Consider the following 119,588-nt stretch of genomic DNA (forward strand, 5'->3'; position numbering starts at 1 on the left):
AAATATTTCATCCCTTGGTTCCTTTTTCATTGCTTTAAAGAACTAAGGCGATATAGTCAGTCTCTTAGGAAACTTCTCATTAGATGGATTACTGATGATGGACTACTACCTTGACATAAGAGTAGGAGTTTAATGGATAGATAAGCAAGGAAAAGACAGGTAAACCAATAATATTATCTGCAAGGGTACAGAGGCAAAACAGTGCACAACATGTTTGGGAAAATGCAGTGTGGCTGACAGTGTGGGTAGGGGTGAGACTGGCAAGGGAAGAAAAGCAGATCAGAAAGACAACGTAGGACCAATTGTGAACCATAATAACCATAATTGTGAACCATTTAGGGAGTATTATGTGGCAGGTACTGTACTGATGCTTTGCAAACATTTCTTTGAATCTTTCCAAAAAAAATTTATAAGGTTCACTGTATTATAATCAATTTTTTATAATTTTTTAACATTTATTTATTTTTTATTTTTTTTAATATATGAAATTTATTGTCAAATTCCATACAACACCCAGTGCTCATCCCAAAATATGCCCTCTTCAATGCCCATTACCTACCCTCCCACCCCCCATCAACCCTCAGTTTGTTCTCAGTTGTTTTTTTTTTCAATATATGAAGTTTATTGTCAAATTGGTTTCCATACAACAGCCAGTGCTCATCCCAAAAGGTGCCCTCCTCAATACCCATCACCCACCCTCCCCTCCCTCCCACCCCCCATCAACCCTCAGTTTGTTCTCAGTTTTTAACAGTCTTTTATGCTTTGGCTCTCTCCCACTCTAACCTCTTTTTTTTTTTTTCCTTCCCCTCCCCCATGGGTTTCTGTTAAGTTTCTCAGGATCCACATAAGAGTGAAACCATATGGTATCTGTCTTTCTCTGTATGGCTTATTTCACTTAGCATCACACTCTCCAGTTCCATCCACGTTGCTACAAAAGGCCATATTTCATTCTTTCTCATTGCCACGTAGTATTCCATTGTGCATATAAACCACAATTTCTTTATCCATTCATCAGTTGATGGACATTTGGGCTCTTTCCATAATTTGGCTATTGTTGAGAGTGCTGCTATAAACATTGGGGTACAAGTGCCCCTATGCATCAGTACTCCTGTATCCCTTGGATAAATTCCTAGCAGTGCTATTGCTGGGTCATAGGGTAGGTCTATTTTTAATTTTCTGAGGAACCTCCACACTGCTTTCCAGAGCGGCTGCACCAATTTGCATTCCCACCAACAGTGCAAGAGGGTTCCCGTTTCTCCACATCCTCTCCAGCATCTATAGTCTCCTGATTTGTTCATTTTGGCCACTCTGACTGGCGTGAGGTGATATCTGAGTGTGGTTTTGATTTGTATTTCCCTGATGAGGAGCGACGTTGAACATCTTTTCATGTGCCTGTTGGCCATCCGGATGTCTTCTTTAGAGAAGTGTCTATTCATGTTTTCTGCCCATTTCTTCACTGGGTTATTTGTTTTTCGGGTGTGGAGTTTGGTGAGCTCTTTATAGATTTTGGATACTAGCCCTTTGTCCGATATGTCATTTACAAATATCTTTTCCCATTCCGTTGGTTGCCTTTTAGTTTTGTTGGTTGTTTCCTTTGCTGTGCAGAAGCTTTTTATCTTCATAAGGTCCCAGTAATTCATTTTTGCTTTTAATTCCCTTGCCTTTGGGGATGTGTCAAGTTAGAGATTGCTGTGGCTGAGGTCAGAGAGGTCTTTTCCTGCTTTCTCCTCTAAGGTTTTGATGGTTTCCTGTCTCACATTCAGGTCCTTTATCCATTTTGAGTTTATTTTTGTGAATGGTGTGAGAAAGTGGTCTAGTTTCAACCTTCTGCATGTTGCTGTCCAGTTCTGCCAGCACCATTTATTAAAGAGACTGTCTTTTTTCCATTGGATGTTCTTTCCTGCTTTGTCAAAGATTAGTTGGCCATACGTTTGTGGGTCTAGTTCTGGGGTTTCTATTCTATTCCATTGGTCTATGTGTCTGTTTTTGTGCCAATACCATGCTGTCTTGATGATGACAGCTTTGTAGTAGAGGCTAAAGTCTGGGATTGTGATGCCTCCTGCTTTGGTCTTCTTCTTCAAAATTACTTTGGCTATTTGGGGCCTTTTGTGGTTCCATATGAATTTTAGGATTGCTTGTTCTAGTTTCGAGAAGAATGCTGGTGCAATTTTGATTGGGATTGCATTGAATGTGTAGATAGCTTTGGGTAGTATTGACATTTTGACAATATTCTTCCAATCCATGAGCAGGGAATGTCTTTCCATTTCTTTATATCTTCTTCAATTACCTTCATAAGCTTTCTGTAGTTTTTAGCATACAGATCTTTTACATCTTTGGTTAGATTTATTCCTAGGTATTTTATGCTTCTTGGTGCAGTTGTGAATGGGATCAGTTTCTTTATTTGTCTTTCTGTTGCTTCATTGTTTGTATATAAGAATGAAACTGATTTCTGTACATTGATTTTGTATCCTGCAACTTTGCTGAATTCATGTATCAGTTCTAGCAGACTTTTGGTGGAGTCTGTCGGATTTTCCATGTATAATATCATGTCATCTGCAAAAAGCAAAAGCTTGACTTCATCTTTGCCAATTTTGATGCCTTTGATTTCCTTTTGTTGTCTGATTGCTGATGCTAGCACTTCCAACACTATGTTAAACAACAGCGGTGAGAGTGGGCATCCCTGTCGTGTTCCTGATCTCAGGAAAAAAGCTCTCAGTTTTTCCCCATTGAGGGTGATGTTAGCTGTGGGCTTTTCATAAATGGCTTTTATGATCTTTAAGTATGTTCCTTCTATCCCGACTTTCTCAAGGGTTTTTATTAAGAAAGGGTGCTGGATTTTGTCAAAGGCCTTTTCTGCATCGATTGACAGGATCATATGGTTCTTCTCTTTTTTTTGTTAATGTGATGTATCACATTGATTGATTTGCAAATGTTGAACCAGCCCTGCATCCCAGGAATGAATCCCACTTGATCATGGTGAATAATTCTTTTTATATGCTGTTGAATTCGATTTGCTAGTATCTTATTGAGAATTTTTACATCCATATTCATCAGGGATATTGGCCTGTAGTTCTCTTTTTTTACTGGGTCTCTGTCTGATTTAGGAATCAAAGTAATACTGGCTTCATAGAATGAGTCTGGAAGTTTTCCTTCCCTTTCTATTTCTTGGAATAGCTTGAGAAGGATAGGTATTATCTCTGCTTTAAACGTCTGGTAGAACTCCCCTGGGAAGCCATCTGGTCCTGGACTCTTATTTGTTGGGAGATTTTTGATAACCAATTCAATTTCTTCGCTGGTTATGGGTCTTTTCAAGCTTTCTCTTTCCTCCTGATTGAGTTTTGGAAGAGTGTGGGTGTTTAGGAATTTGTCCCTTTCTTCCAGGTTGTCCAATTTGTTGGCATATAATTTTTCATAGTATTCCCTGATAATTGTTTGTATCTCTGAGGGATTGGTTGTAGTAATTCCATTTTCATTCATGATTTTACCTATTTGGGTCATCTCCCTTTTCTTTTTGAGAAGCCTGGCTAGAGGTTTGTCAATTTTGTTTATTTTTTCAAAAAACCAACTCTTGGTTTCGTTGATCTGCTCTACAGTTTTTTTAGATTCTATATTATTTCTGCTCTGATCTTTATTATTTCTCTTCTTCTGCTGGGTTTAGGCTGCCTTTGCTGTTCTGCTTCTATTTCCTTTAGGTGTGCTGTTAGATTTTGTATTTGGGATTTTTCTTGTTTCTTGAGATAGGCCTGGATTGCAAGGTATTTTCCTCTCAGGACTGCCTTCACTGCGTCCCAAAGCGTTTGGATTGTTGTATTTTCATTTTTGTTTGTTTCCACGTATTTTTTAATTTCTTCTCTAATTGCCTGGTTGACCCACTCATTCGTTAGTAGGGTGTTCTTTAACCTCCATGCTTTTGGAGGTTTTCCAGACTTTTTCCTGTGGTTGATTTCAAGCTTCATAGCATTGTGGTCTGAAAGTATGCATGGTATAATTTCAATTCTTGTAAACTTATGAAGGGCTGTTTTGTGACCCAGTATATGATCTATCTTGGAGAATATTCCGTGTGCACTCGAGAAGAAAGTATATTCTGTTGCTTTGGGATGCAGAGTTCTAAATATATCTGTCAAGTCCATCTGATCCAATGTATCATTCAGGGCCCTTGTTTCTTTATTGACCGTGTGTCTAGATGATCTATCCATTTCTGTAAGTGGGGTGTTAAAGTCCCCTGCAATTACCACATTCTTATCAATAAGGTTGCTTATGTTTATGAGTAATTGTTTTATATATTTGGGGGCTCCGGTATTCGGCGCATAGACATTTATAATTGTTGGCTCTTCCTGATGGATAGACCCTGTAATTATTATATAATGCCCTTCTTCATCTCTTGTTACAGCCTTTAATTTAAAGTCTAGTTTGTCTGATAGAAGTTTGGCTACTCCAGCTTTCTTTTGACTTCCAGTAGCATGATAAATAGTTCTCCATCCCCTCACTCTCAATCTAAAGGTGTCCTCAGATCTAAAATGAGTCTCTTGTAGACAGCAAATAGATGGGTCTTGTTTTTTTATTCATTCTGATACCCTATGTCTTTTGGTTGGCGCATTTAGTCCATTTACATTCAGTGTTATTATAGAAAGATACGGGTTTAGAGTCATTGTGATGTCTGTATGTTTTATGCTTGTAGTGATGTCTCTGGTACTTTGTCTCACAGGATCCCCCTTAGGATCTCTTGTAGGGCTGGTTTAGTGGTGACAAATTCCTTCAGTTTTTGTTTGTTTGGGAAGACCTTTATCTCTCCTTCTATTCTAAATGACAGACTTGCTGGATAAAGGATTCTCGGCTGCATATTTTTTTCTGTTTAGCACACTGAAGATATCGTGCCAATCCTTTCTGGCCTGCCAAGTTTCAAAAGAGAGATCAGTCACGAGTCTTATAGGTCTCCCTTTATATGTGAGGGCACGTTTATCCCTTGCTGCTTTCAGAATTTTCTCTTTATCCTTGTATTTTGCCAGTTTCACTATGATATGTCGTGCAGAAGATCGATTCAAGTTACGTCTGAAGGGAGTTCTCTGTGCCTCTTGGATTTCAATGCTTTTTGCCTTCCCCAGTTCAGGGAAGTTCTCAGCTATAATTTCTTCAAGTACCCCTTCAGCACCTTTCCCTCTCTCTTCCTCCTCTGGGATACCAATTATGCGTATGTTATTTCTTTTTAGCGTATCACTTAGTTCTCTAATTTTCCCCTCATACTCCTGGATTTTTTTATCTCTTTCTCTCAGCTTCCTCTTTTTCCGTAACTTTATCTTCTAGTTCACCTATTCTCTCCTCTGCCTCTTCAATCCGAGCTGTCGTCGTTTCCATTTTGTTTTGCATTTCGTTTAAAGCGCTTTTCAGCTCCTCGTGACTGTTCCTTAGTCCCTTGATCTCTGTAGCAAGAGATTCTCTGCTGTCCTCTATACTGTTTTCAAGCCCAGTGATTAATTTTATGACTATTATTCTAAATTCACTTTCTGTTATATTATTTAAATCCTTTTTGATCAGTTCATTAGCTGTTGTTATTTCCTGGAGATTCTTCTGAGGGGAATTCTTCTGTTTGGTCATTTTGGATAGTCCCTGGAGTGGTGAGGACCTGCAGTGCACTTCCCCTGTGCTGTGGTGTATAACTGGAGTTGGTGGGCGGGGCCACAGTCCGACCTGATGTCTGCCCCCAGCCCACCGCTGGGGCCACAGTCAGACTGGTGTGTGCCTTCTCTTCCCCTCTCCTAGGGGCGGGATTCACTGTGGGGTGGCGTGGCCTGTCTGGGCTACTTGCACACTGCCAGGCTTGTGGTGCTGGGGATCTGGCGTATTAGCTGGGGTGGGTAGGCAATGTGCACAGGGGCAGGAGGGGCAGGCTTAGCTCGCTTCTCCTTAGGTGATCCACTTCAGGAGGGGCCCTGTGGCAGCGGGAGGGAGTCAGATCCGCTGCCGGAGGTTTGGCTCCGCAGAAGCACAGAGTTGGGTGTTTGCGCAGAGGAGCGAGCAAGTTCCCTGGCAGGAACCGGTTCCCTTTGGGATTTTGGCTGGGGGATGGGCGGGGGAGATGGCGCTGGAGAGCGCCTTTGTTCCCCACCAAACTGAGCTCTGTCGTCCGGGGGCTCAGCAGGTCTCCCTCCCTTTGTCCTCCAGCCTTCCCGCTTTCTGAGCAGAGCTGTTAACTTATGACCTCCCAGACGCTAAGTCGCGCTTGCTGTCGGAACACAGTCTGTCCGGCCCCTCCGCTTTTGCCAGCCAGACTCGGGGGCTCTGCTTGGCCGGCGAGCTGCACCTCCGCCCCGGCTCCCTCCCGCCAGTCCGTGGAGCGCGCACCGCCTCGCCGCCCTTCCTACCCTCTTCCGTGGGCCTCTCGTCTGCGCTTGGCTCTGGAGACTCCATTCTGCTAATCCTCTGGCGGTTTTCTGGGTTATTTAGGCAGGTGTAGGTGGAATCTAAGTGATCAGCAGGATGCGCAGTGAGCCCAGCGTCCTCCTACGCCGCCATCTTCCCTCTCCTCCTGATACCCTATGTCTTTTGGTTGGCGCATTTAGTCCATTTACATTCAGTGTTATTATAGAAAGATACAGGTTTAGAGTTATTGTAATGTCTGTAGGTTTCATGCTTGTAGCGATGTCTCTGGTACTTTGTCTTACAGGATCCCCCTTAGGATCTCTTGTAGGGCTGGTTTAGTGGTGATGAATTCCTTCTGTTTTTGTTTGTTTGGGAAGACCTTTATCTCTCCTTCTATTCTAAATGACAGATTTGCTGGATAGAGGATTCTCGGCTGCATATTTTTTCTGTTCATCACATTGAAGATCTCCTGCCATTCCTTTCTTGCCTGCCAAGTTTCAGTAGAGAGATCCGTCACTAGTCTTATCAGTCTCCCTTTATATGTTAGAGCATGTTTATCCCTAGCTGTTTTCAGAATTTTCTCTTTATCCTTGTATTTTGCCAGTTTCACTATGATATGTCGTGCAGAAGATTGATTCAAGTTACGTCTGAAGGGACTTCTCTGTGCCTCTTGGATGTCAATGCCTTTTTCCTTCCTCAGATCAGGGAAGTTCTCAGCTATTATTTCTTCAAGTACACCTTCAGCACCTTTCCCTCTCTCTTCCTCCTCTGGAATACCAATTATGTGTAGATTATTTCTCTTTAGTGCATCGCTTAGTTCTCTAATTTCTCCCCTCATACTCCTGGATTTTTTTAATCTTTTTCTCAGCTGCTTCTTTTTCCATAATTTTATCTTCTAGTTCACCTGTTCTCTCCTCTGCCTCTTCAATCCGTGCTGTGGTCGTCTCCATTTTATTTTGCAGCTCATTAATAGCATTTTTTAGCTCCTCCTGGCTGCTCCTTAGTCCCTTGATCTCTGTAGCAATAGATTCTCTGCTGTCCTTTATACTGTTTTCAAGCCCAGCGATTAATTTTATGACTATTATTCTAAATTCACTTTGTTATTTTGTTTAAATCGTTTTTGATCAGTTCGTTAGCTGTCGTTATTTCCTGGAGGTTCTTTTGAGGGTAATTCTTCCGTTTCGTCATTTTGGATAGTCCCTAGAGTGGTGCGGGACTGCGGGGCACTTCCCCTGTGCTGTCTTGAATAACTTGCGTTGATGGGCAGGGCCTCAGTCAGACCTGATGTCTGCCCCCAGCCCACCGCTGGGGCCACAGTCAGACTGGTGTGTGCCTTCTCTTCCCCTCTCCTAGGGGCGGGATTCACTGTGGGCTGGCATGGCCCATCTGGGCTACCTGCACACTGCCAGGCTGTGGTGCCGGGGATCTGGCGTATTAGCTGGGGTGGATCGGCAAGGTGCACAGGTGCGGGAGGGGTAGGCTCAGCTCGCTTCTCCTTAGGTGATCCACTTCAGGAGGGGCCCTGCTGCACCGGGAGGGAGTCAGACCTGCCCCCCCGCCGGAGGGATGGATCCACAGAAGCACAGTGTTGGGTGTTTGTGCGGTGCAAGCAAGTTCCCTGACGGGAACTGGTTCCCTTTGGGATTTTGGCTGGGGGATGGGCGAGGGAGATGGCGCTGGCGAGCACCTTTGTTCCCTGCCAAGCTGTGCTCTGTTGTCCGGGGCTTAACAACTTTCCCTCCCATTGTCCTGCAGCCCTCCCGTTCTCCGAGCAGATCTGTTAACTTATAACCTTCCAGATGTTAAGTCCCGCTTGCTGTCAGAACACACTCCATCCGGCCCCTCCATTTTTGCAAGCCAGACGCGGGGGCTCGGCTTTGCCAGCGGGCTGCCCCTCCGCCCTGGTTCCCTCCCACCAGTCTGTGTAGTGCACACCACCTTTCCGTCCTTCCTACCCTCTTCCGTGGACCTCTCGTCTATGCTTGGCTCCAGAGAATACATTCTTCTAGTCTTCTGGGGATTTTCTGGGTTATTTAGGCAGGTGTGGGTGGAATCTAAGTGATCCGCAGGACACGGTGAGCCCAGCATCCTCCTATGCCACCATCTTCCCAGAAGCCTTCCTCTAATTTTTTTTTAAAGTATGACAGCTTGCCTTCAACTTAAGTAACCCAGGGAATTGATCTTCCACATGTACCCAAACTTTATTCTGTGAAGCTAGTGTTTGTCACCACAGCACCCCTCCCCTCTTTCTTTTGGTAAAAGTCTCCATCTGCCTGTCTATAGAAGTAGGCACAAATCACAGTAACTCCTCTCCATCAATGTTTTCTATACTGGAGCCAGAGAGGAAACTTCCTGCCTCTATGAGAGATATGAGCCAGGAGCTGCCACGACCCCACTATTGGGGAGAAATGCTGACATACAAGGCAGGGTTGGGCTGTGTTGAACAACAGTCCTGGCAGGGTATCTGTCTCCTCCACCCTTGTTTATCCCTTAAGTGGGTTGTTCTTTTTGAACCTTCTTTTTGTCCCTTTTTGTATCTTAGTGGCTAAGAGTTAATTTTGGAGACACTTGGGTCAAAAGCTGATGCTGCCACTTAATAGTTACAGACCTTGAGCAAGCCACTTAAACTAGTTAGGTCCCAATGATAACGTAGGGATGTGGGGAGGATGAAATGGGATTATGAACATAAAGCATTTAGCACACACAATGTGTTTACAAAGATGTAGCTGTCATTAGGGCAAGTGGAAGAAGGAGCAACTAAGACTGACAAGAAGCTCCTTCACCTCTCCTTACTGAGACTTTGTACTCCATGAAGTTGGGATTTACTTGAAAATATATCAACAAAGAAAAACAAAGAATAGCTCAAAAAAATTGGCAAAATCTTGGTAACTGTTGAACAGATGGAAGTCCTATGCTAGACTCTACTTTTAAATTTTTTATAATCTTTTTTGAAAAAAGGTCCATTGAGATGGTCATGCAGTTGTCAGTCCTGATGTAAACTGTACTGATTTTCTTTTTTTGTTTTCGGTTCTTTTTTTACTTATTTTTTTAAATTTATTTTTTTTAACTTACATCCAAGTTAGCATATAGTGCAACAATGATTTCAGGTGTAGTTTCCTCAATGCCCCTTACCCATTTAGATGAGCCCCCCTCCCGCAACCCACAAGTAACCCGCTGTTTGTTCTCCATATTTAAGAGTCTCTTCAGTTTTGTGCCCCTCCCTGTTCTTATATGATTTTTGCTTCCCTTCCCTTATGTTCATCTGTTTTTTTATCTTAAAGTCCTCATATGAGTGAAGTTACATATTTGTCTTTCTCTAATTTCGCTTGGCATAATACCTTCTAGTTCCATCCATGTAGCTGCAAATGGCAAGATTTTGTTCTTTTTGATTTCGAGTAATTCTCCACTGTATGTATGTATGTGTGTGTGTGTGTGTGTGTGTATATATATATATACCACATCTTTTTTATCCATTCATCCATCGATGGACATTTGGGCTCTTTCCATACTTTGGCTATTGTTGATAGTGCTGCTATAAACATTGGGGTGCATGTGCTCCTTTGAAACAGCATACCTGTGTCTCTTGGATAATATACCTAGTAGTGCAATTGCTGGGTTGTAGGGTAGTTCTATTTTGACTATTTTGAGGAACTTCCATACTGTTTTCCGGACTGGCTGCACCAGTTTGCGTTCCCAAAACCTGTGCCGATTTTCAAATGTTGGGTCAACCTTGAATTCCCTGAGTGGACTCAGTTTGATCAATAAAAAGAGTTGTTCCCCTTTGAAGGATAACTGAATCTGGCTTAGTTTTCATATGGGATTTTTTTTTTTACATTAATTTATTCTTGAGAGACATAGCACAAGTGGGGGAGGGGCAGAGAAAGGAGACACAGAATCTGAAGCAGGGTTCAGGTTCTGAGCTGTCAGCACACAGCCCGACGTGGGGCTTGAACTCACAAACTGCAAGATCATGACCTGAGCGGAAGTCAGATGCTTAACCCACTAAGCCACCCAGGCACCCCTCATATGGGATTCTTATGAGATAAGATGGTGTGTGGTTTTCCTCTCTTATGGTAACTGAGCCAGGCTTTGTGTTCACCTCAACGGATGAGGTTAGATGGTGTTTCCTTTGTTTTCTACCATCTAGATTTTTGTGGGATCAATGCTGTTTCTTCCTTAAATATCTTGGCCTGAGTTATGATTATACTTCCCTTTTAAATCCTTGAGCTGTTACTCATCATACTTTGTATGCTTTTTGGTATATGTAGATATAATTTTAAAAATTAACACTTTCGGGGGCACTTGGGTGGCTCCGTGTGTTAAGCATCCGACTCTTGATTTTACCTCAGGTCATGATTTTGAGCCCCACATCAGGCTCCATCAGGGGCTGCTGGGCATGGAGTCTGCTTAAAATTCTCTCCCTCTCCTTTTCCCCCTCTCTTGCTTGTGCACTCTTGCTCTCTCAAAAAATAAAATAGTTTCAGAGAAACAGGGTAGGCAAAAAAATTAATTTTTTTTTTTAATGAGAATATGTATAACTTTCTTAGCTAAGGGCAATGTAATCATTTCATCCCAATGAAATGGGATGAAAAACCTCACCCCTGGTCTAGATAGCAGTCCTTTACACACACACGTTCACCCTGCCATCATCACCACTGACATTACCAGGCAGGAGTCATTTCCCAGGCACTGTACTGGGTATACTACATCTGCCATTTATTTTAATCATCACCATAAGTCTCTGAGGTAAACACCAGGTACTGCCTCCCACATTTTAGGAGAAAGCTGAATTGTAGCAAACAATGTCCATCAAATCCCAGAAGTCTGACTACATATACTTCTGACTGTGAGATCTTAGACAAATCACATAATCTTCCTAACTCTGGTGTCCTTGATGATAAAATGCAACGGGTAGTCCAGGGAGTCATTTTGAAAATTTTTCCTATCAAGGCTGAGAGTTTGGAGGCATCAGCTTGGGGTCAAGCAGGATGAGGAGCTTTCCTTCTATATTACACACTAGTCTTCGGTAGGATTTCATTTGAATTAATGGTTCTGGGGCTTTAAAATTTTTGAAACTCATCAGCTTCTGAGGTTCTTCCACTCTGATAATTCTACAGAACCATTTAGATGAATGGTTCTATGAATATTCTAGGATTCTGTTTTCTATCACATTATCTGTTATGTTCTTAATTAGATACGGACTGTTCATTTAACTACAGAATCTCCAGTACACCCATTCATTTCTCTACAATTTTTCTATAATAAATTCATGCTTAGAATACCCAGATACATCCTAAATTTTTACTGTATAATAAATCCCATTTAGAACTTATTTTCCCCCCTATAAAAGGACATTCTCCAGTATGTTATAGTACTACCTTCCTACACTACTTTCCATTTATTATCAGTAGTGTTCAGTAGACACTGATACACTGTACAAGCACTCAAGTGATTATGGACTCTGGATAACAATAAACTCATTCCTCAAAGATTTAAAAATCAAAGCATCAGACAAAATGTAAGTTTTTATGAGATTTCACATTTTGAAATACATAACTCTTGTAGCACAAACACTGTATTTACAAGTTTTTTTTACAAAATATGTGTGCCATTTTGAAAGAATACTGTTGAGATCATGATCTAAAATACCTGTTAGAGTTCAAAAAGGACTTACGGAATCTGGTCTCCAGAAATCCACCATATAATGATATAAATAAAATAGAGCTGAACATCAGGGCTTACTCATACATAAAAATACTAGTTCTCTATCCCAGTGGTCAGCAAACAATGGCCTGTGGGCCAAATTCAGCTGGTGGCCTGTTTTTGTACAGCTGCAAGCTAAACACGGTTTTGACATTTTTAAAGGTTAAAAAAAAAAAACACCTAAACAATAAAGAAGAATATGCAACAGAGATACATATGGCCTGCAGATATTTACTATGTGGCTTGTTACAGAAAGTTTGCTGACCCCTGCATTATATGAAACCAGCTGAAAGAGATAGCTACTAGAACTATACTGAGTATTAAAAAAGACACCACTGTAATGTGCCAGTACCATCAGCATTACTCATTTCTAAAATGAGGCACTTCTGTTTGAATATGTACATTTCCAAAACATAATTACATCTGAAAGGTAGCTCTGCTACTTAACCCCTGCCCTTTGTAATTAGGCCTCCACATGAAATCACATTCTTAGGGGCTGAAGTAAACAAGCACAAAGTACTTCAGATGTCAGTCATTGATCTCCTCAGTAGTTGACCACTTACAGTCTTAAATGTTAATAAAATCCATAATTTAGGTATTGCCAGTAGGAGGTGGTATTGTTGCATTATTTAAATAACATTTATAAAAATGTGTTTAGATATCCCAATTCATTATTTTCGGAAGCAAGGGTAACTAGTTAACTTAGTAGCTACTTATTTTAAAAATAGGAAATGGGAAAAACAAAAAAATCCAAAAATGTAAAACCACAGCAAAAGGCTTTGGAATGCAAAGACTGGGTTCTCTTAGCAATGGCTCCCAAGCTAGCCAAGGCTTCTCATGTGAAAGTTAATTGGCAATGGTTGCTATGGGAACTTAGCAGCTGTCTCTTGTCAGTGAGCCTTTTCAGTAAAAGAATGATGGGTCCAGGAGCAAATGCTTTAAAGTAAAACCAGTCCAGAGCTGCTCAACACACAAGTTTTCCATGTCTTGGTTACACAATTACTGGTCAGTAGGCTATATTCACACCACAAAACAAGTATTGTACTGGATGCTTTTCCTTCTTCAGGCCAAGCTGGCTGATGTCACAAAGACATCTCTGTGATGCCGAGTTTTAAAATGCTCAGTGAATGCTGAGGTAGATGATTTTCAAATGAAGATCTTTTATACCCTGATTCGATCGAGACTAGCTTCTTTCTGTATCCTCCTTCTCGGAAATACCTTCCGCTTTAGTGCAATTAACTAGATAATAAAGACAGAAAATAAATTTTCTCCATGTCGACACACGTTAAATTCTAATAGTCATATGACCTTAATCATTTCCAGTCTTCTACATAAAAAAAAAAAAAAAGCAAACAAGTCTCCATCATTCCTCCCCAAAATAAAACCAACTACTACTTTTGTTATAGAGTCAATATGCCTAGATATGTGCCCACAAAATACTTAAACCCACAAGGATTAAAATTATTTTGGCCCAGCTCCACTATTTAAAAGACCTATAACCACAAATTTTTACATAGTGATTACCAAGCACATTTATTTTCAAGATACCTGTTTGTCAAGTCTTTCTAGAAACCTGTGTAGCTTATTAAAACACTGCCTCTTGATCTGAAAATGACTAAATATGTCAATTTTTTTTTAAAACCGTGTATTAAAATCCTATCACTTTCCCCTTAAACATAGCAATATCATTTGAAAATATAGGTAATACCTAATTTATGAAATGGGTTTTAACACAAAACGCTACTTTGTAAATTATTGGCTTAGAACTTGGATAAATACTTATAGAAACCATTTATCCGGGGTGCCTGGGTGGCTCAGTTGGTTGAGTTTGAAATGGGTTTTAACACAAAACGCTACTTTGTAAATTATTGGCTTAGAACTTGGATAAATACTTATAGAAACCATTTATCCGGGGTGCCTGGGTGGCTCAGTTGGTTGAGCGACCAACTTCGGCTCAGGTCATGATCTCAGGTTTGTGAGTTCGAGCCCCGCGTCGGGCTCTGTGCTGACAGCTCAGAGCCTAGAGCCTGCTTCGGATTCTGTGTCTCCCTCGCTCTCTGCCCCTCCCCCACTCATGCTCTGTCTCAGAAATAAACATTTAAAAAAATTTAAAAAAAAATTTATCCATGATACATCTGAAAAAACCTGACCCCCATCATAACAAAGTGTCAGTGAGAAAAACAAATGGGTTCTTTATGGTTTCAATTTGGGATCATACTGTCTACCCCTCCATCTCAAGGTAGAAGCAGGGCTTTGCCCAAGCACAGGCCACCACGGTTTGAGTGATGAGCTGGGACTGTGGGGCAGAGGAAGCAGCAGCACTGGCTGGTTTGTTGGGGAGCGTGGTAGAGGTTAAGGAATTTGCTTCAAGTAGGTAAAGAGCAAGGAGACAAGACAGGATTTATTCTTCCCTTTTCTCCCTCTTCTTCTCTAGTTCCCTGTTCTCTGCTGGTATAAATGACACAGATGAAAGACTGGCCCTCTTGCTCCTTCCCACTGCCATGAGCTGTTCCTTTGAGCCGAGATGCCTCTCCTTCCCCATCACAGGCCAGCACACAGCTGACTCCTACGTTCCTCATTGGACCTCTGTTCTAAAGCAGGAACAATTTTTTTTGAAGATTTTTTTCTAAGATTTTTACCCGCCAGGAATAATGGCAACAAATATCAAGAACAAGATTTACTGGGATGCAGGTGAAGATTAAATAGCAATCCTGTTCAACTGCCCAATCTCCATTTCATTTCCTTCCATTTGGAGCAGAAGGCCCATGCACTGCTTATTCTAAGGTTCTCAATACTTCAGCCTCTTCCTCCTTCTCAGTTTATGTAAACTCAGTGCAAGTTTCCCATAAGTGACAGCTAGAAAATCTCCACTCAACAGTCACCTCAAATGAAGGCTGAGGTGAGGTTTGCATGCCCCAGTAAGTCAGGTCAGCCCATACACTGTTCCCTTTCTTCTTCAGCCCTTTCTGTTTAGAGCATTGCATGCCTACACCAAATAAGGATTCTTTGATCCCTTTCTTTTTACCTCACAAACCTCCCTTATACTCCTAAAGGAGTTGTGTGCATGCCTGCATGGAGAGAACTCCTAGCAATTCAAAGGAAATGTAATTGAGAGAAACACAAGCACAATGGGCACTGTCCACAGAACACTGGGAGACCTGAAGATAAGACACTGTGGTGGTCACCTTTTAGAAAGGTTATAAGAAAAAAAATTGGAAGCCCATACAAAATCAGTATCAGATGAGGATTCTAGGTGGTTTTTTGGTTAGAAATACTTAGAGATTTTTTGTTTTAGCTTGATGTCTACAAGTTAATCTACTGAGTTCCAGGTAAAAAAGAATACTCATAGTGTATCCAGAAGGTAAATGAATAAAAAGCTATTATGTTTGTTGCCTGAATATTTTGAAATATGTTTGACATATCGACACCTGAGTTATATGCCAAAAGAAATTAAAATTTTCTTGTTGTGAATTAATGTCACTTACTAAAAGAATCAAATATTCACATATTAAAAAACAGTTTGATCCCCACATAAAATATGTAACACTTACCTGTTCGGCAAAAAATGAGAATACAGTAAACATAATCAATGTTGCTAGTACACAATGAGTCCAAAACTTCAATTTGTCTCGATATGCTCTCCTATTCAGAGAGAAAAAACAAATATGTTTGTCTTACAGTCTTTGGTTTCTGTGCATAGTTTCACTGTATTAGTTATATGCTAGTTTACCAAAAAGTCTTGAAACACAAAATCACTGGAGGCAATTTGAAAATGTTAATACAATGTACATTTCCAACACGAGTTCAGATTTTTCATTATGTCATGGTAAACATTATATCTTAATTGTAAAAGTTATCCAGGCAGAAAAGAGGACTTCAAAAGAAAATTACTTCTAGCATTTAGAATTTAAACAAAAGCACACTTTCATTTACTTTTATTTATTCATTCATATCCATTTCTTCATCGTCACTCAGTCAATACTTCCTGTGGATACAGACGGATGAACAAGACGAAGTCCATGCTCTAAAGTGTTTACCGACCTGGGGAGTCACTGACCTGCAGATGAACAGCCATCACACAAGATGGACCCAAAAATGTATTATCAAAAGCAAAGTCTTGGGGAAAACAGCATAATGAAGAAAGCACCTCAGGGATGGTGACATTTCATTCAAGCCTTGAAGCAGAGAGGGAAAGCATTTAGCTGAGTAAGGCTGTGAGCATCAGCAGAGTCAGATTAGCAAGCTGAGTCCTGCAGAATGAAGGAAGTCAGGCCTAGGGGGCATCAGGGAGAGAGCTAAGCCACGGCAAGGCAGGTGGGCATAAACTGCAGGTGTTCTGGAAAACCATGCAATGGGGTTTGGACATAATATCTAGTGGGAAAGCATATGAAATGGCAGGTGTGTGTCTGTGTGAGAGAGACAATCAGGGTGAAAAAGGTGGCCATCTGAAGGATGCATGTCAGGTGACCAGAGGTAACCAGCCAAGCAGTCACATTAGTCTGGGTATGAAAACCTAGTGAAGGGCAGTGAGAATGAAAGAAGCAACAGAAGAGACAATCTGAGAGTAGAAGCAACTGGACTTGGAAATAGGATATTGGGGATAGAGGCAGTAAAGCACAGTTTCCTCATCTGTAATTTGGAAATAATTTATTATGAAGATTAAACATATGCTTTTAACATAGGCTTGTAAGATATATTAATGACTACCAAATTTAGGCCTCTGCACTGAGTTCAGAACCTCATTTACAGTTTGGCAGTGGATGTCTCTACTTCAAGTCCCGTATTGATAATGGTACGTCTGTTTTTCCTCCTGTATTTCCTATGTCTCTTAATAGGATCACAACCAATGCAGTCAGTTAATGTCTACAGTGTCATTCAGAATCAATATGTAATTTAAAGAGCCAAGAAACCACAGACTGTAACACAACTAAAGAATTGTCCCAGCAACCAGAGAACCTTAAAAGAGGTTTCCTCAGTCACTCACATCCACCAAGCACCTACCATGTGCTAGAGAGGCACTGTGGACTCAAAAAGAGTAAGACACCATCTCTGCTCCTGAAGTGGGCTCACAGTTTACCAGGAGAGACAAGTGCACCCTATAGACTGCTGTACAGTGCAGAAAGTGCTGTACCCAAGGAACAAGAAGAAAGCCTATCAGGAAACCAGAGAAAGGTAATAGGGGACACAGGAGCACGATGTCATGAAAGGAAAGAGAAAAAGTAAAGTTTCTAGAAGGTAGGGTGGTGTTGGAGCTCAGCAGTGAGAGATGATCCAGAAGTGGAGCAGGATGAGGAAAATGAAGCCCCCAGATCAGGGAACTGAAAAAAGGTCCTACACCTGATTTATCTCATTTGTATAGCACAGAAATCAAAGTCCTCTCAAACTACTCTTAAGCCCACTCTTTTCTCACTCAATTAGGCCCTTGAAGATAAATTAAGTCACAAACTGGATTTGGGGAAACCATCCAGAAATCTCTTTCCTTTGAGCTAAAGGAAAATAAAATGAGGAGAAACCATTCCTAGAAGACAAGACCCACAATTTAGTAATAACTTCTCATTTCAAAAATAAAAACATATAAATATTAGCAATCAACATGCTGTCTCACTTTCCCAACTCCAAGACACCAAAGTATTCTAGTTGCCAATATTGCTAATTTTCTCTCTACAATCTGTCCCAATTCTGTCTACTGCTTTCTCCTTATTTCCTGAACTGTGTGTCCTTGCTTCACACCTTGACTGACTGTTTCATAACTACTAAAATGCTTAGTACTTGTATCCCTGCCTCCAGTTTCTAGACAATACTGCCTCACTCCAAACAACTTCCTCACCAGTCCAACCCCATACTATTAGTTATCTTTCCAAATCATGAAGTCTGATCACTGCAAACATCTAAAAAAATTTCTCTGGGGAGCCCCATTCTCTACAGAAAAAAAGCCTAATTCAGATACAGCCCTTCACAATCTCTCCCTTCTCTCCAAAGCACTCTATTTTACACCTCTGTGCCTTGCACATGCCATTTCTTCTACCAGGAACATGCTTTCCTACCTGGAAATGTCCTTTTCGTAATTCAAAACCAGGTCCAAATGTCACCTTCCCCTAACAGAATTAGCTACTCCCTCATCCAAACTCCAGTAGCACTGAACCATGCCACAGCACTTGGTATCACAACTGTTTGCCTGCAACCTGTCTCCCTGAAGGGACTGTGAATGCCTCATAGCCTGGCACCATACTCCTTTCGTCTATGTATTCCTAGCCCTGCATGGGGTAAATAGTAGTAAAATAAGACATGAAGGAAACATTTATAAAATAGCTTTGGATTACAGTGGAACTGGAGGGTTGGAAATCAGACTGGATTTACCACTTCTCAGCTACTTCACCTTGAGCAAATCACTCAGCTTCTGTTACTATGTTCTCCTCCCATACAGCAGGTACTCAAGAAATAGGGTAGCTATTCTTATGGTAGAGAATGAGGCTCAGCAGATGTGCTTGGCCAGTAAGCTCAATAAAAACTTTTAAGTGTATTTTTACAAAGTAATTATAGATCAAATAATACATTAAAGAAATTTCATCTCTCTAAAACACACACACACACACACACCATATGTGAACATGAGACCTTACCATTCCTGCAGCTCATGCATGTGGAGGAAACGGTTTCGATACTCCCTTGGCAGCTCAAACTGGGATGGTATGGGGAACATGGACTCATAGAAGTCCCTGAGAACAGCTTTCACTGTCTGGGCATCTTTATGATTGTGGTCAATGTTGTCATTCAGGCAAACAAACTTCCTAGAGATAATAGAGATCTGGGGTAAGAATGATCTTGACATAATAAAACAAGAAATGTAGATTCCAAATATATTTTAAATGAACTCATGTTCCAAGCTGTTGCATGTACTGATATGATTCTCTGGGAGCGTAATATCCTATAAAATTTTCTTTGGATATTCCTCACTTATAAAACAAAGAAGAGCTAGGGAAGATAATCTTAAAAGTGCCTTCTAGCTGTTGGGAGTAAATTAATTTAATGATTTCTGTTTAGCATGTCCCCAGTTAAGTGTTTAATAAATGTAGTTTACTGACTAGAGCATTTTGTTGGCAGCCAGGGAAAAAACTGTTAAGCACCTGAAAGCAAGTTCTCTAAACTGCCACAGTTATACTACTAAGAACAGTGACATAGATATGGTACCTTATAGCTATAGATTCTGTGAGTTTGATGACTTCTTAATATATCTCCAAACAACCAATAAGATACTACTGTTCTAGCAAAAAGCACATGACAGATGCTTCCCTACTTGTTTCAAGTTCCCTTCAAGGCAAAGTCACCCACTGAAACAATAGTCAGGGATAACGCCAGTTTTGAAGTACTTGTGCATTTTAAAATAAAAAAAAGAAGTAACAACAAAAATACCCCCACCAAATTTTAATAAAGCTCTCAGATTCAACTACCAATTTATAGGAAAAACAGAAACCTAGGAACATGTTAAAGAACTGAGACAGACACACACACACACACACACACACACACACACACACACACACAGAACTGAGACACAATCAGAGAAATACAAAGTAAGGAAAAATACAGAATATATAACTGGATTTCTTCGTATACACACAAAAAATTATATGGCTAAGAGAGGTTGAAGGAAAACCTGTAGATTTAAATGCAGTGAATTTACTTGATACCACTTCAAATCAATAAACTTAAAAAACATAAATGCTTAGAAAAGACAACTGGAGAAATGTGTGCACTGACTAGTTTATCATATTAAGGAGTAAATAATGATATTCTGGTTATTTTTAAAGAGTTGTTATAATTTGGAGAAATATATATATATAAATCTGGAGATAAAATGATACAGTGTCTGAGATTTACATAAAAACAATCAGGAAGTGGTAGTAAAGGAATGATGCGTTTAGATGAAAGAAGAACAACCATAAATCACTTCTTATTGAAGATGAGTGATGGGTGAAAGTTCATTATCCTATCTACTCTCTAAACTTGAGGACTGCTTTAAACTAAAGGAGTACTAAAAAGGCAGGTTAACAAAATAATAATGCATGAGCCTTGATTTAATTATATCCTGCATTTAAAAAAAAATAGCTATAAAGGGCATTTGGAGGCAACTAGGGAAATTTGAATATAGATGATTAGGTGGTATTAGTCACTGTTAAGGTTCTCAGATACATGTTAATGGTCTTTGGTATAAAGGAGAATGGTTTGAGGGTTCCTGGTGGCTCAATCGGTTAAGTGTCTGACTCTTGTTTTCAACTCAGGTCATGATTTCAGTTTGTGAGTTTGAGCCCTGCGTCAAGCTCTGCTCTAACAGTGTGGAGCCTGCTTGGGATTGTCTCTCCCACCCCTCTTTGTCCCTACCCCATTCACGCACATGCTCTTTCTCAAAAATGTTTAAAAAATAAAAATAAAGGAGAATGGTTTGGCTTTAGAATATATGTACTAGAATAATGAGAAGTAAAGTATATGGATGTCTGAAACTAATTTTCAGATGGTTAAAAAACCATCCAGTAACAAAAACAAAACCTGTGTGTGTCTGTGTATGTGTAGATAAAAAGAGATCAAGCAAATATGACAGAATGCTGACAATTTTAAAATCTGGGTTAAGTATTTATGAGACTTGTACTATTTTTTTTTCAATTTTTCTGTATCTTCAAAATTTTTCAGAAAGTTGGGAAAAATGAAAGAAGAAGGCATGTGCATGAGACAAAGGGTGGGGGTGGATACAAGTAGCTAAAGCAGACCCTGCTGGGTGCCCAGCAAACACCACCCCCTTTCTTCCAAAGAGAATTTGCATTTTGTTCAGTATTTCTCTCCCCATGAGCTGATTCAAAGGGAGGCAAGCCCACTTCACCCCCGAGGCAGCTCCTGACTCTACACGAATCCCTCCTCTTCACAGTGACTGGAGTAAAAGTGGAGGGACAGCACAAAAGGGGCAGTCCCTTTCTGCCTCAGAGCATGGCTCCATCTGCAGGGCCATCTAGAATTACTGTGGCTGCCCTATCTCCCGCCTGAAGATGAAGCCAACACAAGCAGGAGGGCAGCAGAGATGAGGAGGCTGGAAGAAAAAGCCTGGATTCAGCCTAGCCCAGACTCCTTGTTAATGGTGCAAATGTGTCCTTAAACTTTCAGTCAGAATACTGGTTTTCCATTCCTAACTTAAAAATGAGCACACACAGGGGCACCTGGGTGGCTCAGTCGGATGGGCAACGGACTCCAGCTCAGGTCATGATCTCATGGTCTGTGGGTTCGAGCCCCACATTGGGCTCTGTGTGGACAGCTCAGAACCTAGAGCCTGCTGCAGAGTCTGTGTCTCCTTCTCTCTCTTCTCCTCCCCCCTTGTGTTCTATCAAATATAAATAAACATTAAAAGAAAAATAAATGAGCACCCATAAAAGTAAAACAAAGCAAATCAAGAGTTAAAAATGGTAAGACTGTTCAAGGTCACAGGAGGTATCTGGGCAGGGGAGACACTAAGCCTGGACTGCCATGTGTCTTTCTAGTTAAAATCCTGTCTCTTTAAGTACCATGTAGGTCTATGAACTGCTCATCCAAAAACTTTCAAACTGGCACAAAGACATAAAAGTATAAGGTACAACTGAAAACTACAAATTCTCACATGGTATTGCTATAGATAACTAAATGACTGAGAGAGCACACCAACAAATGGGAGAAGCAAAAAGCAAGTATTGAAATTGGTTTTTAAAGTTATTTTTAAAACTTAGGGCAGGGCATTCCAGTCAGAGGGAACAGCAAATACAGAGAGCTGCAAGCCGGGTGATTATTATGATGGCTTACTGTTTGCTTGGCTTCTGGGAAATACTTGTTATTCTGTAGGAAGTATTGTACCAAATTACTGAATATACTAAATAAGCATTAAAGGTGTTTCCATTTTTCTTAAAATTCCCATTTCTGCCCCCACCCACAACCAGGAATGAGATTTTCAGAAAAAAATACCATGGCTTTAAAATGTCTAGAAATTTTATATCTTCTGATCATTTATAAATAAAATCATCATATAAGGAAACTAAAGACTTACAAAAGCATTTTAAAAGACTCAGGTGAGAAATACTCAATTATCCTGGAAAAAAAGACCTTTTTTTCCTGATGAAATTTTTCCTGATGAAATGCTTCCCACTAAAGTTCAAAACACAAAAATGCAGGTTTTAACCAATTTTTGTCAAACTATCTTAGGCAAATGTTAGGGTTCCCAGGCTGGAAATTTTCAAGGCTAATATAAACCTGAACATTTATTCATCCCCAAGGAATGACTGAAGTTTACTGGATTCATTTTCACATTTATAAGAACATTTCTTTTTCCTCAGAAGCTAATCTGAACTTTGAATTAAAAAGTCTAACTGCCAAAACAACTTTTCTGGAAGCACCTTTTTAGAAAGGCTACAAGAGTCCCAGCTGTCTGGCCTCACTCCCCACAATGGGGCCCACGGCTTGCCCTCACTGAATAGCTTATGTCACCAAACTCTTAGCAGTCCATGCTAGTCCCTGTGCCTGGGGGAACCCTATCTCAACTCGCAACTGCTTTCTGTAGCTCAAACTCTACTTCACCATTAGACCTTTCCATCTACTCCAAACAAAACAAGCCACTTCCTTCTCTTGTTTGTTTGCATAATTAAAGGTAATTGTTTAAAGTTACGGGAATTCTCTATTTTCTGTTCAACTCTGCTATGAACTTAAAAAAGTACTCAAAAAAGTTTATGGGTTAAAAAAAAAAAAAAGTACCTGGGGTTTTTCCTTATATCATCCAACTGGCCAACCACATGAGAAACATTGGTACGAATCATTTTAAAAGCAATTTCTTCTTCTCCCATGATTTCAAACCTAATTATCAAAACATTTAAAGAGTTTAAATATTTATATGGGAATAAATACAACATCCTGAGAATGACTTAACCTTTTGGTATTACTAAAGAAAACAATTTCACATAAATTTTAAAAGGCTTAAGAGATAAACTATTGTAAAATTATGAAAATACCAGACTCCTACAATTATTCTTAAACAGAGAAAATGTACGTACTACTTACCTATATTTGTTTTTGTCCTTATATGCTTTGTGGATTTTATCAGTTACTGGTTTACAGTTGGTTACTAGACTCTTAGTGACTGGTGGCTATGAGAAAATACAGACATTGCATCAGGCCAAGACCAGGGTGAGGCAAGTGAAGCACTAACCTCAGTGTAAAATTTAAGGGGGAGGAGGGAACCAAAGGCTCAGTAATAAAGACAAATATTTTAATCCAATATTTGAAAAATATCTAATTGGCATGCTATAGCCTGCAGGCTAACAGCCTATTTTTATAAATTTTTTTTAATCACACATTACTATATACTATCTGTTAAAATAGTCTCATAAGTTATTGTTACAATTTTTTTTTCAGAAAGAAAAATTTTTAACAAACTGTTATGAACTGGTCTACATGATACTCATAAGCTAACCTGTCATTCTTAAAGTCTAATTAGGAAATAACCTACATGTAATCAGTTACTTACAGTAATGAAGCCAACATCTTGCTAAGAGTTCACTTGAGTAATGTTAACTTATATTGCCAGTATAACTGGTACTCATGCTCCAAGCAGTTTATTTGCATAAGCCTCAAGACTAACTTATAATCGTTAGCAGACTTTACTTAATTCTTAACATACAAAGGATATTTATTTGTTGATTCTAAATCTCATGCCAGAAAGCTGGCAAATACTGAAATGCTTTGCTAATTAATAAAGGAAAATATGCATTTCAAAAGGGAACTAAAATCTCTCAATAATCTTTAATTGTGCCTGTAACAACACAAGAATAACTGCTTTCTATCTGTAAATCATATTCCTGAGAAACGTGCAAATTCTGTGTAAGTGCAGGGGTTTGGTAACTGTAAAGTCTTACTAAGAACCCAAAGTTTATAAGCTTTAGAAAGAAAACTAGAGGAGGAAAGACAGACAGTGAAGGACAGATACAGAAGTACAGGTGGGGGGAAGTCCTGAATGAGTGTGAACACAGGATGTGCCACCAGCAAAACTCTCTCAAGTATTTTCACTGGCTATCTCCTGCTATACTTAGTGAACAGATGTCTGGTTACAGAATATTAGCAACCAATCTCAACGTTCGTTTATCATCCACTAGGCAGGAGAAAAGCAAGATATAAACGATTCTGGATTATCTGGACTACTGTTTTCTACCAAAGATAAATACAGAGCCTGCTTCTACTGTTTAAAGTATATTCTCTGTTTTACATAAAGGAACTCATGCCACTTACCAGATTGGGATCATAGTAGGCTTCCTGAGTTGGTGGAATACTGCTTAGCTGAGTGATATTAGCAGGAAGCATTTTTGAGCAATTTATTAACATGTGTTCCAGACCTGTTAAATCCTAACAAAGCAAAATAAAAGGATAAACCTATGTATAATACAAGTAATAACTATGATTTAAAAATAAAAATTATGTAAATGTCTCCAAAACTTCTTTAAATGCTATCTTCTGGGCACCTGGGTGGCTCAGTTGGTTAAGTGGCTGACTTCGGCTCAAGTCATGCGCAGTTCATGGGCTCTGGGCTGATAGCTTGGAGCCTGGAACCTGCTTTGGATTCTGTGTCTCCCTCTCTCTCTGTGTCCCTCCCCCGTTCACGCCTGCCTCCCTCCCTCCCTCCCTCTCTCTCCCTCTCTCTCTCTCTCTCTCTCAAAAATAAACTTAAAAAAAATTTTTTTAATTTAACTGCTATCTTCAAAGAGAGTCTGACTAGATGATTCTTGAAATAAAAACACCCTAGAAAAAACAGAATGAGATAATACAAACACAAATATTTCATCTTCATCTAGAAGTAATACGTCTTGGACTGTGAGGCTCTATTTTACACAGGATGGTCAGTGGAGTGCCCAGATGGGATGTCCTATGATTAGATTCATTTTGGCACTCTCCATTAGCGACTCTCTCACTCCTGGGACTAGAGGATGCCGTGACACTGGGGATTGTGCAACAACCTAGGCCTGGCTGAGACATAACTCCAGTTGGCCATACCCGAAACTCCTGAATGAACTTGTCACAACAATCTTATATGCAGGGACAGTCTGGCTCTTCTCCAGATAATACAATAGCAATGCATAAAGCCAGAAACGTAATCTCATAAAATATGAACCTCAAATTTGGTTTAATTCTGGCACCAAAAATGGACTAGTTGTGAACAGCTTCATTACATAATTAAGAGAATTACTTTTACCTGCATTGTACTGAAATATGTAAGAGAAAAGGGGAAAGTTTAGGGAAAAAAATACAACACCTGTAAACTTAAAGGCAGGTCATGAATTCTGGTAGCCAGTGTTCGGATTTCTCTGTCAGATAATACACCAGATTGGTCTGTATCAACTTCATCAAAAACTTGAGATATATTCAGTGGCTGAACTGCACTCATGAGATAATAAAAATACGAAAAGGCAAACTGCATATCCTCAGAATGGCGCACTTTGTGAAATGACGTCTTGTCAAATTCCTCAGGAAACCTGCCCAAACATAACATATATAGTGAGCTCTGGGCATTTAAAAAATATATATAGACATTCATCTACATTAAAATATATTCTAACATTTGTGGAGTTAGAATCTTTTTCTTTCCTGCTTATTTAGGTAAACCTTCAACACATCAGTCATCAAGTATTAGAGCCATACATGTAGCACAGCGAAGTGTCATTTTAAGCAGACTTAAAGCAGCTCTGAGCATGTGCAAGCAGCTCAAACAATCAATACTTACATATCCTGAAGTTCTTGCATAACGATTCGGTCAATCATGTGAGGCATGTGAGCAGGGACTTTCCGAGATGTGAATCCAAACTTGCTGTTAAGAATTTTATTTACATATCGGAGGGAATCTGCAAATGTATCTTTTAGTTGCCTCCCAGTGTGTCTGCTATCAGTGTAGTATGCTAACTGTGTCTTCAATGACTCTTCTTCCTGAAAAGAGAATTCCATGTAACACAGCGCTGTGTTTAGTGCACAAGTGTATACTCTGTTAACAGATAAAGGTACTATGTTATATAACTAGCCACTAACAATGGCAAATGAAATGAGCACTAACAGGTCACTTTAAGGATCCTAAGTGCAGAACTAAACTAGATTTCAGTGAAAGTAACACCACTATTGGCTTGTGAACAACTGTTGTATGATACAGTTCTATAGGGTATTCTTCAAGGATAAGCAGGAAATTTTATAGCCAATTCAATGCAATATTTAGAAAATGTATTTAAAAACAAATTTGATAGCACTTTGTTTAAAAAAAAAAAAGATTATTTATTTATTTTGGGAGAGAAAGAGAGCACGAGCAGGGGAGGGGAAGACAGAGAGGGAGAGAGAGAGAAAAAATCCCAAGCAGGCTCCACACTGTCAGCATGGAGCCCAATGTGGGGCACAAATTCACAAACTATGAGATCATGACCTAAGCTGAAGTCAAGAGCTGGATGCTGCTTAACCAACTGAGCCACCCAGGTGCCCCTGATAACTCGATCAATATCAAGTTATTTCTACTGATGACACCAAAGCAGTCAGCACTTGAGTTCTGAACACAAGGACTAAAAAACTGTTTTGCCATCTTAATAGTGTTAATATTATAAATCATAAAGAGCCCTGTCAAAACCAGTAAGAGGCAGAACTAAGTGAATGGGTAAAGAATACTTGCAAAATATATGAACACACTTTATGAAGATGAAATATTTTTGCTTCTCAAACTGGTAAAACAAAACAAAACACCATAGACTGACATTAACTGCTGTTTGGCTAGCCTGTGGAGAAACAAGCACTCTTGTACTATACACTGTGGAAGTGTGAAGCGGTACAGGGTTTCAGAAGGACACAGTCAAATTTAACTGTAACATAGCAATTCTACCCACAGAAGTAAAAACTTCCTCCAGAGTAAGATATGTGTACAAGAGTATTTATTGCAACCCTATTTGTTAATTGCAAAACAAACACAGCTATTAAAAAACAATGACATTGGCATGGGTTTGCTCACCACTAAATCAACAGGCCATGGCAGAGAGATATAAATAGTGTCATTTCACCATTGCAAAACAGGTATTATATAGTTTGTATGTTTGCATATCTATATAAAAATACCAGAAAAGTATCCACGAAACTTTTCATAGTGATTATTTCAAGTAGGGAGATTAAGGAAGGAAAGATGCAGATCTTTCCCTTTTTCATTGTGTATTTTTTGGATTGCTTGCAATTTTTACCACTAGCCTGCAACACTTTTGTAACTTAAAATAAAGGGGTTGCCTGGTGGCTCAGTCAGTTAAGCATCCGATTTGGTTTCGGCTCAGGTCATGATCTCACGGTTCATGTTTTCAAGCCCCCACATTGGGCTCTGTGCTGATGGTGTGGAGCCTGCTTGGGATTCTCTCTCTCCCGCTCTCTGCACCTCCTCCACTTGCTCACTCTCTCAAAATAAATAAACATTTAGAACATAAAATAAAGAAAGGGGCTTGGAAAAGTGAGGAAATCGTCATAAGCAAGAACTCCGCAGTCCCTCACTCAACAATTAGTAAATGACTACTGTGTCAGGAACAAATACTTTCCAAAGACAATGAGATTAATAAGTTCCCTTCTTCATCCTCTTTTTCTCCCAGCTGGACATCTACTCATGACTGTGCTCTGCTCACGATCCAGCTTAGACCACAGTGTTTTTCTTGGTCAACTCCTACACACCTTTAAAAGGTCAGCTTATGGGGCACTGCCTCACGATGCCTTCCCCAATACTCTCAGTGGAGTTAAGGAATTTTTCCCTTTGGACTCCTTGCCCCTACCTCAAGAGACCCCTATCACTTTGCTATAATTATTTACACACAAATCTGTCCTCCCAGCTTGCCCCCTGAGACTCCATGAGCTGTGTTCTAATAGTCTTGCATTCCCCAGCAGTGACCACAGTGCCAGCACTTGGCAGATGTACAAATGACACCATGACACCGCGGAGGCCGTGGTACAGGAGGGTGAGCACTCAAACTTCGAGGCTAGGCTCACACTGGAAGCTAATGAATATATCTGCACCTTGGGGTATTTTCCATCAGTAAAATTGGAGAAATATTAGGTCTGACCCACACAACATACACAAAAGCATTTTTTGAAATCACAACCTGCCAAGTGAAGGTAAGGTGCCATCCCTGTTCCACTACTTACTCGGGGCCTGCCCCTGGCTAACTTCCCAACTCATTCACTCTAAGGCTGTTTCACTCTAAACTGTAGCATGGGGATCCTGACAGTGGATAACCTTATAAGGTATTTTTATGTTAAGGGTATTGGGACAATTATATTAAACCACGTAAAAGAAAAAAAAACATTTAGTCCAATGGTTGGCACAGGAAGTCCTAAATAAATGGCACCTATTATAGTTATTACTCACAAGGTTATTTATTTCTTCCTGAGCATGGGACGCAATTAGGCTGGATGTAACTTACATCAAGAAGATCTTGGAAATATTTTTTTTTCTCCCATGGCAAAAAGCCCAGGTAACTGTCTGCGTGATGCTGCAGTTTTCTGCCAGGTAATACTTCATTAACATCGATATAATTGTTCACATTTTCCTCCATTCTGTGTTTCTCTTGTTCTTTCCCTGTGATTTTTTCTTTTGCCATCTGGTCTTGCAGTGGAACAATTCGAGATGAGAGTTTTTCTTTTGACACACTTTCGCCTCTTACTTCTTGGATCAGAATTTCAGATCTAAATTTGCCTTCCATTTCTAAGTCTGGGGGTGGATTCTGACTCTGGTAGTGGCCATTCACTTTTATTGTTGCTGCTGGAAAAGTTGACTTCTGTAATCTTTCAAATGTTCCCAAGCTATATGGCAAGATGCTTTTGTGAACCTGTTTTTCCAGCGGGGCCTCTACACTGTCATTTCTTTCATCTGTTATTATAGCTTGATTTCTTTTTATTTTAGCATCTGGTAGGTTCTTCAGAAATGATCTCAGCAAAGCTGACTTGGACAGGTTGTACCCTTTCACAGTGATGTCTCCACGTTCTAGTTGCAAATCCAAGTTACTGAGACTCAACTGGGCCTCTTTCGGAAGGAGTGAAATATTCACTTGGGGAATTTTCATCTCCACTTGGAATCTTCCTGTTGTGTTGCCATCATGTCTCTTGAACTTTGGAAAGCGTTTCTCTTCAGGAATATCTTCAAACAGGATTTCTGCCTCTGGTAGAAGTGTCGTGGGGCTGACCAAATTTTGGTAAGATTTCTGGGTTGTAGAATTCACTTTGGGTTCCTCTCTCGTGTCAACCTCTACTATTATCTGAATTTTGAACTCTTCATCATTTGTATTTTGAAACGTGAGATTAAAATGTATTGTGGTTGCATTCATTCCACTGTGCATTATGAGGTGGATGGTTTTCCACTTATTGGCAATGGAAGCATGTCGAATTATTGGGTTGTCGCTATAGGCACCTTCAATTCCTCTTTTGGCTATTTCTGCAAAGCTGAAATAAGGCAGGCATTCACCTTTTGGAATAACATAGTGAGTCTGGTTTGGGAGAAGTGTTACTTTATACAATTCATGAAAATTATCTAGAGGAAAAAACACAAACATGACTTTAAAAAATGAGGCATTTTCCCCTCCTTTTCCTTTAATTCTGAAGGTTTGAGTTTTCACTTTCTAAGAATGACTTTAAATTGACTTCAAAATAGTCAAACATTCTAACACAAGAGCTGCTGTTATAGGGCTTATTTTACTATCTGAAGCAATCACTATTATCAACATGAAATGCAGGGTCTAACTTACTATAGAGATATGGCAGATTTCAGTGATGAACTTTCAGCTTTGTGTCCATTTGAAAAAGTATGACATTCTGCCCAAACGACCACCACTGATAAGCTATCAGCAAGATCCAGGGGCACGTGGGTGGCTCAGCTGGTTGAGCATCCAACTCTTGATTTCAGCTCAGGTCATGATCCAAGGGTTGTGGGACCGAGCCCCACATCAGGCTCTGTGCTGATGGTGGAGCCTACTTGAGATTCTTTCTCTTTCTCTCTCTCTCTCTCTCTCTCTCTCTCTCTCTCTCTCTCTCTCACTGCCTCTCTACCCTGCTTGTTCTCTCCCTCTATCTCTCTCTCACTCTGTCTCAAAATAAACACTAAAAGAAAAAAGATCCAATATTCATTATATTGGATTTAGTACATTATAAGGTCTCTTTTTATTATTTCTAAATTAAACCTTTACTATATATTTTCAACAAAGGTATATCTGCTTAGTACAAAATCAGCCAGACTGGTGCAATAGCAGGAAAAGCAGCAGCTCCAGTATCTACTATTTTTTAAAGATCTCTTACTTTTCACTTACTGCTAGTTTGAATGCAAGGATGGGTGAAGAATACATAGAGAGTAATTATTTTAAATAACAACAAACTCCCCTCTACTCATCAAGGATTTTGATCCCCTTATTCTAAATATGTTTTTACGGCAATAAATATACCTTGCCCACAGTCGCCAGCATCAAACCCACAGGACAAGACATTGCAAGCCTGGTCACAGAACTTATCAGCAAGCCAGGAATTAGCACATCCTTGATTACAGTAAGAAACACTGTTTAGACCTCCGCCAAACTGCCAGGGCTGTCCAATTCCAATACTCCCAGTACCCCCGCCTCCTGCGACGTAGCGACTCCCGCCACTGTTACCTGTAGAGGAAGGAAGAGAACAGGATCCTGCTGTGCTTATCATCTTGAACAAAGGGCAGTTTCTCTTTCTCAATAGTGCTATTGAGATTAATGCCTACATTTCAGTCAGAAAAGGTTCACCCAGATTTCATGTACCTTAAGAAGAAAACAAACTAAAAAGGGGACATCACTTGCCAGAGGATTAGGCATGGGATGACCAGGCCTTGGCACTCACTAGCTGTGCAGCCCTGAAGTACAAACTTGCTCCAAGGGGCGTGTGGGGGGGCGTGTGGAGGTTGTGTGGAGGAGCAGGGAAACAGGAAGAGGTTATTGAAGACTGATTGTCAGAACTGCCAAAACATGTCCAAATATGGGTGCCAATATCACTACCAAATGTTAAAGTTCTATTAGGGGCTGAGTTCTCTGGACTGCACAGATCCACCGGGTATGTCTGCATTCTCTTATTGCAGCTGCTTATATTTTTCAGTGCATCGGATAGATCTGACCAGACTACAACTTAAAGCTTTGCTTTTTCTAATACTCAACACGTTTCCAAATCTGTTTCCGCATGTGGAATATGGGGATGATACCTGTGCACATATTCTCTCTTCCTTAGGTGACTAAAAAATTCAAGTGAATAATGGAGAATGCTTTATAAACTGAAAGGCAATCAACAAATGTAAAAACACGTTATTATCAACAAGTGTAAACATAACCATGTAAGGGGGATGCTGAAGAGAGAAGATCTTTATTTCTCTTTAGTTACTCACTAATAGCAAGCTGCTGCTGAAAGCCACCAGCTGTGAGCTCCTACAAGACCCAGTCAGAATGATTCTTGCTCTGAGTTTACATAATTAAGGCTATTCCTGACTCTCGTATTTTAAATAATAAAAGGCATTTTCAAGTGCAGGGCCAGCATGGAAATATGCCCTCAACAATGGCGAATATGAAAAAACTGATCTACATGGGGACAGTAGCCCTACTATCTCCAGAATCTATGGATTACTGATTGTTTTCATACAAGCAGAATGTTTAAGTCACTGTACATATTCAATAATGACAAAGAATGAAAAACCGTTCAGGGGTGCCTGGGTGGCTCAGTTGGTTAAGTATCTGACTTCGGCTCAGGTCACGATCTCGCAGTTTGTGGGTTCAAGCCCTGAGTCGGGCTCGCTGCTGTCAGCATGGAGCCCGCTTTGGATGCTCTATCCCCTCTCTCTCTGCCCACCCCAACTCTCACTTGCTCAATCTCTCTCTCAAAAATAAACGTTAAAAAAAAAAGAAGAATGAAAAAAGTCCATAAACATGAACAAATTACATGTGAACACACCCTTACCGGAGCAGTCACCACCATCCCAATCACAGGCTGAATTATTACAAGCCTTGTCACAATAGCCATCTTTGATCCAGGAACCTGGGCAGCCCTCAGCACAGTTTGGCACAGGCCATGTCAAATAAACCTAGGACAAAGCCAGAAAGAAAATGGTTTCTGACACTTTCCAATCTCAAAGTAGGATTCCTTTTTAAAAACAGAAGAAGAAAAGGAAAAAAAAGAAAAGAAATTGAGTGAGCCTCTAGAAAAGGTTACAATTTTCCCTGGGCTGTCTGCATCCATGTGGCATATATTGCATTAAGTCTGCAGGTACCTGCAACAGTTTGCAAAGTCCTCCTGCTCTGTTGATGATTCTTACTAAGTACATTTACTCTTTTCCATTACTCAAGGAAAGCAGACAAGGACTCAATTCATGGGTTAGTTTTTCACATGGTCTTACAATGTATTTTGAAATAAAATAGCAACATGTCAGGCTTGAATGTGAATAAAAAACGTGCCAAAGCAGGTGGAAAGTATATCATACAAGTCACTGCTTTTCTGTTAACAACTGTCATTAACTCCCAAATGTGTTTATGTATAATCTTGTCCCAAGGCTGAGAAAAGCAGCAGATGAACTCTCAATATCCTTACGTCTGTGCATAAGGTCCTGTGATACATTATCAGCACAGTGTTCTGAGTTGTGAACTCACCTGCTTTCAAAATGAGTGACAAGGTACAAGGTTGCTTTTTTTTTTTTTTTTTAATGTTTATTTATTATTGAGAGACAGAGAGACAGACCATGAGCATGGGAGGGGCAAAGACAGAAGACAACACAGAATCCGAAGCAGGCTCCAGGCCCTGAGCTGTCAGCATAGAGCCTGACACGGGGCTCGAACTCACAAACTGTGAGATCATGACCTGGGCTGAAGTCAGACACTTAACTGGCTGAGCCACCTAGGCGCCCTTATTATTTTATTTTATTTTTTTATTTTTTTTCAATGTTTATTTTTGGGAGATAAAGACAGAGCATGAGCAGGGGAGGGGCAGAGAGAGAGGAAGACACAGAATCAGAAGCAAGCTCCAGGCTCTAAGCCGTCAGCACAGAGCCCCACACGGGGCTCGAACTCATGAGTGGTGAGATCATGACCTGAGCTGAAATCAGACACTTAACCGACTGAGCCACTCAGGCGCCCCACAAGGTTACTTTTTAAATTAAATTAATTTTTTAAAAAATGCGCTCCATGCCTCTGCGTGCTCCATCTACTTGGAGTGTCTTTCTTCATCTAGTTAACTCCTATTTGTTCTCAAAGTTCACTTCAATTCAGATGGGAATTAGTCTCTGGTCCGGATTTCAGCCTCCTGAACTCCCACTCTTCGCACCAGGGCATACCTGCCGGCACGGAAATCGCCGTTCAAGGCCCCGATTCTGTACGTCTCCACTGCCGAGCCGCAGCTCAGCGTGGCAGCCCCACAAACACAGAGGAGGCAAGTGAACAGGGGAGGAGAGGATGAGCACTCTGGGGCAGCATAAACAGCAACAGGAAAGTAGCTCTGTGCAGTTAGCACTTCCACCTGCAGGGTTCTGGCACTTAAAAGCTTATGACTAAGTCTCCAACTCATCACTGATTCCCTCCAACAGCGCCACAGGGGTACTTCTAGCTTCCGCACTTTGCAGACAGGAAACCCACATCTAGTCACTGGCCCAGGACGGTCCTCAACCGTTGCTCCAGGCTCTGTGCTCAAAGCCACTTCCCCATCATGCCTCTCAAAGCCAGAGTGAGACCACTGCCTTAAATGAAATTTTATCCACGGCTGTAAGCAGAAAAGTGAGCTCACTTTTATCCTGGCCATTTTGCTGATGTTCTAACCACGATTTCATATTTCATAGTGACTTTACTTTTTTCTGCTGTTATTGTAATAGAATAATTTAGAACGAGGGTTCTAGGTGTCTGACAGGGCAGAAAAGTAAAAAACTACTAGGGAACAGTTTTTGTACTCCCAAATTATTAACTCTCCTGAGCTTAGCACTCAAAACTGAATACAGTAGTACGCATACTCGATGTCCTGACCTACTGTTTATAACTTCTAAGTGACTTCTAAGCTAGGCATCCCTTCCTCTTAGGCACTCACCTTCTGACCTTTGGAGTGACTATAAAAATCATCTGGCCACACATCCTTCCCAAACATGACATCGTCGTTCAGATAAATAAACTTCTGGGACAGCCCTTCGATGCGATGAATGTGGCTTTCAATAGCAGGTGAACTAAAGGTAGGCAAGTGGCTCAAATTTCGAAAAACATCCTTTTAAGCAAATGACAACATAAAAAGGCAAGAGAAAAAGAGGGCGGATAAGAATCGTTTTGTTTTGGTTTTGGTTATGGGAGGAAGGAAGGGAGATGAGAAGAAAAATGAAGGGGATGCAGGTGGGGAGGGGGAGGGTACGGGGAATGAAATGAGGGATAGGTAAAGGTGCAGTGAGCAACAGAAAAACCACAGCCTTGTGATACATGGAAAGTCATGGACCTGGTGTGTGACTATTGTCACTCGAGGATTATCAAGGTTCAGCCAAGAGGGAATCTGCCCATTGGTGACAATGAAAATATTCCGAACCCACGGAGCATGCCTCTCAATGGATCGCAGGGAGTATCTCAGCTCTTCATTATCTTCAAAACGGCTGGCAGAAACATCTTCATCCTGCTTAGACTGAGAAAACCATTTCACACGTGAAGATGTAAAATACCACTTAAGTCATACCTTCTCCTCCTGGCTATCCCTCTGCCCAATCTGCTCTCAGGCTCTGGCAGACTTTTAAAGACCAAGCCCTACATTTGAACATTACAAAAAAATGCGAAACACTTGGCATATTTAAAACAACAACACAAGGGTGCCTGGGTGGCTCATTTGGTTGAGCATCAAACTCTTAATTTCAGCTCAGGTCATGGGACCAAGCCACACATCAAGCTCCGCCAGGAGTGTGGAACCTGCTTGGGATTCTCTCTCTCTCCGCCCCTCCCCACCTCTAAATAAATAAATAAATACATACATACGTACCCAACTTTTTTTTGTACTTTTTAATTTTTTTTAAGTTTGTTTATTCTAAGAGAGCTAGCAAGCGTGTGCATGAGTGGGGGCACAGAAAGAGAGAATCCCAATCTCACAAACCCATGAGCTCATGATCTGAGCTGAAATCAAGAGTTGGACACTTAACCAACTGAGCTACCCAGTTGCCCCCTTTTGCACTTTCTAAAGAGAGAAGTTTCTCGGATCTGATTCTAGGTCACTTCGGTTAATGTTAACCAATGGCAGTGATTGGAAAATTAGAAAAGTTCCAATCAACTCCTCTCTCTGGAAATCCTCTTCCTTCTAATATAATGACTTACAAATCTTTAACAATCTAAACCCTTGATCCAGGTTCATGCCTTACCTGGCTGATGGCACTCAGGTCCCACAATAAATAGGCAGGACTTATAGTCAGTTCTTTTCCCTCAATGGTCATGTTCTTCTTGGTCTGCTTATTCAGTTCTTGGAAGTCTTTGGGGTTATTCAGTTTCAGAAGTGCTACACTGGCCTCTGAATACAATTGCAACTGTAAAATAACAGAAGGGTTACCCAGAGAAAAACTCAACCTCAAAGAAGAGACACGTTTGATCCCAGTTTGATCTTTAATGTTTAAATATATACATAGTGTATGATGCATACTTAAACATATTGTATATATATTTAAAGATTAAATGTATCTCTTTATATAGATTATGAACTAGTAAGGCTATTATCACCAAAAGAAGACCTGAAGAGGCCAGACACACTTCCCAAGTGAACGGAAGAGACCAGGCATGTAAAGCAGAGCGAGTGGTGAAGTTGTGGGAAATGGGACATTTCAGGGCCATCCACAAGCTGCAGCCACTGCTCAACATTGACAAATGCGGCCAGATCCTGAGACACCAGGATCCCCGAGTGTTGTAAGAAATCTCCCCATTTTTCAATGCTGACTCGAATGTTTTTGATGGTCATGCTCTCAAACAAAACACAACTGGTCACCAATTGTGACCTTTGTTCTAGAATGTTACCAATCTGCTTCTACTGGGAGAAACCTGCAAAGTAACTGCCCAGACTGGCAGAGAGCACGCCTGTTAGCAGGGTCTCCAATCGGCTTCTGTGCCCCACATTTAAGAGGAGTACCTTTGACAGGACTGACTGTAGGACTTCCATACGAAAAGCGCTTTTGGGGGCAAAGCTTTCAAAGAAATCATGTCTAAGGGAACATCACAAACATCAACATGTTTCACAAACAGGCTTTCCCACCACTACCAGAGTCCACACCACCCTTGAGCTGTTTCATGTTCTAACTCTGTAGCATTCAATTTCCTATGAAAAGAGGCTTTCAGACCTTAAAGGGTACGGAGGATTGGAAACTACTAATCTTGGAAAGCAAAACCTTCTGCCCAACTGACTCTTCTAACAGGGCCAGTTCCTTAATTTATGACATCCTTTCTTACTTTATAAAACAGAGCAAACATAAATCATTATGGGCTCATTTTGAACTCTTGTATATGCCACATGACTGTATTTACCTCATCTTTCAATGTTTCATCAGCTTATTTATGCCAAAAACTAGAAGTTAAAGTTAGAATTTCATTTATATTTTTCCCCTTAACACAAATTGTGTGTGGGTGTATGGGCATGTCCATGCACAAGTGGATACTGTCTTCTGACAGATTACCTTCTTCCACGCTAATGGCACCTGGCATATACTAAGCACTCACCGAAGGTCAGCTCCCACTGCTGTCATATCCTACCTTGCTATGTGGTGGGACAGGTAGGAGGCAGGGCAGATATTCTTCTATCCGGACATCTACTGAGTCTCACTGCCCACCCCAGCCTCCCCTGCTTCACCCCTCCCTCCCTCACTGCCTCCCACAGCACCTCTGAGGGCTCCCTGGAATATAAAATCACCAAATGTTTATAAATGTAGTGTTTTAACATTGGGTAAATATCCTTATCTTAATCTCTTTATCCGAAATGACTGTAGTCTGAGAAACCATTCTGAAATTTCATAGACATTTTCCTAATTAGAAAGATGAAAGGTAAAGAGCTTCAGGAACTATTTACATGTTGAAACAAGCTTTTCTGCTGCCATCAAGTTGTGAGTGGTGAAAAAGTTGGGGAGGAAGTATCCTCTGATAGCCACTAGGTGGCACCCTAATCCTGGACACTTAATTACTTCTGCAGGGAGACAGGAGGTGGTAAGGAAAAGTGGGTGTAGTAAGTGCCCAAGGCTGGAGTTCCTAGTTTGGGCAACTATGGGCAACTGCCTCCATATATAGCTTCTTATGTGAAATTATCATTTCATCTAAGTTCTTTAAATTATAAGTTTCTCAAAGAGAGAACAACTTCTACACCCACCCACCGCAGACCCACAACAGACATTTCTTTTAACCTGATGGAGAAATAAAGGTTTGTTATTTTTAAGCCAGAGATTTCAGGATGTTTGTTTACTATAGCATTATCTAGGATAATGGATCGATATACCTATACATGGTGGCATAAGGTTAGGGGAAAAACATGCCAACTAATATAAATGAAAAATAAACTCATTCCAGTAATTAGACAACTCAAGAATTTTCTAAAACTAAAATCAGTTCCAGAGTTGTTTGTTTAATCTACTGAAGTGCCTACTTTAGGAATAAAACAGGCCAAAGGGTACTATCCTTTAAAAGAGCAGGTGCATAAGGTAATTTCAGGGAAGTCACTAAAATGAGCATCAATGCAGTATTACAATAATTTACTGTTACCTTGAATGTGCCTTGAATAGAGGTTTGAGGGAACAGAGTCCAAGTAGGACAATATGGTGTTCTCACCCCCACCCGCACTGTCCTTGCTGTCGGAACAAACACCCTGGTCAGCCTTCAAGGATCTGTACAGGCTCTTAGTCTTTGAAAACTTCTCTCATGTCTCTAATCCACATAGACCTTTCCTGACTCTAAATGCCAACCCGAAGCCTCTGCTACTCTGCTCGATACCTAATATCACACTGTCTTGTCTTGCTGCTTGAATACTTCACATGCACACATACTGTCTCCAAAACATGACTCTAAGTAGCTTGAAGATAAGTCCATGTTCTCTACTTCTTTTGCACACTCACTCAGCAACCAGTAGCACTGAAGCATAAACCAAATGGTAGAATGTACTTGAGAGCTCTGGGAAGATTCTTCCACATGCTCTAACATATGTTAAAGAAGTGAACGAAAAATCAAAAAACAAGTGAAAACTCCACTATGAGTAAAAATGACTGAAAATACAGAATGATTTAGAGTGAGCTAAAAATAAAGACCAAAGGATAATCTCCTTTCCCAAAAGGTGAATTCTGTGTCCATCATGTACAAAAATTCTACAGATAAAGGGTTATTAATGACATCAAACTAGAAAGCTTTTAATAGAAAAGACTTATTTGTAAAACTATAGGCCACATAAGAGTTTCAATGAATTCAAATCTATTGTTCTGCAACTGCAACTACACTCAACCCTACTTTCCCTCCTCGGGAGTGAGGAGATTCTGGGTTTGCTCTAAACAGAACGATAAATGCAAAGTTGTACGTATATGACTATGGTACCAAAACCCAAAGTGACTTCTTAGAATAATCACACTGCTCAAACATTTCCCTTTATATTCCAGGCCATGGTACACGGCAGGTATGTTCTCAGTCACAGCATTTCTTCTTGCTCATGCCTTCCACAAGCATTTCTGGAGTGGCCCCCTAGGTGCCAGGCCCTGTGGTAATCATGAGGGGTACACAAGTGAACAGGCAGTGCCTGTCCTGGGCACTCGTGCCCAGGCAGGGTCTAAAGGACATAACCGAGCCCTGGGTGCTCGGAGGCCACAGGCCTACCTCAAGTCCTCCTGGAGGACCCTGGGAGGGCAAAACGGTCCAGCTCGTTCAGGTCCTGAAGTCCAGTGTCTAACAGCCCTTTTCTCCCACATGCCACAAAGCACCTCTAACATAACACGCCCTAAGCTAAGCTCTGGATTTCCTTTCCAAAAAACTTGCTTCTCCCATGGAGGCTCCAAATGTGGTTAAAGCCATCACTTCCATCTTCACTAGTAACATCCACTTCCCCTTTCATTTTTCCTTCCCTCTCACCAATGGCTAATAAGTCACTAGGTCATGCTGAGGACTTCTTGCAGATGTTTTTGGAACCATTCTCATCACTGGCACCATTGCCAAGGCACTTGCTGAACCTGAACATCTTGCCGGGCTATAGCCACAGTGGCTGAACTGGTTTTTTGCACAGCCTCATCTTGCTTAATCTCTGCCTACCATACCTTCACCTATTACATTCCTTAGAAACAGATTAAGTGCTCCTGGTTGCCCCCTGTCTCCAGGATAAAGTTCAGGCACCTTAACAGGAGATCTTTCTCAATCTGGCCTCAATCTCTTTTCCCCTTTCTCAGCACCAGCAAAATCCCTGCCTGGTTTCTAGCCTCCAGGAACCAGCTGCCTTGGTTTTCAGGAAACCATTGACTTATAGGCCTCCAGTCCTTTGCTCAAGCTGTTCCCTACTGTTGGAATGGTCTTTCCCCCTCCCTTCTCTGCCAGGAGAACGGCTGCTGTGTTCAGGGCCCAGCTAAGATTCCTTCTATTCTGCAAAGCCTTCCTTGCCCCAGTACAACTAAAGCCCAGGTGTTCCTACAACACTGTATAAACACTTACTTGGAAGTGATCACCCCCAAAAATTACTTAAATGCTTTTATTCACTCAGTGATCCTTAGCACACTCCCTGGCACACAGCAGACATTTACTAAAAGCTCACACTCTAAATGGAGTGACAGGAACCCAGTGACAGGAAACTTCATTCTCAAGGTATTCATAATAAAACCAGGAAGAGGAACCTACAGAAAAACAGTCACTCGAAGAATTGGCCTCAACTGCTGATACACTCCTCTTGTTCCCCTTGGTCATTTTCTCTTTAGCCTCCAAAAACCAGAAGTTCTAATCCCTGAAATTGATTGCAGGTGTTGGCATCAGGAAAATGACCTGTAATGAATGTTGTGGGTACTCAGCCTGACCCTCAGAGGGGGTGATAGCCTCCACAAAGACAAGTCTGGGAGTCCAAATAAAGCTCCAGCTGGGTGAATGAATGGTGGAAGGGGGTATCATCATGCACAGAGCACAGAGCTTGCTGGTACTCCTCGTCCAATTCAAGGTACTCCCCCGCCCTACTTCTACCTGCACACACCACTCCATACCCAAAGTAGTTTGCTGAAGGGTTAACTGCTACTAGGATTGGCATTCTTTGGTGGCACACACCCATCCACCAACAGACGCACCAAAAGCCATCAGCACTGGTGAGCACCTGCAGCAGCCAAAGAGCAGTGGGGTGGTCAAACCCGAGTGGAGGATGGAGATGTATCATGAACCTTCTTTCCTTTAAAAATGTATTACAGTTGGAATCATATAAACAGATTCAAGAATGTCATTCTTTCTGCATAAGGAAGTTGAGCTAACAGTCAGAAGTACAGCTACACGTGTCTATAATTCTCGAACCAATAGCTTGGAAGCCAAGAAGCTAAATAAACATTGGGGGAAACGAATGCTAATCTATGCTTTTATCTGTCCAAATCAGTATGAAAAATAAGTGATGGGAGAAAAACACATGCAGAACAGTGAAAAGAGGGATCCCTCCTTCCCACCACTCACATAAATTGGCTACAAATGATCAGAGACTTAAACATAAGACTTGATACCATAAAACTCGTAGAAGAAAACAAAGGGAAGGATCTCCTCCATAGCAATCTTGGCAATGAGTTTCTGGACGTGATGCCAAAAGCACAAACAACAAAATAAAAAATCAATAAATGAGACTACATCAAACTCAACAACTTCTGCACAGCAAGAGAAACAATTAACAAAATGAAAGGAAAACCTAAAGAATGGGAGGAAATTTTTGCAAACCATATATTAGATAATGGGGTTAATATCCAAAATATAAAGACCTCATGCAGCTTAACAACAACAAAATCCAATTTAAAAAGGAGAAATAAATAAATAATAAATTAGAATGAGCAGAACTAAGTAGACATTTTTTGAAAGAGAACATTAAAGTGGCCAGCAGACATGAAAAGATGTTCAGCATCACTCATCATCAAGGAAATACAAATCAAAACCATAATGAGATACCACCTCATACCTGTCAGAATGGCTACTATCAAGAAGTCAAGAGACAACAAGTGCTGGCAAGGACGTGGAGAAAATGGAACCCTTGTCCACTGTTGGTGGAAATGTAAATTGGTCCAACCACTATGGAAAACAATATGGAGGTTCCTTAAAAAATTAAAAATAAACCTACCATATGATGCAGCAATTCCACTTCTGGGCATATAGCCAAAGGAAATGAAAACAGGATTTTGAAGAGACATCTGCACTCCCATGTTTATTACAGCATTATTCACAATAGCCACGATATGGAAACAACCAAAATGCCCATCAACAGGTGAACAGATTAAAAAAAAAAAAAAAAAGATGTAGCATATATACATAATGGAATATAGTAATATTCCATTTGGCCGTGAGAGGGGAGGATATCCTGCTATCTGTTACAACATAGATGGACCTAATGCTTAGTACATTACACTAATAAGTGAGGCAAGTCAGAGAAAGACAAATTATATGTGGAGTCCAAAAAAGTCAAACTCATAAAAAACAGAGTAAAATGGTATTTACCAGGGGATGGGGGACTGGGGAATAAGACCGATGTTTTAAAACACAAACTTTGCAATGAGTAATAAATAAGCCAGAGAGAGCTAATACACAGTATAATCAATATAGACAATACTGTGCTATAATTATGTAGTGATAAATACTGCTACCATGGCAATCATATTACAATACATAAATGTATTTAAAGTAACATATCATAGGGGCACCTGGGTGGCTCAGTCGGTTAAGCAGACGATTCTTGGTTTCAGCTCAGGTCATGCATGATCTCACAGTTTGTGAGATTGGGCCCTGCATCAGGCTCTTTGCTAACAGCGTGAAGCCTGCCTGGGAGTCTCTCTTCCTCTCTCTCTGCCTCTCTCCTGCTCGCTCATTCTCTCTCAAAATAAACATTAAAAAAAAAAGTAACATGTTGTACACCTTAAATTTACATAGTGTTACGTCAAACTTTTTCAATTTAAACAAACAAAAAAACTTATAGGAAGGAGGAATATCTATTTTTAAATAACTGAAGATCAGTAATAATTCAACCCTGATCTAGCTGCACACTACCATATTTCCAGGTACCATAAAAAAAACAGGAAAATATGAAAAAAAGAAAGAATATAAATATCATTCTATTACCATCGCACTTACAGAGGTGATGTAGTATATCTTAAAACAGTGGTACATTTATGGAGAAAAGAAGTTAAAGGGAACTTTAGGAGTGGGGCAGAGTATAAAAAATATGGTCAAGACAGGAACTCAAGAACTCTCCAATCACTGCTCTCCCCCACCATTGCTTCCTCATCTCTACCCTTTCACCTCTAAATTGTTAAACGACATCAATAGAAGGAAGTAAGAATCAGGAACCTGACCGTGGCAGAATTTAAAGAATGTTTCCTTGCAAAATCAAGAAAACCAGACCCTAAAAATTTCTGAGCCCAGAACTTTATGCCTTCTGTTCTAAGAAAAAGGCATTCATGTTTCATAACCCGGAATGTTTCTGACAGAACCGCAGGCGTCTTGACATAAGGTCAAAAGGAAAGAACACCCACACAATAGAGCAAGTGGCTTGAAAACAATAAATGTTAAGGAAAAGGCATGTCTTGGGTCAGCCTCCAGAGTCAACCCTAAGAAATGGCATCAAAGCATTAAGAGTTAGGGGTGCCTGGGTGGCTCAGTCAGTTGAGCATCCAACTTTGGCTCAGGTCATGATCTTGCGGTCTGTGGGTTCGAGCACCATGTTGGGCTCTGTGCTGACAACTCAGAGCCTGGAGCCTGCTTCGGATTCTGTGTCTCTCTGCTCCTCCCCGACTCACACTCTCTCTCTCTCAAAAATGAATACATGTTGGGGCGCCTGGGTGGCGCAGTCGGTTAAGCGTCCGACTTCAGCCAGGTCACGATCTCGCGGTCTGTGAGTTCGAGCCCCGCATCAGGCTCTGGGCTGATGGCTCGGAGCCTGTTTCCGATTCTGTGTCTCCCTCTCTCTCTGCCCCTCCCCCGTTCATGCTCTGTCTCTCTCTGTCCCAAAAAAAAAAAAAAAAAAAAAACGTTGAAAAAAAAATGAATACATGTTAAAAAAAACTTTAGAAAAAAAACAAAAACATATGGAGTTAATAGGTACAAGTTCTAAATACGTTGGTGGCTCAATTAGCTATTAGTGAAGAAGGCTTTCACGTTATCAAAATTCCAAGTATCTGACGCATCCTTCCTCTATGAGTGAAGGCTCTTAATAAAGGCTCAGGCTGCAGTCCCTGTCTACTTACTGTGAGTTTGACCTCCCCTACTCCCTCCCCTGTGCTTCCATTTCCTTGCACTGTCAGCTCCACCAGGGCTTTTGTCTGTTTTGTCTACTGCTATACTCTCAGCAGGTGTAACAGCACCTGAGACACAGTAGGAGCTCATTTGTTAAACAAATGAATCATGTTTCTGTCTGGGAATCCAGTAAACCAAGTAAGACTCTTCGACTTTTGCCCAAATAAAAAGAAAAGGGTAAGGATCTTCCATAAAGAAAGACAACACTGTGGCAGAATAGAGACCTGCTCTGCTTATGACTATCAGCTATGCTAGAATTCAAATGGACCACAGAGAACAGTCGGGCATTACATGAAATATGTTATACTCACTGCTCAGTTCCTATGCTCTTACCAGTTTTATTTTAGAAGAAAGATTTTCTGGCAATTTTGTTTTTAGTTGATTTGTTTCCTTGAATGTCAGTGGAAATCCACTCAGGAAAGCCAAATCTTGCATTAGCACTAACCCAGGGACTTCTTTATCCGTGGTCTAAAATAAGAGAGGGAAAAACACAACTCACTTTCCACACCATATGGCTGGTAAAAACTTACAGCTGGGAAAACTAGTAAAGATTTACTACATCTATCAACCAGCTTCAAAATCAGAACATTACAGTTACTTAAATTGGCACTCATTAATACTTGTAAGCTAGGCTGAGAGGAAAAGTATCAAAAAGCCTCTCAAGGTAAAACAGCTTTATTACTTATACTTTTATTCTAACCTACTGTATAAATACAATTGATTTAAAATAACATACCAAATAGCCCCTCCAAACTGTCTGTTTGCTGTTTCCTTTAAACATTCCATTCTGGGCATCTTCAACTACAATAAAGAATACAATAAGCAAGCACATTCTTAATGAATACTACTATGATATCTGCCAGGACACTACAAAGCATTTTGAGACTGTATAGCAGATTGTTATATGGTCTCAAAAACAGGTAGCTGGGGGAAACAAAATTAACCCATCCAACAAAAGGGGAATGATGTAATACCAGTGTGCAATTAAATGCTAAATTTTGCAGTGCTGTAGAAGAGATTCATACAGGCAGCAGAAACATGAAGATGACAGATTGAGAGAATCGCAGATGTAGGAGCAAACATCGACATATTTAATAAAAAAAAAAAAAAAAAAGAATTATTTGGCACAAGTAAAACATTTGGGAGTGGTGGGTACTAGGAAAAAGGGGTAACCAGAAGAAAGGCCCTTGAAAGCCAGGCCAATGGCATTATGATTAACAGCAGGGAACCACTGTAGGTCCTAGGGTTCCCTCAAGGGTGACAATGAATTCCTAAAATTCATCAGGTAAGGCCGAAAAGAGCAGATTAAGTTGGAGGGTGCAGAGGGGCGATGACACAGCCCAACTGGGAGAGGGTTCGAAAGTGATGGGGACAAATGAGATCATCTGCTTGCTGCTGTCATCTGGAGATCCCAAGGATCTTGTTAAATAGGAGAGGTCAGAAGGCTGTCATCTTCAAAATGGGCACGGAAAGCAGGGTCTGGCCTGTCAAGATGGCTGTCGATCCTGGGAAAGAGTTTCAGAGGTACCATAAAAATAGAACTGGTGAGCAATGAAAAAAAGCAAAGCCTTTGCAGTATACTGTTAATCTTTAAAGGAAGCACTGAGCACTAAGAATTATGAGTTCATAACAAATAAATTTATCAGATATGCACCTGTCTCTTTCTGTCTCTCTCCTATGCTGGCAGATCAGAGAACTCTGACAGATGTGGTATGTCATCTGTGCACAATTTCAGCAAGGTAGCTAATGACATCTCACGTCATCTCTATGGACATAACAGACACTTAGCCTAGATCCTAAGTTCAGTGGATTATAACCAATTCTGACTGAAAACTGAAATTATAAAGCCACAATTAACCTAGAGAGAGGTTTCGAAGATCGTGCCATAGGTTTGTGTTGTTCAACAGTCTTTCAAGGTTTTGGAAGACATAGAAGGCATGCTTCTATGAAATGTGTGGATTTACATAAAGCCAACAGAGAAGTGATTATCCTGGATAACATACTAGGGGTTCCCCAAAGTTCTTATTTGGAGCAATGAGTCAGACCTAACAAAATGAAATCTGCTACAAAGGTTAAGACCTTTAAGCTGGTACCAAAAACCAACTACACGAGCATAAATTAAGAAGTATTGGAGCATTAGCATGGATTGTTTCTTTAGAAAGACAGGTGTTTTAGTCCAGGGCAAGTTCAGTAAGAGTCAACAATGTGCTGTGGCCATACTGAATTTCTACTGTAATTCTGTGCTTGCTTGCTTGCTTAATTTACTCACTCATTTATTTAATAGACAGAGGGTGCTGAGTGAGGGAGGGGAGGGAGGGAGAGAGAGAGAGAGAGAGAGAGAGAGAGAGAGAGTGTTCCATGAAGGTCAGAGGGAGAGAGGGGGAGAGAGAGAGAGGGGGGGGGGAGAGAGAGAGAGAGAGAGAGAGAGAGAGAGAGAGAGAGAGAGAGAGAGAAGGAACTGGGGCTCACCGAAAGCGGGGCTCTATTCCCCACCATGAACCCATCAGGAAATCCTGTTAGATTGACCTTCAATCCAACCTGTTCTCTCCACTACTCTGATCCAAGTCACCTTCCCTCTTGCCTGAATCTTGCCTGAATGATTCTATCTTTGCCTCTCCTCAGTTTATTCCCACCACAGCAGCCAGACTGCTCCTTTTGGAACATCAGTCAGATCATATCACTCCTGTACTCAAACCCTCTAATGACTGCTCACTGCACTCTGAGTTAAAGCCAAAGTCCTCACCATGGCTGCCAGGGCAGACCCCCTATGTTCCCCATTACTTCTCTAGGCTTATCTCTTGCCCCTCTCCCTTGTTCACCCTATTCCAGCCACACCAGCCTCCCCGCCAGACACACTCCTGCCTCAGGGACTTTGCAGTGCTATTCCACTTAAGTGAATCACTCCTTCCCCATATATTCATGTTGCTGGTCCTCCCACCTACTTTAAATTTTCACTCAAAAATCACCTTCTCAGTGAGTCTGCCCCTATCACTCGATTTCCCCTGCTCAATTTTTCTGTACACCAGTTGTCTCCTACAAACTATATAATTTATTTGTATGCTGTATTTGTCTGTCTCCTTCTGCCAAGAGGTAAACTCAATGAGGGCAAAGATTTTTGTCTCTCTCTTCACTGCTGCATTTTCAGCACTGAGAAAAGTACCTGGCACAGAGTATGCACTCAATAATAAATACTTACTGAATGAACAGACCCACTCTCTTTGCAGACTGAACCACAGTGAAAAAAAAAGGTTCTATTCTACTTGACACACTATAAAAGTAACAGAAACTAAAGCTCATTCTGAGAAGAACAAACTAGAACACAAGCCCCAAAGAGACAGCTAAAGGAGTAAGAATGAAAAGAAATGTCACATGGGAAAGGGAGTATATTACATTAGTTCTGTAAGATTCCAAAGGGTACAAGTTTAACCAGCATGAGAAAGCTACAAGGAAACACTTTATAATTCCTTGTAAAGGTCAGTGTAGTCAAGAGGTAAAGTGATCTATCACAGGAGAAAATTCAATTCCTCTAGATCAAAGGGAGTAAGCTTAACTGGAAACACCACTTTGCTGAGGAAACCCAGGCCCAGGCTACAGGGCTAGACTGTGTGGTTGTTGAAGTACTGTCCACTCGATAGGGTAGCAGAGTCATCGGAGGGGCAGAAATGACGTATTTCATAAAGAGAAAAAAAGTCAACAGTTTTTGATAATTAACTGAAAAGAGGTTAAATGAGATAAATGGAACATCAAATGTGGAACAAATGTTTTATCGAGATCAGGGTCGGCATTCCATGGCCAAAACTTAACCACTGCCTGTTTTAGTACAGCCCCAAGTGAAGGACAGTTTTGACATCTTAACAAGGCTAAATGTTAAATACTTATATAAATGCCTACATAATATCCTCCATTTTGCCTCTTGGCCCATAAAGCCCAAAATGTTTATTATCTGATCCTTTAAGAAAGAATTTGGCAATCCTTCATCTAGATAATTGAGGATAAAGAATGTGTCTACGGCGCACTAGAAATATGAGCTCCGTGAAGGTAGGGATGTGTCTTTTTTGTTCTCTGCCATTTCCCTTTTTCCTGGAACAACCGCAATGGCCCAACAAATCTTTACTCAACAAATGAGTAAGTAGGGCAGGCAAACAGAAACCCAGGTGGGAATTCAAAAACAATGTTTAGAAGACTCTAGTTTAATACAGATTTTATTTATATCAAAATTTACAACCTCTTAAGTCTTTACCATGTTATAAAATTCGCAGGGGAAAAACCCAAGATTCTCTCCATAGATATTATAACTGAATTATTATGATTCTTAACATAATGTCATTCCTTTTTCTCTTCAGATGGAATGTTATCAGAGCACCTTAACTATAGTTACTTAAAGAACAAAGCTAGGGGTGACTGGGTAGCTCAGTCGGTTGGTTGAGAATCTGATTTCGGCTCAGGTCATGATCTCACAGTTCATGAGTTCAAGCCCCGCATCAGGCTCCGTGCTGCCAGTGTGGAGCCTGCTTGGGATTCTCTCTCCATCTCCCTCCCTCGCTGTCCCTCCCACACTCTCTCTCTCTCAAAATGAAATACATACATACATACATATATACATACGTACATAACAAAGCTGAATTTAGCCAAACAAGAAAACAGATTAATTTGCTATAATTTGTCCAAGATTATCCCTTTACTTTCCCTATATATTTAAACTGTAACTTAAAAACAAAAATATTTTATACAAAACAGTTCAGAAACAAATCTATAGCATAAAGGGACGATATCTATACTTAGAAAGGTTAACTTGGAAACTTGAATTTTCTTTCAAGTTACAAATACCTCATTAAGTACCAGGAAGATAGTGTGATGTTAGATAATGTTCAGGACACAAATTGGTAAGTGATAAGGTTTCTGCTCGATTAAAAAATTAGACGAAAATACCATAAACTCCTGCACAACCAACAACTAAGTTGTGAGTCGGGTGACAAGTACAGGGATACAGAAAAGTCAAAATAAATAGAATCACTGTGAATGCACTGCTCGGGATCTTCATGGAGACAGAACTCGAGATGGGGTGGGAAAGAACAGGAGATGGGCTAGGAGGGAAAGGGGACCAGGAGAGCAGCACCACGTGTGATGACAAGGGCAGCCTCGAGGAGATGCTGGAGGGCTGGAATGTGAGGAACAATGGGCAGAGTCAAGGCAATCAAAGCTGAGTCCTGAACACCAGGGAAAAGGATTCTCTATCGTGTGAAAAACAAATACTACTGTATTGTCTTCAAAAAGGAGCGAACCAATAAAATCAGAGCTTTCTGATTTATTTACAGTTATGTGCAGGACAGACTGGAGAAGAACTTTATAGGTAGGTAGGCAGAGCAGCTAGGCGGCTATCACTGGAGCCTGTGTGAAGAAATTGGGTCTGGTGTGGGGGAGGTGAGATGAGTAAGAAAGGGGAGAATCATTTGCAGAAAGCAAAAGTAATAGGGTGAGGTCAATATACTGGTGATGGAGATTAAAAAGCAAGAACACATCGAAGATACTTCCAAAGATTTAAGCTGGGAGGTATGACACTGAAAGAATGGGAACTTGAGACTAGGCCTCAATGCTATAAAGGGAATGTGACAGCTTTCATTTTACACAAGTGAAAAACATAGAGCCTCTAAGGAGACTCTGCTCAGTGCAGAGGAAGCATGAGAGACAGCATACCAGAGGAGACACAGGCATGGGGCTCAGCAACGCAGTGGCCAAGTAGGAGGATGGGATCTCTAGATGCAGGTATTGTTCTAGGCCGGAAATTACAATTTCAATTCTATTATCTGGCCAAATCAACTGTATAACCAGTTATTTCAGGACGTAAAGTAAGAATGTTCCAGGTATGTTCTGTCCATACTGTAGAAAACAACCTTGCTGAAGAGTTATATGGTGGTAATAATAATAATAATAATAATAAGCCTCCACAATGACTCAGAGGCTAGAGAATAAGGTTAATCTACATAACAAAGTTAAGGTCCTGACCACAGCACAGAAAGACAAGTGTATTACACAGAGTAAAATGTATTAAATCCCTTTCTGAAGTTAGGGCTGAAATACAGCGGCAGCTCTTCTGCCTCTCTTGTTATGTTTTTAGTTTAGCGGACACTTCTTTAAAATTGAATCATGTCTGTTCCATTCAGAATTTTGTTATTCAAACTGCCAATGAGAACATGATTTTCAAATACCCATAAGGTGATCTTACCATTCTTAGTACTGTCGAAAACAACAACTGAGACATTAGTGGAAGGGTTTTTTGGTTTTGCAACGTTGAATACGTCACTGGCAGAATGAAAAGAAGGATAAAGAGATCGCAGGTCCTTCAGTGTGACGCTGGCTGGCAGGGCTGGGTCCAGGACGAGCATTGGCACCTTAATGCAGTATGTCAACAAACATTCCAACTGCTTCTCGCTGGAAACAAACACCAACATGCTCACAAACGTTCGTGAAAATGTGATCAACACTAAAAAGCTTGTTGGTACTACTGAATTTTGCAGATGTTTTTCTAGATCCATAAAAAAATCATAATTTTTTAATAAACAAAGAATTTTTATCTCAAGAATAGAAAAAGAGAGCAAGTAGGACATAAAATTATTAAACAAGTACAGCTCTCAAGCTTTCAAACTCCTATTAATATGATTGTCACCAAAATTTACTAACTCAAAGGTGCACAAGAAACTAAGCATTTCATTACTACCATCTTAAAGATTATTCATAATTCCAGTGAAGCCTATATCATTTGGCAGAGCAGGAATAGATAAATTCTGTTTAATAGAGTATCATCCTACCAGATACAATTTATCAATTCTGATCAGAATACAATAAAGTACGTTCGAAAGACACGACACCAATGGAAACAACAGCAAATGTGACAAGGTTCTAATATAAATGTATAAGGTATTTCTATCTAAATGTAAGGAATGCCTAGAATAAACATATTACCTAAATAAACAATGGACAAAACATGGCTAGAGAATTCACAAAGAGAGAGCTATGACTAGTTAAGCGATATATAAAATTGTCCAACTGCACTAATAAAGAAATGCAAAAAAAAAAAAAAAAAAAAAAAAAGAGTTATCACATTTTGTTTACTAAATTAGCATCGCTCAAAAAATGGACTCAATGTTACTGCAAGTCCAGTAAACCTATCCCTTTCAAACACTGCTGGTGTCACTGCAGATGGGTGTTCCCATTTTCTCTCTGGAGAAGCAATTTCATAGTATATGTGTGTATACTCAGAGCCATAAAAACTTATACATATGCTTCTACCTCAGTAGTTCACTTCCAGGAATCTAGTCCAAGTAGGAGAAGAGAAACAAAACAGGAAAAACAAACCCACATACAGAAAATGCCACAGACCCAAATATAAGATTGCAAACTATTTACAATAGTGAAAATACAGAAGTGCCTAATATTTAGTAAATTATAGTACAGTTACTTTACGGGATATTATACAACAATTAAAGTTGATAAGTAAGAATAAGTAAGAAGCATGAAGATAATTTCTGAACATAGCTGTGTAGATTATATAAAATTTTTAAAGCAGGATACAAAATTGCACAGAGATTACAAATTACAACTATAAATATATGCACAAAAAGGGAATAATAAAATGATCACAGTTGTTGAATGGGGGCCATAGAAGTATCTTCTTTTCACTCCTCTCAATCCTTTGTAACATGGCATCCTTACTTTAAATAATTAAAAATTTTATTTGTCATTTAAAAATAACAGTTTTAACAGTGGTATATTTATAAATAAATATATAGAACATAAAGAAATGATTCAGAAGGTACTTGTAAATCTCAAAATTCCTCAGGATCATTTCTATAAAATAACTCTTTTATTTTAAGACTAATGGTTAAGTGAGAAAGTGCCATTAACAGAGATTTCTGCTTGTCAGTGAGGCAGTTTTGTTTTAAGGACCTATCAGAGTCTGGTAGGATTCAAATCACAATAGACACATCTGATTCTTGGCATTGAGCTAAATCCCCTTCCCAAGTCCTTAAATATAAGACATACAACTATGACAGCTTTTAAAAATAAGGAAATATATAATGAACACACAATTGAATGATGGATATAAATCCTATAAATGAAAACACTGGGTGTAAGTTACACATTAAGTGGACCAAGAGAACAGCACACCAAGACAGACTGATGGAAACAGCAGAGCAGAAAAACCTTACATCCAAAAACCTAACCCATCCAGAAACAATAAAGCTTTTGTTAGCTACAACCCAAACAAGAGTTCTCAATCAACTATGCCTCTGGCATTACAAGATTTCCCATCTAAAAGAGGCAATTAATTTGGGGGTCTAAAGCTACCAGATGAGGGATTAAACAGGAACAATAAACACAAAATACTATATATCCAACAAAAAACAAGAACCTGGAAGTTTCACTTCAACTTCTATTCCTAAGAGGAAAATCAAAACACTTACCTCTTCTTGGTTGGTTCTGTTGCGTTCTTCCCAAGGATTTCTCTAATGAAAGCAAATATATTTCATTACATATTCATGAGCTAGTACTAGTCCTAAATGTGAACAAAAGGTAACTAACAACAATGATTTTCTTAGTTACTCCACTGGACTAACTAGTAGGTTAGGAAATACAATCCTTACATCATTTAATATGCATAATAAATTTTAAGTTTCAATGAAATATGCTCAAAAATTATTATCACATACCTCCCATAGTAACCATGAAAGTTGACTTAAGCTTTTACATTTTACTACTAAAACATGGTACCAGGCTGCCAAAGTTATTTTCATGCACTGGGAAGGTATCCTATTCTCTGACACAAAGAGAAAGAGAAAATTTGTTGCAGTGTAACATGGCCAATGACCTGCAACTTCATATTTATGAAGAAATGAATGAAGAAATGAATGGAGAAATGGAGAAATTCTCAGAAAATGCTAAGGAATCAGAGGGGAAGTTATATCAGCCAGATTTCTAGCTCTTAAGGCTCTCCATTCAAGTGCATTGTACCTTTCCCAGATAAAAGAACTAAAATGATCAAAATTCCACATATAAAAAAATTAGCAGTTTCTAATTCCATATTGTATGATTTAACATTAAAAGGGGTAAAGGGAACATACTTTGTACTGTATTTATCAAATGGAAAAAAGTTAAGTCTGTAGGCCTGTTTTATTTTCAAGGGAATAATGGGTCTTACCATGAAACTTTTTTCCATAATAACACCTTATTTCATGAAGGTATCACACATGGGACCCAGACTAAGTAAGCAAGAACCCGTGGGAGACTCCTTTCCTTTCAGGCCCTCAGAGAGCAAGGCATCACTAGAATAGCACAGTCATAAAATGGCCATCTGACAAAGTGGCTGAGTCCTCACTGGGTACCAAGAAACAAGGGTCAGACACATGGGTGACAAAATCTTGTAATGGCACGAATTTGAGATGCAGGTTTTTGTTTGGATTAGTACTGTGAACATCACCCTACCCTTCTGAAATGCACTGTTACTTGTATTCATAGAACTTTGTGTGTTGTTGTTTCTTTTTAATTCCAATTATTGTTAGTTTTTTTTTTTTAAAGTTCTATTTATTTTGGGCGGGGGGTGGGCGGGAGGGTGAGCATGGGTACATGCAGTGGAGGGGCAGAGAGATACAGAGAATCCCAAGGAGGTTCTGCACTGTCAGTGCGGAACCTGATGTGGGGCTTGATCTCGTGAACCATGAGATAATGATCTGAGCAGAAATCAAGAGTCAGATGCTTAAATGATTGAGCCACCCAAGCACCCCAGAGTGTGTTTTGTTTTTTAAAACTCCATTTTACCTCATTGCTTTCTGCTCCTCCTCCATCTGTTCTCGGACTTGCTGTAGCTCCTTCAGTAGTTCAAGATCTGTGCCATTCACCCAGGTATAAACCACGTCGATTGGCATGGGCAGACAGAGCCTAGGGCAAAGCCACAGGTCCTTCAGCTTACATGCATTTTTCCAATACATTTAGGAATAAGAGTATATAACAGGACTTAAACTCAAAGATTATGAAAAAAAAAATCAATGAAAAGGTAATCTAGCCAACTGTATCACAGACTTGCATGACTTCAAGCTGAAGCTGGGAGACGACTTGTTGAAAAAAAACTTTCTCTGCAAGATTCACGCAGATAATTTCTGCAGTTCTGCATCATTTAATCCTCACAACCACCCTGTAAAGAAGCTGCCATCACTCCACTTCTAAGACCGTCAGGAGGTCCCAGAAGCTCAGTTTACACTGCTACATGCTCAGTTTGACAAACAAGGGTGTTGCAATGCAAATGCCCCCAAACAGAGAAAAGAAATTAAAAGCAAAACAAAATTACCAAAAAGGAGTTATCCAACAGTCCATAATGAAGACCTAGCCCTATTTAATGCTGCAGTCCTCCTATTCCCTGCTGCCCCAAGCCCAGCCCCTCCCAACCCTCCTCACCCTGCCCTGCATTTTCTTGTCTTCATAGCACTGACCACCTTTCTAACATATTAAATAATTAACTTGTTACCTACACTGGTAATTGTATGTGTCCCTCCCCCAGAATGTAAGCTCCAAGAGGGCAGGAAACCTTCTTGTTTTGTTCCCTAACGTACCCAATCAATTAGAAAAGTGCCCAGCATACAGGCACTCAGTATTTGTTCAATGAGTCCATGATATATGTGAGACACTAGCACAGACCTTCCTGATACTGCTGAAGTTTTTCCTTATTAATCTTTTCCTCAAAATAAGGAGTGAGGCAGGCATCTAATTCTTGAGTATCCCACCTAACCCTCATGTTTGTGTTCTGTTCAGGTTTTAACCCTGCTGAAAGCTCTCTTCCCCTTTCTTTTACCAACTTAACCAAATCCTCCCCATCTTTCAGGTCTACTTCAGATCTATAATATAGTAGTTCATTATGACTCATAGGCAGGTGGCATTTCAGCAAAGACGTGAAAGAGAGGAAGCAAGCCATGTGAGTAACTAGGGGAAGAATGGTCCAGAGAATGGGAACACCATGTGCAAATGTTCTGAGGCAGACACCCAACAGGCACAGTCAAGGAACTAGAGGCCAGTGTGTCACAGACAAGGGGAGCAAGAGGTAGAGCATAAGAGAAGATGAGGGTCAAAGAGGAACCAGGGACCCAGAGCTTCACAGGAAATCAGGAATCACCTCATACTCAGGCATATGTGACAGCTGAGCATCTACCAACCCTCCTGTTAATGTTCACCACTGTCTGCAGAATAAAATCTAAACTCCTCCATAATGTGCCCCTTGTGCTCTAGACACTCCAATTGCTTACCCAAGCAGGTAAGACTTGCAAGCTTTTGCACCTTTGAACATGCCTCTCCCACTGTCTAAAATATCCTCCTTCCCCAATTGCCCTCTTCCCTCGCCTCCCACAAAGAGAATGTACTGCTTACCACACAGTTTCCATTGTACTCTGTACTCTAAGGAACTCTTAGCATACTATGTTGTACTAGTTTTTATGCATGTCTATCTTCCACTAGATGGAGTATCTCTAGGGCAGAAATGGTACTATGCATTCTGTGCTCTGCTTCAATTACTTCCTCTCTTTCCCATATCTTCAGACTCTCTCTCCTCACCATAAGTAACAGTACACAAAACCTTCCTCAGCTAGGTTTTTTAATCGCATTTATTATACCAGTGGTTCTCAAATGTTAGCAGGCAACAGAATCACCTTCGGGCTTGTAAAAACAGATAGCTGGGCTCCATCCCCAGAGTTTCTGACTCATTAGGTCTGGAGTGGGGCCTGAGAACTCACATTTCTAACAAGATCCCAGGTAATGCCAATGCTGCCAGTCCAGAAATCTGAGAAATAATGATTTATATGCAGGTTGTAGTTCACATTTTTAAGTTAAAAAAAAAAAAAAGCTCCCCCCCCCCCCCAAAATGCCAATTCTATATGAGGTCAGTGAGTTTCTCTTGTTCATCACAAGATGCTTAAAAATAGGGCCTGGTACATGAATGGGATTTAACATATACTCATTGGCTAAATTAAAACTCTAAGTTCATTCCCTCAACATATAAATCAGTCTTTTGTGGAAGGAAGGAAGGAAGGAAGGAAGGAAGGAAGGTCGGTCTTGTATTCCCACATCTAAATTATCCAAGGTCATCTCACTCTCAATTTCTCAGACTAAAAATTAATTTGAAAAAACTGCTTAGATGACATATTTTTTAAACTTTTTTTTTTTTTTAAAGAATTGCACTTTCCAAAGCTATCCTGTAAAAGTAATCACCTGCTATTAAAGATCTTTTAATAGAATCAAGAGATATCCATACATGTTCATTTGGGGAAATAATTAAGTATAAAATGGATTCATGTACTAGCTCTTCTAATAAGTTTGTATTACAAGATCAATTTAATTCTCTGGTGTTAAACTAACAAACTAAGGAGATCGTGTGATCTGCCCCAGGTCAGTGAGTCAGTTGTTTTTCTACTATTAGACATGGCCACAATGAGTTTGAGTCTTTATTTCTGACCACAAGACCACTATATCTAAGTTTCCAGATGAAAGAAAGCCTTTATCTTAGAGTTGAAGACTAAATAAGTCACCTGTGACTCAGAACCAAAGCCATGGTGACAGTAATACAGCTTTTATTTTAATCAGTTTGGTTTAAGTGAATACACAGGCACTATGACATGTAAAGGATACTACGAATGTAGTCCTTTGGTTCTACATTCTATAAAGTAGGTATGAAAACTCAGAACTTAAATGGTATCTTAGTGCCAAAGAGTTGGAAGAGATTTTACACTTAATCTAATACCTACATTTTAGAGACGACAAGACTAGGCCCAGACTGACTTAATGCCTTATAATTAGTAGTAGATAATTTACATATTCACTTGTTACTGACATATAGAATAGACCTTTCTTTTAAAAGGGGCACCTGGGTCGCTCAGTCGGTTAAGCATCCACTTTGGCTCAGGTCATGATTTTGCAGTTCATGAGTTCCAAGACCCACACTAGGCTCACTGTTGTCAGTGCAGAGACCTGCTTTAGATCCTGTCTCCCTCTCTCTCTGCCCCTTCCCCACTCATACTCTCTCTCTCAAAAATAAACATTAAAAAAAATTTTTTTTCAAATAACATTAAAAAGACTTGCAGAGAAACTGGCAAAATGATGAAAACTCCCTATAAACATTATGGTATTTTAAAATGTATTAGAACATGTGATATGTTATATATGATCTATTTACTTGTCATCTTCAAAATTAGGCAATTTTGAAATATCCTTATATAAAAACCAAACTATATTTTAATGCAATCTAAAATTAGGAGGAGAAATATTTAACACCCATACACAAAATTTTTCAGAAAGAGAACAAGAATGGTTGATTAAAACCGCTGACCTCAATATCTGGATTTTCTAAAGCTACTTTTCCTTCTAAAATTTGGATGCTCCTTCAGGGCAGGGATTCATGCAACTGCACCATCAGCACCTAGCACAGCATAAAGCACAGTAGGTTGATAAATATTTGATTTTAAAAAGACAATCCATTTTGAGCTTTTCTTAGGAAAATCAGCTAAAATGAAAATGAAGAAGTAGGAAAATTGTATTTCATCAAGAATCTGTAGTATTCTCCGTAGTCACCAGACCTGCAGCTTCGGTACCACCAGTGAACTTGTTAGAAATGGAAATTCTGTGAGCGCCTGTGAGACCTCCAGACGCAGAAGCTCTGGGGGTGGGGGAAACTGTATCTTCTCAAGCCTTCCATGGCATTCTGCTGCACACTAAGGTTTTAAGAACTGCTATGTGAGAGAAATGGTTCTCTACCAACTTTTTACTCTCCAGACCCTTTACACTTAAAAATTAAGGATCCCCAAAAACTTTTGTTTATAGATTGTAACTATTCACATTTGCCATATTTGAAAATGAAACACTATAAAAATACTTAATTCATCTTAAAATGTTAACATGAATAACTTTTTTAATGAAAATAATACTCTCCCAAACAATAAAAAAAACAGTGAGAAGAGAGGCATTGTTTCACTTTTCTGCCAATCTCTTTAATGACTTAGTAGAAAAGAACAAGCACCTTGGATCTTCTGTCTGCAATCTGTTCCCACGTGTTGTTTTGGCTGAAGTGTATAAAGAAAACCCAGGCTCACACAGATAATGTAGCTGGAAAGGGGAGTTGTATTTTAATAGCCTTTTCAGGTAACAGCAGGTTTTCTTCTTTGATCCTACCAAAATAAGTGGTAGCTGCTTAAAAATTCGTTGCAGTGTGGAATGTGAAGCCACATTAAAGAACTTTTTGTGCTTTCACACCAAAATCCATTGGTCTTTCTTACACTTTGAATGACTTTTTTACCCATGCAAGATTTTGTAAACACCTGTAAGGATCCTGTAACAATGTATCGGTTATCTGGAAAATAACAGCTTACTGAGTTATACACATCTGCCAAATGGTGACATATTTCCTTAATTTTCCTATATAATATTAATGAATGTGATTTTTGTGGACAATGCCACATATCTATCTAATCAGAGAAGTCTTTATGATATGTGAACTGTTAAGCTCACAGTGATAGAAACAAGTTTTCCCAAATTCTAATTTACATTTGAAAGCTCAAATTTTATCATTGGCAACGGATACTAATTGGCAACGGATACTATTATTCATTTTCCTTTAAGAGACAGAATTGCTTTATTCACTGTCAAGAAAACATCTGTCAAATGACCATTGTGAGTAATCACACTGTCATCTGTCCTTTCAAGTTATGACAGTGGTGTCCCATGAAACAGAAGGGCTGGTCTAGGTTGCAACTCAACCACACCAGGGTTTCCTCAAGACAATCACCATACGGTCAGGTGCACTTCATCACACGGAACATTAAAAAGATGTGTGGCCAAAGGGTCAAGATATAACCAAATGAATAACTTTTAGTGCTTCAACAAGAACATTTTTAAGTGAAACTAACCTTTATCTGACCCCTGCAAATATAGGGTGGTGAAGAATACAGTGATTCATGCTAAGGTCTGGCGATCTTACCCAGCACTGCTTTTACACCACCAGTGCAAATGTCAGCACAGTACAAAAGGCAAGTAACACCTTAGAACTCTTATAAAAAATAGTTTGGATTTTGCAGAACCCTAGAGTCTTTGAAAACTATCTTTAAGAGATCCTAAGAGAAAAGCCTCGAGTTTCCCTACTTCACTAATTACTTGCTTACAAGCCATTCTCCCTACCACACTATGAAATTCTTTACCACAGATAGTTATATATCAGTGTCTAAAACAGAGTAAGGCTTAAAGATTCCTTTTCTGTTAAAGGAGCAAATTGAGGGATGTCATTCACACATAGGGCACTGAGCAAAGAGTAAAGCTTTAGTCAATTCAAAGAATCTCATAGCCCTTCCTCCCTAAGATGGTCAGGACTATAACAGTGCACACATCTAATTAGCACACTAATTTAAAAAAAACACTTATTTGACAGAAACCACATAGGGACTCATAAAAAGTGAACAGAGGGACAAGGAAGTACTTCTAAGCAGGGAGCAAGGGCTCCAGAGGAATTGGTGATGCAGTCTACAGATCCTCAGATAACTCTGAAGGTGAGCCAACCGACATCAAATGTAGTTATTTGCAGTTTCGTTAGGTTTTCCGGTTCAGTGAGAGCAGAGGGAAAGATTTATGAGAACTATCCTCAGGGGAAAATGGACAGTCAGGATCCAGGGAGGTTTGTGGTTATGGCCTCTGACATTTAGACTCTGGTCTAATGAGGTTAACTACCCCTGTTAGCTACCCCACATTTGTTCTGGTCACCTACTGCTCTTAGCCCCATAACGACTGGCTATGCACCATTACAATGGAAAAGAGTCAATAGATACTGCATAAAATGAATAAAAAAGGAGAGAACTCCACTTATTGTTTTAAAGTTAGAATGATGATTACCAAAACAATCATTAACAAAAATTTGTTAACAGGGGCACCTGGGTGGCTTAGTCAGTTGAACATCCGACTCTTGATCTCATGGTTTGTGAGATCAAGCCCTGTGTCGGGCTCTGTGCTGACAGCATGAAACCTGCTTAAGATTCTCTCTCTGTCTCTCTCTCTCTCTGCCCCTTCCCCACTTTCTCTCTCTCAAAATGAATAAATAAACTTAAAAAAATCATTAACAACGGTTCCTCTGGATGAGGGGAAATTCAAAATGGAACAGAGAGGCTTAACTTTTTATTTTTATGTACTGTTTGAACTGTTTTCAACCACAAACATAAACTGCTTTTACGATATAAAACAACTTAAGCACTAATTTTATAGACAAAAACCAAAAAGAGCCTGTGCAAATCATTTTAGCTGCAGGAAGGGAAGGAAGATGTGGGGAAAGATTGAGTCCACTCTGAGGTCTGTCTTATGAAGGAGGAAAAAAATCTTGAAGGAAAAGGTTGAAGACAGCATCTAAGAGTGGCTGCACCAGGAAGCTTGGCCTTAAAGAGAAAAAGACCCAACCTGTAAGGCTTGCTCCTCCTCACAGTGAGGCAGCAAGATATGGTGACCACAGGGGTAGGTAGGGGGTCAATTCCAGTGGCTTCCACAGAATGGCTCTGGTTAACAGAGTGAAGTCAACAAGAATATGGGCCAGAGCTTGGAACAGAAGACTACTGGCCAGAGTAGCCAGCTAGTTTCCTCATCCTGCAGACAGATTGAATTACCTTTACCTCATAGAACTAGGGCAATAATAAAATGAGATCGTGTAACTCAAAGTACTCAATAAACCGCAAGGCAGGATTACTCTTTGGGAATCAGATTTTTCAACCATAAAATGTGAGGACAGACTACAAGGTTCCTTCAGATAGGAGTAGCCTTGAATAAGTTAAACCACATCTACACTTGGAAAGACCCCCCCCCCCCCCCCGCCTTTAACCTGAACTGTTACATTTAAAGCAAGAGTGAAATCGTGATTCATCCTCTAAGTCCAAAGAAGCTACTCTCCAAAACTGATTTCTTCTTACCGATTCTGAAAGGACTTTCCAGCAATATTGTCTCTGTAGGAATCAAACAAAACATGGTACTGATCTCGGCTCCATTCCAGAACCACCTAGGAAAAAAAAAAAAAAAAAAAAAAAGAATGTTTTCTCTGCATCAAATACTAAGAGTATATAACTTTCATTTCATTTCAATTTCATTAAAAATCACTAAAGGAACAGGTAAAGCAATTAAAATTCATCCATTCACCCAATGCCAACTCATGTATACCAGACACTGTGGTCGACCCAGATAAAAAAGCTACGCAGATATATATATAAAGTTATACAGATATATAAATAAAAGCTATAGTTACTGGCCTGTGGAAAGGGGAGGGAAATCAAAGAGATTTAAAAGGATGCAATATGAGAACTGGGTCTTCAAGAATGAGTTCACCAGGTAGGGAGAAAAGGACAGCATCACAAGAGCAGGTTCCGAGGCTGAGAAGCAGCAAGGATGAGTTGTTTCAGGGCAATGGTGCAGTTGGCTTTGGCTGCAGCAAAGTGGAGTAAGTGGAGAGAATGGGGCTGAGAAGGGAAATCAGGCCTTGACTGTGTTGTGCCCTGTGTGCCATGGGAAGCAGAGGCACTGAAGGATTTTCAAGCAAGCGACACGATCCATCCAAAACTTTGGAGACTCTCCTCAGAGCACAGAACAAAGCTAAAACAGAAGAAACTGACAAGATATGAAGCCTTACTATCTGTGAAGTTTCAGCTGATGACCTTGACGAAGAGTTCAGGAGAGAGCGGAAGTCTTTAGATCGGAGCTCCCTCATGTCTGCACTTGAAATCTAGAAGCCAACCCAATGTGCCCCATTTCTTCTTCATTCCCTTCACCACAAAGGAAGCGTCCTTCCTCCTTGCAAACATCACACCTCTGTCCACTTGCTCTGGATCTCATCAACTCATCTTAAGACCTTGCCTGCTCTCTCTTTTCCTCTCAACTGGCTTATTCCCGTCAGCATATTCCAGTAATCTCAGGAAAACCTTCCCTTCACTCCACACGCTCTGCCAGCTGGTCCCTCTGTTCCAAATTCTTTCAAGGGCAAATGTCTTTAGAAAGTCACCTCCTAGGCTCTATTCGCCCTTTAGCCTATTCCAATATCACTTCTGCCCTCACCACATCAGTGGTCTTACCAATGCCTCCATGTTGTCGAATCCAGTGACATTTTTTGCCATTTCTATCTTAGTTGGTAGTGGCTGCCCAGTTCCTCCTTATTGAACCACTTGGTTTTCCTCCCATCACTCTGGTGACTCCTTTTCAGTCTCCTTTGCCAGGTCATCTTCTTCTATCTGACCTTCAAGTGTGTCCTCTCACTCTATTCCTCTTCCTGGAATGTCCTCCTTTCTGCGAAGGCTTCTTCTGGCTTCCTTCCCACACTACAAATCCTAGGATGTGTGGCCCTGCTACACTCACATGACTACGGGGGAGCCCAGTCATTTAGATTCCATTCCAGCCAGCAGAGAGGAGAGATAGGGAATGAAATGCCCTTCCATTAAAGAAACTTCTTGGAAGGGGCACCTACCACTTCTGTTTTCACTGGCCAGAATGCAGTCACATGGCTACAGGAAAGACCTGTATGTGGCTACAGGAAAGACCTTGTGAACCCATGTGCCCAACTACAACTGAACATTTCTTTGCATGGTATTCAGGCTTTCAGCATCTGGCCTCTGCCTATCTTTATAGACTTACGTCACTGGGCTGTTTCATAAACACCATAAATACAACTAATAACCCTCCCATCACTCAAGGTACTGATTTAAAAACTTAGGGTCTAATGTGCCTTGTACTGGGTTTACAAAAAGAAATAAGGTAAGTTCCTTGACTTCAAGAAACTATAGCCAGTGCTTGATAGAAAAGTTTATTGCTGGCTACAAGTGCACTGAAGGAAGACACTTAAGACTTCCCTGAAGAAGCAATGTTAACAGTCTTAAAGGATGAACAGGAGTCTGACGGCAGTTCAGCTGGGGGACAGGGAGTATGTTACAGGGATCTGCTACCAGACTGAATGGGGCAGTGAAGAAGAAGAGAAGCAAAGGTGATTGCCAGGTTTCCAGTATTTCTACTATGAGTGACTGAAGAGACAATGGGACCACTAAATGACATGGGAGGAACAGGTATAGTGGGGATGAGAGCTGGTAGGATTCCCATTTTAGTCATGGCAGATTTGAGGCCGTATGTGCATACAACTGGCCTCTCCAACTGGACTGGAAATTCCAAGAGGCGGGGCAATGAGCTCTACTTTAGTATCATACATAGCACCAAACTATATAGCAGGCATATAGCTATAAAATGCCATCTTCCTTGCTAAATATAGAATACATATCTATTTTTAATAATATGATTGTATTGATTTGGATCAACTAATTGAGCTCAAACTGAGATGACTCTCCATCAATATCCCTATGTAGTTGCAAAAGGACAACCAGTATATCTATTATTTTTATAAAACAAACCACAAAAAATGAAGCTCAGTATCATTCCTCTTGGCTAGCAGGGCTACCTAGAAGATGGGAAGATAATATCAGAGAAAGCACACTTCACAAATGGCTGAAAAATTCTGACACGCTATGTGTTGACACAACGTGCCTTCCTTCATCAGATAAATTAATCTCACCATCTCCAAACCACTTTGGTGTATTAGAAAGAACAGCAGCAGCAAAAGGTCCTTATCTAATACACTGAGGAATGCTCCTATCAGCCCAGAGTTCTGCACACTATGCTCTCAGGGGAGATAGTAGGAATGCTGGGTTATGACTCGGGGGGTACAGGGTTTCATCCCAATTCTGTCACTTTTATGAGACCTTAAGCAAGTTCTCTGATCTGTTTAGGCTGTTTCTTCATCTCTTTTACATTTTGTGAAGTGGGTCTGACCAAACCATCCTTGAAATACCTTCCAGCCCTAAGAACATATGACAGAAGGAGGCACAGGGCTGTGTGACTGCAGTGTGACTGGCACGGTTTTTTCCCTGCACCCACAGGTCAACACCACTGGGACACTATGTCTCTTCTCTTCCTGTCTTCGGTCTCCTCTAGGTCTTTGGTCCCAGGACCTAACCATCAACATTGAAACCGGATTCTCTTCCATCTTAACCATTTCCCTTTTCTGCTTAATCCCAACCATCAACTACACTCTATTATGGAAATCTTGCCAAATTCTTTAAGTGAATGAGTAATGTGCTAATGGGGGATCAAAAAGGAGCCTTGTAAAATGAAATAAAAATCATCTAAGGGCTAGCATCAGATCATTTTCTTACACTATCAAGGATGGAAAAGAGTAGAAATTTGAATGGGCAATTACCAAATTATTTATTGTGGGGTAAGCTGTACAAATATAAACACCTTTCAAACAACAAAGAAGCCAAAACAGACTTAAGCTTGCAATCAGAACTTGTTTTCAGCCATTATTAGCAATAAACAAAAGACCAGAGGAAAAGGCTGGAGAAACACTATACTGTAAAATCAAGTCCATTTTCGTCCACAAAGCTTCCCTATATTTAGCCCAACCTGAATGCTTCCTTCTCAGAACTTTAACATTTGTCTCAACCGCTTACTTGGAAATCAATTACTCACTGCCCTTAGCATTGCTTGCCTTAGAATCCCTTAGCTTTTTTGTTATTTACCAACCCCCTCAAGGTAGCATCTTATCAGATCAATGGAGTTAGAAACCGCTTGAGGGTAAAGAACTACTTACAATTCTACTTATCAATTCATACCCAGCACAATTCATTATATACCATCTTTTTGTTCTTAAGTATTATCTGATTACAACAGGAGTGGCAGAAGACTGGATTTGGGGATAGGGGACACGGCCAGGGGAAGACCCTTCCAGTTCTTCTATTTAGTAGCCGTGTAACCTTGGGTGCTCAATTTCCTCAACTATGAACCAAGTACAAAGTGTATTTCATCAGTCTGCTGTGTCGCTGTAGGAGAACAGTGCTTCTCAAATGACGTGTGTAAACAAAAGGCATGAGGAAGGTATCAGGCATGTTAGAAATCTTGGGTAAAAAAAGCGTATCTTCCTGAACCATCATTTTTATAATGGTAAGACATTTAAAATATTGTATTGATAGTAATGCAAACATTTTATGGAGGAAATTGATGTGATTTTTACAGACAAAATGTTGGCCTTCAAAAAATTTCCTACTTAGCGTTTTGAGCAATCCCCACGTCCCCCACCCCCCAAATCTCCTCTCTACACTATTTTCTTCAGAGTATTTACTTTTTTCTGCTATTAAAAGTAGTTTGTTGTAAAAGTTAAGACACAAGGAACTAAAATAATATTTATTAAAATACTATATGAGCTCTGAAATACCATAAAAACAATGTATTATTAATAAAGTATTGTCAAAAATCATCTAAAGGTAGTTTCTTCTACTAGCTTACAATATTTATTACTTTTAAGACTCTATTTTAATAATCCTGGCATTCAAGGTATTCAAGATCAATTGTTGATCATTTTTCACAAATTGCAGCCAAGATTAGTCTTAACGATCACTGAGAAAGGGCACCTTCATGCGTTCACCAAGCACCATAATGCCAGGTGCTCCTCCCCACTGAATCCCTGCAACAAGGTACAGTAAGGTAGGCACTTCAATGGCTCATTTTCCAAAGAGAAGCTCCAGGCCACACAGCAATGTATGATGGGGCTGAGACGTGAATCAATCCAAGTCTGGAGTCCATGATCCTGTTTAGCTTTGCCCAGGCTCTCTCAGCCTCACCAGGCTGCCTCCTCTGTTGCTTACTTACACAGAGCTAGCTTTGTCAAACACACATTTATAAATGTGGTCATTCAACCAGTTCTGAAACTGGTATGTTTACCATCCTTAATTCAACGACCCAAATCTGTTTCCCATGCGTGTTTCTAAATGACCACAGTCACATAATAAATTTATGTTTTTCCCCAGGGTTTTTAGAATATCTAACAGTCCTTTAACTGGCGTGTACACACAAATACTAAAATTTTTAGATGATGAACTTTTTATTTTTATTTATTATTTTTTAATGTTTATTTATTTTTGAGAGAGAGACAGAGAGAGCAAGCAAGGGAGAGGCAGAAAAAGAGAGAGAGATGGAGACACAGAATCCGAAGCAGGCTCCAGGCTCTGAGCTGTCAGCACAGAGCCCCAACACGGGGTTCGAACTCACGAACCGTAAGATCATGACCTGAGCCGAAGTCAGATGCCTGACCGACTGAGCCACCCAGGCGCCCCAACTTTTTAGAGTTATAAAACTGATGCGTGCTTTGGTTGAAGATTTTTGTCACCACAGAACAAGTTCAAATGCATGCCTGTGGTGGAATAATAGTTAATGAGACATAAACTCCATAATCTTTTGTATCAGAGGAATTCCCCAGTTAAGGAAAACAGGAAGGTTATTATCCAGAAGAGAACTGGCATACAGTGCAATGATCATAAGATTTATATCAGACACATGAGTTTAAATCTGACACTTATCAATAAATGATCTAGGGCATTTGTCTACTCTCAATTTCTTCTTTTGTACAATGAGGGAATTAATGCCACCTATTTCACATGATCTGATGAGTAAATGAGATGTGCAGATCATACAGGGCTATACAACACCTCCACGCAAATTGTTCACCAGTTCTTGCTGCAATATAATTTACCTGTTTAAATATCTGTGTAAACTTCTGTGAGCAACTCAAAGCCACGAACTTGATCTCTTTATAATTTTTTTCACAGAACCTTGCTCAGTGCCTCACATAAAACCAATAAACATTCTGGAATGAATAAATATGGCTACTAGTTTTACAAGGCAAACATCCTAGAACAGTTTACATGACATGGTGTCACTCCAGCACTTTCTGCTTTCAGATTTCATTCCAGGATACTCAAGGTAAAAGCTAAAGGCTAGAGTTAATAAAGAGACAACACTAGGCTAGGTACACAAGGGTATAAAACTCTCTGTAAAAGCAAATATCCCTTCCTCAATTTTTCAAGCATAGAAATGTGACCTGTTACTCTGTAAAACTTAAAATGTAGGGGCTCTCCAACCTCAAGCAGTAAGAACCCTTTGTAACACTGACAGAGCTTTTCACATATCAATAATGATACTAGAAGTTTATAATATTCTAAAAAAAGAAGTTTATAATATTCCTGGATTACATGTTCTTCATAGTTTGTGAAAAAAATTTATTTTTGTTCATTAAAAGGTAGTAAAAGAGAGACAAGATATTCTAAGTTTTATCTTTTCTACTAACCCTCCTCTCCTCCTTGATAGCAATCAGGAAGTCAACCTGCTCATCACCATTCCGACTGCTATGAGAAAATACTACAGACTGGGTAGCTTGTAAACAACAGAAAGGTATTGCTCACAATTCTGGAGACTGGGAAGACTAGGATCAAGGCACCAGCAGACTGGGTGTCTGGTGAGAGCCTGCTTCCGGGTTCACAGACTGCCTTCTCCTTGTGTCACCTTCCATGGCAAGAGGGGTGAGGAAGTTCTCTGAGGTCTCTTTATAAGAGCATTAATGTCCACCCTCATGACCTCCCCACCACCCACTGTTAAAGGCCCCTCCTGCTAATACTATCACATTGAAGATAAGGCTTCAACAGTATAAATTTTGGAAGGACACAACCACTCAGTCTATAGCATTTTCCAATGCAAAGTGACTAAATTAAAAGATTAACCCATTTCTTATTAGGAGTTGAATGGTTGTTAAAACTGGGTGACTTCTCCCATTTCACACAGAGGAAATGACCCACACCCAAGACGTATGACCATTATCTACTCAAACATTAATTAAACTCAAGAACACTTTTCTAGACCATTTCTACATTCTTTGAATCCTTCACAGAATTAGACACACAACATATATTTGTTACACATTTTAAGGAGCACAAGATAGAAATCAGGCCTCTGACCTCAAAGAGTTGACATCCCTGTTAAGGACTAATACTTACATGAAATGATTTAGAAATATTTACTTATAAATAAATAACATTTAGGAATATTTCAGCTTTTAAATGAGTACAGATTAAAACAGATTACTGTCAGGGAAAATAACCAAAGACAGGGTTAATCATGGCAACTTAACAAAATCTCCTTTTCCTAGGAGCAAAAACTGAGATTTTTAAGGAAATGAAGGAGCAGACAGAAAAGGAGGACTGTTTGCCACAGGGATAGAAAGGTGGGCAACATCATGGAAGAAACCATATTAAAAGGCAGAATTAAAAATGTTAAACCTTTTGATAGTAGTTCACTGTAAAAATTTATATCTAAAGGGGAAAAAAAACCCTCCTACAACCACACTTAAATAAAATGAAAGAAAAAAAAAACCCTACCAAAGAGACTTTCAAAATGTATTCAAACTGACTTTCTGGGATATACGTAGGTTTACTTGTTTTACTGGTCAGAGTTTATAGAGTCACAGAATTGTATAGGATGGACTTTAAATCCAGTGCTCTACTCTGCAGCCAGTGTGTGAATCTCTGCTATAATGTCCTGGCAAACAGTTATTCTACCTATGAGTTTAGACCTGCACTGCCCAAAACCGTATGCACTAGCCACATATGGTTAATTTAAATTAAGACTAAATAAAATTAAATAAAAAGTTCAGTAACTTAGTCACACCAGCCACATTTCAAGCCCTCATTGGGTTAGTGGCTACCATATGGGACAGCTCAGAATTATAGAATACTTCCATCATGCACAAAGTTCTATTGGACAGTGTTGTGGCCATTCAATCCTTAAACAAGAGTCACACAAGAAGGCCCCAGTTTTGTGATTTTAGACAAGTCACTTAAACCTCTTTCAGTGCCAAATGTAAAATTTAAGTAATACCTTATTCTATAAGGGGTTGTTGCAAAAAACAAGTGAACAGATGTATATCTATATATTCTGACAACTACAAAGTACTATAGGAAATATATTAAGACTATGAAAACACATTGAATTTATTTACTCCCTCAAAGGGCTTAAGTCTGCTGGGGAGACAAATATGATACAAATAATTGTAATATATCACATGAAAAATGTAACCAAAATATGATTGAAAGTATAGTCGAACCTGGTAAACATTTCCATTATAACTATTAAACCAGCGGCACCTGGGTGGGTGTGGCTCAGTCGGTTAAGCATCTGACTTAGGCTCAGGTCATGATCTCACGGTTCTTGAGTTTGAGCCCCATGTCAGGCTCTGTGCTGACAGCTCAGAGCCTGGAGCCTGCTTTGGATTCTGTGTCTCCCTCTCTCTCTGCCCCTCTCTCCCTCCTTCTCTCTTTCTCTTTCTCAAAAATAAACACTAAAAAATTTTTTAAGAAAATCTATTAAACCAGAATCCCAAACTCATCAAATTAAGGTTTTTTTACTTTTTTTGGCAAAATTAAATAAAATTTTAATTTATATTAAAAAGTTTAGTAAAATGAGTAGTTTCACAAAGTATCTGCTTGTGATAATTACTGCACTCGCTTCCATCAACAAACAAATTTTATCTCATACTATTAGCTAGTTATAAACATTTTTAAAAACGTGACAAGAAGAGATCTCTTTTTATGAGTCTGAAGTACAGAAAAGTCATAAATAAGTTGAAAAGTATGTCATATATTTTTAAACAGCTGCAAGGCCATTTTAAAAACTGCTCCCTTCACGAGAGGCAATTAGCATCATGTATCAAAGGACCAAACAAAATGTCTTCTGTTCTGGCTAACGCCACTTCTAGATATACATGCCAAGAAAATCATCATAGATGTACCTAAAGACCTGAATAAATATGACAATGGCCATTATTACTTAAAAAATAAAACCTGGACACAGTAGTTTAACACTTAAACATAGGTAATCAGGAAAATAAATTATGGTACAGTCATACAAATATTATAAAGCTATTAAAAATCATATTTTCAAATAATTATAAAAATTAGTAACTTAATTCAGTCAATAAATACTATGTGGTACCATTCTAGACTCTGAGGACATAGCCATGGCCAAAACAAAGCAAACAACCTCATCAAAGGATAAAATGTTTGATAAAATATCATGTGAAAAAGCAACAATCAAAACTAATCAATCTGAAGCATGATTTCAGCAAAATGGCAGAGTAAGCAAATCCAATCTCCCCCCTACCCCCGAAACACTGAAAAACAAGCAGACGTTGCCAGGACGAGTAAAGAAATATTATATGAAATGTCCATGATATAAAATATTCAGAACAGGCAAATCCATACAGACAGAAATCAGAGGTTACCAGGTCCCTATTACTGCTTAATAGTTACAGAGTTTGTTAGGGGTGACGAAAAAGTTTTGGAAATAGATAGTGGTGATGATTGCACAACAATGAAAATGTAATTAATGCCACTGAGTTGTACACTTAAAAACCGTTAAAATGGTAAATGTTGTTATTTGTGTTTTGCGACAATAATTCAAAAGAAGAACAGTCACTACAATACTCCCTACAAGAGTAATAAAGGAATGTTATGAATAACCCTAAGACTACAGGTCTGACAACTTAACTGAAATGGACCAATTCCTTGAAAGACACAATCTACCAAAGCTCAAACAAGAAACAGATAACGTGAATAGGCATATACCTATAAAAGAATATGACTCAATAATTAATAACTTTCCAAAACAAAGCACCAGGCCCAAAGAGGTTCACAAGTGATTTCTACCAAACACTTAAGGAAGAAATTATACCAATTCTCTACAATCTTTTCCAGAGAACAGAAGGAGAGGGAACACTTCCTAACTCATCCTATGAAGAAAAATATTACAAATAATATTTCTCATGAACATAGATATAAAAATCCTCAATAAAATACTATCAAATCAAACCCAACAATGTACAGAAAGAATTATATACCACAACCAAATGGGATATATTCTAGATATGAATTTTTGAACCCTCGTTCAACATTCTAAAATAGTTAATGTAACCCATCACATCGATAGGCAAAAGAAAAATCATATGATCATAATAGGTGCAGAAAAAAGCATTTGACAAAACCCAATACCTATTTTTGATTTAAAAAAATGTCAGCAAATAGACTGAATAGGCATCTTAGGCTCCCCGCCCTGCATCACGAGAGACCCGAGTGGTGGATGGCAGTTGTCACCCTGTCATGGGTAGACAATTCTACCAGTAATGGATTGATTCTGTGTCTCCCTCTCTCTCTGACCCTTCCCCGTTCATGCTGTCTCTCCCTGTCTCAAAAATAAATAAACGTTAAAAAAAAAAAAAATTAAAAAAAAAAATGTCAGCAAACTAGGAATAGAGGGAAAATTCTTCAATTTAAAAATAATATTTACAAAAGACCTACAGTTAACATTACACTTGATGGTGAGAAACACAAAGCTTCCCCACTAAGATCAGGAACAAGGCAAGGATATCACCCCTCACCACTGCTTTTCAACAACATATTGAAGTCCTAAATAATGCAATAATGCAAGAAAAGGAAATGAAAGGTATATAGATTGAGAAGGAAGAAGTAATACTGTCTTTGTTGACAGATGACATGACTGTCTAGAAAATCCTACAGAACTGACCAAAAAAAAAATCTTCTGAAACTAATAAACAATTAGTTACAGGATACAAGGTTGCAGCACACAAAATTAATATACAAAAATCTATTGTTTTCCTATATAACAGCAATGAACTAAATGACATTTTGGGAAAGGCATAACTATATACACAGTTTTAAAAAGTTTTAAAAATCACTGATTGCCAGTGGAGAAGAAAGCAAGCACTAGGCATGGTGCAGGGCAAGGGCATTATCAGGGCAATGAAACTATTCTGTGTGATAGTGAAATGGCAGATACATGATATGACAGTACAACACAAAGAATGAATCCTAATGTAATGGAACCCTAATGTTCAATTTATTTTTAGTTAATAAAAATCTATCGGGGTGCCTGGGTAACTCAGTCAGTTAAGCATCCAAATCTTTCAGTTCAGGTCCTAATCTCACGGTTTGCAGGATTAAGCCCCACGTTGCACTCTGTAGACCACTTGGGATCCTCTCTCTCTCTCAAAATAAATAAATTTTTCAAAATGTATCTATGTTGGTTTATCAATTATAAAAATGCACCACACTGATGCAAAGTGTTAAAAATGGGATAATACGCTGGGGGAGAGGAGGTATGTGGGAAATCTCTGCACTTTTCATGCAATTTTTTCTGTAAACCTAAAGCTGCTATAGAAAATAAATCCTATTGGGGGTGCTTGAATGGCTCAGTCAGTTGGGCATCAGACTTCAGCTCAGGTCATGATCTCACGGTTCCGTGAGTTCCAGCCCCACATGGGGCTCTGTGCTGACGGCTCAGAGCCTGAAGCCTACTTCGGATTCTGTGTCTCCCTCTCTCTCTGCCCTTCCCCTGCTTACGCTCTGTCTCACTCTCAAAAAAAAAAAAAAAAAAAAAAAAAATTAAAAAAATTTAAAAAAAAAAAAGAAAAGAAAACCTATTAAATTATCATGATGTTTAATTTTATGTGTCAATTTGACTAGGCCAGAGGATGTCCAGATATTTGATCAAACATTATTTGGGCATGTCATTGAGGGTGTTTCTGGATAAACTAACATTTGAATGAACAGACTGATTCAAATCAGTTGAATTTTATTTAGGCATCAGTTGAAGGCCTAAATAAAATTAAAAAGCTGAGTAAGAGAAAACTGCTTCTGACCTGTTTTGAGCTGAACGCCAGTCTTTTCCTGCCTTCGGATTCGAACTGAAACATCAGCTCTTCCTCAGTCTAACGCCTGCCAATTTTACGACTGGAATTATACTATCAGCTTTCCTGGTTTTCAAGCTTTTGGACTCAGACTAGAACTACACCATTGGCTCTCCTGGGTCTCTAGCCTTGCTAAATGCAGATCTTGGAGACTTGTCAGCCTCCACAATCCTGTGAGCCAATTCTAAATAATAAATCTATTTCCATACACACACAGACATACATCCTACTGATTCCGTTTCTCTGAAGAACCCTAATATAAGTACACATGTATATCATCTAAACCTATATACTTTCCATTAAGGTTGAATTTAGAAACTGATCACTGCAGGTGACCTTACTATATTTAGATACTAGGACAAAGTATTTCTGCACTCTACTTCTTGGTGCCAGGCTCTATTCTAGGAGCTGAGGATACAGTGGTAAATAAGACAGAAAGGTTGGATAAGACAGAAACCCTGTTCCCAGAGCTTACATTTTGGTGGAGAGAGATAAGACATTAAATATACAAATACACACACACTTTCAGACTAAGTACTATTTAAAAAAGAAAAGGGGGACTATCATAAGGAATGAGCTGGTGAAAGAGGCTACTGTAGGCTGGGTGGTAGGGAGGGCCCATCTGAGAAGGTGCTACTGAGCTGAGACCTGTAAGACAAGAAGGAGCCCGTCACATGATGGTCTGGAGGCAGTCCTCTCCAGGCTAATGGGACAATAACGCAAAGGTCCTAAGGCAGAAACAAATTTGATGGGTTTAGGGAATAAAAAGACAGTGAATACACCAGATCTAAGTCTAAACCTCAGAAAGGTCTGCCAAGTATCCATCTGATTTTTTGTGCCCTTACCACTGTCTTGAGAAGAACACACCTAGGCTGGCCCACTGGTCCCAGGAGGAGGAAGGAAAGTGGAGCAGAGCCCACCAAATCCAACCCAGATCAGCCAGCTCCCATTTGTCCTGCACATCAAGGGAATGTTCTTTTAAGCCAGGGGATCAGCAAAATTTTTTCTATAAAGGGCCAAATAATAATCATCTGCGTGGCCCCTACTTTCTTCAGGATGAATCCATATTCTTTCCCATCACTCAACAGGCAAGTCCTAACCTGGAGGCTACTGCCTCTCCAGCTTCAACTCCCAGTGTGCTGCAGCCCTTCAGAACTTCTTTTGTTCCTGCAAGATGATAATGCCTCTCAAACCAGTGCCTTTACACCGAGGGCATCTTTTGCTTTTGAAAAAGGGGGTCGGGGGAGTTCCCCTTTCTTCCCTCAGCCATCTCCTTCAACATCAAATTCAGATGTCACTCTTATGTCTGAGAAACACCCATTCCTATTTCTTCAACTTAATCTGTCTATCTGCTTGCCCATCTCCCTGTCTAGAGCGAGTTCCTCAAGAGTAGAAAGAAACTGAACCATCTTTGTGTCTCTAGTAAGCAGAAGAGTACCTGGCCCAGAGCAAACACTTCCATAAATCTCTGTCGAATAATCAGCTTCAAAAAATTTGGCTTTATCCAATTTGGAATTAATCACAGATAGAAATGAAGTTAATGGAACGAGGTAATGAAGGGGATGGGGAGGTATATCCAGTGGGAAAAATAAACTAGAACCTAAAAGAAGAAACAATTTTAGGAAGCAATTTTAAAGTGGGCAATATCCCTGCACAAGTGTGACTTAGTCTATAACATTTTTGAAAGATCACTTTTTTTTCCTGCTTAATTTAGTGCAAAGTATGAATCACACATAGGCTGACTAATCACCTGCTAAAGATACTGCATGTGGATCACAAGACTGGAACGATCAATCTAAAGGACAATGAGAGATATTAAAAGATATGCATAACTCATCACTGCTACACTTGATAGTTACATTTTAGGAGGAACCAGAGTAACATGCATTATCGTAAAGCACAGCTGTATTAAATTAATGCACTTGCTCCCTCTGTTTTCATATTAACCATAATAAAGAAATTGTGAACCTTTCTGCTCTGTCCCTAAGGATTAATATACTCTTCAATGGGACCTTGGGCACCAGACCAGAAGGTAGGTCTCCCGCTGCTCTCTTCATTGAGCCTCGTGGCCAAGGGAAGAACAATCCTGGGATGGGACACGTGGCATTTACTGACCACCTTGTACCAGGCACTGTGCAAGGTGCCTGATAAACGTTAGGCATGTCATTTAAACCATCCTTCCTAAGGCTCGATCACAATCACTGAGTAAAAATAAAATTTTATAAGTATTCATTCAACAAAGCACCTATTCATTCTCGTAGCCTCTATAGATAGCATCTGGGAGAGATGAACTTGTCTACCTTGCTCACTTTTGTATCCCAACATGGCAGCAGAGTATCTGGCACATAATGCAACATAAAGACCAGACAATTTTGCCTCCTAAATCTCTCCAATCTGTCCACTTCTCTTAACATACCCTTCTACCAGCCTTATCCAAGGCTCCTAAGTGCCCTGCAGCCATTCTTGCTCTCCCTCTAATCCGGGTTTTTCCACTTTGGCAGTATTGACATTTAGGACCTGGAAACACGTTGTTTGGGGGGCTATACTGTGCACTGCAAGAAGTTCAGCAGCATCCTTGGCCTCCACCCACTACATGCCAGTACATAATAATCTTGAATGGCATCTGACTGTTCTTAGAACACCCAAATCCTGAACACCTAATCTTCCCAAGTGTTGGGAAGAGGGTGCCACCAACTGTACCAGTGTTCCCCAGATCCTCGCTTTCTCTTGCTCTCTAACCTCCAGCTACTTAGGCCTCAATTCACCTTCTCAAACGTACCCCAACTTCAAGCCCTTCACATTGTTTCCAGGGCCTGAGCACTACTGATACTTGGGGCTGGATAATCTTTGTAGTGGGGCTGGCCTGTGCACTGTAGGATGTTTAACAGAATTGCTGGCCTCCACCCACTGAATGCCAGTAGCACCAACCCCACTCTACACCCCATCTGTGACAACCTAAAATGTTTCCAGACATTGCCAAATGCCTCTGGGGGAAAAATCGTCTCTGGCTAAGAACCGATGGCCTAGAACAGACCTGCCCACCTCTGTCCTCTGCCTCAGCAATTTTGACCCTTCAAAGTGGAGCTCAAATTGCATCGAGAAAGCCTCTCCTGACCCAGGAACCAGACTAGACACTGCTGGTCTCTCCCACAACACCCTCTCATGGTTATAGCCTTTCTCACAACTGTCATTAAGAAGCATTTAATGTCTGACTGTACAACCAGAATATAAACTGGTCCTCTGCTGGAATCTGTCTGCTCTGTTCACTCTCCATGCCCAGGGGCCCGGCACTGTGCTCAAAGAATTTACTGACTGAATGAATGAATGATTCTGGTGTTCTGCTGGGGCGCAGGGACTGCAAGATAAGAAAGGCAATGTCTTTGTGCTGAGGATGCTGAGTACAGAAATGGCAAATAGGTTTCATCTCCAGGGCAAACTTGATTGAGTTTTCAATCAATTGTAAGTTGAGAAAATCTAAGTTTCTTCTGAGGCACCAAAAGACCAGATGCCTCGTCCCAAAATGAAGAGTTGAAACAAGAGGCAGTTTCTGGAGGAGATGGTTGAAAACTTATCCAAATTGTGGTAGAAGGGTACAGGTTAGGAAGCTGCTGGCATTCTGCACTCCATTCCACCTTATCTAAAGAGGACAGGTGGAAAATCTTTCCATTCAAGATTCCATTCCAAGCAGGAAAAGGGCTCAGTGAGACCGCCAAGATAGCCCATTACAGATCCCTGCGATTGGGAGGATGCCACATCCAACTCACACCTGAGAAATAGAAGGGCTGGCCGGCTACCTGCACTGAGGGCAAGGAAGAGGTTGCTGCTATGCTGGAGCCAGCCCACCCTCCCTCACTTCGAGCTGACAGGGTTCAGGATATGCTACCCCCAAATATGGCACATTGGCTTATTGAGTATTTCAAGCTGAAGGGATCTGAGAAGCAGCAGGTGCAGGAAGGGTTTTCTGACCTTCCCCTGAAGCAGGTCATCAGACCCTCTGTGAGAAATGCCTTACCTACAACTGGAGGAAAGGAGCATCCTTATCTCGGAAGAACAAGTGATGCCAAAAGGAACCTGAATGAACAGGCCTCGTGTTTCCCCAGCCTACTACACTTAGCTCATACTCATTTCTCTCCTATCACGTTTTTCCCAAACTCTCCACTCTTCATCAAACCTGCAATAAAAATACTAAGCTTTAACTGCTTCTTTGGGTCTTTATTTCCTTATGAAGGCTCCCACAACATGTAATACTTATATTAAACAAACCTGTATGCTTTTCTCTTATCAACCTGTCTTTAGTTACAGGGGCCCTAGCCAAGAACTTTAGAAGAGCAGAGGAAAAAGATAAATTCCTCCCCTACAAAGCAAAGCATGTGGGTTTCCATGCACCAGATGAGTGCCATGCACAAGAGAATACCTGCAGAGGGGCTCCTGGGTGGCTCAGTCAGTTAAGCGTCTGACTTCAGCTCAGGTCATGATCTCACAGTTCGTGGTTCGAGCCCCACGTCGGGCTCTGTGCTGGAAGCTTGGAGCCTGAAGCCTGCTTCATATTCTGTGTTTCCCTCTCTCTCTGCCCCTCACCCACTCATGTTCTATCTACCCTTTCTCTCAAAAATAAATAAACATTTAAAAAATTAAAAAAAAAAAAAAAAGAGAGAGAGAATACCTGCAGAGGGTCAACTTAGTTCAGGTCCAGGGCCCCCCAAAAGAAAAGGACAGACACTGAGATGAGAGGCTTACGATGGCATCAGACTCCTAAGAACCAAGGAAGGCATAAGCAACCAGCCACAATGAAGACGCATTTGCTCTCATCAGAGTTAAAGCCAGTCATGGCTCTGAGGGTGTGGTCTCTGAAGGAGTGCGTTGAAAGCACTCAAGAGGGAACAAGTTTTGACACCTGGAAATTCCAGAGCTCTGGCACCTGTTTTGGAAGGACCTTCCTGCCCTCACTTCCTTTCCTTCTTCTAGGTGCTCCAACCTCTTAGGGTGCTGACCCCTAAGAGGGGCCAGAAACAGGCTATGGAGAAAGAGAAGCACCAGATGAGGAAAGAGAAAAGCATCCCACTGTGCCTCATCTTCCTTCCTCAATTGCAGACTTTCTGCCTAGAGCTTTCTGTCAAAGGGAGACAAAGCTGCCAGAGCCAGGGAGGTAAGAGGCTATGAATTCAGCAGACTCAAAGTTGCTGAAATGACATTATGTTTTATAACCTGAAGTGACCACAAGACTTTTGGTTACCTAGAGTGACAAGAGAAGGCTTAGGCCCACCCGAGTTTTCGCCCAGAAGCAGAGGCAGAACCAACCCTACAAGTTAATATAAAGGGCCAGCGGGAGACAAAAATGAAGATACTTGCTACACATCAGTTGTGCTCATTCAACATGACAACTGCTACACACCCATCTCGCAGTTGTGAGTTCAAGCCACACGTTGAGTTAGAGATTACCTTTAAAAAAATCAAATCTTTTTATTTTTTATTTATTTTTTAATGTTTTTTATTTATTTTTGACAGAGAGAGAGAGAGAGAGAGAGAGAGAGAGAGAGACAGAGCATGAACGGGGGAGGGTCAGAGAGAGGGGGAGACATAGAATCCAAAGCAGGCTCCAGGCTCCAAGCCATCAGCACAGAGCCCGACGCGGGGCTCGAACTCACAGACCATGAGATCATGACCTGAGCCGAAGTCGGACGCTCAACTGACTGAGCCACCCAGGCGCCCCAAAAAAATCAAATCTTTTTAAAAAAGGGAAACAACTTTTACATCTTTTAGAAGAAGGTAAAGGGCTAAGAGCTATCATAGTCACAAGGTCAACATTAAATGCCCAAGAAAGGAAATGGGCTTTGGCTCGAGGCAGTGTCTAGGCCACCTGTTGCTCCGGCCCTTCGCTTGATAACAACCTCATGATTTCCCTCTGGGGAAGCCCCTCAGTTCACGTGGTTCATTTAAGGCTGACTATGCCACCCACAACCCTCACTCTGGGGGTGATTCAGATGGTTAACAAGGGCATAGCAAGGGCACTCATTCTGTGGCTGGGCAGGCCACCCTGGACCTAGCTGGCACTAACGAGAATGAAACCCTCTTTTTGCTAGGGTTACTCAACTAGCAGACTAGAAGCTGGAGTTGCTGGCAGCAATCTCCTCCCATATGGGCAGCACTAGCCTGAGAACTAAACCAATAAAGCTGGAGAACAGGGACATAAATGAGATTCCTGATGACATCATGTGAGCACTTCTATCCAACCCAACCTCTCTGTGAGGGGGGATGGGCAGAGAGAGGGAGGGAGACAGAGAATCCCAAGAAGTCTGCACACAGCGCAGATCATGACCTGGGACAAACCAAGAGCCAGATGCTTAACTGACTGAGCCAGCCAGGTGCCCCCAAAACTACCTTTTTTCTTTTTTTAATGTTTATTTATTCGAGAGAGAGAGAGAGAGAGGGGGAGAGAGCGTGCGCACATGAAGGGGGAGGGGCAGAGTGAGGGAGAGAGGGACACAGAATCTGAAGCAGGCTCCAGGCTGTAAGCTGTCAGCACAGAGCCCAATGTGGGGCTTGAACTCACAAATCGTGAGATCATGACCTGAGCCTAAGTCTGATGCTTAACTGACTAAGCCACCCAGGCGCCCCTACCTTTTTCTTAAGGCAGGTCTGAGTCGGATTCTGTCTGAAGTGCTGCTAACAAACACCTGCAGCAATTTTAAACCACTAATAGCTCAAAAGGAAAGAGTTTGCCTCCTTGTAAAAAATTTCACCTTCCTCTAGGACGTTTCAACCCATAGTTTTCTTCCTTTCCTCTGATTTTCTAAGCAATTACTGTGTATCTATTCAGGCATTCAATCGCTCACTTCCTTGTACTGTTACTCATATATACAGCATGGCCTCACCTCAACTAGACAAAGATGGCCAAAGATGAGCTATAATTCTTTGTATCTTTTCTAGAACCTTTCACCATACAAAGTACAATCAGACCAATTGTGTCTGAGAAATCAAAGGTAGCTAGAGACAGTCTGAACATCAGGGTAGAAATCTTATCTTTATTGTAAATAAATGAGTTTGAAGGGACGTTTGTTAAGCTCACCCCAATTAATTCATCCATCCATTCATCTATCATCAAGTATTTAGTTGGCACCAACTGGGTACCAAGCACTTCCTAGGTACAAAGAATATAGAGGGACTAAGAAAAGGTCCCTGCCTTGACAGCAGGACTGTGTATCTTTCCCACATCCCACAAAAGAAAGAGACGATTTAAAAGGGCTCTATGTGGCCAAGGCATTTTCTCTGTAGTGCCAACTACATTACATTATAGTTCATGCTTTCTCATGGGAAGCACTCTATAAATGTATATTCATAGAACATTAAAACTAAAATGGGGGGTCTTAGAAATTTTGATATTTTAAGACATTATTTTTAACAATGAAAGCTTTCCCCACCCCAAAACAAATCCACAGGAGATAAGATAACAAATAAGAGTGGCTGCCGCCAGCCCAGGAGGCATCTAGAAGTAGTAACAAAGCAGGGGAAGTAACAAAGCACTTAGGTCATAGTTTATCCAGGAGCTAGAGTCTCCCAATTCTCAGGCCAGGTCCCTTTGACTCCACCTATTTGTTGCCTTTGGCAAAGAAAGAACACACTCAAAATATATGTCAATGAGTGAACTAATCAAATACAAGCATGGTAACTAATTTCTTTCTTGAAATGGAGCCAGGATGAGAAACTGGTCATAGCAGCTGAGCATGACTTTGGCTGGACCCAGTTTTCAACCTTCTTTTTCGCTGAACAGTAACATCTCACTAATCCAAAATGGCAGGAAGGCAGACAAGCCAAAGGGAACAAGCAGGCCAGGGGAAAACTACCCACTACAGGTAGATTCCATCTGAATCTGCTTCCTCATGAAAGTTAATTTTGGGGTATTTACTTGTTTCCATAAGGAAACAAGGAAGTGGTATATTTCATATACACACAAACCATACACACACATGCAGATACACACATACACACCCAACAGTGATTTACAAGCTTCTATTCGCAATCCTGAAATCCAAAAAGTTCTCAAAAATTGAAGACCTTTTTGTACCTTACTTGGCAACAAAATCTGATCTGAGCTGAACTCATTTGGTGGCAAAACTTGGCCTAAACTGACCTGAAGCTATTTATAGTCTTTATTGTCCTGAGTGAGATTACTCCTATGTTCACTGTAAAAGATACTAATGTTTAATTATAAGGTTAATTCAGTAGAATTTTCAGATATGGAATTGTGGATTTGTATATAAATGGTTCAACAAATAATGATGGCCCTGAAATAATAAAATTTTACCTCAAAAGCACATGTTTTAAACTCTATGTAGTAGCAACCAACAGAGGACAAATATTTAAAATCAGAAGTTGCTGAGCAAAAAATGATCTTCAGAGCATAGCAATCTAATCTAGTGTCCTCATTTATAGATAAGGAAACTGAGGCTCCCAGAGCCTCATGATTTGTTCAATCAACTAATTTACAACAGACAAGCTCCTATCTGCTACCCTCACCCCAAGGCAGTGCACTGCGGTGGTTATTAGTCCCCATCCTGAGGGCTCTCCCTGTGCATTTGGATCTAGCTCTGCTTTTGTTTGATCAGAGTTCCCAAGAGTTCTCTAAAGAGTACCTGGCTCAACTTAAAGGGAAAAATTTTTAAATACTGTTATGTGTTAATACCTCCCTCCCTCAATTACATTTTCCTTCCTCAAAATTTGGATGAGTGTACAAATGGCTTATCAAAAGGTAGCAGCCAATACCACTTCTACCAAGAGGTGGGAGAAAGATATTAATGAATTCACAATTAACAAGGACCATCTTAGTCCTTTTATCCACTGCAATTAGCAAAGTTATTAACAAGTTGGTAACATTAACTGTATGATGGTAATATTCTATTTCAAGGGCTTATTTCAAAATAGTTGATATTTTAAATATTTTAAATATTTTGAAACGGCATAAAATAGTTGATGAGAATAGTAACAGTAACAATACTTACTACCATTTTTTTTTTTAATGTCTATTGATTATTTTTGAGAGAGAGAGACAGACAGACAGAAAGAAAGGGAGACACAGAATCCGAGGCAGGCTCCAAGCTCTGAGCTGTCAGCACAGAGCCCAACGGCACACTTGAACTGCAAGATCATGACCTGAGCCAAAGTCAGACACTTAATCGACTGAGCCAACCAGGTACCCCCAATACTTATTACTCCCATTTAAAGAAAGTCTGCAATTACTAGGAACCTCAAGCAGTACCTTACATAAGAAGCCTTACTTAATCCTATCAACCTTGCAAGGAAGGTATTCTTATCTCTCAAAGATAAGGAAGCTGAAGTTCAAAAAGGCTCAGTATCTTTTCCAAGATCATACAAAAGGACAGCTCAGACTGAAAGACCAGGAAGAGTAGTACAAGCTCTGGAACCATATAGTGACTTGATTTAAAGTCCAGCTCTGCTATGAACTAGCTGGAGTAATCTGTGCAAGTGCTTCACTCTCATCACCTATAAAATGCGCATTATAATATTACCCATATCTCAGGAGTGATGTCATGAAGATTAAATGAGTTAACTAACATATGTAAAGCAGTTAAGAGAGCACCTAGTATCTGGTAAGCCCTATCTACTAGCTATCATCATGATCATTAATACAAGCACTAGCGTTCAAACCCTGACCTGCCCAGATCCATGGCTTTCTTTTCCACTATGCTGCAAAAATTGTACTACAGGGTTATCTGGCAGGCTCAGTCGGTAGACCACACAACTCTTGATCTCAGGGTTGTGAGTTCGAGCCTCACATTGGGTGTAGAGATCACTTAAAAACAAAATCTTTAAAAGAAAGAAACTATATTACAGGCAATATATTAGTGGCATTAGACCAGCTGTCTCCACCTCCCATGCCTATTCTTCGCCTCTTATTTCTTTCGTCCATTCCAAACTCTAAGGTTGGTGACCATTTCAAAGCTGACAAGCGTCTTTCTTTTGGTAAATAAATAACCATGCGTGGAATACAGAAAATGAAAAATTCTAACAGCTGATGCCTTTAAGTCACCTTCACACTCCAGGGGTGTTAGTAAATAGCTAACTTAAAATTACTCGGGGCCAAAAAAAATCTTCTATCAAGAATAAGACAACTATGCATAGATATATTCACTGTATTAAGTTGCAACATATGGAACAAAGATAAAACAGCAGGTGGTATAATAATTAGGTATATATTCCACACTTACAAGTCTGGGGCACTTTCTCACCCTTACTTGTTAAGACTTATTTTAATTTAATCTGGAAAGTTCTCTAGAACAAGAACTACTAAAAGTGTACACTTGAAATCATGCCACATAATTAAATCATTCACTCATTACACAAATATTTAGACTGCATATTCCGGCAGTACCTGGCACAGGTACCCTGCATCAGGATTACAGTATTTCAACAGACAGCACCTTCTCTTAAGAAGTTTACAATCCGGGGTGCCTGGGCGGCTCGGTCGGTTAAGCGTCCGACTTCAGCTCAGGTCATGATCTCGCGGTTCGTGAGTTCGAGCTCCAAGTCGGGCTCTGTGCTGACAGCTCAGAGCCTGGAGCCTGTTTCAGACTCTGTGTCTCCCTCTCTCTCTCTCTCTCTCTCTCTCTGACCCTCCCCCGTTCATGCTCTGTCTCTCTGTGTCTCAAAAATAAATAAACGTTAAAATTTAAAAAAAAAAAAAAAAAGAAGTTTACAATCCAGCATGCGTACAGACCTTAAGCAAATGTAGACTGTGGTATTTCTAAAAACCGTTCTCTTAATTTTAAAATCTTCTGCAACCTCCTACCCAAAAAGGGGGGGGGGAGCAGGGAATAAATATTAAAACAAGGAAACAGATTTTTAACAATTTGAAAATACAACTTTTCTCTGAGTTGCTATACTTATTTTTAAACATGTTCTCTAAAATCATATGCATGTGCTCTCCCAGTTCTGACCTAACCAGTCTCTGTACACTTGTTTATGATGAAGAATACCAAATTAGACTGTCAGTAATGTAACCATCCAACCTAAACCAAAGGGTTGTTTCATTCAAGAAAATATTTCATCTACATATCCAGAGAGGCACAAAATCTATTAAACTTGGGTGTTTCCATCTCCCAAACCTGTTGTGTGGACCCTCTAAAGAATTTACAGCGTCTAACTGAACTACTTTATTGCACATTACCTAAGGGCAGATCAAGAAAGGCCTGGCTTGTGTGATTCCTATTCGGAGTCTAAATTATTAGCATATCCCATGACCCAAGGGCTTGTGTTGGCTCCCAAGAGACTGGGTGCTGGAGTTTAAGACAGGGCTTCCTGGTCAATTGAAGGGGCCCCAGCCTCCAGCTGATCTCAGGATAGGGAAGAATGTCTGAGGCTGCCAAGAGATCTCTCACATCCGTGTGTGCACATCTACCAGTAGAGCCTCTACAGGCTAACTGGTGATGTCCCCAATAACAGAGCAAAAGTGCAAAAAAAAAAAAAAAAAAAAAAAAAAATCCCTTTCACAAGTAAGTCTTTAAATTTGGGGCCACTACCCTGTCCTCACTGCAAATTCACGTGCAAAGAAACACACACCCCTTGAAGAAAGTTATGAAATCCGGAAAGAAACGAGATTAAGAAGACAAAGTGCCTTTGTCAAAAGTGAAAAGATTAGAAGGGTGACTGCAGAGGAGAAAAACTGTAGGAGGGGCAGGGAAAGAGAATTTTGGAGAATTCAGGAATAGGAAAAGACACCGACTCTGGGTCCCGGGAGGGGGCTTCGGGGAGGACGACAAGGCCCGAGGGAGAAAATCAAATAACTTGGGGGCCCCGAAGAAAGCACCTGGAGGGCACAGGAATCGGTAGAACGAGCCCCTATCCCCCAAACCCTGAGGCGGACGAGATCTGGATCCCAGATGCTGAAACTGGAGCTCGGGGAGATCTGAGTTCTAGGAGCCTCCGGGGGAAAAGTCAGGCTATGGGACATGTCCCCAGAGCTGCAGGGAGGATGGGGAGGCAAAAGGCAAGCGCGCCTGGGCTCGGAGCCCCCCGGGGTCGTGCGGGTCCAAGGCGCCCCGGCCCGGGCTCCCGCGCCGCTACTCACCTCTCCGAATTGGAAGGCGGAGACGATGGTGACAACGACGCCCACGAAACAGACGTAGAGCCCATACCTGTGGGACAGGCAGGTATAGGTCTGTCTCTGTAAGAGCTTGAGCAGCATCACCCCGGCAGCCGCCACGCCACGCCACGCCACGCCCGGAGCAGCCACAGCCGCCGCCGCCTCAGCGAGCCGCCATTCAGCGGCCCTAGCCCGGCCGCCACGCTCAGGTCACCAGGGGCGGCCGCCACGCATTGCTGCTCCGGGGATCGACGCCCGCTCGGCTCCGCGCCGCGGCCGCCGCTTCCGGGAGCCGGGAGCCCACGCCCTCGGCGCGGCGGAGGCGGACCCGCGGCCCGCGAGGCGGACAGCGCCGCCCCGGTCTGGCCCGGCGACAGGCAAAGGCGGAGGTGGCGGCAGCGGAGGCGGCGGCGGGGCGGCCAGCGCCACCTGGCGGGCGGAGGGGCGGAAGGCGGGCAAGGGTCCCTCCCGTCCGCGCGTGCGCAGCGGGCTCTCCGCAGCTGGGTTGGGCTCTCAACCGAGAGCAATCCCTGCAAGATCGGTGTGCCACAGAAGGCGTTATGAGTGCTTGTGTACACAAACCCCTTTCTGCATTTACAATAATTGGGAAACTTATGGTAAATAATTTTTACAGCGTTAAGAGGAGACGCTGTATTGGGCTCCTTTCCCCTGTCTCCTTAACTGTATTGTTTGAAAGAGGAAACCTTTGGGCTAAATGTGCCCAAACCCAAATTCAATTCATTCGTGTATTCACTGAGTGTGTAGTGAGTGTCCCGTGCCTGGCAAGTGCCTGGTGTCGGGTATTCAAAAAAATGAAGAAGACCGGGCCGCTGTTGCCGGAGAGTCTGGCTGGGGAGATAAACACGCAAACCACTGACTACAAAAAAGTCAAGATAGAAATCGTGCAAAGTTATGGCAGGGGAACCAAGGCAGTGGTGGTCAATTAATCATGCTTTGGCACCAGGCGATTTCCAAGAGGGCCTCCCCTCGGTACCTCTTATTTGAGAGAGATTTTTCTTTTCTCCCAGTATACTCTGATTAATATGATTTTTGTCTTGATCTAGTCACCCTGGAAAACAGTGCACTCAGCCAATGTTGCCATCATTTATAGCATTTTTAGAATTATCTTCAGAACTAGCTTAAGGAAACATTCAAAATATGCACTTAACTGAATGGTCGATGGAATGAACAGACTTGCAAAAGGGTTACCCTCACTCCAATCCAAGGTAAGGCTTTTACACTTTTTAGTCAATTCTTTTAATCCTGCTTTAGGAAAAGTTGATATATATATATATATAACATATTTATATATATAGATTACATATATATGTTATATATATATATAACATATTTATATATATAGATTACATATATATGTATATATATATAACATATATATATAAATATATATATCTATATGTTATCTATATATATAACATATATATGTATATATATATAAATATGTTATATATATATCTATGTATATTTATATACATAAATAATATATATGTATATATACATATACAAAAATATGTATATATTTTGTCATATATACATGACAAAAATTATGGCAGTTGTGTGAGACACATAGTTCTGAGGTCTTTTCAAGAGTGGGAAAAGGTATAAAACCATCTAGCATTCAACAGGATTCTGTTAAGGTGTTTGTTTCCACAATGGTGATGGCCAACGTTTACTTAGAATCCACTGTAAGCAGGGTTCAGCTAATCCTCACAACAACCTTATGAAGGACATAGCATTATCATCCCCCATTCTACAGATGAAGAAATTGAGGTACATGAAATGAAATAACTGGCTAACATCACACAACCAGTAAATGACAGGTTGGGATTTGAATAGTATACTTAGGCTGGAAAACAGGGCTAGGAGTAGTGGGAGGTGAGTCCTGCAAGTGCAAGGTCAGACAGATTCTGTCTTCATTTAAAATTGACATTTTGTTTTTGGTGGATATTTTGCGTTAATTTTGATCTTTTTAAATACAGTATTAAATATTTCATCTTGCTTAGTGAATGTTTGGCTTTCCCTTACATTTTGTGCTGAAAGCAAGTGTCTCACTCTCTTAGTCCCAGCCCCTAGCCTTGGCCCTACCTAGAAGTCATGGGTCTAAGGAAGTTTGTTTTGATGCATGCTTTTTTTTTCCCCCCTATCTCTTTATGCTCCAACCAGAGAGCCTCAGGGGTGTCAGAAGTATTGTCAAAGTCCTTTCTTCTAGAGAACTCACTCTTGCTTGCTCTCTCTTTCCGGAGCCAGTATCATTGAACTTGAGTAAAATAAGTGTTGGTATAAAATGATACATCTCTAGTACCTACCTTATAGAGATATTAGGGAGATTAAATAAAATGCATGAAAGCACTTAAGTGCCTGGGACATTTTAAGTTTAGAAAAGAAATAAAAGTTAAGAAAAAGTTATAAAGTAAGAAAAGTTAGGAAAAGAATATTTAGCTTTGTTCTAATTAAGCAATGGCTTTTCAGCAGGAGAATGATCTAATTAAATATGCTCTTCCAGAAGATTAATCTAGCAGTATGAAATTTGTGGAAACGATTTTAAACTATCAGCATCTGAGCAGTGGAAAAATTACGCAGTGGCATCTCATTTATCTCAAAATCTCTTATCTGTCAACCTAAAATAGCCAGAAAAAACAAGAAAACCACAAGACTGCCAGGAACCCACTGAAATCCATGAGTTTTCCTTTTAAGCGAACCCCTCAGTCCTCTCAAAATCTAATAAATGTGGTTCTCAGAGATCTTGTTGTCTGGGTTCTCAGTCCCTGGCAGATTGATGTGGGGTGGGAGGGGGTGAGGCGGAATTAAGATATCTGTTTCCTGTTCTTCTCCCAAGCAAGAAGTAACTTTAACAGATGATATTTAAAGTTAACAGAGTTAAGAAGAGAAAAAATATTTTTTTAAAAAGTCAAATTGATTCAAAAAGTATAACCACCTTGGGGCCAATAACATAAATAGAGGCAAGAACAGAGAGATATAGTGGAGGCACCAGTATCTCCCAGAGAGTAGGATAATGGGTGATACAGTGGTGAACCCAGTCTTTGAGAAAAGTTCAAGAAATGTTTTGTGTTCATTTATTCATCATTTATCAATGAACACTCTGCTCTGGACATGTAACCAGGCCCTGAGGGTACCTACTAGATACCTATAGGTCTTTCCTGGATTTTACACTCTAGAAGGACAAATAGGTATTAAGTTAGTATTGTGAGGGAAGCTGACTTAGCTTGGAAGATCAGGGAACGCTTCCTGGAGGAGATGCTGACACCAAAGCTTGAGGACTAAAGGTGAGAGGCAAAATTGGCACATTGAAGGCTCTAATCTAAAGCAGGAGGGGCTGGAGAGGTTGGCAGGGACAGGAGGGCCATAGTAAGAAAAAAGGACTTAACCTTAACATGAACAAAGAATTTTGAACAAAATAAAAACTGCAAAGTGACATGATCAGGTAAGAATTTTAAGAATCATAACTGTGGTGTTGAAAATGTACTGGAGGTGACCCAAGGAGCTGAAATGGGACCAGGGGGAGTAGAGTTATCAGATAAAATACAGGATAACTTTGCTCTCCTGATCTTCATTCCCACCCCTCACCCCACGAGAGGAGGAATGTACCTGACTGGTGAGGCTGAAAGGAATTGAACCAGTCTGCCAGAGACAAGAGTTCTGATCCACTATCTGCCCAGCATAGGAGTATGTGTGCCAGGACCTGAGCAAGAACCTAGGAACTCGGTCTCATTCAAGAACGAAATATTGGTTGCCCACTTGTCTGCAAACGGAAAACAACATTGTCCAATTAACTTTATCAGTACTAAAGCTAACACTTTGGTCTCCAGCTGTCTGTTTCTTGCACAGCTTTCTCAATTGGTTCAAAATTCAAGAGACAGGGAAGAATGCTTTTACATATTGGGCCCTAAAACACCAACCATCCTTGCGTGAGTCTCCTTTGGCTTGGCCTTGATGAAAAATGAACAATAAAAGGAAAGAGTCTTGTACAAAGAGGAACCTCCTGCCCTGGGCCTACAAAACATACGTGTCATATATAAAGATGGTGTACTTAGAAGGCCTTACCTTGAGCTGATAAGAATACTGAACCTAAACAAAGAGCTTTAACTAGCAGATTAAGCCAAGTTAAAATAACTCCTGATAAATCTGTATTTAGCTGAGTCCTTGCCTTATTCAAGATTAAGAAAATGAAATGTTTGGGGGTGCCCTGGTGGCTTAGTCGGTTAAGCATTCAACCTCAGCTCAGATCATGATCTTGTGGTTCACGAGTTCAAGCCCCATGTTAGGGTCTGTGCTGACAGCTCAGAGCCTGGAGTCTGCTTCAGATTCTGTCTCCCCCTCTCTCTGCCCTTCCCCCACTCATAGTCTGTCTTTCTCCATCCCTCCAAAATGAATAAACGTTAAAAAAAATTTTTTTAACAAAAAAAGATAAAATGTTCACATTGTGAAATGCTTTTACTTTATTTTAAGCTTTAGACCTGAAAAACTTGCTTATTCCTAGGAAACATATTTTGATTTTTGCCCCCTTCCTCCTTTCAGGATACATAGTACATGTTCGTAAAAGATATGCCTGTTGTAAGTGACCTCATCCCTTTCTTTATTTTAAAAAAGAAAGCCAGGACAGTTTCTAATTTTTTTTGAAAAATAGAAAATAAATAAAATTATTAAGAAATTTAATTGTTGGGATGCCTGGATAGCTCAGTTAGTTGAATGTCCCACTGATTTCAGCTGAGGTCGTGAACCCAGGATTGTGGCCTTGAGCCTTGCTTTGGGCTTTGTGCTGAGCATGGAGCCGCTTGAGATTCTCTCTCTCTCTCCCTCTCTCCCTCTCCTCCCCTCCCCCTCCTGCTCACATGCATGCTGTCTCTCTCTAAAATAAAATTTTTTTAATTTAAAAAATTTAATTGTTTCTGAATTTCAAGAGCCAAAGCATAATATGGCCCACTATTTATTTTTTGTGAATTCAAATACATCCCATATTTATAAACAAATATACATAATGTTCACATGTGTGACTATACTTCATTCTATTTGCTTGATATTTACTTGTGGGTGTTTTGTGTGTGTGTGTGTGTGTGTGTGTGTTTTATCCACAGAATATGGGCATCATAAAGGCGAGAGATTTTTCTAAGTTATTCATAACTATATCCCTACCCATGGCATTGTGCCTTGCTGATTGTAGCCAAGCAAAAAAATTTATCATATGAGTCAACATATTTTTCACTGATAAAAGTACCAAGTATAGAGTTGGCAGCTCTTGAAGTTTTGATGAATTGGGGACAGCTGTTTGGCTCAATTGGGTAGAGCATGTGACTCTTTTTTGTTTTTGTTTTTTTTTGCAACACTTGATCTCTGGGTCTTGAGTTCAGGCCCCACATAGAGCTTAAAGTTTTGATGAATTGAATTGAAGGAAACTAGAATGTCATGGAAAACAAGCTTAATTTTTAAGTAGAACTCACTTTTAAAACTATCTGGACCTGGATATTTTTGTTATGGGGCACTTCCAGAAATGTACTCAAATCATCTAGGTTTTAAAATCTGTTGTTTACTGTGATTTACTTTGTTTCATCTTATGTATTCTTTGTATTTTCTCAATTTTTTCCTATTTTTTTTCACTTACTCTTTGGCTCATCCTCTCTTTTTCTGTGGTTTTCTATTTTATTGATTTATGCCTTTATCTTTGTAATATCCTTTCCTCTTATTCTCTGAATTTGCTCCATTGCTCTTTCTCAATTTTAATACTTAACTAAATATTTTTTCAGTCTTTATTGTTTTTATTAACGTTTCAAAACTATAAACTTCCCTTTAAATGATAATTTTATTGCATCCCATAAGTGTTGGCATGGAGTGCAGGTGCACATTGGGATTTGGGGCTCCACTGTGGGTGCTGGGCCTGGACACACAGTGTCCACATCAGGAAAACCAAGACAAAGTGGCTCCAATCCTGGGCCAAGGCAGTAACTGTGCTCTCTGGGCATGCACGGCTGGGTAGAACATCACTGGTGTCCTCACATATTCATACCCAATCCATCCATGCAGCAGGTGGAAAAAAAGCAAGAACCCTCTTCATCCTGTAAAATCCCTCTGACACCCTCTGCTGGCAAAGGTTAACATCATAATCACTACAAAGAAATGTCTGAATCCAGTCTGGTATCACAGAGCAGGTGATGAAGGGGTAAATTCAGAGCTGAGAGGCAACAACTGACACTTGGCACATCCCTGAAACCGGGGTTCCAGATGTGATATAGATCCTCCTCACCAGATGAATTCACAGAAGGCTTGAATCTGGGAAGGAAGGGAGGAGAGAGGCAGGGGAAAAGGTACCTATTTTTGCTAGTGAGCTAATGAAGATGTATGATTCTGAAGCCAGCGCTGCTGGAAGTCACTTCCTGCCTCTGCAGAAGATGTCCACCCCTGTTTTTGCTGGCGGAGTCAGCAGCTCCCCATGGCAGCTCAGTTGGGCTGAGGTTTGAGGAGCTCTTCCTACAAATCCAACCTAAAATCTCTTTGTTCATCTCTGGTAATAGTTGATGGGTGAATCAACTGAATCCCTTTCTATTTAAAATAATGAGGATTTTTTAGTCTACAAATAATCTGACCGAAATAAGGTTAGAGAATGGGCTTTGTATGATATCAACTCTGGAATTACTTGAGGTTTCTTTCCTTGCCCAATACATGATCAATTTTTGCAAACGTTTTCGGGTTTGCTCAAAAAGAATATACATCCCCTTCCTCCCCTGGCTCCTAATTACTTCCCTGTTTAAGTTCTCACAAGCCATCCATTGAACAATAGGTTCTAAATATTTCGCAGGGTCAATATCAAGTGCACCATGATATATTTTGCAGTATCTACCTATTTGCAAAAGGTAAATCTTGCCGTTACGTTTGAAAGTTGGATCTGTTTTCCTGGTCTCCAAGCCTTTGGGATTTTCTGACGTCCATGATTTTTTTTACTGGTTTTTAGTTTTCTGCTCCTTAGAGTCATGGTAGTGAGCACTCAACATGTAGATTTGATTATCTGTAAAGATTGGTTATCTAACACATTGCAATGTTAACTGATTAATCAGGAAGACTTGCATCTTGCACCGTATGCTTTCTAGAAGAATGTCAGGGGTACTCTGATATCTTGCTACAGTGCTTTGGCAAATGCTCTAAATTTATTATAGATGCTGTAAACAATCTTTTTTTTAATATGAAATTTATTGTCAAATTGGTTTCCATACAACACCCAGTGCTCATCCCAACAGGTGCCCTCCTCAATGCCCATCACCCACTTTCCCCTCCTTCCCACCCCCATCAACCCTCAGTTGACTGACCCCCCATCAACCCTCAGAGACTCAGTTTTTAAGAGTGTCTTATGGTTTGCCTCCCTCCCTCTCTAAATTTTTTTTCCCCTTCCCCTCCCCCATGGTCCTCCACCAAGTTTCTCAGGATCCACATAGGAGTGAAAACATATGGTATCTGTCTTCCTCTGTATGACTTATTTCACTTAGCATAACGCTCTCCAGTTCCATCCATGTTGCTACAAAAGGCCATATTTCATTCTTTCTCATTGCCAAGTAGTATTCCATTGTATACATAAACCACAATTTCTTTATCCATTCATCAGTTGATGGACACTTAGGCTCTTTCCATAATTTGGCCATTGTTGAAAGTGCTGCTATAAACATTGGGGTACAAGTGTCCCTATACATCAGCACTCCTGTATCCCTTGGGTAAATTCCTAGCAGTGCTATTGCTGGGTCATAGGGTAGATCTATTTTTAATTTTTTGAGGAACCTCCACACTGTTTTCCAGAGCAGCTACCCCAGTTTGCTTTCCCACCAACAGTGCGAGAGGGTTCCCATTTCTCCACATCCTCTCCAGCATCTATAGTCTCCTGATTTGTTCATTTTAGCCACTCTGACTGGCGTGAGGTGATATCTCAGTGTGGTTTTGATTTGTATTTCCCTGATGAGGAGTGACGTTTCATGTGCCTGTTGGCCATCTGGATGTCTTCTTTAGAGAAGTGTCTATTCATGTTTTCTGCCCATTTCTTCACTGGATTATTTGTTTTTTGACGTTTCATGTGCCTGTTGGCCATCTGGATGTCTTCTTTAGAGAAGTGTCTATTCATGTTTTCTGCCCATTTCTTCACTGGATTATTTGTTTTTTGGGTGTGGAGTTTGGTGAGCTCTTTATAGATTTTGGATACTAGCCCTTTGTCCAATATGTCATTTGCAAATATCTTTTCCCATTCCGTTGGTTGCCTTTTAGTTTTGTTGATCGTTTCCTTTGCAGTGCAGAAGGTTTTTATCTTCAGTTCATTTTCACTTTTAACTCCCTTGCCTTTGGAGATGTGTCAAGTAAGAAATTGCTGTGGCTGAGGTCAGAGAGGTTTTTTCCTGCTTTCTCTAAGGTTTTGATGGTTTCTTGTCTCACATTCAGGTCCTTTATCCATTTTGAGTTTATTTTTGTGAATGGTGTAAGAAAGTGGTCTAGTTTCATTCTTCTGCGTGTTGCTGTCCAGTTCTCCCAGCACCATTTGTTAAAGAGACAGTCTTTTTTCCATTGGATATTCTTCCCTGCTTTTTCAGAGATTAGTTGGCCATACTTCTGTGGGTCCAATTCTGGAGTCTCTGTTCTATTCCATTGGTCTATGTGTCTGTTTTTGTGCCAATACCATGCTGTCTTGATGATTACAGCTTTGTAGTAGAGGCTAAAGTCTGGGATTGTGATGCCTCCCCTTTTTGGTTTTCTTCTTCAGTATTACTTTGGCTTTTCGGGGTCTTTTGTGGTTCCATACAAATTTTAGGATTGCTTGTTCTAGCTTCGAGAAGAATGCTGGTGCAATTTTGATTGGGATTGCATTGAATGTGTAGATTGCTTTGGGTAGTATTGACATTTTAACAATATTTATTCTTCCAATCCATGAGCAGGGAATGTTTTTCCATTTCTTTGTATCTTCTTCAATTTCCTTCGTAAGCTTTCTATAGTTTTCAGCATACAGATCTTTTACATCTTTGGTTAGGTTTATTCCTAGGTATTTTATGCTTCTTGGTGCAATTGTGAATGGGATCAGTTTCTTTGTTTGTCTTTCTGTTGCTTCATTATTAGCGTATAAGAATGCAACTGATTTCTGTACATTAATTTTGTATCTTGCGACTTTGCTGAATTCATGTATCAGTTCGAGCAGACTTTTGGTGGAGTCTATCGGATTTCCACGTATAATATCATGTCATCTGCAAAAAGGGAAAGCTTGACTTCATCTTTGCCAATTTTGATGCCTTTGATTTCCTTTTGTTGTCTGATTGCTGATGCTAGCACTTCCAACACTATATAAACAACAGCGGTGAGAGTGGACATCCCTGTCGTGTTCCTGATCTCAGGGGGAAAGCTCTCAATTTTTCCCCATTGAGCATGATATTAGCTGTGGGCTTTTCATAAATGGCTTTTATGATCTTTAAGTATGTTCCTTCTATCCCGACTTTCTCAAAGGTTTTTATTAAGAAAGTATGCTGAATTTTGTCAAATGCTTTCTCTGCATCGATTGACAGGATCATATGGTTCTTCTCTTTTCTTTTATTAATGTGATGTATCACATTGATTGATTTGCGAATGTTGAACCAGCCCTGCAGCTCAGGAATGAATCCCACTTGATCATGGTGAATAATTCTTTTTATAAGCTGTTGCATTCGATTTGCTAGTATCTTGTTGAGAACATTTGCATCCATATTCATCAAGGATATTGACCTGTAGTTCTGTTTTTTTGCTCGGTCTCTGTCTGGTTTGGGAATCAAAGTAATGCTGGCTTCATAGAATGAGTCTGGAGGTTTTCCTTCCCTTTCTATTTTTTGGAACAGCTTGAGAAGGATAGGTATTATCTCTGCTTTAAATGTCTGGTAGAATTCCCCAGGGTGTAAACAATCTTTTAAAAATGTTTTCTAAGTTTATTTATTTATTTTGAGAGAGAGAGCACAAGCAGAGGAGGGTCAGAGAGAGGGAGAGACAGAATCCCAAGCAGGCTCTGCACCGTCAGTACAAAGCCTGATGTGGGACTTTGAACTCACAAACTGTAAGATCATGACCTGAACAGAGATCAAGAGTCAGACACTTAACCGGACTGTGCCACGCAGATGCCCCATCACTGTAAACAATCTTAAAGAAACTCTATGAATCAAAATAACATCAACCAGTATAGTGAAGGGCACCAAATTCTAGAGTTTACTAAAGTCCAGATGTCACAGTAGAAGACTAGTTAACTGATGGCTCTGACACATCAGGCTAAAAGAGTTAGGCAATGGCCATGGTATGAATCTCTAGAGGATACCGAGGTAAAGGATTAAGAATTATTAGGGTTAGAGTAAACAGAGGAAAGCTCAAGGAAAAGAATAGATTTACTTTGGTCTTCTCTCATCAAGTACAAACTAGCTGCACTGTGAGGTGCACATGAAACAAAACAAATTCTAAAAGCCACAACTGTCAACGTGGACAGTTCCCTTCCTCTCTAGGGCTGATAGGCTCTTTGAGTTCTTAATTTGAAGCAGTGGCATCAAAATTACAATCCAGATAGGGTAGGACTAGTTTTCCTCATGCTTCACATCTCACTTCATATTGATCTAGATTCAATAGGTAAAGTCATTCTTTTTGGATTTCTTTTCACTTCATAATGTGCAGATTTGCTAAGTAATTTTAAGAATGTTCCTCTAGTTACAAAACAGATGAACCTAAAGGAAGGGAAGCAAAAACAACATAAAAAACAAGGAGGGAAACAAAACGTAAGAGACTCTCTTAAATACAGAGAACAAACAGGGTTGTTGGAGGGGTTATAGGTGGGGGGATGGGCTAAATGGATAAGAGGCATTAAGGAAGACACTTGTTGGGATGAGCACTGGGTGTTGGACATAGGGGATGAATCACTGAAATCATTATTGCATTATATGCTAACTTGGATGTAAATTAAAAAATAAATTAAAATGATATATATTTTTAAAAAAGAATGTTCCTCTAGTTAAGCTAGAAACATGCTTTCATGTCAAGACAAATTTATCTCAAAAAGTCATGGTCAAAACTTCTGTGTCTGTTGAGCAACCATGGAATAATGTTTTTGTTTCCATTTCCATTTACTGCCTTAATTATTTTTCCTCAATTTCCTTGAATATTCCCTCTTTAGCTTTTTTAAGAAACCAAATTGATTGTTGTATCATTTATATACCATAAAACCGACCTATTTTAGGTCAACAATGATTTTAGTAAATTTGTAGAGTGATTCAGCCATCACTGTAATGGAGAATTTGAATTTAGAATATTTTCATTATCCTAAAAGTTTTCTTGTACCTGTTTGCAGTTAATTCTCACTCTCACCTTCAGCCATAGGCAAACACCAATCTGCTTTTTATCTCTGTAAATTTGCCTTCTCTAGACATTTCTAGAAAATGGAATGGAATCATACAATATCTATGATATCCAGTCCTTGTGTCCACCTTTTGTCACTTAACATGATGTATTTGAGGTTCATGCATGTTGTAGCATGTATCAGTAGTTCATTGATTTTTATTGCTGAATAGTATTCCATTGTATGCTTACCACATTTTGTTTATCCATTTACTGGTTGATGGGCATTTGGATGGTTTCCAGTTTGGGGCTATTGTGTGTAATCCTGCTATGAACAATCAATCACATACATGTCATTGGGTGGACCTATGTTTTCATCCCTCTTGGGTTAATTTGGAGGAATGGAATTACTGGGTTATATGGTAAGTATAGTTAACTTTTTAAGAAACTGTCAAGCCATTTTCCAAAGTAGCTGTACCATTTTATATTCCCACCAGCAATGCAGGAGCATTCCAGTTCCTTCTCATCCTTTCCAACACTTGGCACTGTCTGTCATTTTAATTATAATCATTCAGTATAGTTTTAATTTGCATTTCTTTGCATTTCCCTGATGACCAATGATGTTAGCATCTTTTCCCATCATTATAAGCCATTTGTATATTGTCTTTGGTGAAATTTCTATGCAAACTCTTTGCCCATATTTAAATTGGGTTCCTCTTTAACCTTTGAAAACCTGATTTCTATTCTTACTCCTATTAAAAATGCCCTCATGGAAATAATCCAGTAGTGTTTTAAAATTTGTCTTCTCCTTGACTCTATTGCAGTATTCAATAGTGTCTTCATTAATCCTTCTTGAAATGTCATCTTACTTTGGTGTTCAGGACAAATAGTTTTTTTTTTTTTTTTAATTTTTTATTTTTTTTAATTTGCATTCAAATTAGTTAGCATATAGTGCAACAATGATTTCAGGAGTAGTTTTCTTAGTGCCCCTTACCCATTTAGCCCATCCCCCCTCCAACAACCCCTCTAGTAACCCTCGGTTTGTTCTCCCTACTTATGAGTCTCTTACGCTTTGTCCCCCTCCCTGTTTTTATATTATTTTTGTTTCCCTTCCCTTATGTTCATCTGTTTTGTTTCTTAAAGTCCTCATATGAGTGAAGTCATATGATTTGTGCCTTTCTCTGACTAATTTCACTTAGCATAATACCCTCCAGTTCCATCCATGTAGTTGCAAATGGCAAGATTTCATTCTTTTTGATTGCCGAGTAATACTTCATTGTGTGTGTATATATATATTATATATATATATATATATATATATAATATATATATACATATAGTATATATACCACATCTTGTTTATCCATTCATCCATCGATGGACATTTGGGCTCTTTCCATACTTTGGCTATTGTTGATAGTGCTGCTATAAACATTGGGGTGCGTGTGTCCCTTCAAAACAGCACACATGTATCCCTTGGATAAATACCTAGTAGTGCAATTGTTGGGTCGTAGGGTAGTTCTATTTTTAGTTTTTTGAGGAACCTCCACACTGTTTTCCAGAGTGGCTGCACCACTTGCATTCCCAAGGACAAATACTTTTTTGATTCTTCTATGATAATTGGTTTTTTTGGTTAATAGTCTTCCTCTTGCTCTAACTGGTTCAGTCTGCATGGACTAGACCTATGTCCTCTGCTCTTCTCCTTCTACATTTTATTCCATGGCAAGTTATAATATCTTTAAGGAAATGTCTAAAAGGAAATGAGATATTTAATAATGTCTTTAAGGAAATGGAGTTATCAGAACCTGTGAGGGCTGGAGCTGTTGAAGGGGAGCTGCCTGATAGGAGGTGCAGTAGTAAATTGGAAATGCGGCCACTGTGAGAAGGGATGCAGCCAAGCAGTGAGGGAACAGGAAAGAAACACCCCAAACTTTATCTATTTCCATCCTTTGATCTTATACTAGTGCCTCCCCTTGGTTTGAAGCCAGAGATTAGGAGAAGCTTGGTAAAGCCATCGATGGGGTCAGCAAAGGGTATGGGAAATGACTCCAGGAGCAAATGGAGAATAGGCAACATAATGTCTTGTTGTTCCTTCATATTCAGAGTCTAAAACAGATGACATCATCTTAGTGCCTAAATCATCTCCCTGTTTTAAATTCTGTGCCCGTTAGGGGTGCCATTACCCTCTCCGTCTCCCAGGCTGGAACCTCAGAAAACACTACAATGCTCAGTCAATCTCTTCTGCTCACAAATTCTGTATCCCTTATTTGGCATTAATCACCTCACTGGTTTGAACCAGACTACTGTTAAGATCTTCTATAAGTGTGAGGTTGCATGGTTTTATGGTACTCAACATTGCATTGTGATTTCATTGAAATTCTCAAGTATGTATTTGTGTCTTGAACAAGACTATAAGCATTTTTTTAGGGCAGGGTCTGTTCCTGATACTTCTTCAAATTCTCTCTGGGCTCTATGAGGTTCTATTCTATTAGGTTCTGTTCTGTTAGTTTAGAGACTCAGCAAAGGTTTGTAAAACAAATGAATGAATGATTCAGACATGGTCCTAAAATTAGTCTAAATCACTTGTCCAAATTACAGATTTTGAAAACAAAGAGTCAGCGTGTTTCACCACTAAGTGGCATCATCCTCAATGATAATTTCCAAAATGGCCCCATTCCAGGAAGCACATCAGTAAGGCTTCAATGATCATAGTAGCAAGAGTATGATAAGAACGGAACCTGTTGGTAAAGCTATTCTATTTCTGGTGAAAAATTACCAATGGATTACTATCTGTGCAGATAAATTGCTAAAAAATTATGGCTAAGAATCAAACGTGTTTGCTTTGCTTTTCTATGAATTGTAAATTGTTTTTGTTTTACAGTTCAGTTTTCTTATCATGAAAAGTGTTGTATTCTTAGTATAGAGTAGGCCAAAGAAGACAAAATCTCTTATAGTTCTTCCTGTTGTTTTTGTTTCTCTATAAACGTTTCACCTTGCTTTTTTCTTTTGCAAATTGACCTTTACTTTTTATTGTTCCAAAATAATTCATGCTTACAAAAATAAAAACAATAGAAGTGTATAGAGTAAAAAGTTAAAGACTTTGTTCCCTTGAAGGTCCTGCTGCCACTCCCAAGGGGTAACCATTGTTAACATAGTGATGCATATTCTTCCAGATTATTATTTTTTTGCAGATTTAATTTTTTTTAAGTTTCAGCAAGTTTTATTAAAATTCAGTGTAAATAATATTTCCTACCTGGTCCCTCTCACTCCACCCCTCCCCTTAAATGAATCGCAAAGAAGTAATCATTTGTTACCAGTTTGCTATGGATTCTGGTTGTCAACACTTAGGCATTTGGAAATATGTGAGGACATTTGTGGTTGTCATAGTGATAGGAAGCTCTGTGGCCCGTGGGGGACAAAGTGCTCAGATGTTAACAACTGTGGAATGCCTAGGAGGGTCCCACAAGATAAAACACTTTGTTCCACTTGGAATGTCACAAGCATTTCTGCTCAGAAACCCTAAAGATCTCTTCCCTACTGAATATAAACACACACACACACACACACACACACACACACACACACACACACACTCACAGAGCCTTTTTTTCATTCAACAGAAAAGCTAAACGAATTCGACAGTAAACACTCAAGTACCTACCACCTAGATTCTACTCTTGACGTGTTGCCTTCACTCTTTTTCCCACAAATCTATTCAAATATGTGCCAATATCTATGCCAATTCCTATTCAACTATCCATTTTTTTTATGTATTTCAAAATAGGTTGCAAAGATCAGTATACATCATCCCTAAACATTTCACCATTAAGTTGTCTTTTATCTTTTTAATTGAAGTTTGGTTGACACACTACGCTACATTAGTAAATTGCCTTTTAAAAATCTTCTTATACATGGTGCTCTACAGCTTGCTCTATACATCTATCATCAATCATTCAATAACTCAATATTTTTATTGAGGGTTTACTATGTGTCAGATACTATGCTCGGCCCTGGGGTTACACTGATGAGTAAAACAAATACAGTCCCTGAATCATGGAGCTTACTCTAATAGAGATTTTGAAACTTTCTCCATAATAGTAATAATAATAATTAGTAGTAGTATAACAATATTATAGCAATGTATAACAACATTATAACAACAAAATAATTATCATTATTATAACAATATAATAAAATTTTGTATTTGTTGTGTACACTATATTCTTGACACTGCTCTAAGTATTTTTTTTTTTTTTTTTTGAGAGAGAGAGAGAGAGAAAATGAGCTGGAGAGAGGGTCAGGGGGCGAGAGGGAGAGAGAGAATCATTTATTTTTATATATTTTTTATTATTTATTTTTGAGAGAGAGAGAGAGAGAGAGAGAGAGAGAGAGAGAAACAGAGTGCCAGGGGGGAGGGGCAGAGAGACAGGGAGACACAGAATCTGAAGCAGGGTCCAGGCTCTGAGCTGTCAGCACAGAGCCCAACATGGGGCTTGAACCCATGAACCACAAGATCATGATCTGAGCCAAAGTTAAACACCTACCTGACTGAGCCACCCATGTGCCCCAAAGAGAAGGAGAGAGAATCTTAAGCAGGTTCCACACTCGATGCAGACCCCCATATGGGACTCAGTCTCACAATCGTGAGATTGTGACCTGAGCCAAAATCAAGGATCAGACACTCAACCAACTTAGTCACCCAGGCACCCCTAAGTATTTTAAATATATTAACTAATTTAACCCTATAAAGTAGAACAGTTATAATCTTCACTTTGCAGATGATGAGACTGAGACACAGAAAGTAAGTAACTTGCCCAGGATCACAAAGCTAGGAAATAACAGAGCTGGAGTATAAACCCAGACAGCCTAGCTCCAGAGTCCACAGGCTGTACCACTACACCACTGCCTCTCCCATATTATCACCATGTTAATAGTATATGATCTACCCTATTCTTTTTTCACAGGTGCATAATATTCCTCAGAATTAATTTCATGCAATGTATTGAATGAATCCCTTACTTTGAAAATAATTTTTCACTGTCATATTTAATGACACAGCAAATATACATGTTCTTAAATTTTTGTGTATGCACATATTTTGGTTAAATATGTAACAGAAGTAGACATGCTGAGTCAAAAGTCTGCACATTTTAATTCATTTGATTTGATTTGATTTGATTTGATTTGATATTATTTTTTTTAACAGAGAGAGTGTGAGCAGGGGAGAGGGGCAGAGGGGAGAGAGAATCTTAAGCAGGCTCCGTGCTCAGCATGGATCCCAAAGCAGGGCTGGATCCAATGACCCCGGGATGATGACCTGAGCCAAAATCAAAAGTAGGTCTCTCAAATGACTGAGCCACCTGGGCACCCCTACACATTTTAATTCTAATAGATACTGGATAACTGCCTTCAAAAAATGTTACACCAATCAGGTGGCATTTGAGAAACCTCACTAGTGTTTTAATTTTACTTCTGTAATTACCATGCAGATGGAGCAAATTTCTCCCCTCTGGTGCCTAGACTATAAAATATTTATGAGCGTAGTGTTTTCATAGACTTCCAAACTCCCTTCAATCACTAAATGTTAGTCTATAACTTTACTATGTGTGACGCTTTTGAATGAAGCCAATTGTAAGGGTGTCTTCCTTCCTTCCTCCCTCCCTTCCCTCCCTTCCTTCCTTCCTTTTTTCTTTTTGGTCAGGCCTATTGAAGTAAAATTTACATACAATGTAACTAACCCTTTTAAAATGTACAGTTCCATGAATTTTGATAAAATGTACATTTTTATAACCATCACCACAATCATGGTAGAGGATTATTCCATCACCCAAAAAAGTTCCCTCATGCCCCTTTGAGGTCATTTCCTACTTTTACCCCCAGCCTGTAGACGTCATTGATCTGTTTTTTGTATCTGTAGTTTTACCTTTTATAGGATGTCGTATAAATGAACTCATCTGGTATATTGCTTTTTGTGTCTTTTTGTACTTACATTCATGTTGTTTCATCTCTCAGTAGTTATTTCATGTTTACTTCTGAGTGGTTTTCCATTGTGTGGTTTGTACCATAATTTGTTTCTCCATTCATCAGTTGGTGAACATTTCAGTTGTTTCTGGTTTATTGCCATTATGAATGAAGCTGTTGTGGGCATTCTTGGATGGATCTTTGTGTGGACGTATTCCCTTTCCCTTGCATAAGTACAAAAGAATGGGATGAATGGGTCACATAATAAGTGTATGTTGAACTTTCTGTGATATTGCCAAACTGTTTTCCAAAGTGTCTCTAACTGCATTCCAGTTGACAGTTCCTTCAGAGTTCCAGTTCCTTCAGAGTTTCACCAGCAGTTGGTAATCTACTGGATATGTGCTAATGTCCCATTGTGGTTTCCATTTGCATTTCCTTATAGAGTAATGATGTTGGGCATCTTTTCATGTGCCACCTGTATATTTTCTTTAGGAAAGTGTTCAAATCCTTTGGCCATTTTAAAATTGGTTTTTTACTATTGTGTTTTGAGAGTTCTTTTTATATTGTGGATACAAGTGCTTTATCATATATGTGTTTTACAAATATTACCTTCTAGTCTGTGGCTTGTTTTGTCATTTCTTAACAGTGTTTTACACAAAGGAAAAGGCTTTGGTGAAGGCCAATTGATCAATTTTTTCCTCTTGTGGTTCATATTTTTGGTCTGTCTTGAGAAACTTTTGCCTAACCCAGATTTCTCAACCTTAGCACTATTAGCATTTGGTGATGGATAATTCTATTGTATGTGAGGGATCCCTTGTGTATTGTACAGTGTTTGCCAACATTCCTGGTTTCTACTCATTAGATCCTAGTAGCAATTCCCCATCCAAAGTTGTATTTACCAAAAATGTATCCAGACACTGCCAGGTGTCCCCTGGGGCCAAAATCACCCCTGGTTAAGAACCACTGGTCACTTCCAAGAACATAAATATTTTTCTTCCACACTTCTAGAGATTTTTTTAGGTTTAGCTCTTATATTTAAGTCTATGCTCAATTCTAAGTTAATTTTTGTATATGGTGTGAAGCACAGTAGTTTTTTTCTTTTTCTTTTCTTTCTTTTCTTTCTTTTTTTCTTTTTTTTTTTTTTTGGTATATCATTATAGCACATTTTGCAGAAAAGACTTTGCTTTGTCCACTGAATTGACACCTTTTCAAAAATCAGCTGACTTTTATTTGTGGGTCTATTTTTGTTTTCAATTAGCAATAATCGTGCCTCGGATAAACCTCATTGGCTACCATACTGCCACTGTGCAAAGCCTGTGGGCCTATTTTTGGATTCTGTCTTCCATTCCATCAAATTCATGTCTTTCCTGACACAGATACCATACTCTAGCTTTATGTGAAATCTTGAAATTAGATAATTTGAGTCTTCTAATTTTGTTTTCTTTTAAAAAAATGTGTTGACCATTTGGATCTTTTGATTTTCCATAAAATTTTAAGTTTTATGGAAACTTGATTTCTACATAAAAAGGGTCTTTGGGATTTGGGTTGAGATTACATTAAATCATTAGGTCAATTTAGAGAGAATTACACCTTGATACTAGTGAATCTTTCAATTCGTGCACATGAGACTTTTCTCCAGTTATATAGACTTCTTTTGTTTTGAGTTAAATGCTGTACATGTTTTATAGTTTTAATCTTCTCCATTCTTTTTTCAATCTCAGATCTTTCTTCTGTACTCATTGTTCTTTCTGAAATACATTCTTTCGACATTGCTTTAGTGAGAAAGTCTAGTGGTGATAAAGATTCTCAGTTTATCTGAAAATTCTCAATTTATCTCAAAAGAGTTTTCTGTAAAAACTTTGGAGGTATCCTTCCACACTCATCTAGTTTCCTCTGTTACTGTTTAGAAATCAGTAGTTAAGGGTGGGTAATCTGTTTTTTCTGTCTGGCTGCTTTTAATTTTTTTTTTTTCTGTCTTTTTTGGTGTTCTGCAGTTCCAATGCTGGCGTTGACATTTTTAAGGCATTTAGTATTCCCATGCAGAACCCTGGAATGTTCTTCCATGTATTTATTTCTCTTTTTTAAAGAATTAGTTATCTTGAAATTTTATACAAATCTACCACCAAAACCACCCTTGTTATTGAGTCAGCTATTCCCTTATATGAAGTGTTACCTTCTCTTAGGCACCACGTTGGTCTCCTCCAGGAAATCTAAACCCAATTAAAACCCTGTTTTGACATATGACACATTATATAACATCAAAGAAATCTAGATTCTAAGAAGAAATATTTGTTAGTTATATATGTTAAATGTGTGCTGTACCTGTTGTTAAATTAAAGCCTAAAAAAAAAAACAAAACAAAACAAAACAGGAAACCATCCTATGATAATGCTTCAGATCTCCAAATATCAGTGTCAACTCCACCCCTGCGTTTGATAGCCCTCGAATACCTTTTGGAATTCCTCTTTCTCCAGTACACAGCCACCATGGTGGATGGCCGTATGTCCCCTTGAGGAAGGACTGGGAGAATCACTATAGAATACTCCTGTGGTGGGGTTTCAGGGTTCCTCCTCCTGGTGACCTGGCCACCTCTTCAGTCAACCAGGACCAGATCTGATAACTGACTCAGGCTCAAGAACTGGGCAAAATATCATGACTTCCTAGTGGATGACCACCTTCGTTTTGTCAAACACAGTTTCTTGACAGTATATATCTAGCATTAAGCACAGGGATTGACACATAGTAAGCCCTCAAAACATATTTGGTATATGAATGAATGATGTTTTGGTTTTCCTAGATATAAAAGTTTAGGGTGGTATACATACCTCAGTTAATCAATTGATTACTGAAACTTTTACCTTTCATTAAGTATCCTATTTGACTTACAGGGAGAAGATAGAGAACTCCTCAAGAGAAGAGTCTCTGGAATCAATCAGTGTGGATTTGATAACGCATCCCCTCTTACTATCCCTGAACCTCATTCTCTCATCTGTAAAATGGGTATAATAATAGCCTCTCTGACCCATAATAGTAGGTCCCTTTCATTCATAATTGATCTAAACATTTTCACTAGTCTCCACCCCACTTGGTTGGAGGGAGAAGGGAAGCAGTAAAATGGGATGCCACAAGAGTTAAACTTGCCAAGTAAAGTTATCTTAGTGTGTGCTGTTTAAACTGTCTCTTGCTGGGTAAATATTCAATAATCTAATCTGTAACTCTACATCAAAGCCATTTCCTCCTTCCTCCCCTTCTTACTTTTCAGGGTGTCTGAGTTCAATGGGAAAAGCCGTGTACCCTCTTAGTGAGAAGAAGAAGTCCTTATGTCCCAAAGTGGATCTTTCTGTAGGCTCTGAAATGTTTGTTGGTCTTAAAGACCTTCCTCAAATTAGTATCCTAGATATCTATCAATGTCTGTGGAGACCCTGGGGACATTTGCTGTTGGAATGTGCAGAATTTAGACTATTGGCCTGTACTCCTGGTTGGACTGGGCCCAGTGATCTACAAATGCTGACTTAGCCCCTTGGCCCTACCTTAGAGAACTCAGGCATTTTCTCTGTCAGACCTGTGGCAGAGGTTGCCAAGTCACTTCTTGCTCCTACACCTCTTTCCTCGTGGTGGCCCCAAGGCAGGTTACCACTCAATTACCTTCCACTTCTAAAAGTATATGAGGGAGGGGGGATTTGGTTCCATCCAAGCCATCGAGGGAGGCTCCTTCTGTCTCGTCAACTATTGTTGCGTCCCTGTGTTGTAGGATCTTTTACCATAATACCTGGGATCCGTTGTCTCACTGCTTTGAAGAATGAAGAGATGGACACAAATGAGCAACAGGCAAGAGTTTATTAGAGTATAAGATTAGAAAGGGAGAATAGTAGGAAAGCTTTCTTTCTGGAGAGGGGACATTCAAAAGTGAATGCCCACGCTATAATAGGCAAGGGTATTATAAGGGGTTTTATAAGGGGTATTATAAGGGTTTTATAAGGTTTTGGTTAGCCCTCCCCTCGCCCCTGTTCCCTCTCAGGTCCCACCCTTATTGGCCTAATAGCTCTAGGTTCTGGGTGATCCACTTCTGATTGGCTCAATTCCATTGTGTGAGGGGTGGCCTAAGGCCATACTCTGGTCTTTTTGTCAAATTCCTGAGGGAAACCTGGTGGAGTAGGTGGGATTCGTTACATTCTTAAGAGGAAACTTAAGCCTGCGGGGGTTTGCTGTGGTCAGACACGTATGTCCAATGTATGTGTTTTTCCCTACCCAGGGACCTCAGGTCCTATCCTTTCCTTCTCTGCCTATTTTATCCTATTTTTTCTCCCAGTCATATGAGGGGTGGTCCATGGCCATATAATTCCTTGTGGGTCATATGTTTTATGGCCTACTACTTATTTTTAGTTAGGTCTTTTGTCAAATTCCTGAAGGATGCCTAAAGGGGAGTAGGTGGTGTCTGTTACATTCTTAAGAGGAACCTTACCCCTGAGGGGGGGTTGCTGTTGTCAGACATTCCCAGCCTTGTTCCAAAATATGTGTTTTTCCCCACCCAGGGACCTCAGAGCCTAGTCTTTCTGTCTCTGCCTATTCCATCCTATCTTTTTCTATCATACCTGCAGCCACTCTGAGCAGGCATAGGGACACTCTTGAGTGGTGTTTTCTCCTTTAAAAAAAGCCAGGACACCTTTGCATTTGGTTTATCTCCTCACTGCAAACCATGGTTTCCCCTTTGTTAAAGAAAAGAAATTCAACTGAGTAAATTTGAAGATCTAATTAGCCTTATTTAGTGATTCATGAATGGGAAAGCATCACATCTAGCAAGTAGAGGGGAGTCCAAGGAGCCATACAAAATAGAAGGTTTTTATAGGAAGGAGGGTGGGACAAGAATGTTATTAGCAGGAGAAAGGATTGTTGCAGGTAAGGTCACAGTCCATTAGGGAGAAAGGGCAGGAGCCTTACTAGGTAGATTACCTCATTATTCCTTTGGGGAATGGAAAGAGTCCATGTGACAAATTACCTTATTGGTGTTATCAGAAAATACCCGACTGATTAGTTAAGACTTTTATTTCTGGGAGAGGTTGAAACTACTAGAAGTTTAGGTACTTAGCTTAAGTGACACCATTTTGGGCCTGTAATTTTCTTTTTAACACCTTTTTTTTTTAAAGTTTATTTATTTATTTTTGGTGGGGAGGGGCAGAGAGGGAAAGAGAATTCCCAGCAGACTCTGGGATAACTAACAGCGCTTGGTGCGGGGCTCGATCTCACGAACTATATCATGAACCATGAGATCATGACCTTGATCGATGGGATTTTGGGATGTTTGTGGGGGTTTGGAGCCGACAGCCAAGAAAGAATTCTTTAAGACGTCTTTGGTGCGAAAAGGTGATTTTATTAAGGCACAGGGACAGGACCCATGGGCAGGAAGAGCTGCACTGGGGTTGTGCAGAGTGACTGCTTATACACTGTGGAGTTGGGAGAGGTAAAGTCAAGAGAAAGTTTCTTAAAGAGATTTTCCTATGCTAAAGAGGATTTGCAGTTTACTGGAGGCCTAGGTATTGTCAAGCTAAGGTTGTTTTTCCCTCTAGCAAAGCATTATTAAGATAATAGGGAGTTCCTGGAGATAGGCTATTGATAAGATTGCCTTTTTCTTGCAATTTACTAAGATATTTGTAAACTGATGGAAACTCATCAGTTTAACTATTTGTTTTCTGTCCTTTCCTTTGTCCTTGGGTAGCCAGGAGTGTCCAAGGAATATCACACATATCCCACCTGGCAGAGGGTGGTGAGGGGAGGGTTGGCTTGTGCTTTGCTCTTAGCTTGCCTTATGCTCCCTCATCAACCTGAGCCGAAATCAAGAGTCAGATGCTTACCTGACTGAACCTTCCAGATGCCCCTTTTTAACAGTTTTCTAATCAACTACAACACATTGAAGTTTCAGCAGGGAGCTTGGGCTGTGTGCCAAGCAAGGGTCTTGATGTCTAATCTCTTCTCCCACATCTTCCACAATCTGTACCAGTAGACAACAGGTGGCTTCCCAAGAGTACCCTTCTTCCTGAAGAGCATAAGAGTATGCCACTGCATATGGAGTATTTTGAGCTAAAGGCCATTGAGAAACAGCAGATAAAGGAAAAACTCCAAAATAGAGTATAAATTTTCCTTTTGTAAAGGAAAGCTACATTTATAAAGGAAATTTCCATTTGTAAAAGGAAGCAGGACAGAGGAATACTTCACAACTCTTACCAACCTGCAAGCACTCAGTAAATCTGCATAGCAAATCTTACTAAACAATCTTCCCTAACCATACTTTACCAGGTCACCTTCTTATAACTTGCATTTTCCTTACCTCCTCTCATCCAAAAGGCCCAAACCCTGTTTCCTTTGTTTAGCCTAAAATGGCATATAATCCAAAATCCCAAGTACCACTTTGATTTGTTTATCTGTGAGTGTCCCCATATGTTTGTTCAATGCACATGTTAATAAACTTGTTTGCTTTTCTCTTATTAATCTGTCTTTTGTTAGTCTCATGTTCAAGGCCCCAGCCAGAGAACCTAAAATAGGTAGAGGAAAAACTATTTTTTCCTCTCTTATATTCCTTAATCCAAAGCTAGTTCCTTTCCCTTTCTCTGAGCCAATAAAACAGTCCAAGGCTTGAGGCACCTGGATGGCTCAGTTGGTTAAATGTTTGACTCTTGATTCTGCTCAGGTCATGATCTCACAGTTTTGTAAGTTGGAACCTTGCATGGCTCTGCACTGACAGCCTGGAGCCTACCTGAAATTCTCCCTCTTTCTCTACCCCACCCCCTGTAAGTGTTAAATTGTAGTGTTGGGCTAACCTGTAGCCTTAAGAAATAACAGCTTTGTTTTAACACTGTAGATTAAGAGATAACAGCCTTGTCCTATCAATCAAGGGAACAAAAGTTCAAGGAAAATCAACTGGATTAGTGTTTGATTGGATTGGGACAAGGACATGTCTGAACTGTTTCCATCCCCATCTGGGAACTATTTCTTTGTTTTGTTCCCAGGTGATGATAAGAGATGTGGTCGGCTATAAGAACTCTGTACCCGGCTGTTCATGACCGCATTCTGGTCAAGAGTGTCCGGCCCGATCGGTTGGCCTTGCCTTTCATTGCAATAAACTTTTTTGTGACTGTCACTGGTGCCCGTAGCATTCTGTTTTAGGAGTCATGTGGATGCAACACTCCCACTCTCACTCTGTCTGTCTCTCTCAAAATAAATAAATTTATGAATAAATAAATAAATAAATAAACAGTCCAAGCCTTGAAGTTAAGAATGTTTGTAAGAGAAGGAACAGATTACAGAGAAAAGAACTATTTGGGGGAGGTATTTCTACAATATTAAACCAGTTACATCATCCTTTAACTAGAAAATTTGAGTGTTCTCCCACCTCACCCCTGCCCACCTTATTTAGATTAACTATAGAAAATGAAGAAGCTATACAATTTTATACAGCTGAGGTATAATATTTAAAATTTTAACCATAAACATTAGAGCTCAATATTAGGATGATAATGGTGATAATGACAAATAACAATGATGGAGTTGAGGAAAAACAGAAAACTGGATTTGGCAGGAACCAAAGTTCAAGATAGCAGGCAGTGAGTGAGTGATCATGGGTAGGGGGTTGGTATGAGTTGAGCCCATAAATACGGGTGTTAGAAATAAGCCCATCAACCCAATCAAAGGAGGGATGCAAAGACTCAGAGCACAGTGAAGTGAGGCTTTAAGCAACATTCTTGCAAAAGCAGGTGTCTGATGGACAAGCATACTCGGGGCAGTTACAGCAGACAATTTATCTCCTAGCATGGAAGCCCCTTCCCTGGTTCCTCATTGGCTGAGTACTACAGAGGTTACAGCCTTATCCGGATATCGCCTATGCCCACATAAGGTAAAAAGTAGTCTGATTGGAACAAATGTACATTCCCTGAGGTGACACAAAGACTTTCAGTCCCTTCTCCCTTTGTTCTTTAGCTCAAGCTCATTGCAAAGCCTGCAAAAATAAGCCCGCGAAATAGAGACAGGAAGAATAATCAGGAAGTGAAGTGTCCTAGGTTTTGGGACTCCGTTGTGTGTCAGGGGTGGGGTGGGGCGGGGGGGGCGGGGTTCTTACATATTTCCAATAGGTTGTAAACCTATTGTTAATTAGACAGCAAAGCTTTTATTTGGTATTTCTGAAAATGATTCATCTCCTTTACTTCTCACAATAGGCAGGGAAGGGGACATGTGGGATGTGCTCTTCTAGGCACTCCAGTGCTATCAGGGCTTTTCTGTTCTGGTGTTTGGAATGTTCTGGTCATTGCAAAATGTCTTCATCAGTGTCTCAAGGAAAGGCATTAAGAAATAAACACAATGCTTGGGTGGCCTGGGTGGTTCAGTCGGTTGGGCATCTGATTTCGGCTCAGGTCATGATCTCGCAGTTCGTGAGTTCAAGCCCTGCATCGGGCTCTGTGCTGACATCTCAGAGCCTGGAACCTGCTTTGGATTCTGTGTCTCCGTCTCTCTCTTCCCCTCCCCTGCTTGTGCCCTCTCTCTCAAAAAGAAATAAACATTAAACAATTTTTTTTTTTACATAATAAAAATTAAAAAAAAAAGCACAATGGGGTTAAGTTAGAGCATGAGTCAGCAGCAGTCTTGTCTACTTCTGGTTTTAACTATTGGGGTCTATAGTTGAGCAAGAGGTCTTGTTGACGTTCCCTTTTCCTGTTCTCTCTCCTCTTCCATGACCTTGTTTCATCACTTACTTCCTGAACTAGGAAATCTTCCAGTTCTCTCTCCCTTGGGTACGATTCCATCCTAACCCATAAATATGAGCGTTTCCCCATGATGTATTTGTGTACTTCTGTACCTATCATCTTAGAATAGAATTCTGAACCTACTGCCTTTACTCCTCAGTCCAATGCAATCCAACTTTTATTTGTACCACTGTACTGAAATATTTTTTAATAAAGATTGTCAATGACTTCGTATCTTCCCAAGCCAATCTTTCCTCTTCTCATGCTGGATTTCACTACAGCATATACTCCCTTGATGATCTCACATATTTTAGTGGTGTACCACCTCCTGTCCACTGATGCCTCCCAAGTCAATCTCCAACTAGCTATCAGTTGTCTTCACCTAGGTATCCTACAAGCATCTTATTCATTAAACTGTTGTATATCTAAAACCGAACTCATAATCCTCCATATTTCTTGTGTTCCCTGGCTTAGTTAAGGGTTAATATGCCCTGAGCCTCTGCAGGAGGAAACCAACCCCATCTCCTCTTCAGTTCTTATTCCATTCATCCAATTGTTCACCAAATCCTTTTTCTCCATCCACAATCCACTGCCTTACATTACTTTTTTGCATTTCTTAGAAAGCCCCACCTGTCATTAATCCCCAGTGATATCTCTAGTCCATGCACCCAGAGCCTGCTGAAGTTTTCACCAGAGACAACAAATCTGATAATGATGTCTTCTACTCACCTTCTCCTCACAGGTTGCTCCCAGGTTGTGTTCAAACATCTTAGCATATTAACGGAAGACCTTTCACAATGTCATCACCACAATCTTCCCAGCCTTATTTTCATGTGTTCCAGTCACCGTAGACCTCTTTTCATCCCCCAAGCAAACTAAGTTCATTTGAACTCTGTAACTCTGACTTCAGGCACTGAGTGTTCTCTTTATTCTTAATCACAAAGCACAACATCTGACAAATTGTATCTCCTCAATCAATGTTTATTGGATGAAATAAGCACAAATCCTAGATAGTTGGTTCTTCAATAAGATATTGATTATTAATTAAGTAAAATAATTATAAAAGAAATGCCTCCTTCAAAAAAAACTACTTTCTTTTTTAATTTTTTTTCAATATATGAAATTTATTGTCAAATTGGTTTCCATACAACACCCAGTGCTCATCCCAAAAGGTGCCCTCCTCAATACCCATTACCCACCCTCCCCTCCCTCCCACCCCCCATCAACCCTCAGCTTGTTCTCAGTTTTTAAGAGTCTCTTATGCTTTGGCTCTCTCCCACTCTAACCTCTTACTACTTTCTTTTTTGGATGGGGGAGGCAAATAATTGCCTGGTGTCCTGATTTTTCCATCATTATCCCAGACATGTTCAAGTCTTGTGTAATTCATGTCAGGCTATCAAACTGACAAAGCCTTCCCCACTCTTCTGTAATATTTTTACTGTGTAGAGAAATTTATTCATGACATCATAGTAAACATGAGTATCATACCTCAGTTTTTCCATAGATAGTGGTAACTAAAGCATGAACTGCACCTCATAATAAAACCCGATGTGGGACTGTTGCCATAAATAGAGATTTAGATTAGTTAAACTGAGAAAGTCAGGTCATATGAGTTCCTATATTTGCAAGTTAATTTAGAAAGTATCAAGGGGAAGGGAGAAAAAAAGACCTCTTAAAATTTACAAGAAATTCTCACCCTCATTGTCAAAATGGAAATTCCCAAATTTCTCCCATGTGTTCTTTCTTCTTTATCTCTGGTAGCATAAAAACACCTACCAGAAAATATTCTGAAACTGAAGAAGTACCTGGTATCATTGCCCAAACATGTAGTAACTTGTAATGATCAGTTATCTTCACTAACTGGTATCACTCACACAAAAGGCTCTGGTTTCTCTCCCTTTGAGTAACTGAAATTTCTAAACCTTTGCTGCAGCTTTGATTTCTGTACTCAGTGATATGGGATTAATAGCACCTCTTAAGAGATGTGAATATGTTGATGGTACATATAGTTGTATATACAATTGTATAAAGCTGTTAAGCTGGTACAATTAAGCTGGTATCAAGCATGTATCTATAGACTTTGTCACAAAAAGCCATTTATTAATCATTTATTTTGTGTCAGTGCTTGGCACTGGAGATACAAATAAAGGAGATTCATTTCCTGCTCACAAAGAGTTTAGAGTCTAGTGGGTAGACTGACAAGTTAACATCATGGACATTTAGTCGAATATATAATAGAATATATAATAGAAGTAGCCCAGAATGTTTTTGAATGCATAGGAGTGGCACAGAGGTCAGACCTTGGGAGTATTAGGGGAGACATCCTGAAGCAGGTCACTGCTGTGGTGAATCCATTCATCAAATATTCATTAAACTACCCATGTCAAGCACTGTTCCAAACCTGCGAATATAGCAGTGAAAAAAGCAGAAAGTCCTGTCCTTATGGAGTTTACAGTTTTGGAGAATATCCTGAAGGAAGTTTGCCAGATGAACAATCTAAAAAGAAAATGAACAATTTGTCTTTAAGGATTCATTATGCACAAGTGAGTATAGTTTAGGCACTAGAAAAATCTGGCTCACTTTGTAATTTCTGTCCTATTCAAAATGTGTTGAGAACATGTTGAAATTTCCTGCCTTTGTATACAGATGGGTGACTGGTTTCTGTACTTGGGAACAGGGCCCAGAATGCATTCATAACTCAGGGGTCCCTGCTATAATAAAGACACACACACACACACACACACACACACACACACACACACACAGAGTGGGCCATTCACACAGCGACCAAGACTGAGTCATGACATCCCCATGGTGACAATATCCCTGTGCCAGAAGCAGGAATACAGGGAAGGGATTCCAGCTAACCCCTAACCCCAAGAGCATATTTTAAGTTTCTTCCTGATCATAAAAAGGAGACAACTTATATATAGTGCTTTTAAAAGAGATGGTACATGTTGGTATGTGTGCCCTTTTTTTCCAAGCAATGGTAACATACATTCACTCCGATAAATTTATTGGACTTTTTCCAAGGGCTCTTGGAAGAACGATAGTGACATGCCACTTGGGTGGAAAGATCCCTGTGCCACTGCCATGCATTGAAAAACATGCTATTTTAATTCTAAATGTATTGAATTGCAGTACTTCTTATTCACTTTAGTTCTCCTGTGTTTATTGTTCATAGCAATGTTTGTTAACCTCTACCTGACTCTGTGAATCTGGAAATACCATGTAAGGTCAACCTAGTTCAGATGAGTTAGGGAAGGTGGGAGACTCAAGTGAAGTAGATGTACATCCTAGTTAAGATAATGTGAGCTGCTATAGTAGAAAGACCCAGAAATCTTAAAAGCTTCAGTTTCTCATTTATGAAAAGGCCCAGAAGAGTGCTTCTTAATGGTGGGGTGTGGGGGTTTGGGTGGAGTGCATTGCTTCACAAAGTTGTTCAGGGACCTAGGTTGACAGTCTCAATCCATAATATGTGGCTTCCAAGGTCATCATGGGCACTGACATCTAGCCAGTTGATGGGGGAGGAGAGAAAGTAAAAAAGGCATACTCACTTTTTCACCCCCTGTACTGGAGAATGACTCACATCTTCCATTGGCAAGAACTAGTATGATCCCACCAGGAGGAAATGAAGTCCGTGTCTGAGAAAATTCCTTCCCAGCAAGAGCTACACAACGAAAAAGGAGCAGGAACCTTCTTTCTAGGTGAACATCTAATCATTTCTGCCACAATATATGCTTTCTGTTTTTACAATATAATTTAGAAAAGCAATATGATCATCGTAAGGTGACTAATGAAGTGTGAGGTTTTAAATATGAGATCTTAACATTGATCTAGGAGTAAATAAATGTAACTTTTAAACTTATTTTGGAATAATTTTACATTTATAGAAAAGTTGCAGAGGTGGCAAAGAAATTGAGATGATACATGACCCATGTGCTCCCAATAGTAACATCTCATGTTACCATCAGCTATGCTACAGGCTTTGTCCAGATGTCTCCAGTTTTTCCACTAAGGTTCCACTAAGTTTTCTGTTCCAGGATCTAATTTGGGATACCATATTGCATTTAGTCATCATGTCTCCTTTGTCCTAATATGGGACAGTTTTTCAGTCTTTTATTGTTTTTCATAACTTTGACGCTTAGAAGGTACTAATCAGGTATTTTATAGAATGGCCTTCAGTTTGTTTTCTTATGATTAAACCATGGTGTGGGTATGGGTTTGGGGGAAAATACCACAGAGGTGATGTACCTTCTTCTTATCACATCGTATTATTGTATGTGTATAATAATATAGAGAGTATTAATTTATTACTGATTTATTATCAAGTTAACTCTCATCACATTGTATTATTATATGTATATAATAATATATAGAGTATCAATCTATTACTGATTTATTATCAGGTTAACTTGGGTCATCTGGTTAATGTGGTATCTGCCAGATTTCTCCTCTGGTAGAGATACTTCATTTCTCTTCCATACTGTAGGCTTCAAAGGCACATCACTAAGTTCAGTCCACATTCAAGGAGAGAGGATACTGCGAATTTTAGAATGGAGAAATAATTCAAGTTTTTACTGCCTGTAGGTAAAAATATATACAATAAATAAATACATGGTGAGGGAAATGGGATTTATAGTGCTAATTTTTATACTTTTTTATCTGGTATTAAAGAGCTGGGTAATGACAAGTGACCAAGTTGCTGAACTGTAATTTTTTTTGTTGCTTTTGCAAAAAATATGCTATATTTCTAGTAAAATAAATGGCCCTAATGCGGTACCCCAGCTTCTTCTTCTAATAATGATGGACTAGGAAATTCAGACAAATGAAAAATCTGGGGAAATATAAAAATATCTTCCTAGAAGTATCAAAGATTTAACCAAATTATGAGGAGTTTTGGGGCCAACATCCCCCAAAAGAATAGAAATCCAGAGAAGTGAGCCCAGCTCTGGGGCTGTGTTTGCTTAGGGACATCTGTTATCAGAAGAGGCCACTGAGCAGGGCTTTCAACTACCTTATAGGTTATGGTCAGGGTAATAAGTCTTGGAGGCCAGGGCTATGGAGCTGAAGGAATGGTGAAGAAGAAACAACCAGCCCTCATATATACCACAAGTCTGGCTTCAAGCTATCTGGGTGGATAGAAAACCTCAAGCCCTAAAATGATATTCAGATGATGCTGAATAGCAAGTGTCCCTGGTGCAAGTAAGAAGTAAACAGAATACTCACTGGAGAAAGCCAGTATCATTTAAGACCTAAAATGATTTCTAAAAATATTTCTAAAAATAATTTTTCAAATACAATATCTAATATTCAACTAAGATAACTTAATATGGTGCCTGAAAATGGGAACTCCAGGGATATAAAAGCACACTTTAAGAGGGAAACCAAAAGACTGCAGTTTGAGTTTGTAAATTATCATTACTTGGTAGAAGAAATAAGCCTCTTAAGCAAATTTAGCATATGCAAATCTAGATTTACAAAGGGGATATATGATGGGGTAATTTACAAGAGGATACATTATAGTATTAGAAAGGTGGTATTTAGAAAAATGAATTTATACTCAGTTTTCTAGGAATATGGCCTATCAGACAACTGGGGACCTGAGATTTAGAGACACCATAAAGGGGACGTGATAACCAATATGGGAAGTATTAGTTGTGGCTACACGTAAGAGAAAATTCCCTAAATAATAGTGTTTTAAGTAAAGTGGAAGTTTATTTCTCTTTCATATAAGAGAAGCCTAGAGCTAGACAAAAATCAGGGCTGCCTCAGCAGCTCCATAATGTCAACAGGGACGATGACACCCATCTTTTTGCTCCACTGTTTTCACTTACAGCTTCTTTCCTCAAGGTCAATGACTGCATAGTCCAAGATGGCTGCTGGAATCTAGCCATCCCATTATGTTGCAAGTCAGTTTCCCTTGAGCAGCCTTCTTCTATCATATAACACTTATATGTTAATAAGTGGACAGAACCAAGTCACACGGCCACCCCTAGCTGCAAGGGAAGCTGGGAAATGTAATCCTTTTGTGTGGGGGCAAAATGTGTCCATTCTAAGTTGGGGATTTATTACTAAGGAGAAAGGAAAAACGGATGCTGCACTGGGTAGCTGGTGGTCTCTATCACAACAGTGAAATAAGGGATCAAAACTTTAAAAGGAAGTATGCTAAAGTCTCAAGTAGTATTTCATAGGTATTATATAACATTAAAAATATAGACAGGTAATATATAATGAAACTGTTACACACAGGTTATTAGAAGCAATGAAATTGATACAATAGTTTCAAATAATTTAGGATGTTTACAGATTTTAAAATGTTCATCTTGCCCTTTGGCACAGCAATCCCACTCATGGAAATTTACCTAAGGGAAAAAAGAAATACCGAAACAACTGAGATGCTTGTAGAATGTTATTTAAAATAGGGAAGTACTTGGATTAATACACATGCTTAGTATTGGGGGCAGTGAAGTATAGTGCATTAATTCAATGGACAAATATAGAGTAATGAAAACCAGTAACCCAAAAATTATAATAACATGGAGTAGATATTTAATACATAAAGATAATAAAGCTACAAATTTGTAATTACAACTTGATTTTGAATATTCCTATGAGTAAGAACCAAATGATAATTAGGAAATTGGGAAAGTTGACTTGTTGGCAGAGAATTGTAGATGCTTCTCTATAGATGCTTCTTATTTTTACTGTTAAATAATGTGTAATATTTTGAAATGTTTTTCAAATCCAATGTATTCATAAATACTTACATAATAATAAAAGATAACTGCATATATCATAAGGAGTTTCTAAAATTTTAGAGCTTTGGAATTTGAAGAGTGAGAGTTCCTCACAATGGTTAGGGTTACAAGTTTTTGAGCCACATAGGTCTGGATTCAAATTCTGCATCTCCATTAACTAGCTCCATGAATTTGAGCCTTATTTCCTCAGCCATAAAAGGGAGATGATACCTAAGTGCTCATGTGAAAATTATTTAGATCAGGAAGCATACTTTCAACAAATTGTGGTCACCAAGGAAGAATGTCTTCATCTTCAAAAGGGCAGTCTAACCAGATCCTTACTTTGAGTCAGTGTGGCTTTGACAGAGAGAAAGTCAGGAATTAATTCAAGGGGAGAAGCACAACTTTCATTAAAAATCCTAAAGAGGGCGCCTGGGTGGTTCAGTCAGTTGAGCATCTCTCGTCTGCTCAGGTCATGATCTCACAGCTCGTGGGTTCAAGCCCCATATCAGGCTCTTGTGCTGACAGCTCAGAGCCTGGAGCCTGCTTCGGATTCTGTGTCTCCCTCGCTCTCTGCCCCTTCCCCACTCGTACTCTATCTCTCTCTCAGAAATAAATAAAACATTAAAAAAATTAAAAAAATATCCTAACAGTGTAGAGAAGGAAAATTATTTTTTTTCTCCTCTTTTAGGTTCTTGGCTGGGTCTCTTTATAATAAAAGACAGATTAATAAGAGAAAGACCAAATTTTATTAATATGTATATCTCATATACAGTTGACTTTTGAACAATGTGGGGTTTGGGGCACCAACCCCCATGCAATCGAAAATCCATGTATAACTTTTGACTCTCCAAAAACTTAACTACTAATAGCCTACTGTTAACTGGAAGCCTTACTGATAACATACACAGTCTATTAACACATATTTTGTGTGTATAGGTGTAATATACTCTATTCTTACAATAAAGTGAGCTGGAGAAAAGAAAATGTCAAGAAAATTACAAGAATGCACCGTGCTCTATTCTTCAAAAGAAAAATCAGCATGTAAGTGGACCTGTGTAGTTCAAACCTGTGTTATTCAAGGGTCAACTATATATGTGGGAGACACTCAGGGATGGGTAACTCAAAGTGGCAGCTAGAACTTTGTATAGCATCTTAACAAAGGAACAATCAACTTAGAAATAACAGGACAGAAGGAAAGGGTTTTAGGCTTTCACGGGCAGAAACCGGGGGAAGGTAAATATATGAGGGGAAACCAATGGAGCAAAGTTTGCAGATTCCTCTGGTGGCACTTCTGGGCTGAGTTTAGAGCTATCTCCAGCAAAGGAAATTTATATCTTGCCTTTAGACAGAAAGGAGGAGTGTAGAGAAATTTTCCTGTTTTTATTGCTGATTAATTGCCTTCAGCTCAAAATAATTATGTCAAAGAGGCATGTTTTGAAGTGACATATTCTGATTTCCTTCACCAGTAAGGTTGTTTTCCAGGACTTTTGCATTCCTATCATAAACTTTGCTATTCCAAGGAGAGGGTGTTTCATGATGTATGGTATGGAAGGCTTATAGAAAGGAAAGCAACACTGTGCTTCTCAGAGCTGCTTGACCCCATATGAAGTATAAATGGTCAGTTATAGTTATATACCTATTTTAAATATATGCATGTATACGTACTTATTTTAAAAAACAAAATATCTATTACTATTATTGTCAGACAATTCTTATTGTGTTTGTATTAACAATGACTAGCCAATTGGGTTGCTTAAGCAACCATAAGCAATGAAAGGATAAGGTGATCAGTTGAGTTATATTTAATGTCATAATTTCTCTGCCTCAGGGAGGGTATTTTATTTTTAAATTTTTTTTTAACATTTATTTATTTTTGAGACAGAGAGAGACAGAGCATGAACAGGGGAGGGGCAGAGAGAGAGGGAGACACAGAATCTGAAACAGGCTCCAGGCTCTGAGCTGTCAGCACAGAGCCCGATGCGGGTCTCGAACTCATGGACCGTGAGATCATGACCTGAGCAGAAGTCGGATGCTTAACCGACCAAGCCACCCAGGCGCCCCAGGGAGGGTATTTTAAAATCAGAGAATCAGGGGCGCCTGGGTGGCTCAGTCGGTTGAGTGTCTGACTCTTGATTTCGGTCTCATGGTTGTGGGATCGAGCCCTTCAGTGGGCTCTATGCTGGTGCATGGATCCTGCTTGGGATTCTCTCTTTCCCTGTCCCTTCTCTGCTCGTGCTCTCTCTCTCTCTCAAAATAAATAAATATACATTAAAAAATAAATATACATTAAAAAAATCAGATGAATCAGTAGTAGAGTGGGGGGAAAGGAGGGCATAGGGAAAGGGAAGGAAGACCAGGGAAGAGAGTGGTTTACAGAAAGCAGAAACCAAGGTGCGGATGTAAGGGGGGTTACCATGGATGACAGCTCTTCTGATTTTTAAAAGCCTTAATTTAAAGCCTCTGTTTTATTCAACATGGTGGTCACTCCTCCCATAGCCACAGTGATCTGAGATACAGGGCTGT

The 119,588-nt window shown here is 39.9% G+C and overlaps 1 protein-coding gene and 1 pseudogene across 4 annotated transcripts; both read right to left on the minus strand.

Annotated features, from left to right (window-relative positions):
- Positions 1 to 11,848: 11,848 nt before the first annotated feature.
- On the minus strand, positions 11,849 to 84,593 carry GNPTAB (N-acetylglucosamine-1-phosphate transferase subunits alpha and beta). Of its 4 annotated transcripts, XM_042993013.1 has the most exons (21): positions 84,287 to 84,591; positions 60,503 to 60,588; positions 53,352 to 53,471; positions 52,001 to 52,042; positions 49,762 to 49,967; positions 44,275 to 44,339; positions 43,872 to 44,006; positions 35,453 to 35,614; positions 34,552 to 34,731; positions 34,159 to 34,329; positions 32,053 to 32,176; positions 30,534 to 30,737; positions 28,527 to 29,629; positions 25,832 to 26,031; positions 25,364 to 25,583; positions 24,346 to 24,459; positions 23,122 to 23,207; positions 22,819 to 22,917; positions 18,681 to 18,848; positions 15,612 to 15,702; positions 11,849 to 13,299 (listed from the first exon to the last, which is right to left on the minus strand). In XM_042993013.1, exons 1-21 carry the CDS (start codon positions 84,401 to 84,403, stop codon positions 13,222 to 13,224), a joined length of 3,771 nt encoding a protein of 1,256 aa, XP_042848947.1. In that variant the 5' UTR covers positions 84,404 to 84,591; the 3' UTR covers positions 11,849 to 13,221. The 4 variants fall into 4 exon arrangements, with proteins under 4 accessions (XP_042848947.1, XP_042848949.1, XP_042848950.1 ...); XM_042993014.1 differs by lacking the exons at positions 11,849 to 13,299; positions 15,612 to 15,702; positions 18,681 to 18,848 and adding an exon at positions 22,118 to 22,215 and having other exon boundaries at positions 84,287 to 84,593; XM_042993015.1 differs by lacking the exons at positions 43,872 to 44,006; positions 44,275 to 44,339; positions 49,762 to 49,967; ... (2 more) ...; positions 60,503 to 60,588; positions 84,287 to 84,591 and adding an exon at positions 35,805 to 36,690.
- An 18,193-nt stretch (positions 84,594 to 102,786) lies between these two features.
- Positions 102,787 to 102,908, minus strand: LOC122240592 (annotated as a pseudogene).
- Positions 102,909 to 119,588: the final 16,680 nt, after the last annotated feature.

This window comes from Panthera tigris, chromosome B4 (genome assembly GCF_018350195.1).
Source record: "Panthera tigris isolate Pti1 chromosome B4, P.tigris_Pti1_mat1.1, whole genome shotgun sequence".
NCBI classification, from domain to species: domain Eukaryota; kingdom Metazoa; phylum Chordata; class Mammalia; order Carnivora; family Felidae; genus Panthera; species Panthera tigris.

Excerpts from the sequence above, each read along its gene's own strand:
- GNPTAB (XM_042993013.1), bottom strand. The coding sequence starts at position 84,403 with ATGCTGCTCAAGCTCTTACAGAGACAGACCTATACCTGCCTGTCCCAC. Across the intron at positions 29,630-30,533 it reads TGCTGGCGACTGTGGGCAAG|ATAATTTTCATGAATTGTAT; the intron begins GTATATTTATTG and ends TTTTTCCTCTAG. Across the intron at positions 23,208-24,345 it reads CCTACTATGATCCCAATCTG|CCACCAGTCACTAAGAGTCT; the intron begins GTAAGTGGCATG and ends ATTTTCTCATAG.